The following is a 144,179-nucleotide window of genomic DNA, read 5'->3' as shown; positions in this document are numbered from 1 at the left end:
GGGGCGCACTGACAGAGGCGAGGCTGCCGGACACTGGCGCCACCGGGCCCTCTGACCACCACCAGTAGGCAACGGGTGAAGTGTCTTGCCCAAGGACACAATGACCGAGACTGTCCAAGCCGAACCGGCAACCTTCTGATTACAAGGCGAACTCCCAACTCTTGAGCCACGATCGCCCCAAGAAAAATCTTGTTCAAATGACCCATTTTTAAAATATTTGGTAAGTAAACACAGATAAAGGCCTGGACCTTCATCCAAGAAGTGTTGAATGAAACACTTTTCTGTACTAATGTAAAAGCCTTTCACAACAGCCAGCCAAGTCAGGAACGCACTCCAGGAGGTAGACTCATCATGAACTCTACTGTAAGGAGAAGCTTTTACAAGAGTGGGGAACAAGGGATCCACACAATGTACAAACAATTTATGAACCTCAAGAACAGATAGACCACATGGAACTTAATGGAACAGCATTTAAATATCCACAACAATTATGAAAGAGCATATTTTGAAATGGCAATTGTGATTTTATTTATACAGGATATCTAATTATACTCAAACTCAAGCAGTTTAAAACAGAAGACCCCCCCCCCCAAAAAAAGGGAAAAAAAATCTATGTAAGCTTACAGTGAAAACAGCTAAATAAAACCATACAAAGAAATAAAACACAAGATAGACGTGCACACTGATGACCTGAGAGGTCTGACTGGCTTGTAGACTTGTAGACACTAGTCACTGTTGTCCAAACCATTGTGAGCTTTATGAACTAATCAAATGATTTTTGTACTTAATAGGGAGCTAATGAAATGACTTCACTACTAGGGTAATGTGTTCAAATTTATGTGTGCATTCTGAACAAGCTGAAGTCACCCTATTAATGTTTTGGTTAGTCCTGCAAACAGAGCGAGCGTTTTTCTAATTTTTGCTATGTAACTTTGCACTGTCCACTTTCTGCTGTAACAAAACAAATTTCCCACATGTGGGACTAATTGGGGTTATCTTATTTTATCTTTTCTTAGATCATCAGAGGAAAATTATACAGTTGTGTGTCATCAGGATAGTAATGATATGAATCTTTGTGATAGTAGCAAAGGGTAGCATATAAAGATTAAAGAGTAATGTACCAAGGACAGACCCCTGAGGTACCCCTGATTGAATGTTTTGCTTGTGCAGATCTAAAGCTAAACCTGACCTGTTAAACAAACTGAATCATGAGCTTCATCCACAGTGTCAAAGGTAGCAGTGAAATCAAGTGGAACTAAGACTGAAACTGTCAACCTGATTGTTACTTATACGTGATAATATGATTAAGATAGACAAATGGTTGCGACCAATTATGGCTATAACTAGTTTATTTTTGGCAAGGTCAAATGCTACCTCGGGAGGAAAAGGACAAAAGGAAATTGTAAAATTGGATATGGAAGATAACAAGATCAACGGACTTTAAAATATGTTGATAAATGAATGTGAGATTGCTTAGGATCTTTTCTTTCCTTTTTCAGTTTTTTTTTTTTTTTCTCCTTCTTTTCTCTTTTCTCCTTTTTGTTTCCTTCTCTTTCTTATGAGGTAATAGATAGCGCTAGAATAATTTATGCATTATGTTTGACGACACAGATTATAAATCATATGATTTTGAAGTAGGTATTGACCCTGAAAGGAATGTGCTTAATACAATTAATGTCACATGTGATTATTTTACAGAGGAGCAATTTAGGGATAAGGTTGATATAGCCAATACATTTTCTTTAATTCATATTAACTGCAGAAGTCTTTATAGAAGTTTTGCTTCGATTGAAGATTTTCTGTATAGTCTGAGAGGCAAGTTTCAAATAATTGCTCTGTCTGAAACATGGTTAGATGAGAATAAGGGTTGTAATTTTTGTATTGAAGGATACGATTTGTACTTTGTGAATAGAATTAAGACAAAGGCAGGAGGGGTGGCACTTTTTGTTAATTGTGATTTGAAATGTAAAAAAGTTGAATGTATGTCTGTTGTTATGGATGATTTAATGGAGTCTGTGACAGTAGAATTGGATATAGAAAAGAGAAGTAATATAATTGTAACGTGTATATATAGGAAACCGGGATCACAGATTGAGTTATTTACAGAAGCAGTAGAAAATTTATTGAGTAAGGTTAAGGGAAATAAGACTGTATGTTTGTGTGGTGATTATAATATTGATCTTTGTAAAGTGACAAATGATAAGGCTTCGTCAGATTTTTTTGAATTATTATATGGTAAAGGATTTTATCCTTTAATTATAAAGCCGAGTAGAATAACGGATAAATCAGAAACACTAATTGATCATATTTTTATTAATAGTTTGGAGAATAATATTGAAAGTGGCCTCATCATAAATGATATAAGCGATCATCTACCAGTCTTTTTTATTTTCGATTTAAATATGAAAAGAAAGAAAGAAGCTAGTTTTGTGAGTTATAGAAGGTTAAGAAATGATGAAGCAATTAATAGGTTTAGACAAGATCTCATGGAAACGGACTGGAAGGAGGTTTATGTTAATGAGGTCAACATTGCATACGGAGTATTTCTAAATATATATTTGGCCTTGTATGATAAACATTGTCCATTGATATCATTTAAGCATAAGAAAAAGAATATAAATATGAAACCTTGATTAACTAAGGGTCTTGCAAATGCGTGTAAAAAGAAAAATAATTTATATAGGGAGTATATAATATATAGAACTAAAAATGCGGAAATGAAATATAAACTATATAAAAATAAGTTGGTATTAATATTGAGGAAAGCTAAGAAAGATTACTATAATAAAGTTTTTCAGGAAAACAAAAATAATATTAAGGGCATTTGGAATATTTTTAAAGAGGTATTGGGTAATAAGAACACACCCATAGTTCGGCCTAATTATTTTATTAATAATAATCAAGTTGTTAAAGATAAGACCGAAGTAGCAAACGAATTCAATTCTTTTTTTGTAAATGTTGGACCTACCTTAGCAAATCTAATCAGGAAAAATGATGATCCAGGAGATGAGGAAGCCTGGATAGGTGATAATAGAATGGTTAATTCCATATTCTTAGCCGATACTACCATAAAAGAAATAGTAGCAATCGTAAAAAATTGTAAAAATAAAAAATCTACTGATTGTGAAGGTATAGACATGGTCATAATTAAAAAGACAATAGATTGTATAAGTACTCCTCTTTGTTATATTTTTAATCTTTCGCTACAGTCAGGAGTATTCCCTGACAGAATGAAAGTGGCAAAAGTAATACCATTATATAAATCAGGAGATAAGCATAGTTTTAACAATTATAGGCCAGTGTCTCTTTTATCACAGTTTTCAAAATTGCTAGAAAAACTCTTTGCACAAAGACTTGATAGTTTTATTGAAAAATATCAACTAATACATGAAAACCAATTTGGATTTCGTAAAAATAGGTCAACGGCATTAGCGTTGTTGACTTTTATTGAAGATATTTCATCTGCAACACATAATAATAAATACACAGTGGGAGTATTTGTTGATTTAAAAAAAGCTTTTGATACGATACAACATTCTATTTTGATTTCTAAATTGTATAACCATGGAGTGAGAGGAGTAGCATTGAATTGGTTAATGAGTTATTTAGAGAATAGGTTGCAATATGTTTATTATTTTGGCAATACTTCTGAAAGACTGAAGATTGTATGTGGTGTTCCTCAAGGTTCTATTTTGGGACCTAAACTCTTTAATTTATATATTAATGATATTTGTGACGTATCTAAAAGGTTAAATTCGATTTTATTTGCAGATGACACAAATTTTTATTGCTCTGGAGAGAATTTGAAAGACTTGGTTGAAATTATGACTTCTGAGATGTTAAGAATAAAAAAATGGTTTGATGTAAATAAATTATCTTTGAATCTGACAAAAACGAAATATATGATATTTGGCAATCGTGTAAAGGAGGATAAAGTCATTATGTTTATAGAGGAAGAATTGATTGAAAGAGTTACTGAATTTCGTTTTTTGGGTGTAATAGTGGATGAGAATTTGACATGGAAATCTCATATTGAACATATTAGAAAGAAAATGGTCAAAAGTATTTATATTTTGGGTAGTATAAGAGATTTATTAAATTATAAAACAATGCGTATTTTATATTTTTCTTTGTTTTTTTCATATATCAATTATTGTGTTGAAGTTTGGGGGAATACATATGAGAATACCATAAAACCTTTAAACCTATTACAGAAGAAAGTTATACGAATAATTCATAATGTTAAATATAGAGAACATACAAACAAATTATTTATAGAATCAAAATTATTAAAATTAGGAGATTTAGTGAAATTACGGACATTATTAATTATGTTTAAGGCTAAAAATAATATTTTGCCTTTTAAGTTACAAAGAGTATTTTTGATGTGTTCAAGGGAAGAAGAGAATAGAAGGAAATTTTATTTTAAACATCAGTTAGCCAGGACTACACAAAGATTAATGAGCACAACGGTTAGGGGTATAAGACTGTGGAATTCACTTCATTATAATTTAAAGAATTGTATAAATCTACAATGTTTTAAAAAGTGTTATATGTTTAAAACGATAACTCAGTATGAAGAATGCGAATGAATGTGATGTTGGTTTGGGATTCGACCGGAGAGAAATGTCAATATTAGTTTGTTCCTGATTTTTGGTGCCCATCGGTGATATAAGTTCGATGGTAGATAGGGGGCAGGGTTTAATAAGAATATTTTCTTCTTCCTGCTCCTTTTCACACATGGTTGTTGTGTTTTGTTGATAGAAGATGTGGTTGTTTTGTTTGATTTGTAGTACCAAGTGTGAAATAAATAAAAATGAAATGAAATGAAATGAAATGAACTTATCAACACTGTGAGATATTCACTGTGAGTATTCGGTGAATTGTTTGAAAAACTCAGTGAATAGAAAGACAAAAGGTAAACACAAACAAAAGAAACACTGAGGACACAGAAGCCACCAAAACTAACAACAGGATTCAAAGAAAGCACAGAGCGACATACTTCACCTGAAACTATGTAGTATTATATATTTGAAAACAGCTGGTTGGTTATAATGAAATTGCATACAGTAAGAGTCATTTATGATGATGTATTTATGTATTATTTTTATAATTTTAAGGCAATCACACCTCAAAATATATTAGAATAAGCATGCATTACTGAAACAAAAGAGCCTGACACAGTTGCAACCAAACACTTCTTTATTGCATGGCTATTGCGATGTTTGCATTTTATATTACAGGCGCTGAAACAATTGTGTCCACCATCTGTTCATGCGCACACAGCATATGGCTACTTATACACTCTTTTATCCTAAAATGCTCTAACATTAACATATGATTTAAAAAAGCTAATGCAAGCATTTTTAGTCAAAGTGATAATAATACCGCATGATCAACACAATACACATTGAAGCTGTCTGGATAAACAGTGCCTGGTGATCTAAAGAATTTTTAAAATATATAAGGCACATTTGGGTTACTTTTGGTTTGACTGTGATGACAGTTTCATTTGTTAAAGGCAAACTTTTTTTGTGTAGCATATGTAAATAAACTATTTCCTATCTTGTCTGAAAACAAGAAAAACGACAAAAATGATTTCCCAGCCTGCAGGCTTCTGTCTCACTATCATTCTCTTTGTTTTTCCCAGCTAATCACAGCTACAGGTGAAAGGACCTGTATAACAACGGAGGCTGATGAGGCAATCTGTACAAATCAAATCTGACTTGTTTGACATTTTCACATCTGTTTTACAGGTTTCTTCTTTAACACGCACGTCACACTGATGTAGACTGATGCATGCAAATACCTGCATCTCAAAAACCCAGATGTTGGCGTAGTTCATTTTTAATCTACACATACACCATGGAGAATGGAGCGAGAGAGATATAATGAAAGTGCAGCAGGTAGAGCTGAATGACAGGTCGTTAAATGAACCACTGAAACATGCATTCAGTCTCTGCTCCCATGACCTGTCTTGACAGAGGAACAGACAGTAGTGTTATCACATACTCTATCGCCCAACCCCACCAGGGCCATATGGGGACTGTCTGCATGTGTGTTTGCATTGGATTGTGCGAATGCTATGAGGTCAGCCCTAAGGCATAGACTTCCAGGCACGCTTACCTTGCTCGGTGACTGTGGAGAGTAAGAGCATGGTGGGAGTAATAGTCTTGACCCTAGTGGTTCTCAGTTGAGTTTCATTATGAACAGTGCTTCAGTGTTGACACAGTGTGATGACTCACAACCTTTGTGTTATGACCTTGTGCTATTGAATGGTTGCAGATGAAAGCCATCACACTGAGAATTGGTGAAAACTTCAGCTTTGTTTGAGACCTTTTCAAAAGATATTCAAGGTGATTAATACAGAGATCACTAAAACTAATAACTGTAACGATATGTCATTGTCATTCTTGAGAAAGTGTAATAAATGACTTTTTGACTGATTATGGTGATAGATAGGCTAGGTTTTTTTTAATGTTTAATGTGGACATTTTATAAGAGATCCAAAAACAAAAACAAACAAATTATCAATGATATTGATATTCCATGATGACAAAAAATTGTCATGTCATAATTTATTGGTAAGCATCCAGTTCTTTTTATTACTGACATGTCAAGCATGTCGAGCTTTTTAATGTAAACTACACATATAATTGACATATGTCAATTATATGTGTAGTTTACACATATTTGAACAACAAGTATTAAGCTTCCGTTCCACAAGGCAAATTGGTACTGGGTAAAAGGCCAGAAAAAGTTATTCACAAGACCCCTATCAGGAAACAACTAAGGAATCAGTTTGCTCTCCCTAGGACAAGGTCACCAGGGTCCACCCTGGAGTGAGGCCTGAAGGGGGGCTGCATCTGGTGGCTATCCTGAGCTCAAATAGGTCATGGGTCCAAATATTTGTGGGCTCAACACCTGCAGGAAATGCTGTTTAGGTGCAATATGTGCCAGGCAGCAGTCAGTGGTGGATGCCCTCGCTGTCCAATCCCTTGCTTTTGAAACTACTTCACTGAACATGAAAATTCAACTCTGGTGGGGAAGGAGCCTAAGAGATACCAGCTACCAGTTTGCTGCCTGCATGTTGGAGTTTTCCTCAGTCGATTTGAGGGCTGTTTTCCTGCACCTTGAGGACAGGGAATGTCCTGACTGTTGTACCGGCAGTCCAAGTGGAACAGGTCTCTGGCAGTAGCCAAAGTAAAAAATTTGGTTGAAATACAGATAAGGTAATAAATCTGTGTTATTTTACTCGACATTTTTTCATAGAAAAAATGCTTATTCTCCCCTCAAAGGGAGGGAGTATGTTATTACTTCCATTTGTTAGTAGGTTACCATCAATAATTTTCAAGATATCAATATCCAGTTTTGTGTCATGGTTTAACCAATAACAGCTCATGTGGATTTAATTTTGGTGAAAATTAGGTCACCGTCAAACCTTCATTGTTGGCGCCTAAGGTCTATGTTGAACTTGAAAAAATAGTCAAGATGTCACAGTCTGGCGAGAGCAGACTGTATGTATTGTGAAGAGTGGACCCAAAATGCAGACACCAAGGAACTTGGATCAAAACTTGAGTATCAACAAAAAGCGAGCCGTTTAATGAGGCTGGCAGAAAAGGTACAAATAAAGGGCAAGGCAAACAGAAATAAAACTAACATTAACCTAAACTGGGAGAACTAAACAAACAACATGGAAAAACCTGGACATGAAACCTAGAAACATGGCATGGAGAACATGGCGTGAACAACAGACGACCTGACAATCACACACTGAAAACAGAGGACTTAAATACACAGGAGGTGATTAGGGGAAGTGGAGACACATGAGGAAACAGCTGGCACACATGAACATAATGACGTCACAGTGGGAGAGTAAAACTGAACATGATGAACACAGAACACCAGACCTCTTCACAATAAAACAGGAAACATAATGAGACATAGACATGACAACCCGAACTTGACAATGTAAGACACAGACATGAAACGCATAAAGAGCAGGGGAGATTTAACATGGTTGGAAACACGAGGGGAAAATAATAACTAGAAACACTTAGGCATAATAATACAAACTTGATAACAAATGACACGCAGCATGAAACACGAAGGTTGAGGGGAAACTTAAATACAGGGGAAGAAAACACAAGGAGTCTAATAACCAAATGAACTTAGATAACCTAATGAACAAAATAAACTCAAACTTAAAACGCTGGGTCAAAAGACCCAGGATCATGACACAAGAAACCGTATCAAGTAATATATCATTTAAAAGGTCATGGAGACAGCCGTACAATACACTTTTTATTTTTTCAATACAACAACCTATGACATCACAACAATGCCATAGGCTGAAATCAGCATGTTGTAATAAAAAAAATCATAAAACATTTGACTTTGACCTACGAGGGACTGCTGACTGCTCTTGTATGTATATGAAAACCTACACTATAAAACTTGATGAGCAGTTTAAGAAAACAATGCAAGAAATAAAATATCACAAACTTGAATGAAGAGTTATTTTAACTTATATTATTTTGTTATATTTTTGGACCACATTATTTAATTTGAAGTTAACTATACCAGTGCAAAAGAGCTCTTCTTAATTTTAAGTGAAATGCACTTTATACCACCTTGATTGGCAAATGTAATCCACTCAAAAATGTTAATATGAATGCAGAGACTTTCTTAGAATGGCGTGAGCAAAATAGTTTTTATTTTAAGAATCAGATATCTCAATTTCTGTGCATGATTTCTCTTGATCTTGTGCGCTATACACCACACGATTACAATTACACTGATTCTATTGAAGGAAGAATAACAGAGGACAAAGAACCAGAAAGAGAAAAAGCAAAAGCAGCTTGTGAAGAAATTGAGGAAAGGATCGAGGCTTTGCTCTCTTCGCGACTAAGATATACTTAAAGACGATGGTCTGACATTTAAAGTAAAATCGTCTGCACTGATTGAAAAAAAATTGAAAAGAGTAACATCTTGGTTATAGTTGTGAAGATGAGAAATTGGGAAACTGATAGTCTGTAATTACAGGAGTATGTTTAAAGCTGTATGACCAAAGTTTATTTCAGGACAGTATGCTTTTTTATAATTATTTCCAGCTCACTTTTGAAAGAGCAATCAATTATATTAAGCAATGACCTTTTCTAATTGCAAAATGATTGGATGCTGATTTCCCTGGTGACATTTTTGTTATACGTTTACACACTTAAAAATCTTTTTCATTATCGGGGCTTAAAATATCACCACAAATTGAAAGCTAACTTTCCGCCACTTTGATGAATAGCAACAGATAAAAACAGAATTAAATATATCTTACACTTGCTTCTCAAAAACATTTTTGCTTCAATACTCGATAAGAAGAATATTCCAGTTAAAGAACTGGAAAAAAAAAATTGCAAAGTGGGTTCTTGCAGACAACCTGGGGACAAAAGGATGGTCCCTAACTTAGTTTGTGCCTGCATCAGATTAAAAGAAGTAAAACAAAGCGATCTAGGAGCATCAAATCAAACAAAATCATTAGTTGCTACATAATTACATTTTTGTGCTGTTTCCATCAGAGTAGAATAATGTGTATCACTGTACATTAAGGCTAAATAACCAATAGAGCTGCAGTAGCCCATCGTGAGGGAAAATTTTAATTACAGGAGAATGGAAGAAATGCTCCCAAATGCCTCTGCTGAATGGAGTTTCATGAAGTGAATTAGCAGGAAAACTAGGTGATTCACTTTGTCTTTCCCTCACATGTACATACACACACGCACGCACGCATGCACGCACGCACGCACGCACGCACGCACGCACGCACGCACGCACACACACACAAACACACAGAGTATCATTTGTGTCCTTATGTCTGTGCCAACATGAGCCCATGTGTGTTCTTGCAGTCCCAGCTGTCACAAAGCTTCGGTTTCACCCCAGTTGGCCCTTTGCTTTCAGGCCATTGTGTGCTCTCTTTCAATTTCAGTCTGCCCTGCGGTGGATACAAGCCATTTTGGAAACTGCTGAGTGTATAAAACATTTCTGCATGGCTACCGTGGAAGAAAAACCAGCTCATCATAAAAAGGCTCTCTGGTGCTTCTAGACAAAGCTGAGATAATGACTGGTCAATTTACACCTGAGGAAGGTGTTTTGCACATTTATATTGATTTTTTTGTGTTTGCAGTGTGGCAGATTGTCATTGCCAAATTGCTCTATTAAGCAAAACTTGAAAGAATAATTTAAATATTACATTAATCACTGCATCTGTTGTATGTCACAAATTAGTACATCATGTGACTCACCTTATTGTTTAATTTAATTTCTTGTATTGTATCTTTTTTATCTATTGTATCTTTTGAGCCAAAGAAACAAGGTTATAAAGATATGCCTCTCAGCCAATTCCTTCTTTGTGACAAATGTAGTTAAAGCAGACATTGATTTAGTGAAATCTAAAGTAAACACAGTGGAATTCAAGTTCATGTGAAGCAAACTTTGTTGTGTGACAACCTTGTTATGGAAACCTCTTTGTATATTTTTAAAGGTAAAGAGCTTTGACAATAATACAGTGAGAACCTCAAGCTTCTACTGATTCCCCTTGAGTTAACAATGGACAATAGTTGGGAGGAAGAACTCAATTTTAACAGAAACGGGTGGGGGAGTGGAGGGGGGGTGGGGTGGGGGGTGGAGGAGAAGTTCTTAGTGCATCATGGGAAGTCTCATTGCCGTAATGGAGTAAAATAGGATGGCAGCCTCCGTGCGACTTGTTAGTACTAGCTATGGCAAGAGTGCTAACAAGAACTGAATACCAAGAGAATATCAGACATTCCAGTGTCCAAACAGCAGTATTTGTTGCCTTATGACAAAAGGTTAGTAAAACAATACAATTCAACAACTACAATTTTCCAATTTATTCTGTTTGAGTCAACACATCTAAAGAGTTTTAAAAATGTTCTTACTGTATAGGCTTCATATACAGGACTTCTAGGTGTCCCTGTTTTTTTGTATTTCATGCAAAGGTTTATGGTTATTTTTCTCTCAAACACAGTAATAAAGTTCACTCAGCAGTTGCTGTTTGCAAAGCAAAGTCTGGTCTGAATCACTTTTCCATTTTAATCAGTTCAGCTGCTGAAACTATTACAGCAGATTTACTCTTTCATCAATGTTTGCTTTTCTCTCTTCCCCCATACCACTATTCCCTGTCTGCTTCTATCTGCCTCTGTAGATCATCCATTTCTACCCCAGCTGCTCCATGATTGTATTTTCCCTCATAACCCTTCCCACATCCCCAAATACACATCTTTCTTTTCCTATGCCTATCTTAGATTTTGATTTGAGTTTGTCTGGGGCATGTTTGCTCTCCCTCTTGTACTCGGCAACCAGTAGAATGGGGGGTGGGGGTAGGGTGGTGGTGGATTATTGTTTGTGAGGGAGAGTCAAAAGAGAAGAAAAAGACAGAGGGAAACATTGTGAGAATTTATTTCATAGGTAGTGCCTCCTGATGAGATTTGTGGTGTTCAGTTTTTCCTTGTGTTGTAGGAAGGTTCATGATCCCACTGTGCTGCTGAAGACTGAAGGAGAAAGACTCATCCATTTATCAACCCTTTACATGTTCTCCATCTGTATGTGCTCCGTATATGCTCTCTCTGCTGCAGCATCGGTGCACATGCAGTACACTATGATTTTCAAGGTGGAGCACAGGCTCTCAAGACAGGGCATAGCAGTGCTTGGAGCCTAATGCTAATGTCAGCATAGCAGCAGACAATGCAAATATTAAAATGCTAGGCATATTTATAATATTAGGCATAATTTTATATGATTATATTAAATACCTTTTTGCATCATCCCAGTGTCTCAGCAAGTTAACCTTTGCTTATTAGAACTAAATATTTAATTAAGCTGGATAAGCATTTTAAGGGAAATTGTTTCCCTTAAAGGTATCCATTAAGGGAAACATGTAGGAAACAAATTAAATTTAATCTCTTTTAAATTTGAGGGAAAAAAACAACAACTGTGACCTGGAGACCCTAAACAAAACTTAAAATCATCCCCTGGGGAACATTATATCTTTAAAATTAAAACTTTATTGCAATCTAAGTAATCATTGCTTTCCCAAGAGCTATACTGCAAATTTCGTTGAAATATTAAAGAGTTAATTAAAGCAAAATTTGGGTGTCATTGTGAACGAGGTCATTTTTACGTCACCCTAATGTCTTAAAAAGTTATTTTTCACCCCACAATGCTGTGGCATACTCTGCATTTGTGAAAGTTTATTTGAATTACCTTAATCACTATAATTATTTCTCTAAAGACAAAATAAAAATTCTATCTGAATTGACCAAATGCAAGCACACAAACCCATTTTTTACTCCCTTCTTCCCAAACAATGACCTTTGTGTAGACCCTGTCAAATCTGGAACCGATCAGGCAGAGAGTGGTCCAGAGAGGCCTCTGTCTGTGTGCCAGAGTGCTGTTGCCCTTTTCGCCTACAATTGCACTTCTATTTGAAGCAACTGATTGTTGTGGTAGGGCCCAGGGGTCCTGTGGAAGAGACATTCAAAGTGGCCTTCTGCTCATTTTACGGCCCACAGACCATGGCACCATTGCTTGGACTCAAGTGCCAACTAGAATTGGACACCGCAGCACTATAAATCAAACACCGCCAGTTTCTTTGACTCAGCCACCATAAAAACCAAATCAGAGTCTGCACGAGCTCCTAAATTGCACAACATGGTTTGTAATTATGTATCTGTGATGACAGGAAGAAGCAGCAAGCACACCAGAATAATGTCACAGACCTGGCTGAACTGAGCTTTTTTTGTTTTTTTGGTCAACACTATATATGAGAAACTTTAGTTCAGACATATATTCAAATAGTAATAAAAGACAACACAAGGACAACAACAGCCCACAGACACACAAAATGCAAACATCAAAATTAATAATCAATTTTCCCACTGTTTCCAGAAGCAGGAGAAACTCTGCATCACTCAAAGTAGGTACAGTTAAAACAATTTTGACCACATTTTTGGAATCATTTATTCAATATATAAATGTACATTTAAAATTTCACATCAAAGAATGAAGGTTAAATCAAATTCAAATTCAAATCAAATTCAAATTTTAGTTGTCACATACACAGTCATACACAGTACAATATGCAGTGAAATGCTTACGCAACTGCTAGTGACCTAAAGAAAAAAGAAAAGGCTATGAATAAGATAGGAAATAAATATGAAAATTAAAAAGGGTAAATTTAACTAGGAAGGAATAAAATAAAATAAAATATAAAAATTAAAGTTAAAAATGAAATAACTGTAAAACACAAATTAGAATGAAGGGTTAATTTAACTGGGAAAGAATAAGATAAAATATATAAATTAAAGTTGAAAATAAAATAACTGTACAACAAAATACACAATACACAATAACAGCAGCTGTACAAGTATTAAATGGAAATGAAGAAATATAATGTCCAGTGTTGTGCAATCCACATTATGTCTTGTGCAGTGCAAATATGCTTAAAGTGATTTAAGTGATGAAGTGAAAACGATGTCCAGAATGTCCAGTGTGTGTGTAAGAATCATATGTGTGGGTCAGTACTGTGTGGTGGTGTGATTGAGAGACCGTATCGCCTGCGGGAAGAAGCTCCTCCTCAGTCTCTCTGTGTTGGTCTTCAGGGAGCGGAATCGCTTTCCTGACCTCAACAGAGAGAACAGTCCGTTGTTGGGATGGCTGAGGTCCTTCACGATCTTCCTGGCCTTGGTCCAGCACCGCCTGCTGTAGATTGAGTGCAGGTCAGGGAGCTCGGAGCGGATGGTGCGCTCGGTTAAGAACACTACTAGTCATCATCTGCGCTTGTCCATCTTGGCAGCTTGAGCAAGACCTTGAATGCATCGCTATTTGTCCCCCCCCCCCCCCGAAACATTTTAACTTGGATATACTGTAAGCAGTGTTGGTTGCTGGTTTAGCTCAGTAGGATCAGCAGGCGATCATATGCTGCATCTGACATACAGGCATGTCTTCCCTTCTTTTTCCGCTTTCCTGTCAGTCTCTACTGTCCCAAACAAATAAAGGAGAAAAAGGCCAAAACATGTAATGCATTGCATTACTTAATTACTCATCAGAAAAGTAATTTGTTACACTACTTTCATGCTACTCTGTAAAATAACCTAAAACACACAGTCACATGTTTGCCACTTAATAATGTATACCTCAGTCTACAGTCCGAAACACTAATGAGGACATATACAATATTACAATTACAACATTAGAAATACACTACACACAAAAAACACAAAGCAGCACAAAGAGACTGTAAAGTGATTCTGCTTTAGATACATGAACAGGTAGAAACAGGCTCTGGCTGCCGGGCTGGTGTCAGCATGCACTCAGCTTTAATATCACTCTGGGTTCTTGGTTAGCTTTGTGTTAGTATGCTGTCTGTAGAGATACCTGGAAAGATTCAAAGTTCTCTTAGCAGTTCTGTTAATGTTTTATTCTGTCACAGGTGAAGGTTGAAGTTTACCATCACACTCCTGCTCTTTTGTGCAATAAAAATAAAAGTAATATCGCTATGCTGTAGACATTTTCCTCCTCCCACACACAAACGAAATTTATCTCATAGCAGCACAAGGGCACAGGAGTAAAACAGGTTGTTTGAATATATACACATATATTTTTAAATTCTGTCTGCCTTGCCTGCAGATAATGGAGTCTTTGTAATGTCAGTAACAACATAATTGTAACTGTAATGTAATTACTGAATTATACTTACATTACTGCATTACTGAAAAATATTATGAGATTATAGTAATCTTTTGCTTTGAAGTGCATAAAACACAACACTACAAGTGTCAAAAATGAAGTATAATATGCTCTATAATGAGCTTTTTTAATATAATCTACACACATGTAAAATGAATGAACTATATTTGCTTGTACAAGCAGTTTACAGTTTATACATCCCACATCACATCCTGATGATGTGACTCAGCTATCTAACTTTAAAACGTTATCTCCCATCAGAATGAGGGAAAAACTTGTTTCCAATCCTTGTTAGTTAAAGCGATCATTACCAAACTCATTTTAGGGTTGAATTCAGCATCATTCTGCAAACCGCTTGAGCAGACCCTAAGCAGCTGCTGCAAGCAGGCACTATAAGCAGATAACATCAAATAAGACTTTCATCCATCATACATTCAGTATTCTGCTTGTTTAGTGTTTTAGAAAATCATTATATATAAGGTGCAGAAAACAGGTGATAATATGAAGTCTTACACAGTTTTTTCTATTTGTCATGGCCGTGTAGCTATTTTATTTTTGAAACTGTAAAGGAAAGGGAGAATAAAAGGCGTGGAGACAATACTTCCATCATGGAAGCCCTTTTTTCTCTTCAAATGCAAATCAAGCCAGCCACTCAAATGAAAAAGCAGGAATATTTAATGCAGCTTGTTATCAAGCAAGTATCCTTGTTACCTTTAGCACCTTCACTTACATGTCCAGATAAGGCTGGACACTCTGGGCCATCTCAAGACTGTCAAGCTTTACAGGTTCGACAGATGTAAGTCATGTTCTTTCAAAGGACCAAGGTCATGTACAAGAGAAAATTTGTTATGACCTTTTTTGGACCTTTTCAATCAGAAAAAAATATGTGATATGTAATATCTTGAAGCAGTGGGACAATAAGCAAATCTCTGCCTGTTTTTATTTATCTCACATCAGGATAGATATGAATAAGGAAAATAATAATAAGAATAATAGTAATAAAAAGAAACTCTCTAAATAATACTTCATCTGCTGTTTCACGGTGAGAGCTCTGTAGTACAGTCATGCTTCTGAGGCTTTGAGATGCCAAAGGTTTTTGGGACATAGATTTAAATGTGATTTAGGTCCATTGGTTACTCCCTTGTTGTAAAGGACTTGTGGTCTCAAGAGACATCAGAGCAAGAGAGTAAAACAGAGGAAGATAAAATGAGGCAGAAACAGTTGAAGATTACAGAGGAGAGAAAGAACTCCAAAGTCTAAAAAAAAGTTGAAAGAGAAAGATAACAACTCAATAGAATATTCATGAACATTGCCTAATTTTTATTCATGCTCTGCTGCTGGTGATGATGGGACCTTGACACTAGAGCCCCCGCTTTCTGATAAGCATGCATTCACGTGCTCCCACCCACCCTTCAGCTCACCCATGGCCCCACTCCACCGCTCTAATCCTCAACCTCCGCTTGGATTCCAAGCTGTAGGGACCAAACTGTCTTCCTCCTCAGAAGCCTTCGAGGCTATTGAGCTCTAGTACTTACTGTGTGTAATATGATCAGGCGGGAGCAGAGCCCTCCACCACGGAGGACAGCTTGCTGTGTAGATAATTTTGTCTCAAGGAAAGCCACATTTCTTACTCTTACATGACTGGCTGGATAGGAGTTTGCATGCAAAGTGAACTGTAAACACAGATACCATGACCAAAATGTGCATAAAACACTGGAGTAGTTATTGCAGTGGCAAAGTATGCTTTTAATCAGGGATGTTGGCCATGTTGTGCTTTTTTTAAGTACTGTATGTCACTGTGGCTTCTATGTGTCTCAAGTTCTCACCATAGAAACCTAAATTGAGGTTTAATGGTAATTTCTGCTTATTTCATTAAAATATCTGTACTATTGATGATAAAATGTGTGTATGTGTGTGTGGGGTTTGGCTCTAAACATTTGGGGTGAAGACTCAGTGAAGCGCTACAAGATGGAGTCAGACTTTTAATTATGCTCACATCTTTGAGCAATCCACCTGTGCCAATTATGTGCTTGTTCGGTTAACATCTCCACCTGGCATTTCAAATAAATTTATGCTGAGACAACTGTCACAGCCACGTTAGGTGTAAGATAAAAAATTCTTTTTTTTTAGACCAAGGGATAAATGCTGAGTTTATACTGTGGTGTGAACTGTGAATAAAGAAATGTGCATTATTTCCTTTTGCACCTGCCAAAAGCCCGTGGGCCTCACTTTGACAAGCATGGCAGTAGGGTAATATATAAACAGGTTTTGCTACCGACTAGTCTTGCAGTAATAAAGTCAGTTAAACATACCCTTTAAAACCCACTCAACTTCTGGTGCAAGTGAATGGCATTTTGAGACCCACTCTTTTATTTAATACTGATTTCTATGAGTCTTTTTCTTATTGTTATTCCTCTATTTTAGCTACCTGGGGAAAGTGACGCAAAGCTGTCAAAGAAAACAAAAGAGCTATTGCCTTCTAGTTTTAGAGGAGTAATTGTGCTATCATTTTCCTGAGACACTTCGTACCCAAACTGCATAGTGAAAGCAAAACTCATGGAGGACCAGTCTGAATGGTGTTCTTATTTTATACCATAACACGGTCGCATTGATTTTTTTTATTTATAAGTTGATGTTTCCTCCCACCGTCCAAAGACATGCAGCTTGTGGGGATAGGTTAGTTGGATATAAAATTGCCACTAGGTGTGAATGTGCGTGTGAATGTGAGTGCGAATGGTTGTCTGTCCCTGTGTGTGTTGGCCCTGCGACAGACTGGCGACCTGTCCAGGGTGTACCCCTCCTCTCGCCCTATGACAGCTGGGATAGGCTCCAGTGCCCCCCGCGACCCTGAAAAGGATAAGCGGAAGCAAATGGATGGATGGAAGTTGATGCAACAAACTTAGTGAATGTCAATTTAATGAAAATCAGCATAGTCATGCCACGAATTAAAAATCAAATGCTGAAAGTACACTAAAGCTTCCAGTATGGTGCAAGAAATTTACCATACCGATTCAAGTAATACTGTAGCATACAGTGCGTTATATTTGAAAAAATAATTCCATCACCATATAGTCTTTGGGTTCATTAAGTTAAAATAACATCCTGGGATACCTTGGAGCATGACTGATTTGCTTTTATTGTTTGGTTTCCTCATCTTTTGTTTTATTTTGCTTCCAGCTTTGAAAAGTGCCAAAAAGGGCTGAAGCCCTTGGATTACATGGCAGATGACTATGATTGATGGGGGTACACAGGAACCCCCCCCCACAAACACACACACACACACACACACACACACACACACACACACACACACACACACACACATTAGTCTAGGTTCTATCAAGGGTTATATTTGAGCTTTTGTTTCTCGTCCTGGCCAGCCACCCTACCACCGCCAGTATTATTTTTATGTCTGAGTCCTTTTAGAACGTTTTCAAAGGCAACTGATTACCGAGTTATCCACAAAAGAGAGTTTCTTTTCTCTTTTTCTTTCTTTCTTTTTTTTGCCTCTGCACCAAAACTCCTGACCTTACCTGTGTAACTGAGCCCTACAAAATTGCAGGTGCACTGCGTAAATGGCGCCTTAGTAAACACTGATTTCGTCAATGACATCTCCCTCATCTGGCTCCCTTTTTTAACACACTGTCCTATTCAGCATCCTTCTAGCTTTTATTTCCAATTCATGCGCTGTCTGACTTCTGCCTTCAGTCTTATTCAGTTACATCTTCTTTCTCTTCTGGCAGAACCATTCATGCTGCTTCATGTGCATGTGTAACCATGGTGACCGGCAAATAGAGCTGTACAGCATCATTCAACTTTTGTGCTAGACGTATTATTTGGAAAATGTGCAGGCTAGGGATAGATGGCATGCAGTATCACAAATACAGTCATATTTGGGGAAAGCGCATCTTTATACAACCCAATATTATCTACTTGATATTTTCTACTGTGCTCTAATATATCATTTTGATGTCTGAGGAAACCTTCACTCTTATACTATGACATTTTTTCCTTGAACCAAAGTTCAGCTGTAAAACAAATGCACATACCTAACATAAAGCTACCATACGTTCTTACTGTGATTGACTAAAAGTTTGCTAAGCTCAAATGTAAGAAGATAGAAACCTTCTCCACTTCTAAGTCATCAAACAACTTAGAGAAAGTGACAGAGCCACTGAAAACAGATAATTTGGGACTCTTGTGTTGCTGATTTCATAAAGGTGTGTGGTATCTTAAACTGTGTCCACTTTGTTATAGCATTGTGATGACCAGACACCACAGAAGGTCAATGGCACGTGGCAATTACAAGGAATATCAGAAGAAAAAGCTGCTAGTGATGCAAAGTGGATAGGTCTCGAGATAAACTTGAAGTTATTAATAATGAGAGTGAAAGATACTGGTGATTGACATATGCAATTACAAGGGTTACCTAGGTAACCAGAGCCTGGGATGAAGATGCAAATCGTGTGGATGCAGGTTAACGATTCAAATAAACAGACTATTCTATAACCAGCAGATGAGCTGGATAAATGGATGTGGATGAACTGAACTCAATAGTACTGTATTTAATTATTAGTTATTATTAATCTTTGGATCTCTTTCATAAATCGTCTTTGTCCAGTCTTCCTCCCCTAACCCCGACAGATTGATGCCCCTTCCTCAGCCTGGAGGTTTCTTCCTGTTAAAAGGGAGTTTTTCCTTCCCACTGTCACCGTCACCAAAGTGCATGCTCATAGGGGGTCATGTGATTGTTGGGGTTTTCTCTGTTTTCTTTGTGTGATTGTAGGGCCTTTACCTTACAATATAAAGTGCCTTAAGGCAACTGTTGTTGTGATTTGGCATGATACAAGTAAAAATGAATTGAATTGAGTATTATATTTACATAATAGTGAAGTTATTCTGAATTGTACAAATTTGTTTAGTGATTTTAGTATGACTAAATTTACAGAAGAAAAATCAGTGACTCTGCTGCTGTATGATTATGACTAGGAAAAACTATTTAAAAAAAAACTTTGGCTTTGATTATATTCTGTATTTGCATTAATCTGACATATTTAACTATGAAATATGTACAAAAAAGGAATATGTTGAAAAAGTCTTCATGTGTAGAAATTTTCCTCATGTGTAAATTCAAAAACATCAATGAATCATGAGTGATGAATTTTCATAAACTGACAATATGTAAAGTGGGTAACATTTTATAACAAGATACTATTAAGCATTAGTAAGATATTAGTAAATACTTAAATGACTATTATTCCTACAATAGTACACAATAGTATGTTATTGTAAATGCATTATTCTTGGTTATAAAGCTCATATATATTTATACTTAACACTTTCTCTGTACTTAAAATTTGTATAAATAAAGTATTACATCACATACCAGTTATTAGGAGCTATTAACACTCATGGTAAAACTGAAGTATTTAGATGCATATATTATACATATAATGATTAAGATCTGTGTCTGTGATTATGTTAGTAGAGCATTTTATACATGCTTTGGTTATTATTGCAGTATGTGGTTAATTTAGCCAGTTAGGTGTTAGTTACAAATGCTGCGTGACCTTCTCTGAAGTGAGAACTACGTATGCTGTACAAAGGATTTGCAAATGAATTTGAAAGGTCAGCAATCCCTTGAGACCCAAAGAAGTCTCAGCTGTATACAGACAAACAAAAAATAATGAAGGATGGGATGTTTAACAGTTCATTGTTTTGTTTTTTTTAGTTTGTTTCTTAAGTTCAAACTTCCTCTTATTCGTGATCAGTTACTTAGGTATAATGAGATAAATTAGCATCGAGTCAGCTTCATTTTCAAAGAGCTCCTGATTTAAAAACGAACAAGTCAAGTTGTCTAAATAACTGCTTAGTATTTGATGTAATACTTTATTTAGACATGTTTGAAAATACATATGAAAATAATGTCATGACCATGTTATATATGAACCTGCCAAGCGGGAACAAAGCACTTGATTTATGCATAACAAATGATGCTTTACAAAAGATCATATCTTACTGAGCCGCCATCCTTTTTTAAATTTTTGGTTATTATAACTCATAAGTAAGACATACATGTTGGTGCCTATAAACTGGTCATCACATCCTGAAGTTGTTTGTCACTCTGTGTTAGCCCTGTGAGACTGGTTATCCATCCAGGGTGTAGCATGCCTTTCTCCATATGACAGCTGAAACAATCCCTCCATCTGAAACATGTTATGGAGATTTATATGATAAAGGTGAATCCCTACTGTCTGAAAGGACTGATGTCCCCACAACAGGAGCACTACAAGCCAATACACACCTACATAGCCATCTACATCCACTGCTACATTTTTTGGTTAGTGAATTGTACAATTTAATACTCGATTCAAGCTCGCAGCACAAAGCCAGTCTGATCTAAAAAAACATTATAATTGTAGGCTTTCTACCCAGTTGACATATTGCTGATGGCAAAGGGCTCAGCTGAGATTACAGCTCATGGCACAGCTAATTGATTTGCTGGCACCAAGCTCAAGCTCAGACATCCGTACAAGCTTCCCACACTTCCAAGTACCGTGTCACCTTCGACAAATACCTTATGTTACCCCTCCCCATCGACCCTGGGGATTTCTCACTTCTTTAAACTGCAGGACTGACAGTAGATCAGCCTTCAGCCTTCGTCTGTCTCCATCGATGAAGTTTGTGCAGTCTCAAGCAAAGTGGCCTATTGCTGTTGATGCTGATTAAAGCACCATCAAAGTCTCAGCCGCTGGCTTTGAATGCTTCACAAGTCAGCTTATATGAGAGCTGTATCGAATAATAACCGCAGCCTTATGCATCCCCCTCTCAATCTAAGATGGAAAATGCAGCATTGCCAACAAGATCCTCTGTTGGTATTACAAACTTCTACCTCAATTAAGGTTTCATTTCAAACTTTGCAGAAAGTTTTGAGTTAGTTTGCATTTCAAGTCCTTTCATTAGCTGCTGTTTGAAAACACTCCTCTTTTAATTGTGCCTGATTGATTCCTACCAAGGTAGGGGCTATAATTAAAAGAAACGCAGGCAGAGGGGAGGTAAATTGAAAGCTAAATGGCAAAACTGGTCTTGAAAGTGTCCAAATAACTAAAGGGTCGAGAGTGGCTGCCAAGCTTGTTAGCAGATACTAATGAGTTATCTTCTTACTGTGTGCTTGGAATTTTTGCATACAGTTATCCTACTGATATTAACAGAGATACTATATTAAATTGTAACAGGACTGTATTTGTATCAACCGTACGAAAAAACAACACAATGAAAACTGGTCTTTTTCCACCTGCAGCCTGAAAAAAAATCCATCATCAAAACCTTTCCGCTTAGACTCGAAAGTCAGATGCTGGCTGTGATCATTAAGTACCGACAACATGCTGGTGCTGAAGTTCTACATGAGCTATTGCAACTGCAGCCAAAAATACAAATAGCCTTGCACGGCTCGCGTTTGATCGACTTTTGTTTCCCTGTATGTGTTGCTGCAGTAACCTGGCAGCGTTGAGCACTGTGCCACAGGAAAAAAAGGTCAATTTTCCATCTTACATAGATAACCATGATCAAATAGTGACAATAACCTGTTACACATATACTTTTGCTCACTGTCATCAGAGCAGCATTATCTCTATGCTGACCCACAAACTGACCTGCTCTGTTAACGGGTTATGCTGAAAAGTGCTGAGTGGCCATTTTCAACAAATGGGATTTCCTTATCTCTACTCTCAGAGTATTCTGTCACCAGCGCTAGATGACTCTCTTCGGTTTTTTGCTCTGTAATTCATTTCTGGGCTATATCTCTTTGCATTCTATTCTTCCCCTCTGACAGGTGATAAAGATAAAAATGTAAATGTAACAAGTGTCGATCGATAATCTATCTTAAGGATATAAGGTACAAGCAGAAATAGGGATTACAAATATCTTACGTGATTTTATAATTAAAAATGGATACACACATTGAATTATTTTACATACAAATGAGAAAGATCATTTTTAATATCTGTAGTCAAAAACAGACTTTGCTCGCATGCTAATCTGCTGTGTTTATTATCGAATATTTACCACAAACACATACAGTTATTGTAATCACTATTGTTGCCCTCTGGGTCCTGTGCCAGCTCAGCACAGTCTCCCTATGTGCAGTTACAAAAACACTGAGAAACATGTAATTGATTGCAACAGTGGAAAAATGACGGGTGAAGTCAGGACACAGTTGGCACAAACAGCAGCTACGCAGAATGACAAGGTGGTCCTTTCTTGGCTGCTACTTCAAAGCACATTGTGCGCTGTCTGTCCTGCGTTCTGCACAACAACATTGAATATTTAGTATTTACTGCTGTTTACAGTTAGCTAGATTAATGCGATGGTGTTGTGTTTAGTATGTTGCTTTGGTTTTTTTTTTTGGTTGTTTTCTATTCTTCTTCTCTCAACAGGTGATCCAGGAGAATTTTTTTTTCCTCCCCCCGCTTTCTCACTGTCCCCCTCCCCTTCTGTTTTTCTTTTCCTTCCTCTTTCTTTCTCCCTTTCCTATCCCTCACTCATGTCTGTCCCATCTGTAACATCTGAAAATAAAATATAATAAATAATAAAGACAAAGGTCGACCAAATGGACCAATACGGCAATGCCACGATGATCCATTTGGCAAAGTAAATCCATTGGGTATCCTTGTTGGTCTTCAGACAACAATTCTGATGGCTAAAGAACCAAATGGGACAGTATATATCTGTTTTTTCTCTCGCTCATGTTTTGCCAGTATTGGAGTAAATCATGTTGATGCTACTCTTGCTGCACAGGTAGCCTCAGACGAGAACCTCAACTATTCTCTTTTTTTTTTTTTTTTGCTAAAGTTGCCGGTCAAGGACATTAGCAAGTCGTTACAACTGCCGTGCACATTTTTCAACTCTTTAATGACGCGTGCACACACCTGCCACCAGACAGAGAGAAAGAAGAGTGAAAAATTATCCTTCTCTGTTCCTCTCAAGCTCCCGCTCTTTCAACCCCCCTCTCTCCACCCATCCATTAATGCCACCCCTCTCCTCTCCTGCTTTGTAATGTTGACGAGGTGCAATATCTTTCCTCTCCTCCTTGACATTGATTCCAGTGATTTAAATCTCCCAACTCATGACACAAATTACTGGTAATTTACAGCCACCTCCTCCATTTCACTCATAATATGCTCTAGTGAGAATTCAATGTTCCTTCCGCTCCCCCTCCACCAACTCTGTTCCTTGCTGCTCTTTGTTCTCCTCAGCACCCCCAACGCCGCATTGCTTGCTCACCTTTACTGCAATTGCAATTTATGGCCTTGTTTCTTGTTTCCGAAAGAAAGCCTATGCGAGCACAGAGTGGCATTAGATCCATCGACATGTGTACATGTGTACCAGGATGTGTAATCCTGGTATACAAAAAATACTTTTTTTTTCTGTGATCTTCACAGTATTTTATTTTATTTTTTTTATTATTCTCTGTTTTGAAAAATGACCATCTCCTCAGATGGCCCTCAACAGGGGAGGATGTTTTAACTTGGCACTTGCTGAGTAAAGTATTGAAGAAGGGGGTTTTATCCTTTTTTTCAGTCATTTGCTGGCAAGCTAAAAGCAGTTTGCTGGTTGATCCAACTTGTGACAGCATAAATCCTTTCTATTGTTTCCCCCAATGGAAAACAACTTTAAGAGTACATCAAAAAGCCTCACATCAGAGGCATTTTCCCTCAAACTCGGGGCACACTTGGAAAAAAAAAGTGGGAGTTGGACTGTGTCACAAACCACTGAGTGGAAAATGTCCTTTGTCGCTTTAGTGTCTGCAGGTAGAAGCCGAGCAGATACAGCACTTCAAGAATAGAGGTTCCAATCACCTCTGGAATGGAATTATGGGGCACTTCACAGTTCAGTGGTATTTACTTTCAGCAATATATTCTGAAGGGGAGGAAGCTTGAAGGGCTAGAAAGTAATACAGACACCCACCCTATAAATACAGAAACAGAAAAATGCACAATAAGTATTTGGCTCCCTTTTCTTTGTATCCACCCTCTCTTCTTTGTCTGCCATTTTCTCCTCAGTTGTCGTTTCAGTTCTCTCCTCTTTTTCTCTGTTTCACCAAATTGCAGTATCTCTGCCAGGACTGTTATAGTGTCGATTCTGTTCCTCTGGAGAGTATACTGTAGTCTTGTAATCTTGGTGACTACGTTGTAAAGTAAACTTTCCTTGACAGAATGTTCTAAAAGCAGAGTCTTCAATGTTTTTTTTTCTGCGGTTCCTTTGACTGACAAAAAAGGTAAACATATTCTTAAAACGATGGTAGCTCTCTGACCTTGAAAGAAAACACGACTGTTGAGAGAGTGAAAATAGTACGGCATAGACATAAAAAATACAGCAAAGACAGAGGCATATGACCAGAAGTGAAAAGAGATTTTCCCTTTTAACCAATATCAGTCAGTATTAATGTGAAGTTGCTAGACGTCAAATATAAAAGCCTATTTTAAAATGATATTGAAATTGGGTAATATGACATGGTTCATAAAAAAAAAAAAAAATCTCAAGACAGTTTGACAAACATATTAAAGCTTTGTGCGGCAAGAGATTTAAAAGTAAACAAAATGCTTGACATTTCTATTTTCATTTGGCACTGACCTGCAATTTCTTGCCAAACAGCATAATGAAGAAATCAGAAAACAAGGGCTTCGTTTTGTCTGTTGTCATTTAATGCAGACCTTATTTAGGACATTGGAAGGACTGTAACTATAGGGGAAAAAAATTCTCTCATTAAACTTTCATTGATTCATATGCCTCTTATTTTTCATTTTTTCATTTCTCCTCTCAAAAGTTTGTGACCTCTAGAAATCTTTATTCTTTGCTTTATTAAAAATATGCTATATTTATTTGTGGATAATTAAAGACATTAAATCAACAACATTTACAGTACGACAGCAGTACTGCAGATTAGACATTCCTCTTTTCACGCACACACACTTTTGTGTGTGTGCACAAGTGAAACAGAGACGTGGCGGGTTTATTGTTTTTGTGAGACCTGTTTTTGTGAGACCTGGGTTTCACAGAAACACACTCCCTCAGACACAGCTTTAATCTTCATTGAACACTTTGCCCCTGCTTGATATTGTTATGCTTTACAGTTGGCAATCAATCTGGAGAGCCAGAGCAGGTTTCAGCACCAAAGGGATTAAAGTGACCATCCAATTTAACTTTTAGTATTCTACCCCTGTGGCCAAAGGTAACAGCTCAATACCAATGAAATTTTTCTTTGACATATCTATTATATGTGTTTCCAAATGACCTGCAGCACTTTCTCTTTAACCTATTTGTAATACCATTCCTTTGTAAATAACACTGGTGCTGATCTATAAGTGTTAGACATATTAAACTATCCTTATGCAGGTATTTACTTGGTGTGTTTTACTATTTGTTTACAGACATCCAAGGTCCAGGCTCTTTTTTCATTTCTATGTAAGTGTGATTAAGGAGGCACATGGTCTTCTTAACGTTGACTCTTTTCGCTTCTCACTTTGCCCTTGACTGAGTCTACGAGGAGATTTTAATTGCTCCGTGTCACTGATTCACCCAGGGAAGGCGTGTGGTGCTCCAATCAGGAGGGCTTAGTGAGTGGCAAGTAGGTGAGTGAAGTACAAGGATGTTTGGGCTTCTGGGAGTGTTGGCAGCTGGATTGAGGTCAGATGTCAGAGGGTGAAAATAAGTCAATGAGCTGAGCTGAAACTTCATCATAGAATACTGTGGTGTAGCAACTTGGAAACACACGGTAATGTATATGCACCACAGAGAGGTGGAATGAGTAGGGAGAGGGGGATTTTTCCATTTTCATGCAGCAAAGCAGGAGCTGCCTTCACTGAAACTTGTCTGGTGATCAAATGCCAGCGCAGACAGAGACACTTATGATGTGATAATACATTGCAAATGGTACCGCTATATCTGCCAGAAATAGCATAGCTACTTAAGTTGGTATCCAAGCAAGTTTCTGTTGAAGAACTGATCCAAACAGAAAAAAAAAACATACACTCAAATCTTGGTGTAATCAGCAGTACATCTGGAAAAGTTTTACTATATAAGAGGAAGTGGGTGATTGGCAGTGCTGTAGCAGCAAAGGGCGTTGGCGTGTGCTTATCATACTAAAGTATCAATTGAAACACTTCAGTATTGCATCTATCTCTAAAATGTAAACTTTTCACGAGCTATCAAAACAGCTCTGATCTGATCCTAACTTGTCACAATGCACTGAAGACACAAATAGCTTATTTGAGCTTTAAAAAAGCAGAATTCGCTTAGCCCTTAAAGAAACAGTTCAGATCTTAAAAACAGTAGCCATTATATCTAAGGTGTAACTGTTCAGTGCGCAAACTGGTAATTACACAGGACAAAAAGTCCAACAGTCCTCCAAATCAGCACTGTCACTGGCTTCTTATTACACACCTCTGAACTCAGTGACTCGCTTGGTTTTCATGGAACCAGGGTCATCCTGATAACCAACAAATTGTTCAGATATTTAAAGAGGTTTGGTTTTGTGCTTGCATATGGCTTTGTACGCCGGAGAACTAATAGTTGGTTATAAGATATGGAAGTAACAATTCAGTCTTTAGCAAAATGTATTTGGAGTAAAATTGCCCCCAAAACTCTGATGGCGTGAGTTATTTTCACAGTGCAGGATATTTGTAGGATATGCAATTCATATGGTAATTTGACCATGAAACATGGCACTTTTGCATTTTTTCTATGCAATATTATCTGCAATACTCCATAGGGATTCAGGGGACAGGCAACATGTGTGTGCAACGGCGTTTCCATGGAGTAATCTTGTTAAGCGCGGAAAACAGTTGGAGCACCAGGTGTGCTGAAGACCGACTTGACCATTGAATCCTTGGAGAGCTCTGTTTTCTGTTTGCATTTTCTGCTGGATTGATGGACTCAGGAGAAGCCACTACAGTTATTTTTGCACTGTTGTTTGGATAATGACCGGTAGTAGCAGTATATATTCAATATGGAAAAGGTAAGAATTAGTAAGCATTTGCTTTACTAATAGTGTTATATTATATACTTGTCCAGAAAAAAGTGGTGCTATGATGCACCTAGACAACAGGTTAGGTTGTAACCTAATGCAAAACTGCCCCCCATATTTCCTGAGGAAGAAGAAAATGTCAAGCAAAGCTTTCAGTTGTCATATTGGAAAATGCCTTTGCCCAGACGATAGAATCCCATTATAGTTGTACTATCGGTCTATGATGTCAAATCCAGAAGTATAATGGGGCCTTGACATTACTCTGATACATCCAACTTCATTTTCTCCCCAGAAACACCAATGGGACATTTTCTCTCTGGAGACGGGGAAAATAATATACAGTAGTGCTGAAAATATCTGAACCTATCCTGGCATTTCACTCAAAACCAGGTTTGCAACTACAGAAGTCAAATCTTCCAAATTATGCGTCTTTTCCAAATCAGGCTGACATTTGCAGGGTTGAGCTTATTTTGATCTTTGGGTTAAAAGTATGCAAGTTCGCAACAGACTTCTGTGAAACTTAGTACACCCATTTAAATAGAAACAAATTAACAACACTTCCATAACCTTCCTCTGTGCTTTGTATTTAGTGCAGGCATGCTAAACTAAGATGGTTAACATGGTAAACATTAAAAGCATTGCTTTTATTTAGAGGTCATGAGCATTTACAGAATATTAAAATCAAAGCACAGGCTGCTGCAGGCTCTTGGCTGGTTTGAAAAGCAACAGGCCATGGCACGGCAGGCTTTGATGTTACAGTATGATTACAACACAACAGGGATATGCTGGACAAAAAAGCCTACAATATCTTCGCCTTGAAAAAATTCTAAATTCCTGCATGTTACTCATTGGGCTCAAGAGGTTTGCATTCTGTTATGTTGAGCTTGTGTACCAGTGAATTTCCTTGGTATCGAAAAAGCATTTATTTGCTTTTGTGTGAATGCTCTGTACATGATGCAATTATCTATGCATAGTTACCTCCTGCAATATGATGGATTTCACAGCTTGCATTTTACAGCGTGTGGGCTAATGCGAGTCGACAGGAACAATTCCTCTTCATTAGACCATTCCAACACTCAGTTAAACGAAATACTCAAGTTCACATGAATGGTGATACAACATTGTTGTGAAATCTGTTGATGTTGTCCTAGTAAGGCTACCATGAGGGCAGCCACTAGAGGTCGCTAGAGGACCGGTGTATATGTGTTTTTTCCAGAAATTGATGTAGCGACAGACACTGCTGCTACAACTCAATAAAAAGTGGTTCGTGCTTGAGAACCCTGCGTCTTATTGCCTCCGAACATGACATGGTGTCAGAATTGAGGACTTCACGCCGAGTTACACGAAGAAATGGCTAAATTTGGACCTCCGGAGCCGTTCGACTTTACACAGCCGGCAGAGTGGCCGATATGGCGGCAGAGATTCTCCCGTTTTCGAGTGGCGTCCAAGCTAGGGATGGAGAGCGGCGAAGTGCAGGTGAACTCGCTTCTTTACTCCATGGGGAGAGATGCCGAACCAATATATGGCTCATTTGTGTTTCCTGCTGCTACGGAGGCCAGGCCAAGTCCGCAGTTTGAGTATGATCTGGTTATACAAAAGTTCGATGAGCACTTTGTCCCAAAGAGAAACGTTATCCATGACCGCGCCTGTTTTCACAAACGGAGCCAGAGGGCCGGGGAGACGGTCGAGGCTTTCGTGCGGGGCCTGTACGAGCTCGCGCAGCACTGCGAGTTCGGCGGCAGTAAAGACGAGCAGATCCGGGATCGTATCGTCATTGGATTAATTGACAAAGATGTTTCACAAAAACTCCAGCTCGAGGTGGACTTAACTTTGGATAAAGCCATTCAACTAGCACGCCAGAGTGAACAAGTCAAACAGCAAAGTGCAGACCGAGTGGAAAGCACGGTGAATGAGGTGAAACAGAGGCATTATAACAGCATGAGAAGGAGTTACTACCAACCTCATCAGGTACGTGAGCAACAACATGGTGAGAGTAAACCAAAATGCCAAAGATGCAACAGGGTGCATGACAAAAGAGAAAACTGCCCAGCCCGCAATAAAAGATGCAGAAAGTGCAATAAGTTGGGACACTTTGAAGTTGTATGCAAAACCAAAATGCTAAAAGAGGTCAGGGCTGAGGCTGTAGAGGACTCAGATGAGGATTCATTCTTCATAGGGGAGCTTTTCCTAGGAGCAGTAATTGAGCCAAAAACAACAGTCATTGAGGAGTCAGGCTCAGATGCCGACTGGGACATTGAGCTATTGGTAAATGGCAGTCCAGTTGATTTCAAAATTGATACAGGCGCAGACACCACTGTTATGACAGAAACGACCCTTAATAAGCTACAGCAGAGACCCAAACTTATCCAGTGTAAGCCAACTGTGTACAGCCCTGGTGGAAAAGTCAAGTGCATGGGTAAATTCCTTGCTACTACAGAGTACAAAGGCCAAAAGTACCAGTACTGGATTACAGTTATAAAAGGGCAATATGCAAGTAACCTACTGGGGAAGACAGTAGCAAAGCGCATGGGATTAGTCACTAGAGTTAACAAAATCAGTAGTGACTTAAAAGAGGATGTGTTCGGAGAAATTGGCCTGCTGAACTGTGAACCTGTAAAAATCGAGCTGACCGAAGATGCAGTGCCGTACAGTGTAACCACCCCACGCCGGGTGCCTTTTCCTCTCCTCCCAAAAGTGGAAAAGGAAATAAAGCGCATGCTCAAACTTGGCATCATTGAGGAAGTCACCGAGCCAACAGACTGGTGTGCACCAATGGTGCCTGCTCCAAAGCGCAACAAGGATGAGGTCAGGGTGTGTGTGGACTTAAAACGTCTGAATAAGGGAGTAAAGCGTGAACGGTACATCTTGCCCACATTGGATGACATAACTCCTAAGTTAGCAGGGGCTAAAGTTTTCTCCACTTTGGATGCCTCCAGTGGGTTCTGGCAAATACCACTGGATCCCAGCTGCCAAAAACTAACCACGTTCATAACTCCCATGGGCAGGTTTTGCTTCAGACGCCTGCCATTTGGCATAACTTCAGCACCCGAGATCTTCCAGCGGCTCATGAGCACCTTGCTCAAGGGCCTAGAGGGGACTGTCGTCGTGATGGACGACATATTGGTTTTCGGGGCTAACAAAGAGGAACATGACAAACGCTTAGGTGCAGTATTACAGACAATCAAAGCATCAGGACTTAAGCTCAACAGGTCCAAGTGCCACTTTGGAGAGAATGAACTACAGTTCTTCGGTCACATCATCAGTGCGGATGGTGTGAAACCTGATGATGGCAAGGTGGAGGCTATTGCCAGGATGCCCAGCCCCACCAATGTAGAACAACTCAGGCAGGTACTCGGATTAATAAACTATGTTGGAAAATTCCTGCCAGGCCTGTCCACGGTGCTGCACCCCCTCTCCAATCTACTCAAAAAAGAGACTGTATGGGTGTGGGGCGAGCCTCAGGAGCAAGCATTCAACAAAGCAAAAGCAATGCTCGTGGCTGCACCAGCACTTTGTTATTATGATGCAGGCTGACCAACAGTTGTCAGTGCGGACGCCAGCAGCTATGGCCTGGGTGCTGCACTGTTACAGGACAATGACGGGGAGTTACGGCCTGTTGCCTTTTGTTCTCGCACGCTCACAGACGCAGAGAAAAGATATTCGCAGATCGAAAAAGAGTGTTTAGCATCTGTCTGGGCCTGCGAACGTTTTACCCGCTACATCCAAGGCATGGGTCATGTACGTCTACAAACTGACCATAAGCCCTTGGTGCCTTTGATCAACTCATACGACCTTGATAAAACGCCACTGAGATGTCAGAGATTGCTGATGCGACTGATGCGATTCAATGTCACTGCTGAGCATGTTCCCGGTAAACAGTTAGTGGTGGCGGACGCACTCTCCAGACATCCACTGCACGGATGCTACCCGTCCGAGACAGACAGCCATGTCAAGGCATATGTGAGCAACGTAGTGACAAGCAAACCTATCAAGTCACATAAGTTGGAGGAAATTCGTAGAGCTACACAGAGGGACCCAGAGCTTCAAAAAGCAATCATCTTCATCAGACAAGGGTGGCCTCGAAGAATGGCAAAGAGCTCACCACTGCAAGGCTTTTATGCAGCCAGAAGCCACCTTTCAGAATCAGATGGTCTAGTGCTCTACCACGATCGCATCGTAATTCCCACAGCACTTAGACCCAGTGTCCTTGACCAATTACATGAAGGCCACCAAGGACTAACTAAATGTAGAGAGCGCGCAAGATCAACAGTGTGGTGGCCCAACATTGGACTTCAAATAACACATAAGGTGAGGTCATGCAACTTTTGCAGAGAGCACAAGCCTACACAGCGACGGGAACCTCTCGTGACTACTCCTCTGCCCAATGGCCCCTGGCAAAAGATTGCAGCTGATCTTTGCGAGCTTGAGGGTAAGAACTTTCTTGTCGTTGTTGACTATTTTTCAAGAGACATTGAGATTGCTTCCCTCACTACAACAACCAGCAGACAGGTCATTAACAAGCTTAAACACATGTTCGTTAGATGGGGCATCCCGTTAGAACTGGTCAGTGATAATGGGACGCAGTTCACATCATCAGAGTTCCAAGACTTCAAACTGAGTTATGGCTTCACCCACACTACGTCGAGCCCTCATTACCCCCAGTCAAATGGAGCTGCTGAAAGAGCTGTCCAAACGGCCAAGTACATTCTCAAACAGCCTGACCCCTGCTTAGCCTTAATGAGTTACCGCTCTACACCATTTGCAGCAACCGGTGCAAGCCCAGCTCAACTTATGACAGGACGTCAAATCCGCACCACCGTCCCAGTACTCGAAAAGACATTGCTGCCCAGTCCAGTCAATAGGGACACAGTGTGCCAAAGAGATGCTGCAGCTAAGGACTCTTACAGATTCTTCTACAACCGCAGACATTCAGCTCGTCCACTTCCTGAGCTTCTCCCAGGCCAGGATGTTGTAGTGAAGCTTGACGGGGAAAAGGGGTGGACGACTCCAGCCAAGGTCATCAGTAAGTCTAAGGAGCCGAGATCCTACTTGGTGGAGATGGCGAATGGGAACGTGACTCGCCGCAACAGACGACACCTTCAGCCTGTCCCAGGCACCGCTGATCCTGAGGAGCAGCAGCAGAGCACTGTTCCAGCTACACCGACTACTCCAACTAAAGGGGCGGCCGCTTCCCAAGAACCACCAGTAAGGCAGACATTGCCAATCCCTGTCCCGGGGTCTCCTCTCCACCCTACCACACCTGTGAGAGTGACTTCCAGGGGGCGGGAAATTAAAGTACCTCTCAGATTCAGAGACTGAGGACTATCTCCTTTCTATGTTCTAAGGGCAGAATAATCCCTTATCAGGACTGAGGGTAGTCTACCCCTGTGATGTCCTGCGTTCTGACAACACTGTTTTATGTTAAAGTACCTTTGTTAAAAGGGGAGATGTTGTGAAATCTGTTTATGTTGTCCTAGTAAGGCTACCATGAGGGCAGCCACTAGAGGTCGCTAGAGGACCGGTGTATATGTGTTTTTTCCAGAAATTGATGTAGCGACAGACACTGCTGCTACAACTCAATAAAAAGTGGTTCGTGCTTGAGAACCCTGCGTCTTATTGCCTCCGAACATGACAAACATGAAACAACATCCATGTCTTATAGGTTTTCCGTTTGCCTGCAGCCTTCATTAACACTGGGAATGACATGTCAGCATAGAACACTACCTTCTAATTTTGCTGAATATTCCTCTAAAACGCAGTTCTCTAGACTTTCATCAGGGCGACAGACATTGGCAGGTGGCTTCTTTAATCTGATCACAGTGAAGCACATTTGCCAAAATGTTTCATCAGTGTTACACGTAGGCAGCTGTGACATGAAAACCTTACTGTTGTAGTAGATATATCTCTGAAGCGGCAGCAGTGGGTACAGTGCTCTCTGAAGACGAGTGACAGACACAGTCTCTTACAGAATAAAAACAAAATCTCTTGTGTGTAGTGGTGTAACATACGTAACAAAAAAAACCCCAAAACACTGAGAAGTTTAAATATTCGATTTGACTCAAAAATCCCAGAAAGAATTTGTTCCCTCTGTGAGATGAAATTCTGCATTTTGTCTTTTATATTTCCATGTCATTTATACCTCTTATAAGATATATTAACACTTTTCCCTATGCTGTCATTGCCATTTGTGGCTATTTAGAGTTTGTTAGAGCTTAAGATAAACGTTTTACACAAATGTATGCAGATCTGTCCAAGACATCACAGTCAGCTCTGTTTGAATTCCCAAGGAAAGCAGAGTACATACATGTTGCTGAACTGTTTTTCTTAGCTCGTCCTTGCACTGTGGAGACCATCAGCAGGGCTGTTGGGTGGGTTGGTAATTGAGGATGTGGGGTTTAGAGACAAAGCCCCTTCGGAATTCCTCGGCAGATCGGTTATTATCGTGCTCTGAGGATTGGGTAGCTGCTCCACCGCTGACATTTCCATTTATATCTTTCAGGTTTGGATCCTTGGTAACTGAGAGAAAGCAAGACAGGGAGAGAAGGGAAAGAGGAGACAGTTGCTGTAAGCCTTGTTTACGGCTTTGAACAAAAGTTTGAAGTATCTTTGTGTGCGCGCTAGCAGTAGATTGGGGTCTTAGTGTAACTGACTGTGCTGTCTAGAGGTTGCAACAGACAGTGTGTGTACTCTAAGGAGCAAACACTGAGGGTGACTAGGATTTAAATGAATAAATCTGCAAGTTTTCATGTCTTCTTCTTGATAGTTTGTTGATGTCAAGTGAAGCTGGCTGCGAAAAAGGATTCGGCATAGTTTCTGATATAAAGTTTTCAACTCTAAGATCATTGCATTTACCTGGGTATACACAGTAGCTAAAAGAGAAAAAAATCAGGCTATAGAAGCCCAGACAATTTGTGTTAAATCTTAAAAACTTTTTACCCTGTGGTTCAGAGAATGACAATAAATAAAATGGAAAAATAAGGTAGATGATAGAGAAAAGGTAGAAATAGAGTCGGTCCCAAAACACATTTTCTCATGGTCTTGAATTACCCAAATGCACAGCGACCATATAGCAACATATGAATAGGTTGCAAAGAAAAAAAAGGTGCTTTGGAAGCCAATGGAGTTAGATAATGTTTATTAATGGATGTTTCTGTGCAAACATATGCTTTGCAAATACATCTTTAACACAACCTATATATACAGTAACCAGTCAATTGTCCTTTGCTTTTACTTCTTTACAAACACTCCCAAAGTGGCTTCTAACAGCATAATTTCTTCGGCTTAATGTAAAACCCTATTCATTTAACAAGGTAATTGCACACTTCCAAATGATAAGAAATCATCAGTACAAAGAAAACAATTAAATGAACAAGAGAGAGAAGGAGAAATCTATGCAATTGCATTAGTGTGGGATGCAATATTTTTAGAGGGAAATAAAAGGGCAGACTTGGCGCATAACTTATTTCTTTTATGAAAATAATAGTTGCTCTTACACAAGGAGAAAAATGTTACTTAACAAAGAACATATTTAACAACAACTCTACTAACAATACTAAGGATATATGAAATACTGCTTATGATTTAAATATTTATCTTTGATTTAACATAGGCTTTATTTATGGTCTAGCACCAACTTCTGCTACGCCTTACTTGAACAATCTTACCCAGTCTGATGGAGACAGTATTCAAACCAGAAAAAAACTAGGTAAGAGGTCTTAAACGTGTAACCAGCCAGAATAAAAAACATGCAAGCCATCATAGTTCTATGAGCCAGATATCCACAGGAGGCTGTAATTGGCTGTCTTGGAGTAAAAGGCTCATGCTATCAGTGGAGTGGTAGGATGAATGAGGTGTTGTGCCTGACACCAAGAGATTCAAGTTAATAAATAGCGCGCTTGATCTGAGGCCGACTGTGCAATTGTATTTGGACAGTCTGATGAATTGGGGACCAGGAGCTGTCCACACTTTTTTCCTGAACACAGGTGATAATTCATGCTGCAAAGCTTGGGGTCTTTAAACTGCATTTTGTTTGTTGGAAAAGTAAGAGAGAGCGCATGTATTCCACTTACTGGAATATACAGTAGTGCCATTTCATCAAAGTGCATACAATATCCCAGTTTTTAATCATTAAACGTGAGTAAAAAGTGCTATACAAATATTTACCATTTTAAAACAACTTCCAAAACCCCTGTGCAATTATCTGAAGGAAACTCAGTCTTGAATTCCAAATGTCCCCTTTTCAGACACAGCTGTGCCGTATAGCTACATATTCCACTTCTTGTAAAACACCAACAGCACAAGCGGGTGTAAGTGTGTGGGTTAAATATAAGTAAGTAAATTGATGTTTTTAAATCTTTTTCAGGAGATAATTGCAATTTGCAGTATTAGCAAAGAGCATTTTCATCAGGATCACAGTCATCACGACAGTCATGAGGGAACAAATTGTGAACTAGCTTCTCAAGCTATGCGTCAGGATTGTAAGGTTACATAGAGTGTGCATGAAAGACTCAAAAATATCCATGAGACAGCTGTCTCACTCTTCTCTGCACAGTGGGACAGCCCTGAAATATCACAGTCACTGTACTGGGACTACGCGTCAGTACCTGTGAGCCAAGACGTGCAGGCATCGAGAATGAATAACTGACTTAGTCCCACTACCATGCAGCAGAACTGTATAGAGCGCGTTCAAACACATGAATCTGTGTGAGGTTATTGCTTTAAGGCACATGGATGAGGGGACCAGATTGTTTACTGCTGTTAGATTGCCTGAAACAACAACCACATATCTCTATTTCATTTCTCTCCAGCAGGGACAAGAAGTAGGACAAGTTTCACTGGCCCACGTTTCTACCAAAGAAACCGATATATTAATGCGTTGTTTTGTGAAAAAACTGAATTCAGATTTCCATCTGATGTCCTTCTGTATTTTCCCCTGAATTTGTTCATTCATGTTTACCAATGGCTCATCTGCTTCCTGTTTTACTCTGGCATTTGGTTTGGTCTTACTTTACTTCCTTCTTTGATTGCCTTCCCTGCCCTCATTGTTTTTTTAACCTGTAAATTTCTTTCATCTGCATCTCATTACCTCCTGTTTGTCATTCCCCAATCAGTTCTCTCAGTCTTTTTGGTTATGCTTCCCCATTGTGCTCTGTGTTCTAGCATTTATTTGCTTGTTTGTTTGTTTGTTTGATCCTCTGTTCCCCATGTTGGTTTAGATTTTTTTTTCACTTTGTTCATGTTTTTCTCATCAGTAAATTAAAAGCTTTTTGTTATTACTGTCTGCTATTTTCTGGCATTCGTTTCCTCACTACACTACCCTGACAAGCTGATATAATGATAATAACAAAAAATACCTTGCCTGCACTGTACGAGCTATAAAATGCAGCCAATGTGATCAAATGACCTTCAATGTTGCATAAGAAACCCATCTAAAATTTTGCCAAACCACACACGGGAGCAATCACAGCTTCGTCTTTGCATTCACATGGAAGCCTCGGTTAGGCTGAGTGCCCAGAATAGCTAGTGAATGGGTGCTAGACAGTACTCACTATGACTATGGCTGTGCCAAATTACTACCTGCTTACATGAATTCGAAACATGAAACCATGCTGCTTGATTTGTCTGTGTCCCATACCAGATGCATAACGCATCAAGACCATGAATAATTTACATAAACAAGTGAAGGAAATCTGTTTGGTTCACTGCCAACACTTTACTCTTGTACTCCACCACAAAGGCATTTTTTTTTCTTTTGCAAAAAAAGACCCCCCAAAAACAAAACAATCCTCCATATTGGAGAGACAGATGGCAGACAGGCTGAATCTGAGTCTCCTATCCAAAATCACTGTGTGATGGAATGCGTGGTTGCCATGGAAATTTAGGAAAAATGGAGCAGTTTGTTGGACTCCCTTGAGAGAACATGGTGGTCTCTTGGCGGACTCACATAAAGTCATTCACATCTGTAAATATCTCTGTATTATTTTGAAATACTTACTTATACATTATTTATTTTATTTTTAGCTGTATAGCACTTTTTTTACATTTCACCTCTTCAATAAAAAATGTAAGAGACAAGACAAGAGGGAAATACTGGGAAAAAGCAATATTGGAATCTACAACATACACTGTAGAAAAGAGCTGACCATAGTTAACAATAAACTAGTTGTATCCAAGTACAGTGATGAATAAAATTATTAGACCACTAACTTATGTAAGGTTCATGCCACAGCTGCCCTAAACTATGCTGGTAATAATCAAAATCTTTTTTCTCATGTTTTTTTTTATGCTTACCCCACCAGTTTACATAAGTTCTTTTATCAAAATTACATTTTTAATGCTAAAATATATGCATTTAGGGTATTCATACATTGTGTCATTTGCAATTTTACAAAAAATATCAGAGCACATTATTATTTGATTGTGATGCCAAACTTGATCTTTTGCATTTTTAAACAAAAAAAGTTTATTTTAGAGTTTGAGGGTAATATTTGAATTATTTATGACGTCCAGAGTGCCAGCTCAAATTTGGGTGAAAAACATGAATTCAGTAATTTTTAATCACACATTTCTGACAGATTTCTAAAATATTTGTGTTTTTATGAAACGGTGTCTCATACATTTCTCAAGCACTGTAATCTGACAATATGGAGGAAAGCAAAAAATAAGCATTACAGAAAACGCAAACCTACATGGAATAGAAATAGAAACAATTAGATTTAGAAATAAGGATTGCAGTGTTTGACTACATTTGTCGCTCAAGTGACACTGTGATGAACCTCGTATCAAGCATAACATTAAATTCTTTAAATAAAAGCAACAATGTAACATGCATAAATTCAGAAAAATAGAGCAATTCTTGAAATTAAAAAATAATGCTACTGTTATTATACAGCAAAAACAAAAAATATGTGATCTGAGTTGTACAATGATTCTCAGTTGTATGTAGAGGCATCTACCACTGCCACTCTCCACTGGCGCTGGTGTAGAAGCACCTGAAGTCAGGAACCAAACTGAGCTTTTTTTTCTCCAGAAAGATTTTATCTTTTCAAGCTGTTGCAGCATCTCTCTCGCTTTAGATTCTCTGAGCTCTTGTACTGATCCATCATCATCTGTCCATTGAAATGGCAGTAAAAGAGCAACATCATCGTATACTTGTGTCTTCAGCCCAACTAGCAGATCTGATGTCACTTTTGCTGCATGCCATCATTTGTAAGAGTGACAAGTAGATGTTGGAAATCTTTCTTTCCCTATTAAAAATATTACTCATTTTAACTTTATCCTCTTCTCTATCTTTTTACTTTTTTTTTCTTTTTTTCTTTTTTTACTTTTCTTTAAAATCTCCCAAATTATGTTCTTATAGAACAATGTTATTTATTTTGATTTCTTAGGCTATTTAACTCGCCTCATTGTTTTTGTGGACAATGATGCCTAAAATGGGAAATTGTTAAAATAAGCGAAAACAAACTGCTTTATGTCACAAAATTTATTAAAATTACTTTATTAAAATCCTACATCACACTGTACTGGATTCCAGTTTATAACAGCAATCTGTTACAATTCCTGTTGATTTGAAGTCAAAGTAAGCATCTACGGTCGTGTGTGGAGTTGTGGTAGTTACTCCTCCTGATAACAAAAGAAACGAAAACTGCTTGAGGAAATGCAAGATCCTTTATGATGGCAGAGGTGAGACGACTTCTTTGTCATGTGAGGACATGGGGCACTTGGACAAGTTACCAAGATGAGAAACTAAATGTAACACATACACGAGGAGCTAAGAAGGAACAGGTGTAAAGAATCAGATCGGAGAATGTGACAAAGAGACAAAAACCAACCAGGACACACAACGATTGATATGAAAACCAACACAAATAAAACCAAATTAGAAAATGAACAGTTTTGTTGGGGGGTTATATGCAAAATTCGTAACTCCACCACCTGCTCTGTCTGCATATACAACATCCACACACAATCAATGCCTTGAAAGGCAAAATTACATTCAGGGCAGCTTTACACAAAACACACAACACCTAAGGCGTGCGATATCTGATGCACAGGGCATCTGAAAAATGTAACTTACTTTTTGAATGAATGCATTTCTCAAAATGTCCATCTACTGCTTTGCTATATTGCACTGAAAGCAAAATGCTACCTGAAAATATTAGATCATGTATGGCTTGAATGAGCAAGAGTGAGTTCATAAATGAAAGAAAATGCTTGACCGCGCAACAACACTGTCAGCATTATAAAACACCCATTACTCTCAAACTCCCGTTACTCTCACAGGGATTTTTTTTTGTTCTTTTTTAATCTCTGTGTTATGATTTATCAAGATGAGGGCAGAAATGTAGACACAATATATACATAAAACAAGCACACACATACATATGTATATATATATATATGTAAAAACAGAGCACTTATCAAGAAAACCAGCACACTTTTTACAAGGAGTATGAACAGATGCACAGAGTGACAATGAGGGGAAAGACAGAACTATAAATAGAAAGCAAACCCACTGAGCCAAGGTGAAACTAATGAGCATGGGGAAGATTATTATAGGAAGCAAAGTAAGCACAGATACAGAAATAATATTATTAACAAAATAAAAGAGAAAGATCAGAAAAAAACAATAAGAGACACAAGGGAAGAACCTAAACACTTAATAAAGCCACGTGTAAATACATAAAAACTGTAGGAAGTAGAAAACAATAACAGAAAATACGATTTATATTTTTTCCAGCTTGTACAGTAGGCAAAATTATTTTACTAGCTGAGACTGCGAGGGGAATGAACATTTTTCACATTTTACCACAGAACACAAAACACACATGCTGTTCTCCCTCCCTCATCCGAAGTGTCATGTAGTCTCAGATTTCAATCAGAGGCTAGTTTGCTGCAGGTCTTGCTATCATCAGTGCCCATTAAAGAAAAAAAAGCAAAGACAGGAGAAGAGAGTTCAATATTTTCTGTTGCTAGGAAACTGAAACATCATCATGACAACACTGTCTTTCAGCATACAGTAGTATATACAGTGTATACACGGTGTGGAGGCTTATGTTAATTTATGTTAATACAACACATGCTCTTTTTCAATTTCATTTAAATTTATAGAAATGCATAATGCATAAAAATGCATAAGGTAAACTGGACAGATTTCCATTTTGGTTGCATGATGATTAAATTAATGTCACTCTTAATATTTAGTGCAACTTGGCTGGCATTGTTGGGATTTAAATGCTAAAGTCGGCCTACACTTCATCCCACTTTTTCTTTAATGTTGTTCTCTGTGTATTTGCAGAAAATGCTATTTCTTGATTTAGTAAGTATCAAAATTTGATACCACCCACATAGATACAGCCAAAATGTGTTGTTCAACTGAATTGCAGTGTAAAGGTGTTTTGCTTTGCGAACTCACTGGCTCCAGTCCAAGCACCTTTAAGGTGCCTGTTTTATTGTTGGGTATATACATCTGCACTGCTTTATAAGTGGTTACATGAATATGAATGCATTGGAAGCTAAAGCAAGACAGAGACTATTCTGTGGAACATAAAAACAAATAGAGCAGATGGTTAATAGGTTAAATAACAATGTCAATATTATAGAAGATGTAAGAAGAGAATATAACTCTTCACATGCTGTTAGGGGTTTGCCTGTTATTTTTATTTCAGTGTACAGCTTCCGACACAACATCCATTCACGGTAACATGCTAGTGTCTTTAATGCTGATGAAATCTGCAATTTGACTGTGGCAGTCAAATGATAATATTTTATGAATAAACATATTTCAAAACCACATTGTGTAGAATGAAAGGCAGCATTCTGTGAATGAGAAGACTGTACTGTTTTACATCTGAAAGAGAGATAAATTCAAATTTTTGTTCATTTTCAAGACCTCAAAGATATGGTTCACAATCTCCCATCTTCCTACAATCATGCTCCACTCGAAACTTTGTTGGAATATGCGAGAGGTTCATGAAATGTTTCACCAAGCAGAATTTCTGCCTGTCTGTCTCAGTCACTTTCCTTTAACAATTCAATTTGCTGTGAACTGACAGCGCTCAGCTGGAATGATGAATGACCTGCTGCGCTTTCAGTTTACCACCACTTTTTCTTGTGCAGAATCATATAGTCATGAAGGTATATGGTTCTTATCACCTAGTTTTAGTGAAGTTCATGGTATAAGCATGAAATCTAGCATGACGGGTCAAATATTTCCTAGGCAATCAGGTTCATAAGCCTTGCCTTAAGCAATGAGCTTCAGAGAGTCTCAGTATCACCACTGGTGATGTTCTAAAGTCCCTCTGTAGCTTGTGGATAATGGCTTAACTGTACTCTATATGTTTATCTGATAAGATATGCAAGCGTTGCAATTATACTGCATATTTGGCTCTAGTGGGTAACCCAAGACTATGCTCTGCTGAAAATCTCTTACGGATGGTTGGAGCTTTGGGTCACCCTTGTACTTTCTTCCTATTTCTAATGTCCATCTGGTGTCTAGTGATGTGAGAGCTGTGGGTGCAGAGGCACTCTGCAGGTGCACATCTGAGTGCCAGCTTAGATAGAGCACGGCAGGTAGGAATTACAGCCACTTGTCCGCCTGTTAAATGATGGCATGACGGCACAGCCCACACGTTCACTTCAGTGTTGCTTCCAAATATCACTTATTCCAGATTGCCATGTTGGAAGGGATAAAGCGGGTACAAATGGCCAGCTGACACAAAGCTGACACACGGTTTCATGTTCAATTTATATAGTGACACACAGAAGAAACACTCACACGTACACATTTTGTTTTCTTTTATAATTCTTTGCAAACAGTCCAAGGTTAGGTGTGTTGTTTTTCTAGTCCAGTGCCTCAATCTATGTCTACAAAAAAATGATTCTCCAACTCACTCTTTATGTCTTTTGGCTGTGTTCAATGTCAGTGGAGGAAGCTGTGCCCACTATGTATAGAAAAGAAAGTGGAGGAGCTGGCAGCTTTCATGTATTATTTTCCATAGCTATTATCTTTCCAATGTCATACATACCTCAGTTGCCATTTGAACACATTTCTGAAGGAAGGAGAAAAAAAAAAATACTGAGGTTATTTTTAAACAGTCCTGATCAAAAGTTTAAGACCACTTGAAAAATGGCAAAATAATAATAATAAAAAAAAAATCATATTTTGCATTGTTGGCTCTTAACAAGGTTCCATGTAGAGCTTCAAGATGCAACAAGAAGAAATGAGAGAAAAGTGAGACAAAACATTTGAGCATGCAATTTATTCAAAACAAAGCTTAAACTGAAACAGGCTGTTTTATAGCTGATTAAAAGTTTAGGACCACGAGCCTTTAAAAGGCCAAATCTGTGCAAAAATGTGGACTCATTGTCATTTTCTGTCAGGTAGTCACACTGTCATGATGTTCTGATGGCAAAGGCAAAAAAAAACGTGAACAGGTTGTCCAGAACCCAAATTAAGGCTGTTACTGGTGCCAACTGCAGCCCCATAACCATCAGACGGTATCTGAGACTGAAGGGCTTCAAAAACAAAAAACATCAAGTCATACGATTTAATTATTTGAATGTTGAGTGCATTTTCTGCACTCCCGTTTTTATCACAGCTGCACATTAGACTTCTGAAACTTTAAGCTGGATACTGTCATGGTCGCTGTGTGGCAGGCAGGATGAGGACCCAAAATGCAAACTCACGGACTCAGGGGATAAACTCAAAATGCAGCTTTATTGCTGACAGGTGACAAACGAAAGCAGTGATACCAAAGCAATACAAAACTAAACTACACTGGGAAAAGCTAATTGTAACATATACCAGAAGACACGGGGAGAACCACACACAGCATGAGGGAGAACGCGACGCCGAACAGAGGGAGACGCAGACAGAAATACACAGAGGGTTAACGAGGAAAGTGGGAACACACGGGGAACACAGCTGACACAGATAACCATAACGAGACAGGGCGGGGTGCACATAACACTGACGGGAGACGGGCAGAGTCAAACAGGAAGTACAGAGGTTCAGACAGGAGGAGAGAGAGCACGGGGAAAACACAGACATAACGGGCTGGGGAAACATGGAATAAAACATAAGGAGAGACGAGGGCTCACAGATACACAGAGGGGCACACAGGGGGTAAAAGCCACGAAGGGAAAACACTTAGGGAACAACACAACAGGGCAACTCAGGAAACATGGCCTAAATAGGGAACAAAATACAAACATACAATAAAACTAAGAATACTGGGCCAACATGGCCCAGGACCATGACAGATACACTTACTGAAGCTTACTCTTGCAAGGCCCAATAAAGAAGATGTGGAAAATGCTTTAGATTTTCTCAATTGAATATTCTTAGTGTGTGTTCAGTTCTAGTAAAAGAGACTTAGCAGGAGATTAGAATAAAGTATAGAAACATTTTTATATTTTTTGCTTCCTCGTGTGATTTAAGGTGACCATAAACCTTATGGCACTATAGATTTACTGCTGGGTGAATCAATTTTATATGTGCAAGCTATTAAGCCTTATTAATATCATGAATAAAGCCCAGCTGATACAGCAGCACAATATGTGCATAGATATATCATATCATATCATATGTAGCATATTCAAATGGGGATGCAAAATATATTAAAATAGTATACTTTTTTCTAATGTCCTTCTAAGGCTCTTTTTACTCTTTTTACACTGCTGGAATTTCAGCTAGTAGAACAGAACACACACTTCATCAGTTTTGTCATGCACCGTGTCATCGTCACAACCCCCACCATTTATACTGTCTCATAACATCCACCCACTGGAGATTACTCAATGATAGATGCTGTAACAAAGAAAAAAAATAGATAAAATAAAACCCAACAATCACCACAAAATCAGGGTGGGAAATGTGGCAAAAATACACACATTTTCCACTTCAGACACCAGAAACTTGGGAGGAAAAACTGATTTTGTCATGAATCGCTGTGCGGCAGGCAGGAGTTGGACCCAAAGGGCAGGACTCACAGACTCAGGGAGGTGAACTTAAAACTCAGCTTTATTTGCTGGCAGGGAAAAAACATACAAACTAATCTAAACTGGGAACTTGAAAAACTCACAGAGAGACACACAGGGAGATCCACACAGCAAGAGGGACGACGCGACACTGACTCAGAGAAACACAGGGTTTAAATACACTGGGAAGTAACGAGGGGAATGAGACACAGAAGGAGGGCACAGCTGGGAGAAATCAGGACTGAGAGACAAGCAAAGCAGGACGCATTCACATGAGACACGGACCATCAAAGTAAAACAGGAAGTATCACACAGAGACGCGAACTTGACACAGTGGAGACAGCAACTAAGAAATACAGAGACATAAACCATAAGGCAGAGGTCTAAGAACCAAAATACACAGGGAAATACTCAGCTGGGAACACAAGAGACTAGACTAGAGAGAGTAACAAAAAACCAACCATGAGAACATAATGCACAATGCAGAGTGACAGAAAACAAGAAACTCAAACATGCAAAGACACACAATTACACAGAACAGAGGGGACACAGAGAGACATGAAGGGCAAGGGATCAAAACTAGAAGCCATAGAATAAATCACACACAAGTACAATAATACAAAAATCACAAAGAACTAAAAACGCTGGGTCAGGAGACCCAGGACCGTGACAGAATTGTTGCTCAAAATTAAACACACAGTTTTTGAAGCTTAAATTACATCAAACAATTGACAAATAACAAAACATATCTGCATAGTCATTTCCAGCACCCTTAGAATGGCAATGAGATTCTGGACTCTCTCCAGGAATACATAAAGTAATGCTTTAACACTATAGTCATGGAGAAGGCCCACGGTTCCTTTTCCCCAGCCAAGAACACGTCTCCTGGCAGACTCCCCCAGAACAACACTGCTGCCCAGCAAAGACTTTGCAGACATCCTAAACTCAGTCACTAAGCAATTGTCCAGCTTCGACACAAGATTGTCTCTGGTTGAAATTCTATACCGGCAATCCCAATCCCTAAAGAAATCTTTGGAATTCACTGAGACGTGACCCAGCTCAGTATAGAAAATAAAAAGATAAAAGAGACTATGAGTGACTTCCAGGTCCGTAGCGTAACCTGGTGTTTTCAGATATCCCAGAATCTGCTTAAATAGGCCACAGAAGTTACACAGAAGTAAAACCTTCATCAAAACTCACCATGATGAACATCACTTTCTAGCGCATCCATCACCCGGGAGCCAGGAGACCTGGTTCCTGAATACCACGTCCTATTGTCTCCAAATTCGAACATTTCAAGCAGAAGGAGCAGGGGAAGAGTTGTGGAAGGGAGCTGAAAGGAACGGACTTTAGCGTAAACGAGCAGTTCCCCAGAGAGATCGAAAGGAGCAAGGTCCTGTTCCCTGTCCGGTGCAGCTTTATTCAGAAAGTTCCCTGTGCTGTCATTGCTGTGGACTGGTTCTACTGTGACCTTAGCACCACTCCCTGTTTGTGTTAACACCACTCCAGATAAACATCCACAACATGTTTTTTCTTCTCCTCCTCTTCCTCTATTATCTATCTAGCTTATTTATATTAATTCATTAATTAAACTTGACATCATAAAAGATAAATTACTGTCAGTCTCTGCACCATAAAGGTGTTGGTTACAATGTTCTTGTCTTTTATCAAGTTTTCTCATTCATCCCCCCTCTTGCTCTCTTTAAATTAAAAACGTTTGTGGGATCTTCCAAACCTTTTGCAGGAGGAGATCTGTTTGGCAGATCTGTGTTGGCCTTCACACAACAATTCTGGTTGCCACACTGCTGGACAGGACAAGGGATTTTCTTTTTAAAAAGTACAAGTAAATATACTTGTGCTAAAAATGCTCTAGTAAAAGTATTGATTCCAGTTAATTTCTTAAAATTAACTTAAAAGAAATTGAAAAAGTACGAATGTAAAAAGCAGACCATTTCTACCAGCTATTTTTGTGGAAAGCTAACTGAACCTCATGTCACATTAGTACCATTATAAAGATGATGCTGTGCATGTTAAAGAATCACTTAGAAATAACTCACAAGGATTTTTGTAACCTCCAGCGGATTTTGTGTAAAAACTGTAATGACCTGACCTGTGCTACTGCTCTTTGTAAACTGAGCCAACTAAATTCAATAAAATATAAGCTATTATAAGATATAATATAAGATGTTGCATTAGCTATCATGGCTGATTTCCAATCCCTTGGCAGTATAAAGTTAGGTAGAATTTAGTGAGAGAATCTAATCAGCATCATTAGCTTCAATTCAATTTGATGTCCTTTGATGTAACCTTACATTGATGATGAACACGACAGGTGCTCAAGTCCAGTATAGTACATGCCATAAATTCACCACAACATTGGACACTGATCTGTTCAACCTGCATAAAGGAACTAGTATTTTCATACATTAAATTGTTTTGCAGGATATTTCACAATATGATAAAGACAGCAACACAGGTACAGATCGACTATCTGTCCAAAAAACACTTTAAAATGAGTGAGGCCATTAAGCTTTAAATTTCCACTTCTCTGTGGGTCACTGAGCACTCCTTACTATTACAAATAATATTTTCTTTTTCTCCTGTCCTTTCTTTATCAAAGCTTTCTCCAACACTGATTAAAGTTATGTCACATACGTTCTGTTATTTGGAATTACAGCTATATATATTAGCAGCTATATCTTTAGCTAGCAGACACATTGTGTAACAAAATCAGTTGTGTTTGCTGATATTTGTTGATCCGAGAAATGTTGCATTTGAAATTACCTGCCACTTAAAAACTGTTTCTCTCCTCATGCACGCTCCTCTCCTGCAGTGCTAGCTAATAGCTGAAGTTCTGCAACCAATAGTTATGGACATCTGCACTAAAAACACCATTCTAGATCATTGCAGCCCACATTCAGCCCTTGATTGATTGATTGATTCAGCCCTGAGTATAGGGCTTAAAATGATGCATAAATGCAATAAGCACCACTGATGAACACACCAAGAAGATTTTTTTTTTATGCATTACTGTTCGCTCCATTTAGCTTCAATCAGTTTGATGTGTGAAGACACACAGTAACAGGAAATAATAACTCCCCTCAAATCCAAACGTAAACCTAAAGTAGCGAGACTGTATCAGCATCTACCATAGCACAGCACATGCCAGTAGTTGTGACATCACTTTTGCTGCACACCTCCATTTGCATAAACATTAGCAAGATGTCAGACAAAGGAACACAGCGGGCTAAGACAAATAGGTGAGGGGCACAAACAGACAAATGCTGGGGAGACTGCTACATGTGTAAAGTGTAGAAGTAAATTTATATGTTATTTGATACACAAAAGAGGTGCTTATGAGGGTTATAGAGCTAGTTATGCACCCATTAGGTGGTTACAGGTTTTGATATTTACATGTTTACATATCTGAATAGTTACACATGCACTTTCAAAACAGTAATAAGTATGTGTTAAATCTACCTAGTTGGTTTTCCTGCATGTATCTAAGTATAGGATTTCCTGGCTTCTGAGTGGGCAGTGAAGTCCCGTTATGAATAAGGGAGCAGCCAAAATTAACTTCAAGAACCAAATATTCAATATCACAACAATAATAAAAGAAAAAAAATCATAATATATATGAATAATAAACAAAACAGAAATTTAAAGAAAGAGAAAGAGATCAGAACTTTAATACTGCCAAGAATCTTAAATACAACTGAGCAAAGCTTTAGAACCATAAGAGGTATACTCTCATTATGTGTCACTATGGTGTTACACTGAACAACTTTATTAAATTGATAACAAACTTTAAATCTACTTTTGCACTCCAAAAATAGTGAAGCTAATTTGTTGTTGCTAAGCAGCAGACTAACTGGTGGGCACATATATTCTGGGTAAAACAGGTGTTCAGGCCGTTGCACCAGACCGATCAATCACAGTTTCCAGCTAATTAAACGACTGAACAACTTTCCTTGTTTAGCAGAATAAATATTTTGTTCAGTGTATCATTGCTTAATCGCTTGATCAGTGGCCAGTTTCATTTTGTGGCCACCTTATTAGTAGCTGCCATCTTAGCATCTCTCTTGCTCTCCTGATGTATGCTCACCTGACTTTCATAGCTGTCACTGGTAGGATTCTTATTTATACCCCCACTGCCTCCATATGAATTTTTTTACATTGTTGCTGATTGATGCTACTCGTGCTTTTGTAGAAATTGCCTCTGGGTTCTAGTTTCCTGGAAGCTTTCCCTCCACTGATTGTTGGTATGTCATCTATTCTTTTATGCTGCAAGTTCAATAATTTAACTGAGATGTTTTGATTGTAGGTAGTAGCATCTTTGATGTTAACATTTTATTTATTATCCGTCTGATTTTTTTCCTGCAGGCTGCAGAGACAACACCCTACAAGACAGTAAAATAACATCCCATGAAAATAAAACCAGTTTTTTAAAAAAAAGAAGAATTTGAGATGTGACAGACACATAGAGAATTAAAAGAGATGGTAAGAGATAAACTGAAGCAGTTCATCAGTTTAGTTGCCTGTTGTTGCAGTAATGGCTACCATGCATGTTGGGGTTAATTAAAGCCTCCAGTCACAGTTCGCAAGGGGTGGACAGTGGGGCTGAATCTGCCATTTTACAACCATTTGCTATTTTATATCAGTGGTTCAGGACAGCACAGTGGCTAAAAGGTCCTGGTTTCACAGAGAAAGGGCCTTTCTGTGTGAAGTTTGTTCATGGCTATGGGTACTCTGGCTTCCTCCCACAGTGTAAAGCCATGCACGTAGTGAGGTTAGATAAATGATTGTAAATGGCCCATAGGTTTGAATTTGAATGCAAATAGTTGTCTATTGCTCTGTGTTAGCCCTGCAACAGGCTGGCAACATGCCCAGGGTGTACCCCACCTCTCGCCCTATGGCAACTGGGATAGGCTCCAGCCCGCTGTGACCCTGGATTGGATAAGTGGAAGAGGATAGATGGATGGCTCATTTAGATCCCTCAGAGATATTGTTCTTTCTCACTTAACGTCTGTTAGTATTGGCACTGCAGAAAAAGTGAGTATTTCTCAATATGCTGTTGTGGACTTAAACTAATAGACTGCCAAAGCCCTCTTCCTCAACAATCATCCATCCAGATTAACGGTAACCGAAGATTAGTGTTGGGGAGTAACAGAATACATATACTGGCATTACATATTTAAAATACATAATATGAGTAACATTCCGTTATAGTTATCTTTTAAATAGGTGATAATTAGAATCCAGTTGCTTTTTTAAAATAAATGGACTCCATGACGACCTGTTTCATATGTTAGGCTATCCCCTCTCTATCCCCTCTCTAATTTTGGTAATTCCACGCATTGCCAGAAACCCAAACAATAAGAGGCTCTAATGTAAGCATCCTGTTAATGTTGGTGGATGAGTGCATGAGCAGAAATGCATTTCTTACTTGGAAATCCAGACACCACTTCACTTTTAAAGAAGAAGGGATGGGTGAAATCTGACTGTGCAATGCAAACCCTCGTTGCCAGCAACCAGGCTGCTCTCAGCGTCAAAAGACTCCACCTCCAACCTAAAGAAACATCTGGAAGTAAGTTGTTTTAAAAAAAACAGAAATGAGAAATACGAGGTCTGTGTGTGTGTGTGCAATTATTTTAATTCAGATTGTGTTTGTCTATTTTGACTTAAAAGAAGTTTAATGAAGAAAAACATGCAGGAATCAGTGAAGAAATTATTGCAATAAAAGATTTCACAAGCGATTTCTCATAAATTTGTTACACTAGATGTTTCACATACTGTTAATAGTTTCAAATTTGAGTGTAAAATTTTATGTAAAATGGCAGTCCTTCTTCCACTTATGAAAGCAAAATGCAAGTAGGTTTAAGTTTATGTCAAGAAGAATCATAAAGTCTTCTTTTTTGGATTATGTTTTTTGCAGTCAAAGCAGGTAGGAACTCATGGGAAGTTGTGTGTTACACGACAAGTGTAACATACAATACTACATAAACTTGTGCTTGTGCTACAATCACCTGATTTCAGTTTGTGTACCAAAGAAGGAAAATGGTGATATGGACATAACGTTTGTTTTTATTACGCAAAAAAACAAGAGCATGATGGTAAAGTGTAAACTACATTCAGAACAGAAACAACTGCATTTGCACTTTTGGTCTTTACAGGCACCTGCACAGGCAGAATGCTAACGCTAAGCTAGCCAAGAACCCAGAGTGATGTTAAAGCTGAGTGAACGCAGACCCCAGCCCAACAGCCAGACCCAAAGACAATTTAAGCCTTACTTACTTAATGTGCTTATACCTGTTCTTATTTTAAGATAGAAACTTAAAGTAATAGTAGAACTATTTGTGATGGTTTTCACCTTTTCTTTGTGCTGTTTGCAAATCACTTTTTACTGGGAGTAATTAAGTGTTCTGTGTAATGTGCGTAGGGCTGTGCGATATGACCAAAATCTCATATCCCGATATTAAGACATCTATCGTCCGATAACGATATAAATCACAAAAATTTAACATTTTCTATAAATTCTGTTAATCTCGGGCAGCTCGACTTGCGTGAAGTGTTTCCAGCTGGGCGTCGCGTACCTGGAGTCGAGTGTTTTAACTGATGCATGAAACTATACATCTTTAGACATAAGTTGTAACGCCCGCCGTTTTCTTTGTGAGTATTTATTACACGGCGTGCTGCAGGGAAAAGCCTGTTCTAACGTTTGAGTCTAAGGTTTTTTTTTTTAGCACCTGATGGCTCTTTTTTGCTTCTCATCCATAAACACTCTGCATCTTTCACGTGATTCAGTTTGTTTTGAAAAGTCTCAACAGGATCTTGAGCTTTATTGTGAAAGGTTTATGTGGAACAAGCGGACACGCGGTGGTTTTACCGTCGTTGTTGCTAACGACAACGCATAAAAACAAACGCTTGTCCTCTGTAGTGTGGTTATATAAAATATAAGAGAAAGAGAGAACTTTAAGAAATTAATGTAACCACTACAATGACCATCAAAATAATAAAAAAATATTGCCGCCAACAGTTTATTTTGCAACACCACGAAACAAACGATAGCGTAAAATGAAACGATAGATGTTTTTATATTGTCATCCGATATATATGTTATATCGAACAGCCCTACATGTGTGTATAAATTGGTGCACTTCCTGTCATCTGAGAACAGGAAAGTGAGACACTGTTTCACTAGAATTGGACAATAGAAGAATGTAAAAACATTTGTTTGTTTTCATTGTCTCAATGAGTCTCCGAAGCAAGACGCAGATGGTAGAGTCAGAATTTGGAAGAACCATAAAAGCATGTGTTACCAGCACCAGACCTAGGGGAATCTGGACCGGCAGCAAGCGGCACACAGGCTAGAGAGCACTGCGTAGCCAAGTATGAGCAAACTGTGGATTAATAGGGAGGACACCGAAGTTAGCGTCTTGCTCAGGCCGGAGCTCATTTATTTCTGCAACATATACACAATACAAATCACACTAAACCATGCATTCTTCCCATAAAATAACAGAGTTCACAAACAAAAATAAAGTTACAAAAAGCATTCTCTCAAAAGCAAAATAAATGCAAACTAATTCAAAATACATACACATGGGTCCAGGCTGCTAGCCATGGTGTAAAGTAGGGGTGGGTTTTGATAATCGATTTATCGATTAAAATCGATTCTGGCTTGGATAACGTGATATCGATTCATTAAAATCCTGAATCGATTTTTTAATATAAATTTATTTTGCCCGAAATGCCAGAATCTCAGGTGAAACCTCACGAAATTTCAACAACCACCAAACAGCTAAAACAGTAAATGAGAGCAGGAACACGGCTTCTGCACAAAGACGTAAACACAAAGCGCGGACCCGCCGACGGATCAGAATCAGTGAGATGTCGCCTTTCTCACCCGACGGCACGGACACGGTCGGGGCTGAAAGCTGACTGCTCGCTGATTCTGATGCTTTGGCGGGTCCGCGCTTTGTGTTTACGTCGTTTTTTCACTGATTCTAAAGCTGTTAGTTTTATCTCTCTCCAAACAATATTGACCGAACCAGCAGCAAAAGAAGATCCAAACTACGCTTCACATCAACATCGTCATGAATTCACTCTGACTTTTGCTGTTTTGCTTCCACCACAATAAAATCACACTTCATGCACAGCTCTCTCTCTCTCTCTCTCTGTACTTCAAGAACAGTTTCCCGTCTATCCCCGAAATCTGTTTTCTGCATTATTTGCTTGCTTGTTACACACAAGTCTACCGTTGTTTACAGTGCTGTCGGCCGATGTTTTTTTTTTCCTTTTACTGACTTCAGAAAAGAAAACCTAATTTCTGCCGTTCAATAGGCTTCTGAACAAATTTAAACTTTTTAAAATTATGCAAAATGCAAAACGCTCAGCTGTGTCTCTAATAAAACCGCTGTAACTTCAGAGGTAATGTTCATATGTTGATTAATGGTTTTCTTTCGTTTTTGATGCACTGCCGAATATTTTTATAAAATCACAGGCCAGGAAAATCACCTTCATGTTTTGCTGTGTTTTATCTTCAGCTGCTTTGACACAAAGACATCTGGTGTGACGCTTACACCTTTGATAAAGTCTGGAAAGTGTCAGCTTCCTTTTTATAGATACAAAAATATGTAAATGTACTGATCTGAATTATAATATTTCTGACTGTCTGAGGCAAAATTTCCCAGATTTAAATCGAATTGAATAGAATCAAATTGAATCGAATCGTGGATCGAATCGATTCGGGACCTTGTGAATCGGAATCGAATCGATTCTAGAAATCATTGACGATACCCAGGCCTAGTGTAAAGGTGTGGGGGAATATTTTCTTTGAGCACTTTCATCTCCTTAAAACCAACTGAACAACATTCCGAAACCAAAGCCTACTCAAGTGTTGTTGCTGACCATGTTCATATCTTTATTACCACAGTGTATTTGTTAGTAGTTCATGATAATCTGGGGAAACAGAGGATGAAAACAATGGCACATTGTGTGAGGTAATAAAAAGATAATAGCAGGTTATTTCCAGGTTATCAGGTAAAAAGCATGTTAAGACAATAACATAAGCTGTCACATAAAGAATCAGTGCTTTATAGAGTAAGAATGGCAAGATAAAGGGTTAGAAAAGGCAATTTTGGAATAGGTAGCAGCAGGAATTGAAAGAACCTAAAATGGAAAAAAAGAAAAAGGAAAAAAAGAAAAACATGGTCACTTGCAATATCTTTTCAAAAAAAGAACATCCTGCTCAGAATCATTAAGCGAAAACTGATTACAAAAACTTTTTCAAAGAAGTGAATTTCCTTCATACGCACCAAAAATGAATCAGTATTAGAGCTGAGCAAAATGTCAGCCCTGAGACTTTCATTTGCCTGAATTCAGTGTGGAAAAAAAACAAGGTAGTGTTGCAGGATTAGTCTTTTGAAAGCTGCAGACATTTCTTTTCACTCTTTTTCAAACAGATATAAGCTGTCTGAGGCAGCTCATTGAAATGCTTTATACTACTAGCATGGGCCACAGAGCCATGTGTGAAACTGACTTGTGGTCTTTGCTAACTCCTACACTATCACTAATAGACACAGACTGTAATAACGTAGCTCAAAAGCTTCCATTAAAAAAGTACAATAACAGCAAGAGAATGGAAAATAAATTGTTGTTAATAAACAAGTAAGCAAATCCACCTCTCGCACCTCTCCATCCCCGGCCTCTAGCGACTGTGGAAGTCGCTATAGTCTGTCTATATCTAAATTTCTAAATTTGCTAATAATATTGATAATAGCTGGATGTCATTTAAAGCGCTAAGTTTATATATCCTTTCTGTTTCTGTAAATAATTAGTTAAAACTGTCAGTAGTTCATTATGAAAGTACATGACAGTAGTTCCTCACATTATAAAATTGGTCTGTTAATCACAATTTGAGACGCTCATTCTTTGAGACCTTAACTAGCTTAACCCTAAACATTAAGTGAAACTACCACATTAACTTTGCAATCTCCAACCGCTACATGAACTAGGACGCTTCATTAACACGAAACAGCAAGTTTACTCAATAATCATTTACTGCATAATTCAATCTTTCCCTATATTAAGCTGAACCTTGATTGATCTCCCAACCAATTATAAATAATAAGATTATGATTTCTCAGTATCTCTGCTACATTTAATCCACGCACCCATTAACACATCAATATTTTCTAGCTGTATTATTTTGAATGTGTCAGACATTCTTTAGCCAAGGGTAATAACAGTGTACTGCACATTCAAAAAGAAACTGTATTTTATTCTGGTGAATCACAATTATGTTGTATTTCAAGATTTTTGCTGACCATCATATAGGTAGGTCTGTCAGTGGCATGTATCTGTTCCTTATGTTAAAGGAAGGGCTTCATTTAAAGTTCAAGGCATTCTTCATAGAGTTAATGTGAATTTCAAGTGCTTAATGTAAGTGAACTTCAAAGGAAATCCATCTAAATCGTCTTTAACAACATGTAAGTGGAGTCCTGACCACAATCTTGTCATTTTGATCTTTAAAGTAGAAACTCTTGCGTTTGCAGCCAGGGATTTTAGGAATTGAAACTTCCTTCCTTTCATGTATAGTGTGTTGTGCACTTGACATTTGGACCAGTGCACTACCAAGCAAGATGGAGAAAAAAGATTTTTTAAAAAAGCCAGAATGTTTGAGAATCAAAAATAGTCAAGATCATGAGCGAGGATGACCAAGACATGGACAACAGGGAAGAAAAAGGAGGGCAAGTCCAAAGGGAGGTGATGCTGTGTAATAGCCTGAGTGTTCTGAAACAATGCTCATACCTCCATTTCACTGCTTTTACTCTGTACTGTCACAACATTTCTGTTCTTTTACTTGTTTTGGGTTTTTTTGTACATTGTCCTCCACTGTTTTCTATTTTTTCCCCCAACTCAATATCCCTGCTATCATTTCTGACAACTTGATTCAGATTCACCGGTCAGCTGCAGTCAGGACCTCATCAGAGACCTTTCAATCATAGAGCTCATACACAGCTTTTCTCCCTTCCTTCACTTCTGTTATTTTGAACCCAGCTTGACCACTGTATAGTACGCACACTGAAAAATTCAGCCCTATCCTCCTCTGCTTTTTGGAGGTGGTCTACTTGTCATACCTGCATGCATGTCTTGCAATGCAGATGAGCTGTAAGATCCAATTTGTTTGTGTGGAGATGACTCGAATTCCTTTGCCACAGAACATTAGGGCTGCAAATTAATATCCCTGGGCTCACTGGCTCACAGGTCTGTTTCGAGACAGAAGACAGGCATTCTGGGATAATGGCAGATGCATGGAGAGAATTCTTTAAGACCCGCAGTGCCTTGTCTTTATAAACCCTTCTCCACTCCAACATTTTCCTGCTTTCCCCTTATGGTTTCATTTGTCACCTGTAGCGACCTTCTCCTAAATGAGTGCAAAAGAAAGCGAGCTCATCTCTAGTGTCGTGCTCAGAGTTACAACATCTATAGTCTCTGTCATTCTCCGCAGACACTCACGGGGAACGACTGGAGGGAATACAAATGAGCAACAAAGTATTTGAGGGACAAAAACCTGATACAGATCTCAGCTAGATGACAATATGTACAGGTCCTCACTGGTTTTACTGATACTGCTATTTATTTCAGTCATTATTAGGATTTTCTTTTTCAAAACAGAAAAAAAAAACAAAAGTTTATTTAAATAAATAAATGTTGACAATCAAGAATTAAATTCAAAAGGAATAACAAAAAGTATTTATTAAGATTATGTAGGCTCAAGTTTAAGCTTATTGTGCCTACACTTTAATACATACAGACATTTTTTCTTTGCTTTTGTGTTAGGTATTGAAAGGTTACTTACACTGTCTTATTTTATTTATTTTTTCATTGCAAACATAGGCAGTGATGTTGAAATATGGTACATGAACGTAATTAAATGATACATTTATTCCATGTCATAATGTAAATTTGCTGCTGGCAAAACTGGTGCAGTCTACCATCTGTTCTTGATCATTAACATTCACTATGCTTCTTACAGTACATGATTGTTTGGCTGTTGAAAGGCTGCACATAATACATAATTGTTTGGTTCTCTGCATTTTAGATACAGTTTTAAGGAAGCTGGTTTTCCCTACTTGACAATAGTTGGATAACAACTGATGCTACTCTCAGGTCTGTACATATGCCCCGTAAAAAACGGAATTGCTTTTAAAATTTATCCTTTAATATAATTTTTCTTAAATGCAACAAGTGAGATACTTGTTGGTAAATCTAATGTAGACACACATTCAATGTTGGACAAAAGGCTCAGCTGAAAAAGAAACGACATTCTACCTCCCTGTTAATGGGTTTGTACCAGCCTGTTCATTATGAGCAATGTATTCTCACTCACATGTGATCACACACTCATGCACTGATGATGGGTTAGGAGCATATTCTCATCATAACAAAAGTTTTGGTGTCATTTTCTAACATAAGAAAGAACAATAGTGGACAGCAGTATGAATAAGAAGGCAAGAGAGAGGACAGATGCATAATCAAAAGGCAAATCTTACCCATCTCTGAGAAGCACCTGACCCATGTTCTCAGTTACCATATAATTGGATATGCACAAGGTGTGCTTTGGCCACAGTGTTATGATGTGCCAGCTGAGAAAACGCTGAGAGCCTTCCTGGGAATCATACTCTCAACTCTTTGTTTAGGACACTTAGCCATCACAGGTAAATGTTTTCTATACCCTTTGGATCAGCTAATTACTCCTGTACAGGAGGTCTTGACCAACTCCTTCTTCAAAGGGTTCAAGTTTCTGATACGAAGAATTGGTCCCCAACAGATAATGCAGAAACTGAATTGAGTTGGTAGTGAGAAGACTCAAATAGCTCTGACTTCTTACCTCTGGATGTCTATCCCAGCCTAATTTTTTAATATGCAAGCTTAATTGTGTGAAGGCTTATCATATGAAACTAACCAAGACATCACAAACCTCTAAAACAGGACATAACCAAAGCTGAAAAGGTTTTTTTTTACACCACCTCCATTGCTTCTTCCTCCTTTGACTCTCTTGCTTCAATATTTCTGCAGTCAGTGCGTCAAGGCACCAGCAAAAAGACAGCAGCATTTGATGCCCTGGAGAAAGCACTGGTTTTCCTCAAGAAGTCAGACCTTATCAGGACAAGTAACTGACCTTATCACATACTTCTATCAATTGTTTCTTTTGTAATGCTTATCCTGACCCAATGCTTGTGATATTTTCAGTCTTTTTACTTCCTTATTTATTTATCTTTATTTATTTATTAGCACACATGCTTCAAGGTTAAATTAAAGTACCAAATAATAATGTTCAGTTGTGCTATGAGCTAGCTTTTAACACATGCAGCATATAATAATAATAATAATAATAATAATAATAATAATAATAATAATAATAATAATAATAATAATATATACCTCCAGAGTTTGAAAGTTGTGAGGAAAATTTCAGGTGTCACAGCTGTGTTAAAATATTAATGTTTATAAACAGGAGAAGTTGCTGAGAGTCTGTGAAAAGTTGGATTAAATTCCACCTGAATATATTTGTGACTTTGACACTCTTGTCGGAAGTTAATAGCTGCCAGGTGGGTAAAGTCTAACCTTTTTGTTCACGTTTAATGTGGTTGAAGGTTTGCATGCAGCATACTAAACACAACCAGCTCAAAGTAAACAAAAAAGCTGGTGTTGTGGGCTGCTTATCTCTAAAAGCCTTCCTCTGAAGGTAAGATCAGTAGGTAAGAACATCAGTCACGTACGCTCCTCTACAGCATAGTGCCTACACAGTGCTGCTGCATTTTTTAAAAGATACCTCTGGACCATGAACAATGATAGTGTATGTTTATTGCATGCCAGACCTGTACAGTAAGGGAAATGATGATTTGATCCCCTGCTGAATCTTTAAGTGTGCTCACTTACAATGAAACGAAGAATCCCATGTTTTTAGGGTAGTTTCATTTTAATGGAGAGCATCAACCAAAAATTCACAGAACATAAACAAATATTATATAAAAGTTAGAAATTGATTAGCATGTCAGTGAGCGAAATAAGTATTAGATCCCCTATAACCCAGACCCCCGCAGATTGCCCATGTGACACACAGATTCCAATCAGTTCGAGATACTCCTGATCGAAACACGTTACGTGTATGAAGCACGCCTGTTCAAGGAGATCTGTCAAAGGACATCAGCGACAAGGCTGTAGACCTGCACAAGGCTGGAATGGGCTACAAGACAATCAGCAAAAAAATTAATGAGCAGGTGAAAAATTATGCTGTGATTATTTAGAAATTGTCATGGCTGTGTAGAGGCAGGCAGGATGATAGACCCAAATCCAGGAGTCCAACCACGAAAGACGTAAACTGAGAAAGGCAGCTTTTATCGCTGTAGAAAAACTCATCTTTACAAAAAAACGTGACAAAATAAAACAGACTTCAAATGCTGAACTAGAACCTACACTGGGGAACAGGTAACCGAACTAAGACCACTTGGGACACGACGAGAGGAGACACACCACAACGAGTGTAATAGCAGTAGTTGTAGTAGTATGACGCAACAAAGAGCGCCGGAGGACACGCACTATAAATACACAGGCAGGAACATGAGGGAACAAGGAACAGGTGGGAACACAGCCAGGAGAAATTAGACCTAACAAGACAGGGGAAGCAAAATTAGAATCACTCACGTGAAACAGACTTTCAAAGCATAACAGGAAACACCCAACAGACACAGACTTGACACTGAACCAAAAGGGACGCATGAACAAAACCTAAGAACTAGAAATCACCGAACAAAGAACTAGAGCACTAGAAATACAGAGAAAGAAACCTAAACACTAATAGTGATAACAATGATGAAAATCAAACATCAAATCAGAACACAAGTCAATTACAGCAAAGAAATCATAGAACAATAATAATAACAGACAAAACACTGGGACACCGACCCAGGACAGTGACAGAAATAGAAGATATATAACTGACGATCATTTGCTCTTGCCTCATGGAGTGAGGATGGTCATGAGAAACGTGGTGGATCAGCCCAAAACTACATGGTAGGAGCTGTTAATGATCTTGCAGCACCCGACAGGTCACTGTGCTCAAGAAGGCGTTAACTTTAAGTTTGCCAGTGAACATCTAAATGATTCAGAGAAGGCATGGGAGAACATGCTGTGGTCAGATGTAACCAAAATCAAGCTTGTTGGCATCAACTCGACCCACTGTGTGTGGAGGGACAGAAATGCGGAGCATGACTCAAAGAAAACCACGCCCACAGTGTTTTTCTGCTAAGAGTGCAGGACAAAACAGAATTCTTCATCAAGTACTAAGTCATATTTTCCTTGGGGATGAAATACTGTAATGAAATACTGGACATTCTGTCCCTCTTCATTAAAATAAAACTACCATAAAAATTAAAGACTAACATTTCTTTGTAAGTGAGCAAACTTACAAATTCAGCAGGAGAGCAAATCAGTTTTTCATATACTCATACTGGTTGTCAAAGACCAAACTCAGCCATCAGGGGCAAAAGCCTCAGTGCAATCTAGGACAAACATTTAGGAGTCAGTGTTTTCTGCAAACGACTGCAAACGCACATCTCAGACAGCTTCGAATTGAACTGTGTAAAGAAGTCTTAAGAAAAATTCATGCTTTGAAGACACAGAAACTGCGGCCTGCATGTTATCAACACACCACTGTCATCCCTCTGAACAGAGTACAAAAAAGACAACCAGCTGAAAGCACAGAGTATTTTTTTAATTGCTGTTTCATCCTTTGACGTGTCTGTTTAAATCCGAGACACTTGTTTCAGCAGTTTAAATGAAATACCACTCTTTTTAAAGGTTACTCTTTGTTTACGCATTAATGGGATTTTACAGTCAGGATAAAAGCAGATCACAGCAGCTTTTCAAACAATGGGTTTTGTGTTCTCACCACCAAACAAAATAAAGAACAAAACCGGTCTGAAAATAATCAAACTCAAAGTGGACCCATCCTTGGTCCTCCACACACACTGTTCTGAAGGGGCTTTGGAGGTCTTTCATGACTTTTGTTCTCGTTTGAATAAGAATTGAGCAATCATAGCATATTATTGGAGAAGGCTGCGTCTAGACATATCTCTCCACTTCAGCGATGTCTTTTATGACCACAGTTTAATTTAGGCAAATCTTCAAAAGTGCTCATGAAATGTATTTTCTTGCCCTCCCCCGTGTTAAACATTAATTGTTTTTATGCTTGTAAGCACCCTTCTGTTTATGGTTCCTAGCTTTCTACTAATAAGCTTCACTGGGAATCCATCAAGCCTTTCATTTTAATAGTTTTCCATTTTTTTGTTAAGACTGACGGTTTTTTGTTTTCGCTTTTTTCATTTACCACCTTTAAATCTCACGCAGCAATGTATCATTTATCCCAAGAGATCATTCCTCCCTTTTATAAGACTTGGAAAAAAAAAAAAAAAAAGCTCCTACATCCTTTTTGTTTGCACAGAAAAACTACAGGTCTATTTTAATGATATCGTTAGTACCATACACGGCACAATGAAATGGATTAAGACCAGTCACTTGTTAAAAAATTTAATAAACAATGAAAGGATTAAGAAAAATATCAATTAATTCTGGCGAATAAAATTGAAAGGGGAAAAAAAGGTAATCCAGGCATAAAGACTTACTGGCACTAACATTAATTCTTTATCAAAAGGTCTCCTGTCAGAATAAAGTGAGCAGAGTGCTCTGTTCAACTGTGCATTGTAATTTTTCAATGTCACTTGCTTAAATGAATAGTTTAGATAAGAGAATTAAGAAATCACAGATTTGTTCAGTTACCAAGGGAATAAGCTTATCCAGTGTGTAATTTACTAGAAAGGTATTAGCGTTATGACTGATGAGAGTAAAGTAGCTCGTCAGTTTTAATTGTGGTCATTATGCTGCATGGAAGGTGAACAGACTCTAAAAGACTGGCATGCTAGAGAGCCTTTTTGTGAAAAAAATATGTTAGTGTTGGCCTAAAGGTGAAAGTGTTAGGCTGGGTCCTTTGCTCAAAGCTTCTTAAAAGTGTCTTATGCTTAACAACTAGTAGCCTTGTTAAACAGCATTTCTCTGGAACTAGTCTGTTATCTTTCAGTGGCTAATATTTCCCCAGGTGGTATGTCAAGGCATAATCTGGATTACAAGCACATCTCATGACTGATGGTCACTCTAAGGCAAAACAGCACCCTATAGTGAGGATACATTGCATCACATTTAAAATACATAATATTATTGTCATGAACTGGCTGTGTGGATGCAGAAGAGGACCCAAACGCAAAACTCACGGAGACAAAAAGCTGAACTCAAAATCACTGCTTTATTGCAGGCTTCACAAAGAAACAGAACTAAACTGGGAATGCTAACAGAAGACCGAGGGACCACAGAAAGACACACAGGTTCCGGGAGGAGACATTGACGACGCGACACTAAACTGAGGGAGACATGCACATAAATACACAGAGGGTTAACGAGGGAAGTGGGAGTACACGGGGAACACAGCTGACACAGATAATCATAATGAGACAGGGCAGGAGTGAACACAACATGACGCATACTGACGAGAAACTGTCAAAGTAAAACAGGAAGTACACAGAGGTTCAGACAGGAGGAGACAGAGCACAGACATAACGGGCTGGGGAAAACATTAAATGAAACACGAGGGGAAACGAGGGCTCACAGATACACAGAGGGGCACACAGGGGGTAATCAAATAAGGAACATCTTTAACAGAACCTAGGAACCACGGCATACGGAACAAAATACAAAAATACAAGAAAACTAAGAATGCTGGGCCAACATGGCCCAGGACCATGACAATTATGGCAGTTCTTTGGAAACACATCTCACAGATGAGTTCTTTAAGGCAATTTCAACCTTTGCCTATAGCCAGAGTTACTTTATCCTACTATATATTATATGCAAGAATGAAAGAAATATGATTACAACATAGTTGTAAAACATTGGTCTCAGCTAATTTCTGTATGGGGTTATTTTTTTCAATTACTGATTAGATATTTGCCATGTTATGGTGGAGGAGCTTTTTTAGTTTTTGTAAGTGTCATTGTCTTACAAATAATATGTTTTTTTGTACTAACTTATGTGCCCAATAATTTTATTAGTGGATAGATTGATTAGCCTACTGATAAAGTTAGCATTGATTAGCAGGTATCTGACTGCAGTATACCCATACAGCCTGTAGATGGGCTTTGATCAAGAAAATATGGTCACTTGGGGCTCCAAAAGACTATAAGACAGAAGTCATGTTATATATTGTAGATTATACTATTATATATCGACTTTGTATTATAACTAATTTGAGCTTTGATACTGAAAAACACAGAGTTGGCCAAGAAAATTTGCGGTCTGGTTGGCAGCCAGGTGGGGTCTGAGTGTAGTCAGATTCCAACTCTGAAATATTATTTAGTCTACCCCGGCCTTCAGCTCTTCCTCCTCTTTGATCAGGAACCTCTACATCTCTGGTGCACTGCTGCAATGCTTTGGGTCTCTTATAAAGTGCCTCTCAGGGCCCTTTGATTCCACCACCTACCTGCTCTTGTTTGTGATGTGCCTGGTCACGACTGTTTCAAACCCCAACCAGCCGTCCTCTCAGCTTCATGTGAAAGGAATCCCTACAGACTTCTCCACACTCACAGGACCACGCCACCAGTGCATACTGAACAAGTGAGTCTGGGCAAGTGTTTGAATCTCACCAACAAATGCTCCCAGGTGCATTATGACTCTAGCATCTCAGTGTTCTTGGAAATAACCAAACTTTTAATTAAATTATCATGACTGTAATATATTTTATAAAAATGGTACATATACATAGATCTTTATATTACCTTTTAAGTCTTGTGTTAATTTAGTGTATTCTCTTTAGTTGTATCGTCTAATTTTTATATAGGAAAATTTTCACGTTTTTACGTGGGTGCAAAATTAGCTTTTATTGGGGATAAGGAATGAGCATAAAATCAAAATCAAACCTTTTTTTTCATATTTTTCAGTTGGCACTTTTAAAATAACTGCACCTTGCAGAATGACAGGCCTAATTTCACTGTCCCTAAATGCTCAGCCAAGCCTGCAGTGGCTCAGTCTGACTTGTGAAGATCCTGGATAAATGATTGGCAACTGTTTAATGAGGGCCTGCATACCTTTGATTACTAGGCCCCACTAATGAACAGCATGTCAGTTTTGCCCTATTAGCACAGAATACAGTCTTGGCTACCCTGGGTAATCAGTCGAAATGCCAGTCAAAGGGCACATTTGATATTTCATGCAGCTCCCTGTGGAAAATCTGAATAATCAATTCAAATTTTTAGATAGTATTTCTCTGGGGTGATGTCATCTGCTCTGCGTTGATGGCTAGAACACCTTTGAACACACCATGATAGCATGATTGTAGTTAATGATGATCTCCCAATATTTATCATACAAGTTACTGTTGACATTACTTTTTCTTTTCTTTTCTTTTTCAGGAGTGGAACACATGCATATTTCCATTACAGACAGCCACTCACAATGTATTTTCCCCACCTTATTCATTTTTAATCATGCTTTGAGCATACATTTCTGCTCATATGCAGATGATAGTTATCCCTATTTAGCAGTATTCTGCCATATACCCCGCCAGACCAGAAAAGGGATCACACATTATAATATTTTGTTGGACCATCTTTAGCTTTGATGATGGCACCATTTAACATGGCATCTGAACAAGTTTATGCAAAATCACATTATTTTTTTCCACCTGGCGATCTCCTGATACTTATGATGGAAGACTGTGACTGCTAAAGTCTTCTCATTAATATCCCAAAGATTTTAAGGGGTTAAGGTCTCTGTGGTAGCCAGTCCAAGTGTGAAAATGAGGTCTCATGTTCCTACAACGGAGAACAGGAAGGCTGAGCAGAGGGTAATTAACAAAGCCCAAAAGAATCATTGGTTTCTCTTTGCCACCCCTGGAGGTCATTGCCAGATCCTGCCAGACATCCTGCCAGTTGTCTCAAGAAAACCAGGGCCCTCACAGGTGACTGCGTGCATCCTGCCCACCACTTGTTTGATCCGCAGCCCTCGATCAGCACCTCAGGTCAGTCAGGTCCCACACCTCCAGACTCACAAACAGTTTCTTCCCCTGGGCCATTCGGACTGTTAACAAACACAATCATGAAAAATGCAAGAATTCCCCAGCAGTGTAAACCTGGTTTGCTTGTGCAGAAAGATGGTTATTGGAGTCACCTTCATTGTGGGCAGACATCTTAAAAATGAGTCAGAATGCACAATGAATCACTGAAGAAGGAATATTCAGAACTGAGTGCTGAATCACCACCCAAAACTGAGTTTTCAAATACATAAAAAGACAGCAACACAGGGCTAGACACCCACACCTGGGGAGATCAGGATTTGTACAAAAAAAGGGCAAAGAGTCAGGACAGTTTTCATTTGTCTCCATTTCATATACTTTATAGCTCCCAGCACATCTTGAAATAAAAAACACAAAACAAAACACAAAACACAAAATGTATTTAAGCTCTACCTTTAGAGACATTTTGTGAAAATGATGATATTTTGCTCATTTAAAAAAATGCTTATGTGCTTGTTTTGTTTGTCTTGACTGTTTACCTTCATATAGACCAACTGGGCCAACCAGTGCCATGTTAGTAACAGCTCTGGTGAAAATCAGTTCTCTAAGCATAGACTGTGAATGTCACATACACATCTACATACTGTACTCACTGTTTACAATGCAGCAACACAGCACACACTCACAGCTCAGTGGCATGTGGTTTAACAGGAATTAATACAGTTGTGGACATATGTCTTGTAAAAGCTCCAATTTCTTTAAAGCCTCATTTAAGCTATCTCATATGGTCAAATCATTTTGTTAAACACGTAGACTACCAAAGGGATTTATATATGTAAGAAAGTCATGACACCCTCAGGCTACTGAGATTATGAGTGAATGACTCAGCTAGAGGTGGATTTTGGAAGAAGTAGAAAAAAAACTAACTTGGGCTTACTATAACATGCTCATAGAATCTGGCTGTCAAGTTTTTTTCTTCTTCTGTGAATTCAATTAAAATGTCAAACTCTGTGTTGGTTCATGCATAACACTGAGGTATATTATACATTTTCTGAGACAGAGGAGAAGAGAAATTGAGTGGAAAGGTTGGTGAGTCGAGCAGTAGCTCTTTGAGTAAATTGGTTTTGCTACAAAACAGTTGCAAGAGGTTTTCAAAAATATAGGATAGCAGTTAGGGGAGTGAAAGAAAGACTTATTTATTTCTCACAGTTTAGTGGAGTTACTATAAAGTAGATTTCTTGGGCATAATGTATTGAAATTCATCAAGGAATCGAACCGTACCTCTTCACCACTGAGAAAATCTGACATAAGTTCAAAACACCTCAAACTTTTACCCTTTGTTGGTGCTAGAGTTTGAGTATAGTCACTTAAATCTAATGGACTCTTCCTTTAACCATGATCTAGATGTCCCAAATGCAAACAAATGATCTTCTTTTTCTTCTTTCATCTGTTTCCTTTATGGGTCACCACAACACATCATCTGCCTCCATCACTTCCTGTTTCTAGCATATTCTGTCACACCATGCTGCTGCATGTCCTCCTTCACTAAATGCATGAATGAGCTTCCTTTTTTTCTTCAACCTGGCAGCTCTATCTTGGCTTCACATCTTTTTCTCAGTTTCACCCTCTCCAAACCATACATCATAGCAGGTCTCGCTACTATCTTGTAAACCTCCTTTTTCACCCTTGCTGATATCCTCCTGTCATAAATCACCCCTGACACCCCTCTCCAACCACTCCACCCTGTGTATTTTAGCTCACTCCTCTCTACTCCTTGGATCATCACCTTTCCCTCTCTCTTTCTCATTCTCACACATATGTCTTCTGTCTTGCTTTTACTAACTTTCTATTGCTTTTCTCTCCAGTGTGTACCTCCACCTTTCCAGGCCTACTTCTACCTGCTTGCTACTCTCACTACAGATCCTAATGTCGTCTGCAACGCCTCGTCCATCAGCCGATCCCTGAAGAAGATGCTGTTCTCTGACTTAATCCCACATCCATCGTCCCATGTCCCAACACCTCTGTGACTCCTGCACACCTCATATATATATACATACATATATATATATATATATGTGTGTGTGTGTGTGTGTGTGTGTGTGTATATATATATACACATATATATATGTGTGTGTGTGTGTGTGTGTGTGTGTGTATATATATATATATATATATATATACATATATATATATGTGTGTGTGTGTGTGTGTGTGTATATATATATATACATACATATATATATATATATATGTGTGTGTGTGTGTGTGTGTGTGTGTGTGTGTATATATATATATATATATATATACATATATATATATGTGTGTGTGTGTGTGTGTGTGTGTGTATATATATATACACATATATATATGTGTGTGTGTGTGTGTGTGTGTGTGTGTATAGTATATATATATGTGTGTGTATGTGTATATATATATGGTTTAGTAGACACAGACAGACCGAACGACAGACAGACAGATATACACAAATAGGCCATGAATATTATAAATATGCCATTTATTTCCCAGATGAAGATTAATTAATTCAGCTGCCAATCCATTAGTCATGCCATAAGGGATATGTATTCATCCGTGTTGTTTTGTTCTGATTTGATAACAATCAGAGGTTATCAGTATTCCAGCACCACCCTGCTATAAATACACTATCACTCAAAACACTGGTGAAAATGTCCTTTGGTTTGAATGAAAATATGATGTTTTATCTAAAACAACTTATAATTGATCAGGCATGTAAATAATGACTCCGATGTGCAGCCTACAGACAGATTGGCAGACCGTCTTCTACATGTTGCATCTTTTCACTCTTTCCATGGGGTCAGTGTCCCAAACCACCCTTCTGTGGGCTCTTACGCTATTGTTGGTTCTTCAGCCGTAACATAGAGATTTTGTCTTTGCTGTGACACTGTTTTTTTCCACTTCCTTTGTTCATGGTGAACTTTGCTATCGCTCCCTTTCCTGTTCCAGCCCACTTTCAACCAATGAGGATTCAACTTATACATAGAATCATCCATGTTGAGCTACATCCTGCTGTTTTTTTGGAAGACTGCACACAGGCACATTTGCCTAGGTTGTCTAGGCTCTGTGCAGGCAAATATCTATGCCAGTGGACACAAAATAGTCTTGAGAAGACTCATAGCAGCCAGGAAGGGAGAAAAAAATTCTACCTCACACACATGCAAAGGAAAACTGACACTAAAGGACGGGGTTGTCACAAATTTCCTTAATGAAACAAACAAAACTGGACAGAAAATGGAACAGAAGAGTTAAAGAGTCAGCCAGGGTTATTATTGTATTGCATGCTTACAATATTATTATTTTTTTTATTAGGTTTTCAAATGTTGTTTTCCTTTCAATTTGTTTTAAGTCAATACATATATTTACATAGACAAATAATGCCTAAAATGATGTGTTTGTGTTTGTGTTTGTGGCAACATGCCCTACTCTGCTCCTGCCTTCCAAAGTCCTCATCCCTGAACATTTTCATGCCATTATGCAGCAGGAAGCTAAACAGGCTAAATGAACAAGCCAAGAACAAGCCAAGCCATTTAAATGGCATTACATGCTATTTTTAAAACAGAATAACAGTGTGAATCAAACTGCCTGTTTAAATCATCTTTTTGTGTCCTCCTTCTGTGCTGCAAATGCACAGGATTTTAGAACAGCTTACCTGTACCTCAAATGACCTCTCTCTCTCTCTCTCTCTTCCTCCCTGTTTGTTCATCTCACCAAAATAAGCACAAGAACAAGGAGAAGACACATAAATTCTGGCTTTTCTGAGGGACGACGATTGACAGTGCCTGTTAGAACCTAGTTAGACAAATATGTTATGAGAGGCAGCGTTTTTGGCATCAGAGTTTGATATGTTTTGTTTTCTTGTCTATCCCTGCCATATGGGTCTTTTTGTCTTGGCAGCGCTTGTCTCCCCCCCCCGCTTTTTATATTGCAGACACTTCTCGGAGGTATTGCTACTGATGCATTGTGTTCAAATAGTCATTCACCTGACAGTGATGTCACATGTCTTCCTCTGATATTTGTTGTTGAGTTCATATAATCGGTCATCTCACAAGAAACAGCATTCATTGTAATCACCACTTTTATTTCCACCATAAAAAGAGATATGTTTACTTTCAGTACGATTTAGTCATTCACAGGAAATTCTATCAGATTCATTTGCTAAACTGCATATACATGAACACATAAACAGGTAGATTTTGAGGTCTAAAAGATGTGTTGTCTGTAAAGTGCTATACAGTCCTTCTGAACATAGGATTAAAGGGATAATATTATGTTTTATTGAAAGAGGAAGGGCTTTTTGCAATGCCTTTTTCATTGCATGGTATTTCAGCGAAGTCATAGGGGGCATGTTGTGTGAACTGACAGAGTTCTGCAGAAATGAATGAGCCTCAACAGTTCTGTGTGAAACAAGAGGCAAGAGCCTTTGTACAGAGAGATGAATTTAGGAGCGAAAATGTCAATTTCTGTTGTGTGCTAGATTTGAAATGCACCCAAGATGTGAAGGTGAGGCTGAAGGTAATGGTTAAGCATGAAGAAGAAATAATGACCTTTCACTGCATTTTTGCAATGTTTGAGTCTTCTGGCAGTGTTTTGGAAAGAAAAACAGAGTCTTACTTGGATTTTTATTTTTGGACTTTTAATCCATCCATTTTCTTAGAGGTCTATCCAATCTAGGTTGATGGGGAGCCCTTCCCACCTGTCAGGCTGAGAGGCAACGTACACTCTGTATAGGTTGCCAGTGCATCACAAGGCTCTAAATCATCCATCCATCCATCCATTCGCTTCCGCTTATCCTTTTCAGGGTCGCGGGGGGCGCTGGAGCCTATCCCAGCTGTCATAGGGCGAGAGGCAGGGTACACCCTGGACAGGTCGCCAGTCTGTCGCAGGGCCAACACACAGAGACAGAAAACCATTCGCACTCACATTCATTCACACATTCACACCTAGTGACAATTTGGATTATCCAATTAACCTATCCCCACAAATCAATTTAATGTAATAATTTTAAAAGCAATGTAAACAAATACCTAAAGTGTTTGGAGGATTTTTATATCTGCATAGAAATTTTTTTTTAAAGATTATTGCAATTAGGCCTACAGTAATTGCCATTTTGATGAAGTGGAAACCAAGTTATTTGTCTATACAGCTTGTTAGATAACAACAAATGAAATGCAGTGGATTTAGAAGATTATAATTCTAATCAATAAATTAATGCTGTTACTGCTAAAAAAAAAAAGGGGGGGGAGCTGCAAAAACATATTATGCTGAGCTTTGTACATTACTGTAAGCACTAGATAATGTTAAGCATATATTGACATGAACAGACAGATTTATTAATAGTTTGTGCGAGCCCAAAACTCTGTTTTAGTATTTAAAAAAAGACTGTCATCATTACCTAGCCGTGGGGTGTTATTTCAGTTTTGCGAATGAAATGTGTGGACACAATTTGAACTCTCTTAGGTAAGATTTCTTGAAATTTCTTTAAGTAGTCTTCAGAAATAGTTATTCATACTTCTTAAAGGCCATTCAAAGCTCTTCTTTGGATGGTGGCTGCCTTTTGTTCCATTCTCTGATGAGATTATTCCACACTGCTTCAATAATATTAAGGTCCCTGCTCCAGGGAGGCCGATCTGCAACTGATCTTTCATTGTGTGTCTATCCAGGTATGCTTTTACTTCATTGGCAGGGTGTTTGGGATCATTGCCAGGCTGAAAAATGAAGCTATTGTCAGTCAGATGCTGGATAAGTCTAGCACTCGACCTGAGCTGTCATTTTCATCCAGGGGACAGTTGTGTCAACCTATAGGACCACACAATTCACAGTGACTTCTAACAGGAGTTCACCTGTATAACAAAAACATATCGATTCTCCTTCAGCTGTCTCTAATCTATGTCAAATGCTATGTTGATTTCAAACAGAACCACAACCTTTTGGTACATACCTCTACCCCTTCATTAGGTCTGCTCATTTGTTACTCACTAATGTGCACTTCTCTTTGTGGAATGTGTTTGTGAATACACAAATAAATTGGCTATGTCTTTGTTGATAGATTACTGCACTATAAGTAGATAGCCCGCAGAACTACTGTGCAACAGCGCAAATCTGGCCCAGAGTGTCTAAATATGCTTCTGTTCATTGTAACAGACATTCAAATGTTGCTTTTAATGTTAGAAGAAAGGAAAATTAATCTTGGGTTATTGCATCTATGCAAATTTCTCCCAGCTCTTCCACACCACTACAAGGAGCAGTAAGCTAATGAGCAAGCCTAGCATACAATTTGACAACAACAAACATGGCAAACTGCTCGAAATGACTATAAAAGATGTCAGTTAAGGTTTTTCCATGCTGATTAAAGCATGGGAAAATGGGAGGGGGGAGGGGGGGAGAACAGAAATTTATATATGTTCTGCGGGTATATAGATAGATTGGTGAATTTATTGATTTATGTGAACAAATGTTAGAATGATGATCATCTGGGACACCCCTGGTTTAATGTTTCTAAGCTTCCCCAGAATAAACATTGTCATATCTCATGTACTCCAGGCTTTCATATCATGGAAAAGTGGTTGCATAACATTAGTGATTATAAATGGTTGGTGTTCCTGAGCCTATCTGTTTGTCCATCAATGCATCCATTGAACAAGACTTCCAATATATCTCACTCTGTGCTGTGTCTGTTACATACCCAAAGGCATTCCATGTCTGCAGAGACCGATAGCAGGGAAATCGACTGAGCTTGGAAATCAGTTTTAATGAATCACTGTACACCCACACCCCTCCCTTCCACCTCCTTCATTTTTTCAGTCTCTTATACTTATAATGCTTTTCAAAAAATAAATGCAAGAGAGATGAGTTGTTTACCACCTTGTGCTGCTGCCTCCAAGTCTCCCTACCAACCATTCCTTCATCAAAACCACCTGATATGAAAGACGAACCAGAAGCAACAACACCCACCCAGTATTCTTTTAATGATTTCAAGCGAATTGTAATAAGGCACCACACACTCTAAAACCTTTGTAAGTTTATTCTTTGATGTGCCATTGGCAGGCAGGCCCATATAAACAGATTGTGGAGAAAAAGTTTATTAAATGGATTGGTTTCTTTTGCCTCTGAGGCAGTTTGCATTATCACTCGCTGCTTTTGAGATAAAGGAAATTCAAATACCCTTTCATGTACTCTAACATATGTTTATTACAAGTGGTGAAAGGAAAACAAATCAAGAGACAAATGAAATCCGGCAACCAAAAGAGAGCAAGGAAAATAACTCGGTGATGCTAGTGTAGATATGTGGTTTTCCCCAAGAGAATAAAAGGCTTTCAAGTCATGTTAAACTTCCATGTTGTTCATGGAAAATGTGCTTTTTGTTTAAATCTTCACCATCAATTTGTAGAACCGGAAAGAGCTGCGTAATTCATCAAAAGAAAAAAAAAACACTGACACAGTGCACTTCCACAGAAACCCTAAAACAGCATCAGAAAGTATTAGACAGATAAAACATATGTCCTTCCATTCAACTCACACATTACCCAGACATGCTCAGTGCACGTTTTCCCAAGGGGTGTGCTGTAGCACACTTTTTTATACATACAGGTTTGTGCTCAGAGGAACTATAAATAAATAAACGTGTCAACATTTATGCTGATACAGCAGGATAATTAGGGCAGGGATAGCTCAGTAGGTAGAGTGGTTGCCCCATGATCGGAAGGTCGGGGGTTCGATTCCCCTTAACAGCTACCCTGAGGTACCCCTGAGCAAGGTACCGTCCCTACACACTGCTCCCCGGGCGCCCAATGGCTGCCCACTGCTTCACTGAGTGAATGGGTTAAATGCAGAGAGCAATTTCCCCACGGGGCTCAATAAAGTACAATAATGTACACACTTTCTTCTTCTAATTAGTGAAGTGTGTTTTATTAAGTTTTGTTCTTAATTTCTGGCCTGCTTTAACCAAGCATATGGAGGAAAGTTGCACTCTGTTCTCTGTCTCTAATGAGTGTGTGGTCTATTGGACGCTATGCCAATACGCCATCAAAGAGAATGATCATCAGTGGCGCACACTTCATTTACTTCCTCGTTTCTCTTTCTAATATTCTCTTTGTCTTCCTCTCCCCCTCACTTGCTCGTTTGCTGTTACCCTCAGCCTCTGGTTCACAGCTCCCTCTCCTCCTCTCTCATGAGTAACATACCTATCGTAGCTGCATTAGGACCACTCTAATCTGTGTGGTGGCGGGGTGGAATGGGATGTTCAATGGCTTTTTCTCGTCTCCTGGCTGAGAGGACTGTGTAATGTGCTAATGGACTCTACGGCTGCTGTCTGACCTCCACGGTAGAGCATGCAGTCAGAGCTCACAGCTGTGACACCCACCATACCACTATCTCAGCCAAACAAATGCAGCCTCACTGAAATCTTTTTTAAAGTTGCATGAATGCTGGATGTCCACTTCGAAGGTCTCTGGAAAGCAGTGGTGGAAAGTGTTGTCTGACATGCTGGTCCAAAATCTCTCACAAGGGTAAAATTTAGTTGAGATCTTGGTGACTGTGGGGCTTTAGTACATGATTCAATTTTTCCTAGCTGAACCATTCAGTGAGTCTGTTTGCCCTATGGATGGTGATGCTAAGATCCAGGAAATGGCAAGATAGAAAAGTTTGATTTTAAAAAAGAGTTGTTCACTTTGCACTTCTTCCTTGTAAGAGGTAGGTCACAGTGGCACAACAGTACAGAAGACTGTTTCTTTTGGTGTCCGTGCCTTGATGAAGTAGCAGTGGAAAAGTTGTTTGACGTGAGCTCAGGGTCTTCTTTTAAAGACTGTGAAAGTCCATATTAGGAGGTTGAAGGTGCAGTTAGGATTATTGATTGTTTTGTGGGGTTTTTTTGTTTTGTTTTGGGGTTTTTTTTGGGGGGGGGGGGGGATTTTCCCTTTTTACAAAGATGACCCTGTAGACCAAAAGACAATGCTTACCCATTGTTGTGGGATTCTTTCTCAAACTTCTTCAGCAACAGTTGGAAAAGACAATTACAAATATACAGAAGCCTTGAAGGTTCTCAGTCATCCAGGTCATCGTAGTCCAAGGAGCTTGGAAAGAAGCTCTCCAGTCTCCAGTCGCATGATAGGTGAGTCCTAGTAAATAATTTTCTAGTACGTGTACGTTACACATGCTATTTTTAAAAAATTATGATTATTATTTTGCTAGCTATCAAACTCGCTGGAGAAATGATTGAAATGCACTGAGTGTGATGCAGTATGGCAGCGCTATAATGGAATATGCTGTGAACTTGGCTAACATTACTTAGCAGTGATATGAGTTACTTTGCTCAAGTGAAAGCTTTAAACATTAGCCTGATACATAACTAGCTAACTTAAGTCTTTCTGGTTAACCCTCTGGGGTCGACGTCCTAGAGTCTCCATTTCAACTTGGGTCGAACGTGCGGACTTCAAACTATATACCAGTGTTTAAATTGTGTTGATAGGCCACGTAAAACCGATGTTTTTTGTTTTTAATAAAACAGTGGCGTTTACTCCGGGAAGAAACGGTAAAAATGGCGTTTTCTAAGGAGAGCGCTAGCAAATACGCTTTGCTTGTGAGTGAAAAACAACAGTCATTGGTGAAAAAAGAAAAACTCTCCTTCCCTATTGGTGGAAAAATGTACCAATCAAAAAAATGATATGGCAACATGTGGCATTTGGTTGTTTGGGAAGAGAGGGGAGTTTTAGGAGTGAGCGAAAGAGAGAGAGAGACGGTTTTGATACATGAGAAATTTGTGACGTTTACCGTGTTTGGAGTCTCAAGTTAGTGTGTTGTCTTTCGACGGGCGATCGTGGCTCAAGAGTTGGGCGTTCGCCTTGTAATCGGAAGGTTGCCGGTTCGAGCCCCGGCTTTGACAGTCTTGGTCGTTGTGTCCTTGGGCAAGACACTTCACCCGTTGCCTACTGGTGGTGGTCAGAGGGCCCGGTGGTGCCAGTGTCTGGCAGCCTCGCCTCTGTCAGTGCGCCCCAGGGTGGCTGTGGCTACAATGTAGCTTGCCATCACCAGTGTGTGAATGTGTGTGTGAATGGGTGGATGACTGGATATGTAAAGCGCTTTGGGGTCCTTAGGGACTAGTAAAGCGCTATATAAATACAGGCCATTTACCATTTTGTAGGTAGTGTAGTCGTTGTTTTGTTTTGTGTGTCAGTTCTACTAGTGAATGTGACAGTTGCTGCAAAAAAGCCACCTAAGGCAGATTGCAGTGTAAACCCTGAGTGACACAGCTGCTGTCAGACCTGCAGGATTTGCAGGTCTGACAGCTTTGCAAAACTTGTGCATATTTTTAAAAAATGTACAATTTCTTTTTGCATTTCAAGTTATGAAAATGCCTGTGGTTTTTACAGTCAAAAATATCACTTTCTACTCATATTTTAAATTTTGTCTGAATTTAGATCAATTGTGCTGATACGGTATGTCAAAATGAGTAAATAACAGATAAACAGTTTTTAAAGGTGAAATATAGAGGCCAAATCAAAAGTAGTCAAAAACGGCCAATTATACCCTGGACCCCAGCTTTTTGGAGTATTTGAAATAATGGTAATGTGAGTGATCCATATGGTCACAAAGAATAGCCACTTGTTTCTGTGCTACCAAAGTTCCCCGGCTTTCATTCAAAATGTGTTTATCTTCAGTACCTGCACATTAAACTACTTAAAACTCATAAATGTCTTCAAGCTCACACTGAGACCTGTGGGGCACAATCAGCCGCTCAGACAGTACACACATTTATATGTGTATTTGTATATGAATATTTCATACTTTAAGGCTTCCTGTTTATTTAAGGGAGATGAACAAAATACATTGGAATTGTACATAATAATATCACAGATGATAAATTAAATAGATGTGCTGGAGAAGCTTGAAAAGGGACCTTGAAAGTGCTTAAAAGGTGCTTGAATTTGACCCTGAAAAAGGCGTATGAACCCTGTTAATATATTATCATGCTGTTTACAACTACATGAATGTGATTTATTACTATTACTGAAGGTCCGCGGCTCCGAACCGTAGTAAAGGGAGGACCTTTGGCTAATACGTTGGGTTCCGTGTCGGGCTGGTAGCCGAAAAATAGCTTTACTATGTTGTCTGGGTCAAGTTTGCTAGCGAGAGACAGAGAGAGGCGTTGAAAGGCTGCTCCAACGGAACTTATTGTTTCGGAGGAAAACACGAACACTGTGTACAGTCGAGTTTTAATAGCTTACTTACTCGTCAGGCACTCTTCTTGGCTGCAGTGGTTATTATTATATTTACATGCTTCCAGCTCCCGTTTCTGCTCGATGACAACTTGTAGTTTTCCACTCTCCTTTTTCTCCCCGAGTGTTGCCAACTCCTCAGTAAGGAAAATCGCTATTGGCTGTCCTAAAAGTCGCTAGAAGTCGCTAAATGATGTCATCGCCTAATTTGCACAATTGGTCATGCTAATCTAATTGTAACCTATGTTGTTGGAGAGAGAAATAACATCGTGGAAGAGACATAAAGTGAGTAAAAAACGTCCTAAATGCATTTAGAGTTTATTTAGAACTACAAATTAAATTTCTTTTAGCAATTATTGTTTTTTCTTAATGTCACAATTCCAACCTTGATCCTTTATCCGGGCTTGGACCGGCAAAAGTGACCCGAAATAGGCACTCTGGTGGACTTATTTTGTGTGTGTGTGTGTGTGTGTGTGTGTGTGTGTGTGTGTGTGTGTGTGTGTGTGTGTGTTTATAAGTAGTTTTAAACCTCGTGATCTACAAAACAGCATAACAGTGAAATAAGAATTGACTGTGTTACAGTGCGGGAGCAGCGGCTTCGTTCATGCGCGATTCATTTGCAGTTCGGACATAGGTGTGAACATCTTCTGCCCTGATAGCAGCTGGGGGAGGACTATCCTCAAAAAAACATAACATAGCTGTCAAACAAAACCCAAACAATCCTGACCCGCGACAACATGAAACAGGAAAATACAGCCGTGTAACTGTATTCTAAATACCACCTTTTTAAACGGTAACTGTTACGGAATACAGTTACTCATATTTTGTATTTTAAATGCGTAATGGCGGTACATGTATTCCGTTACTCCCCAACACTGATCATCAGGGGGTCCTTTGTCCCTCAGACTTAGTTACTTCCCTTTGTATGTTATGAAATGATGGTTTTAAGACAGAGCAGCGACAACTGACAAAGGTGTGCATTCCTTTTTTGATTTATTAGACCATTACACTAAAACAAATTCTTATCTTTATCAGAGCAGCTATTTATGTGCTTTGTTTTTCTTGGCCCTTTTTTGTGAGAAATTTTTCTTATTTTGATGAATAGTCCTCACAGCTCAGTGACACAATGTCTTGAGAATGCTCTATTTCTTTATACTTATAACAGAATTATATGTCTCTGGAAAAGTTGGAAGTCAATTTAATGTTCAGGCAGTGTATAGGGACATATTTTAGACACAGCCATTTTATATCATATCTGAAACTTCTTTATTATTCATTTGCATGCTGAAAACTGTAAAAAAGGCCATAGGAAAGACTTTTATAGCAAAGCCTGTTACCTAAAATTAAATAATTCAATCAAGAAAACATTTAGGCATCAACTTTGCCAGCAGGACCCAACAACAAAAAGAAGAAAAAGAAATATAGAAATATAACATGCACAAAAAAATAAATAAATCAGATTTTCAGGAGATGGAGTGGTATTAAACTGATTTATGCAGTTCTAGTAAGAACAGATCAGATTTTTACCAACAGTAAAACACAAACTCAGTTTGAGGACAGCTGCTGTGTAAAACTGTAAAACACCAACTCTGTGTGACAGCTCATCGTGTGCAGTCTGCAATTTAAAATGTATACCCAGTCATCATAATTAAATATCAATTAGCCTAAATGTGCGCAACACTCTCACTTTGGGTGGTGCCCATATGGATTCGTGCTGATATAGGTAGCCCATATATGAAGCCATAGGTGTTTAATAGTCTCAGTGGAAAGACTCTGCTATTTTTTATATATGCAGTCTTAAAATGAATTAAAAGTCTAACTTTCCACCATAGCTGTGTCCATATGACAACTTCAGCAAACAGAAAAAAAAAAAGAACTGAAAAGATTTCCTTCTCGGTCGAGATACAATTAAAACTTTTTTGTCAAGACATCACAAAAATAAGTAAGGAAAGCATTGTAAATGTAATTGCACAATAATAGCCCCCTCTAATGTCATTATCCCCTTTTAAGAGCTGGAAGAAGCTATAACCATCATTCAGAGCTGGATTTCTGGCTGGTTCTATTTACCTCGGAAAATCCTAACAGAGGCTAAAAAGCATCACTACTGATGAATGTATAACACAATTTATTAGTTCTTTGACTGACCTGAAAAACATCCACACTATTGTAGCTGTATTGTTGTCCTAAAGCCTCTCTGGCGACCACATGCAGTGCAGAGAGGGAAATATGATGTCGGCACCCAGGGGCAGTGTGACATTTTGAATCAAGATATACAAAGCAACACTCAGCAAATCAAAAGTTTTTCTTTCCCTTTGACTTGGACTTTTTCCTTTTCACAGGCGCCTCTAAATTGAGCCACTGGGGCTCTTTACTTTTATCTGGCTGATGTTGTAAGTGGCATCCAGTTGCTTTTCAGCGTGTTTCAATAACCTTGAAAGATAAATGCATGAAGAGTTTAAAACAGTGACAAAACCTCTGCAATTAAAACTGTGAATATAAGCTATTAATGTGGTTTTTATCTTATGAAGAGCAAACATGACACTGTGCAAGAAATATAATTGAAAAGTAGGAAAACATTACGCCAAATTTGACAACAGTGTCTGTGCAGTGAACAAACGTTCATTAATTATCATGTACCCATGAATGAAGAAAAGTTCAATCTTTTGATGACTATTTCTATGCTGTACACATTCAGTAAAATATCAAATGCATCTGCTGTTTTTAATGTCCTAATCAAGGTAAACACAAGATTAAAATCCAAAACAAAGAACCAAACTTCAAATCAGTCTGAAAATTATAGACCGATTAAGTCAAACAAGCTGCAAGTTAAAAACTAAAATTTGTGAAAGTCAAAGAAAACAAATCAACAGTATGCAGCAGAAGGGTGTTGATGTATTTTAAATTAATAATAGCCACTTCACAGTGACCAGTGCTGCTCAATTAAGAAATTAAGATGCAATTAAGAAATTATGTTTATTTTTATTTTCAACGTTCCCTTGAGAGCCAGCACTTAAATATCCTGACGTCTCATCTACCGCACTGTCTTTAAAAGCTCCTTTCACTTCTTGGTACAGAGAGACCAAGAGAACATCTCCAAAGCTCCCTGCCACCAAATCATCTGCTCCCATGGGCAAAAAAAGAAGAGCTGATGCAGAGTAAAGAAAGCTGATCTCTCTGTCTTTTGTCTTCTGCTGATAGTCTGTGCTTTCTTTGTGGGCTTGCTGAGCTTCATTAGAGACACAGAGCCTGGTTTGTATTTTAAAGACCAGTAGCTCTGATGAAGGACATGCATTTTCTGCTTTTAACTGTCTTTATTACTGCACTATAAAGACCGATTTGAATGATTTCAGTGGCCTCGGTTTTGAGCTTTATTCATCACCTCGTACCTTGATGAACACGCTGTGCCTTTGAATTTCTCAAACTACATACAGTAATGTGCAAAGGTTTTTAAAAAAATGCTATTGCTATTTTTCTTTTAAATCACCTAACTCTGACCTATTAATCATTCAAGCATAAAAAAGACACGTTACTCCAGGGATGAACCAGTGTTTTGCCTACAACTTAGCAATTTAAGAAAGAACCAATCTTGAACCGTATCATTAGTCACTTTGTTACTAGCAGCCTGTCACAGCAACACATACTTTGCTCCCATTTCTTAAGTTAAATCTATGAAAAATGCCAAAGATAACATAACTTGAAAGACATAAAACAGTGTTTTTGTATCAACAAGGCAATTACCAAAGAGCTATTAGCCATAAACTTGTCATTTCTCAGCATGGTCTGCAGTCTCTCTTTAAAAAAATCAAATGGAATTGGAAAAGTGGAGTACAAAAGAAGTAGCAGGCATAAAAAGCCATCTACAGCCGATGAAGAGTATCAGAAAGTCCTGTCCTTAAAAAAAAAAAAAAAAATCCAGCAAATGCCTGACACAGGACCTGAGAAATGCATCTGGCTGATTCATCTACTGTTCATTGAAGCCTCATCAGAAATGGTCTCAGAGGAAGAAGGGTGGCTGTAAAGAAATCCAATTCTTAATGAAGGGAAACAGGAAAAAAGGGATGACATATGCCAAATTGCACAAGAACTGCCCTCAAAATCAGTGCTAGTAGATCTTATGGAGTGATAAATCAAAATTTGACATAGTATGTAAGTATGTTTAGTATGTAAAGGTTGTTATGAGGAGATCAGAGTTACAACAGTGAGTGTCAGCAGTCATCTGTAAAACACAGCAGAGGAGTCATGGTTTCAGGTTGGATTTCAGACAGTAGTATTTGGTATTTTCTCAAATATTGATGGACTTATGAATGCAGAAAAGTGGTGGATCAGATTTTGATCCACCACTTAATTTAGCATGACACCATAAACGGATATCTGGATAGAAAGACACACACAATAGAGCGCTATCAATCATAGATTGGCCTCCCCATAGCCCAGACCTCAACTTAAACAGTGTGAGATCATAAGATAAGATAAGATAAGATAACTCTTTATTGTCATTGCACAGTCATACATAGTACAGTAGTACAATGAAATTGGAAAAACTGTCCTACGTCGGCACTACATATAACACAACACGACACGATATGACACATCACAACGTAACAAACAACACAACACAGTATATTAACTTAGTATAAAAAAGAAGAAGAATAAGTGTATGATGACAGATGTGTTGAATAAAGGTGGCCATACCAAATATTGACTCTCAAGCTTGTTAGAATTGTACAAACTCTGTTCTTGTCTTATATACACCAAATATATTTTTCCATTTTCCAAGCAAAATATAAAGAAATCAGGGTTAGTTGAAGACTTTTGCACAATCTTTCTTTTTTTAAATTAAGTTGGAAAAGAAAGCCTCACAAAATGTGGGGTTGCTACATCTTTCCTACTATCAATTAAGTATTAAAACAGTCACATAATAACTGTAATTGTCAAACTATGCTGATGTATCTTTATATATCTTTTCAAGAAACTTAAAATGTTCAGATTTCTGTCAACACGTTTCTGTCTCACTGCTTCCTCTCAGTTTAGATGAAGCCTCGTCAGCCCTATTATTTGTTTCCTCTCTGTGCTGTCTCACTGTGCAAATTTAAGCTGATGCCTCAGGGAATGAAGGAGGTCTGAGCTGGTCCTTTTAGAGGAGAAAATGGAGTTCACAAAAACCAGCTGACGTTTAAATTCTCTGAGGATAAGAGGATAGATACAATAAGACTAAACTTTAGACTAGAACTTTCATTAGCAGACAGCATTTTTATTCAGCAAGGTATTTGATGGGTTTAAAAGCCAGTTGCTTAGAAGTATTAAATTGGAGGTCAAATGGCAATTTCACTCCACTGCTGGTTTTTATATGCAATGCATACAGAATAATAGTGCAGGACTGAGTTTCCTAGACACAGTCGACATTTTCAGTTCTAAATATGATCATATTTCTGTAAAAGCTAAGTGAATACTATTGTCCACAGAACCTCAAAGTGTATTTTTCTCCACTTAATGACAATTCTCCCCATTATTAAATAAAACTGAAGATGCTGTAATTAATAACTTGAAAGCCATTGTGACTATTACAGCCCATTGATTTCCTTTATTTTATTTGACAGTTTGCTGTGTTTATAAGTTAATATTCTCTTTTTAAACCTTCCCATGTCTTCTATGCCTCGTCACATGATATTTCAAATTAAAATAGCACCACTGGCATGTTTGTATTCTTTTTCATACTGATAGTCTTCATTATTAAAGTGCTTTGAGAGTTTACAGAGTAATGTGATTGGCTCGCGATTCGGACTTTTAAAACATCACAGACTCTAACGCAACAAGGGGAAACTCGTTGCGCAGCGGTCAACAAAAACTACGGCTACCCAGCCCTCCTCTCTGTCAGAATCAAACCAGTGAATGACAGACTGACAACGCCCTCTTGATGTCACCGCTAGCACCCACGTGACTCTCATTAAACATCACCATAGCAACCAAACAAATGAAAACCCAGTGATCATCAAAATTCAATACATTTAATTATGGCTCCTACACAGACTGATCCCAATATCAATAGTATGGATAACAGCATTGGTATTGGGATTCAATTCGTACTAGTACAACATTATGAATTGATTGTTGTGGAAAGTAAAAATGAATACAGTGAATTGGTCATTAAATGTGGTCAGAACTAGCAAATTGTTGATGGTTTGTTACATAAGTCATGTCACACTGCTCTTTTCTACATAAGCTGCCTTTATAAAATCAGTATCTGATCAATACCAACATTTTTAGTATTGCACGCCATTAAAGGTGTGTGACATCACCTGTACTCAATTAAGCCACGCCCACATAAAAATAAACCTTCAAGTTTACACGAAAAACACAAAATCTCGCAGTACAAAATAATCTACAGCCTACTGCTGTGACTTTGACAATCATATTAGATGGAATCACTGAAAAGTTCATTCAATTCTGCTTTCAGGTCTTTCAATGTCTATCATAGGAAAGTTGTGGCTCCCCGTGTACTTTGAAATGAAAGATTCAAGTCGCACAGATGTCACAGTGCCTTTACTGAGATCACCGAGTCCATTTTAGCTAATCAAATCAGCAGAGTCACAATAGACATCAGCTGTAGTCCAATCGCTCTAATTGTGGAGGCAGCTTGTGAAAGGTTTTGCTGTCTGCCGTGAAACACTTCGAGATACGACAGTCCACCGCAACTATTTTTTCACGAATAATCACAACAATTACAGAATTACTTTTCTTACTTTTTTTAATCTCTAGCAGAACATGTGTTGTAGTTATTTGCTCTTCCGTGACATAAGCGGCTGCTGTCTGAAATAACTGATTGAAATCATGGAGCGTCTAAATGATGGGCAATTGCCCACACTTCTCAGAGGTGGAGCTTTTAAAGCCTGCCTCTACCTCTTAATGATTTGCAAGAGGAAGAAAAAACACACACACACACACACATCATCATCATCATCTGTAAGACAAGATTAACCTCGCTACCGTTTTCAGTACTGTGAAAGTAAGATGCATGCAGACGGGCAGGGGTGGACGCTGCTCTGGGGGCTCTCGCTTTGCGCGCACTGCGAAGCGTGTACACTCCTCACCTCATCTCATCATCCGCGTCTCTAAACCTCCCTACACACTCTCCCGCTCTCTCTCTCTTTCTCGTTCACAGAAGCTATTTTAACTTTGCAAAGACGACAGAATTTCAGTGGCCAAATGGCTTATTGAACAAAGCGACCTTCAAATTTATAGAGGAGAGAAATTACGATACTGTGGCAGGCGGCAGTGGGTTTCTTTTTTTCCCCCCTTTTTTTTCCTGAGCGATTGGCCATTTCTTCAAATGAGAAAGTCTGAGAAATGTCTTTTTCTGTGGGCGACACCATCAGCATCCGAGCCATAATGTACAGGCGAAAACAAGCCAGTCTTTGCGTCCTTCAAACAATATCTGGATTGACGAGAACTCAGAGGTAAGGAAAAAATATGTATAAATCCTTAAAGCGTAAAGAACATTCTTCGGTTATTTGTTAAAAACTGCCTTTTAATAGTGTGCGTTTTGATCTGTTTTTAAGGGTTTTATTTTTATTTAATTGTCTACAGTAAACTCTGTGCACCCAGACGGTGCTTTTACGTGAATACACATGTTCATGTTTAAGTTATAAATAGAAATAAGTAATGAATATGTCGCACTGCAATGTATTCTGTGATGGAGGATGGAGGATGATGCTGATGAAGAACTCTCCACACAGTTTCCACCTGCGATTGCTGGACCAAAAAAAAAAAATCCCTTCCTTTTCTTTGTGTGTTTTTAAGTGAGAAGTGCTTTTGGCATGAAGTCATCAAGTCATTCTGTGACCTCCTACTGTAACAGCGCCTTTTGGTTCTTTTGTCCCTCTGAAAATAGACTAGAACACTTGACCAAAGAATGCACCAGGGTCATTTTTACCTCATAAACATAAACAAAGGGAACCAAAGTGATGATTCTGTGTGCATGCAGGATATATTTTGTTGTTGTTGTTATTATTGTTGTTGTCATGCATGTAGTTAGTTATGGTTTGAGGTACTCTAGCAGCTCTTACACAGTTATAGTTATATCAGAGATTTAGTAGTGAGGGCAAAATAAGGGGGCATACAACAGGAGTGCAAGACCATGCACTCTAACCCACACACTTACACACTTGCACACTCAACACACCCACACACAAAAACTAACATTACTTCAGATGACTTAAGCCTAACACACACCAACATTAAATCAAGTCATTATATGTGTGGTTTTGCTTTTTGCGGCAGGTCCCCAAAATGTGCCTGTGCAAACAGATTTATGGCCCCTCTATGAGTAACACACACACACACACACACACACACACACACACACACACACACACAGAGAGATAGAGAGACTGCCCCCTCCCTCTGATCTACCCCTGGTGCCTTTAATAATTGGGGTAGCACAAGCAAAGTCAGGCCTGATCTCTGCTTTAACTGCTTTAATAGATGGAACTGGGAAAAGTGGTACGTTTCAGCTTCCACCTTGTCTTGTTTTTATTGTTTGTTATTTTTTTGTATTTTTTAAAAGGAGATGATTCTCATTCTGTTACTGTACATTCATTCATCTGTCTATCTTCAGAATAACGAGCACGTTTAGAAATGAGTGCTACAGACTAGAAACAACCTAAATGTTGCTATCATCTGCTAATGGAGATTGTGATCAATAGGCAACAACAAAGGCAACTTAGCCAGAGCCTGCATCTCATAAACAACAAAACACTCCAGCAGAGGCATACACGGCTGCTTTTTGCAACGCCCAACCAGTGAATTATTCAAACACGTAACAGAGATGGTGGATTAACATACTGAAGAACACTTTAAATCAACCAACAAAGGTGTGGAAGACAGTAAGCCAGATGATGAGCTCATTGGCTTCAGAGGAGCCCCGACTTCTATGTTAAAGGGAACTTGCTAAGGGTTTAATGCTTTATCAGCTCACAGATAGACATGTAGACAGAAGGGACAGCAGTGGCTGCTGTAAGAGGAATAGGCTTCAGATTAATTTCAAGTGGATTATGGCATTTTACACAGTCTCCTTTGAAGATAATAGTTCATAAAAGGATCAGTCAACATGGTGTTAAGTCAGTTACTTCACTTTGTCATTTTCTGTCTCCTAATCTGTCAGTGGACCTTCACGTGCTGAGGCCGGGAGTAAGATTCACTGACAAATGTAGCCTATGTTGGTATTTGCATTTTCAGCAATAAGATCTCGTGCATTATCCCGATTTGTGATCATCAATAACTGCCGGGCGCTACCTTATTATGCATATTATATGCCAGCCGCTGCCTCTAAATTAAATTACAGGAAGATGAAGTTGTTGTTGTCGGGTGCAGCGAGCAGATCTCTACATGCGGTGCACAGGAAAAGCTGTGAGAGACGCAGTCTGGATGGAACGGATTGGTAAACGTGGCCGACGGATGAGACACATTGGTATTCAGCTGCTCTTCGCCGCCGGCTGAAAATGCCCACGCTTGGCTTCAGGGTCAGAGGTCCAAGGTTGATTGGCAATGGGCTGACATGGGAAAATTGATTGTGCTGACTGGAGTCTAATGGGGTTGGAGCGCACAGACGTATCAGCGCGTCTGACATGTTAGCAGTGCCACAGCCTCATTCTTACCCTCACGCACCTGTATTCTTACAGGTTGTTCTCTAATCTTTTAACCCCTTGTCAGACACCTCTGAGATGTCTTACACGGCAGCACACAGGCCCCCTCTTGTGCTGTCGCTCTCATGCTGAACTGTTTCCCTTGCAACAATGATTGCTCTGCCTCATTCGCTTTCAGCTATACCTCCCAGCTCCTTACGACTCCATAACCTCTGCTGCCCGCCAACATGCCCAAATGCACTCGACCAGAGAATAGCACAAAAGTGTGATCTCTCTCTCTCTCTCTCGCTTTCTCCCACCCATCTTCTCTCTCTGTCTCTTTGCTACTCTCCCTTCCTTTCCAAACACCTCCACCCACTCATACACACGTTTATTTACTCACAGCCGCACACGCACAATACACATCCTCCAACAAACAAATGCGCGCACATTAATAAACACACAAATCTGTGGTTATTTCTTCAGCATTTATCATCACCCATACTGAGTTGTCTTCGGCTTGCACTAAAATTGTCATGGTCCTGGGTCGTTGACCCAGCGTTTTGTGTTTTGTGACTATTTCCCTCTGTTCTAGTTATTCTGTGTCCTCCCCCCTTGTGTCCGGTTCGGGTTCTAGATTTCCTGTTTTACTTTGTAGGTCTGTGTCTCGTTATGCCCATTAAGTTCCAGCTGTGTCCCCTCCTGTGTGCCATTTCCTCATTACCTGGTGTGTGTATTTATAGTTGGTGTCTGCCTGTGCTCCTCGTCGGCTCGTCTGCACTCATCCGTGTATTTCTGCGTATCTCTGCATTCATCTGCGTTCCATGGTGTCCTGTCTCTGCGTCCCTCTGCCCCGCACCCCCTTTGTACGGTCTCAGGTTTGCTATTTAGTTTCTCCCAGTTTAGGTTTCCGTTTGTAAAGTACTCATACCTCGTTGCCTGTTTTTGTCACCACCACCTTTGTAAATAAAACATCACTCGTATCATCAGTTTGCTGCATCTTGGGTCCTCCTTTTCCTCCACACCACACGGCTCCCTCCGCCAGCCGTGACAGTACGACCCGACCAAACATGGACCCAGCAGCATCCGCACCGTCCCAGGAGTTTCGGGAGGAAGTGATCGACAGCGTCTCCAGGTTGGTCAACCTGTGGCTGGAGCATGAGGAGGAAGAGCTTCACCACGCTGTAGAAGCTAGGCTACAGCAGCTGATGTCTGCTCACTGCTGGCTACTCGACTCTCTTCACCCGCTCGCACAGGACTTCATCCTTAACGAACTTCACCTCCACCCTCCAGCCGCTACCGCTTCCCAACCCAGCCCGGCGGTGAAGATTTTGCCCGGCCCGCCGGAGGTTTTGCCCGGCCCGCCGGAGGTTTTGCCCGGGAGGAAACGACGATCGCGCCGTCGGCGCGTCGCCCCACAGCCGGAGGTTGGGACTTCGGAACTGCCGGCTGTGGTGAGTGGAAAAGACACTCCGTCTGTTTCGCCAGCTCGCATGACTGTTTATTCCGGGGCTGTGTTTGTTGAGCCAGCTGCCCAGCCGGTAGCTCGGTTAGCTGCCCTGCAGCCGCTACCTCAGTTAGCCACTCAATCTCCACCTCCATTACAGTCACAGCCAGACCTATTAGACACCTTGTTACAATCCGTGGCTCAGTCAATAGCTCAGTTGGCAAGAGACTCATCAGCGTTATTACCAGCTCAGCCACCATCTTCACCAGCTCCGCCTGTACTACAAGTCCAGTCCATCCAACCGGAAAAGCACTGTTTTTCACCTGTTCATGTCAAGCAGAGAGACACACCACATAACGCAGTAGTCAGTCCGCAACAGCTGGCCAGCCCAGAGACTGTGACGCACTCCAGGGCCTCCCCAGAGGCTGGGTCCCAGCCCCCGGCTGACTCTGGACCCCTGGAGGTTAAGAAGCCAGCTGAGGACTGCATCCGGCTGTCGCTGCCTGAGCTGAGTCGATGCTCTGTGCAGCTGCAGTCTGCTTTGTGTTTGCCAGAGGCCCGTGCGCCTACTGGCTCTGTTCTGTGCCTGCCAGAGGCCCGTGCGCCTGCTGGCTCTGAACTGTGCCTGCCAGAGGCCCGTGCGCCTGCTGGCTCTGAACTGTGCCTGCCAGAGGCCCGTGCGCCTACTGGTTCTGACCTGTGTGTTCCAGGGGCCCCGGTGCCCACTGGTCCAGAGACTGTTTTCGCTGGGGGGCCCGAGGAGCCCGTCCAGCCTCCTGCTTCGCCTGCTGGGGGGCCCGAGGAGCCCGTCCAGCCTCCTGTCTCGCCTGCTGGGGGGCCCGAGGAGCCCGTCCAGCCTCAAGACTCATCAGCTGGAGGTTCAGGAGAACCTAGCCAGCCTCCTGTCTCGTCAGCTGGGGGGCCCAAGGAGCCCGTCCAGCCCCAAGACCCATCATCGCCACCAGCTGCAGCCTCTGTGTCTCCATCCTCGCCAGCTGCGGCCTCTGTGTCTTCACCCACGCCGTCGCCTGGTCCAGCCACTGCTTCACCCACGCCTGGCCCGGCTTCAGCCTCTGCTTCTGCTTCAGTCTCGTCTGGTCCAGCCTCTGCTTCTGCTTCAGTCTCGTCTGGTCCAGCCTCTGCTTCTGCTTCATCCTCGCCTGGTCCGGCTCCAGCCTTCGTGTCTTCAGCATCGCCTGGCCCGGCTCCAGCATCCTCGTCAGCATCGCCTGGTCCGGCCTCTGCTTCAGCATCCTCATCAGCTGCCTCGTCTGGTCCAGCCTCTGCTTCGGTCTCGTCTGGTGCTGCGACGGCCACGCCACCTTCGGGTCCCAAACTGCCGCCTCGACATCGGCGGTCATCTGCCAGGCCGCTGGTGGAGCGTCATCGTCACTATGGACGACCTCCTAGACGCCGCCGTTGCTGTCCGCACGGTCGGCCGCCTGAACGGTTTCCTCGTCGCCGCCGCTGCCGTGTGCACGGTCGGCCCCCTGAACTGCCTCCGCTCCGCCACCGCTGCCTTCCACTTGGTCGGCTTTCGGAGCTGTGTCGCCGACGTGGCCGGCCTCAGAAGATAAACTGTCCTGGACTTCTGAGCTGTGAGCCTCTGGGCCGGCCTCCTGAACTGTGTTTTGTCCTGGTACTCCAGCATGTGTGTTTTTGTTTTGGACAATTCCCTCGGTCCGCTGGAGCTTGTTTTGTTCGGTGTTGGTCCCTCCGTCCTGGGCCCCCGCCGCCCGCCCTGGGTTGGTCGTCTGTTTTTGTTTTGGGCTGTCTGGAGCCAGCCCTTGGAGGGGGGGTACTGTCATGGTCCTGGGTCGTTGACCCAGCGTTTTGTGTTTTGTGACTATTTCCCTCTGTTCTAGTTATTCTGTGTCCTCCCCCCTTGTGTCCGGTTCGGGTTCTAGATTTCCTGTTTTACTTTGTAGGTCTGTGTCTCGTTATGCCCATTAAGTTCCAGCTGTGTCCCCTCCTGTGTGCCATTTCCTCATTACCTGGTGTGTGTATTTATAGTTGGTGTCTGCCTGTGCTCCTCGTCGGCTCGTCTGCACTCATCCGTGTATTTCTGCGTATCTCTGCATTCATCTGCGTTCCATGGTGTCCTGTCTCTGCGTCCCTCTGCCCCGCACCCCCTTTGTACGGTCTCAGGTTTGCTATTTAGTTTCTCCCAGTTTAGGTTTCCGTTTGTAAAGTACTCATACCTCGTTGCCTGTTTTTGTCACCACCACCTTTGTAAATAAAACATCACTCGTATCATCAGTTTGCTGCATCTTGGGTCCTCCTTTTCCTCCACACCACACGGCTCCCTCCGCCAGCCGTGACAAAAATACTGTATTCACACTTTAATTCCTGTTTGCAGCCAAATAACCCTTGCTCTGCACCAGCATTGTGGCAGCAATGTATTTGCAAGGATGACAGCACCAAAAAGATTACTCAGAGCATCCCTAAGTAATGACACGAAAAGTAATCCGCTGTCAGCTCGTAGCTTTGTGCAGAGTGGGAGTTTTTACAGAAGCAAAAGCTGGGAAGTTTAGAGGAAATGTTTTTTTGGGCTGTGTGCATCACAGCCCATCGTATCTCGTTCCTCAGCCCACGTCAGAGTGAATTATTTAGCATTTATTTTTGCATTAGCTGATGCACTGGTGTGTTTGGACACAAAAGAAAGCAAAATGTTAATTTGTGTATTAGACTCCACCATCTGTCACAAAATCTTGTGTACCTTTTTGGAAGATGAAAATCCCATTTAGCCGTTATCGGAGCAAATTCACTTAGTGACGCAAACTTTGTGTTTTTAACAAAAGAATAGCTGTAGTTTTGAAGTTAGCTGCTAATTGTTTTTGGTAAATACGACAGATTTTTGTCTGTCCAAACTGATTTTTGGTAATGTTACTTTTAACGGGGAAAAATGATCCCGTCTGCCGCTGTGATTGCTGGTCTGATTAAATTTACATTTGCTAAATTATAGTTAGTTGGTTCCAAATGAATTAACAGCAAATTCAATTGACTTTTTTATGTTACTCTAGCTTTTAATGGACTCTGTTCAATTCTATTTCATTTATAGAGCGTCAAATCACAACAACAGTCACCTCAAGCTGCTTCCTCCAGGACATATAGGAAGGAAGGGGCAACCTCCCTAACTTGCCTCCCACTCCCACATAATGATTAAATGCAGAGTGGTGTATAAACACATAGTGAGTAATGAAAGGGGAATGAAGAAGAAATACACAGTGCATCGCGGGAAGCCTAACCCTAAAAGTAAAGAGGGTGTTTGTCTCCTGAATCCCAAACTGGGAGCCTGTTCGACAGAAGAGGAGCCTGAAAGCTGAAGGCTCTGCCTCATACTCTACTTTTAAATATCCTAGAAACCACAAATAAGCCAGCAGTCTGAAAGTGAAGTGTTCTGTTGGGGTAATGTGTTCTATGAGGTAGAGTGCACTCCAATTCATCTGGCAGATTTAGTAAATGTAGCGATGACATAACCCCAATAACTACCTCCCACCACCACCATAAGTTGTATACCCAACCAGTCACTGGTTGAAGGGTACATACAATTTCACTCAGCTGAGGTTTCATTCAACTTTGCCTTCAACAGAGCCTACTCACTACTATCCCATTGAAGCTCTCAGGCTTGGTGGCTGTCCCACATGATTATGGTAATCGCAGCTGTACTTTAGTATTAATGCAGTCGTGATTTATTGATGTTAAAATGCTATTTGTGGCCCCTTTAAGTCTTGATCCTTTGATGTCCTTTGACATTTTGAAAACACTTGGACATGGGGTGTGTTATGTAACGTTTATCACTCACTCCCTGTTGGAACCAATTAATATAAAGCAGTAGAAATACTAAAATATAAATTAACTTTGTGTCCACAAAATCTGCATGGATTATTCATTAACCCCACCAGGGAGATTACAGCTGATTTTCAGCAATGCTTGTAGCTGTCAGGGCTGCTAGCTGTGGATTTTTGACACTTAAGCACACATGGGTCAGAGAGCATCCTGCTGCTTAAACAACAGCACGTAACACACACAACATCAGCATCTAAAGTATTTGGCAATCCCAGGGCCGGCTCATCTTTTTTTACAAGGTACTCACACTATCTGACGAACTGAAGAAGTATGTGATCCCCAGGGCTATGCGCGGACCAAAAGGAGCACTGGCATGGAACAACAATGTCAGCATATTCAGACGCAGGAGGTCCAACAGGGAGGAACCATGAAAACTTTGCTGGCTGTCCAGTGCTTACAGAGCTTCAGGAAATCTGGGAGCATGGGGCTTGTGTTTTATTCATGGCGCAGAAAACATAAAAAGGATAGCTAACAAAAATCCTACATCGAGGTAATTTGAGGAAGCGAAAGAAAGAAAACTGCAACATATAAAGTAAATAAGGGAAGGGGAGTCGGGGAATCTGAGAAGGAAGTGATGAATACGCAGCAAATTAAAGAGTATACAGAGTATAATGAGGGAGCTGTTACATACAAAGCATGGATGGAGGAATAAAGAGAAGAAATGTTAATAGAAAGAGTCTTTAGGTGATTCTAAATCAGTTTCCCCTCCAGGAACCTGAGTATGTTGGACTTTTATAGGGGCTTTTGTTCTTTTGTTCTAGAGTTTATTCCAAAAACAACTGCCTGTTTTGAGATGAATTATTTGTCAGAAAAAACAAAAACTAAGCCTAAATATTTTCACAACTTCTCCTGATCATCTCTCATCTTCCTCTAAGGGAGGAATAAATGTATGGCACAGAACACAAAAGCCTACACAGTATGAAGAATTAAACGTTATTCTAATATGATCACCAGTGCTTTACAACCACAATCAATCTACAAAGAAAGTACACGAATCTTCCGTGACATTATTAACCTATGAACTGACAGACTATTATCCTTATCCCATCACCATAATGCCAGTTTGCATTTTGTGTAATCTTGTTGTCTTCAATTGGAAATACATTACCTTCAAGCATTTAGAAATACGCCAGCAAGCCAGATATACATGATTGGGGTCAGGACCCCCCAGAAATAATCTGCTCTTGGCATTTCTATTTTAAACGCAGATTAATCAGACAAGAGTTCAGGGTGCCGACTGGGAGGCAGAAAACTCTGGACTATTTTTGCAGTATGGAAATAGCTGGGAAGGGGGGAAGTTTGTAATTTGGTTTGGATTGCTTTTTAGGACTGACTGAGGCCTATAAGTCTGGTGTTAAGTATTTGGTCCATCCTCTGAAGCTCACACTTTTCTTAGCTTTGCACTGCATGATTGGCATCAATATTATACCTACATGTTTATAATGCTAATAATCAATGTTGGCTTCAGTATTACAAGCCTGTAGCTATTTAAGGCTGCACATCTGCAGTATACATTCATGGCAGAATCCCAGATTTTTAAACAGATATAACAACTATATTTATATACATAGTTCCCGCTCCTAAAATATAGATATATGGAAGCCAATTACAAATGTAATTTATGTCTGGATATAAACTTATGAGAAACTGTTTATTAAAGTATAATATTTAAGAATGTTAAATTCAAAACCCACTTCTAAACTGCAGGTTTATACACAATCAAAATAAGAATTATTTTAAAATCTGCATTTACATGTATCCAACTTGGAGTCTACTCAAACACCAGGTAACTCCTGTTAACACGGGATCATTATTTGCTCCCTAACTAATGAGGCCATTTAAGTCTTTGGGAACATTCTGCATGTTCCCTTATTTCTCAAAGGGTCTCTACAGTGAATGTATCCACATGTTTGATTTGGCACAGATTTTATACCATATTTTTTCAGGGGGGGTTGTGACCCCCAGAAGCAGTAATTCGTTGTTCGAGTGTAAGATGAATGTGTGAACCACTATTATGAATCATCACAATACAGTTACAGAATACTAGCAAGTCATTTTTAATGCTCTACCCGCTGTGTTATGTCCATCGTCAACCGATTTTATTTATCGTACATTTCATAGCCGATGTGTAACTGATTTTACTATAATGAGTCATAAATTTATACATACATGGGAGCCTTCTGAGCTTTATATGGGTAGGAGGCCTCAGCTTATCAGGATCAGACTGTGACAGTAATGACACCCCAATGATCTCTATAAACAATGTAGTGATAAAAATCAAATTAGGTGGACAGAGAACACATGGACACTGATGGTGGAGGTTGATATTTTTAGTAGATGGAAATTTCTATGATGTACTGCTGTTAATACTCCAGTGTGTGTGTGTGTGTTCATGTTACTTTATGTGTCTAGAGCAAGGAAGCAAATTAAACTTAATTGAGTCGTCTGCAGGGTGCACCTCTCGACAAGCAGAATGTTGTAAAATTTGTTTCTGCTGAGGAAACGACAGCTAAACTTTGATCTGATGCGAGCGAGATTTGAGTAACTGCTACCTGCTGGTACATGACAAATAAAATTCTCCTTCCAAGTTTTCCACTGACTCTAAAAACGCTCCCCGTCTCTATTGCTGTTTCTTTTTCCTCTAGGTCTCAGAGTGCTTAATGCCATTAACTCCTTCACTGACATAAACCAGTCACCGAGGAGCCTCTTTCACATCACTCTTTCATCTCCCTGCTGTCACCGAGAAGCTCCTTCCACTTTTTTACCCCTGCTGATTATGGAGAATCTCAGTGAACTCCAAAATCCTTTGCTGGACAAAAACAGTAAACACATGATCAATGGTTACGGAGGAGAATTCCCCAACAATCATTATCAGGAAAACATTATAAACTACTTTGCTGGAGGAGGAGGAGGTGGAGGAGGTGAAGGTGGAGGAGGAGGAAAAGTGAGTAATGGCAATGCAGTGAGCGGAAGTTACAATACCAACGGGAAGGTGAAATCCCAGCAGTTTTTGGATGCCACCTCGCTACATCTGGCAGTAGAAGCCTTCTACAGACCCAATTTCATCCTATACAAGGAGGACAGTGGCAGCATTAAGGCTAAGGAATACAGAAATGAGTGCTGTGAGACCACCTTCACTGAGAAAAAGGCAAAGGAGGTGTCCAACACAACAGGGGCAGACACGCCCAGCACGGAAGAACCCCAGACGAAGCTGCTGGAGGACGGCGAACACATCAAGATCCAAACGGTTTCCTATGAGGTGGAGGAGGAGGAGTATGTGGAATATGAGGTAAGGGCAAAAAATGCATTCAGCATGGAAAGACAATGCATGATAGAAAGCTTGCATTATTTTAGATACTTTTTAAAATTTGCTCTGTTCTTAACAAAAAGCATGTAGAACTAAAATTAAAATAGAAGAATCCAAAAGTAATAAAAAAATGAACTTGTTTAGCGCCTTTCAAGAAACCCAAGGGTGCTTTACATGCTTTACAAAAGTATATAAGTAAACAAAAAGGCTGGAGGGTGAACGCTTTGTTGAAGAGATTATTTTTGAGAGGTTCCTTAAGAGTTCAGTGTGGGGTGTTTCAAAGTTCAGATTACAGAGAATTCCAGAGGGTGGGGCCTGCCACACTGAAGGCTCTGTCCCCAGAGGTGTGGAGGGTGGTGCGTGGGACAAAAGCAGGCCCATTGCATTAGAGACTGTTTGTATGGGTGCAGCAGGTCAGATAGGTACCGAAGGACCAGAATGTTGAGGGATTTGTAAGTGAATTGTACCGAATAGTACCATATATATAATATTTTAATATACATATAAATTTCAGTTCAGTCATTCATAGACGCATGTGCAGTTTCGTAGGAAAAACCCAAAGCAGGCAGCTAATGTGGGTGTGCATGTGTTTCTGTTAATTGACAGCAAGCTTGCTTGTATTCCTGTGGTAGATCTGCATTTATATCATCACACCAAAGGATTGAGCTTAGCTCCTGGATCAGTCTGCCATTTTTGCTAAACACAAATCCATTTGATCCACTGACCTTGGCCTCAATTCCCAACTCTTGTAAAATTCGTTAGATAATAATAAATCACCCATGTCTGCCTCACACAGGAATATTAGGTACCACAGCTTTAGCCACAGTATTTTCACTCTCAACCGACATGACCAATAGCACAAAGCACTCCAAAGGATTTAGGGGATTGGACTGATGGAATAGGGTGTTAAGAGTCGACCAGTGTCCTGCAACGCTTAATGGACTGGCTGCCACACACCTGAGTCCACTAGAATGAACCTGGACTGCAGTGATAAACATGCAGCTGCAGAAATGCTGCGTGAAATGGGTATATATAGCTCATAGAAATAGAAGCTGGGGAAGGGAGGAATGTAAATGATTAACTGAGCTCATCCTGGCAGGATGAGCTGAGGAAAAAATTTGATGTGCAAATGTCAAGAGCAAATAAAATCCAGATTTTCTGATGTGAAGGTTTATTCCATTGTACACAGCAAATCCAGCATGTCCAAATTAACACTGTCGGATTTGATTTCAACACTATTAAAGTGTCTATATGGGTCCACACCAGAGAGTGTTAATTTAACTCTTTTTGGAGAGTTGGTACGTTAACTCTGATTTAGTGTTAAACACCAAATCTGTCTGGAGTTGATAATTTAACACTTGGTGTTAAGAGTTTATATATTAACTCTCAAAGAGTATTTTAGTTTAACTACGTAAGAGTTATCTTCTAATTCATTCTAAAAAGCGGGAATTTTACTGTTCTGAACTTCTAGAAATTTCTTTTAGAAATAAACATTTACTAAAAAGATGCAATGGTTTTTGAAAAACATTTATTCTGAACTGTGCACCCCAATTTCAAAACATTTTCTGAAAGATGTAACAGTATACATGTTCTCACTTTCATTAGAATTTTGTTTATCAAAAGGTCTGACATGGTAAATGCAAATAACAGCATTCTCATCACTTATTTCTTCAATACAATATGCATGTCCTTCATTCATCCCTTTGTGGAACTTCAACGCACTTCTGCTCTCCCCCATATTCCATCTTCACAAGCATATCCTGTGTGGAGATTGAATAAAAATTAGTTGACACTAATTAATGGCACAAATAATCCAGTAAACAATTGCAGCACAGTAAAAAAAAAAAAAAAAAAAAAGGAATCCTCTTTGAGCCATTACTTGTGTAAAGTATTTTCCCAAAAGACAAGGACACAGGTAACAGGTAATACTGAACTAAATGTAAAACCTCAACCTTTTTCATTTTTACCTAAACCGTGTGCACAAAACTCTGGAGGGATCTAAATGCTAACGTAGAACCCAGTCAGGATGTCTGCTACTGCTGTTTGCTCGTTGTTGTTTTTTTATGGGCGATCGTTTTCAGGCTTCAAGTAGCACCATTACACCAACATTTCACATTCTACACATTGTTTTAGGTGTATTTGACCAAAAGTTTGACTGAAAATTCACATGCAAGCTTTTTTTCAAGGCTGTGGTATTTGCCCGCAAACAATACCTTTCAGCTAGCTAAAACAGAATATTATGCTATCAGCGAGCAACATGGCTAATGCCTTTCACACAGCTTTGTCTCAACTCCAAAGAGCCACAGAAGTAAAAGCTAATAACAATTGAAACAATCTTTGAAAAAAATGACTTACCAAGCATGGCAAACAACTCAAATATGTAGAGCAAAATGTTCTGAAACGGCTTCACTTCAGCTTCGATTGGAGCCGTGCAGGGGGCGGAGTCTGTGAATTTACTCTATTGGTGTCATAGCCCCTCTAGGAGTTCAGAATTAAGAGGTCAAGAGTTAATGTTTCCATTTTAACACCTCCAGATTTGACAGAGAAACACTCATTTTTAACACTCTATTTTAACTACTATCATTTTACACCTCAGAGTTACATAAAAGAATGTGACTCTGCTTAGAGTAAAATTAACTCTACTTTTGCAAGGAGACTATTAACACCAAAAAATTTAACACTTTTGAATTTGCTGTGTAGTTGTAGATTTGCACACAAAATAAGAGCGAATACATGAGTTACAATTCTTACTGAATTCACACAAAGTCTCTATTCATAGACTTCTAGAGGTTCCTTTTAACCCACTCAAAGGTTAAGCGAACACATTACCATATAGTTCATATTTTTCCACACACTTCCTGTTTAAAAATGAACAAGTGCTTAAAAAAGCATCATCAGGCCCCACAGCCAGATTTGAGATGTAAAAGAGGCAAATACACAGTGGGACTCATTATGTAGCCTCCCAACAGGAGATCATTGACACCACAAAGTGTGTGGTGTCTCTACCACCAGGCCCACAGTCTGACACAATGTGCAGAAGGAAGACTAGAAAGCCCCTACACTGACATGCAAAAACTCGTCTGTGTCTACCATTCGAAACACTGCCATACAGGATGTATTTGCAATGTAACTAGCAAACAGCTACCAATCAATAGCATATTGATTTGTTCTCTCATGCAAAAAAAATACACATCAGTAACTTGCACAGAATGCAAGTTACTAGTTTTTGTATTCTTCACTGCCTTTGCTAGCACTCTGCTATAGTTTTTATGTACTTTTATTCCAAACAGTAACCTGAAAGTCACAGCAGGACTGTGGCTATGGACAATAAAAAACACATGGATTTAGCTTATAGGTTGTAAAAATAGATCCAATATCAAAGTGCCTTATAACTTAATTCTGTCTAAAGGCCTTAAAATGGGAATGGGTCTATGGAACGTATATAGGAAAACCGCTTTTTGACTTGACCTTTATATAAACACCCTCTCTCTAAATTTCTTACTTACTTTATTGGCTTAGTCAAATTTGGGTCACACTGAATTAAAACAAATTGAGCCTATTTTGCAAGTCTCGGCCTTAGTGTGTTTCAAAATGAACGACTATCTGTGGTAGGAAATTGTATGCTTATTGGCTAACAACTTGCCAGTATCAAGTTGTTAGCTCGTGAGCATGCAGTTTTCAGTCAGACTAGGGCCTCCTCGTCATGTAATTTCTTTTCATTGTTTCCAACCAAGATGATGATGGCAGAAACTCCCATATTGAGGCTCCAAAACCGATGGGTAATATCACAGCACCTATACCCACCTTTTATACAGTCTATGATTTTGACTCCCATATAACAGCCCATATAAATCCCATATAAAAGTTTGTTCTTTAGAGATCGTAGCAGAAACTCAACAGGGTGCCTTTAATGACCCACCTGAAACTGAAAATCCTAAATCCTAAATGTGAAGAGGTACTAGATTATTTTGTGTAGCACATGTGGACTTTTAAGGCATATTGTGAAATATGAAAAATACAGTTTGCCTAATGTAACACAATTTTATTTGTTTAAAGCATAACATGGGTGCCAATTTGTGTGACACTCTGCAAGCGCTGCCATATATTACCATCCTTTGTTTTAGGCACTAGGTCTTACATGACCAATGCTCAACTGATCCAAAATCCAGCCTCGTTTCCTTTCACAATGTAATTACAAAGAAGAAGAAGTTTTCCTTTTCCTTTTTTTTTTTGTTTACTCCACATTGACTTTTTGAAGTTTTTAATCCTTTTATCTAGTCTGCTTCTCTTTATTTGCAGCTCCTCCTTAGTGAGTTGTATTGATTTAATAAAGGGATCAGTAAGGTGTAATGGTTTTTGCCTGACTCAGCTGAATAGAGCAATGAGAAAAGAGTTTTTCTCTATGGTTTCTTTCTTTCTTTTAGAACCATTGGTATTGCTTAACCAAAACTACTTCTTTTTCGATGTCTAATCCATAATCATCATTATTCCTGTAACCAGGAATGATACCACCAGTGTAAAAAGCATATTATCTATAAAGTTTCTGAATTACTAAAACTAATAACTAGAAAGCTAATCAACCAAACTCAGCAACAAAAAAATTTGCAGGCTTATAGAACAGCAAACATTGAAGTGCAGTGCTTCCGACTACATAATGTGATCTATGTCTGCTTGAAGCATGATTCTGGTGATTAGAGTTATGGTATTTTTGTCAGCTTGGTTAAGATTTGGACAAAAGCCTTTTTACTGGTGCGCTGGACCTTAATACTACTGTATGTGCCGGTTTTATATAAAGACAGAAATATGAATGCAAATTCTTTAGATCAAATATATAAAGCCCATTCGCTTAGAATCACTTATAAACAGACCTTTGCAGCGTTTCAGGCAGGCACAGTGTTAGCATTAGTCACAAACCCCATTCCTGGTCATAATTTGTGTCATTCTCTCTGCTGCCATTTTAATATCACCACCTGCCGTTTCTCTTCATTTCTCTTAATTGGATGCCATTTTGAAAAGACTGTTAACCTGATCCACCCAATCCCAAAAGAACTAGTATAGCAGCTGATATCCTCATAGATCTTCTCACCTTTTTGGCATCATTTAAATTAGTATGAACTTTATCTGGACTGCTAGTCATTTCCTTCACTTCCCATTTCAATCAAATGAGTTGAGATTTGCTCTTGTTGGACTTTTTTTATTAACCAATGTAAAATGATCCAATTTGGCAGTCCAGCTATGGGTTATTCTTAACAATTAGAAACTTACTTGTTCACTGTCATCTAATAATCATAATGGGTTTAAAAAATATATAAAGAAACTCAAAGTTCCTGATCTCAAAATTGAAGCTGATGTGAAAGTGTAATAAACCAGCTTTTTGATTCCTATTGTAACAGACTACAAAAAAGTAACCATGTGAGTTAATGGTCATTTTCAATTGTGTATGATATTTATTTTGTAAACTGTTTCCATTTTTAAAATAGACAGCAGACTACCGTGTGTATGTTCACTGTCTGCTAAGGTTCTACCTTGGAACCATAACTCACTCATGATGTGCAATTTCAAGAAATGTGATGATGTGATGTTACCTTGGCTATATCCTTTTCTTAATACACAGTGTTTATAGTATGTAGAATCACAAAATACATTTAAAAGTCTAAATTTTGATATATAATTTTTTAATCATATAATCCGTATCTGCATTGTGAATCGATACATCACTCATGCTAAATAGATTTATCCCTTAATTGAGTGTGTTACGTTTCGGTGTGTCAGTGTTTTGTTTTTGCATGACTTATGTATTTCCTGCTTTACTTTGAAAGTCTGTGTTATCTTAGTGTGTTCAGTTTACATTTTCCCTGTCTCGTCAGTTCTAATTTGCCCCAGCTGTGTTTCCCTCCTGTGGTCCATTTCCTGATTGCTCCTTCTATGTATTTAAGCCTTGTGTTTCAGTGTGTCATGGTCGCGATCTCCCCCGTGTTGTAAATAGTTTGGTGTTTTGTGGTAAATAAATAGTCTGTTGTAAATAGTTGTGAATGGGTTTGTTAATACTTTCGTCATGGGATATTTTCGTTTTGGGATTTTGGTGGAGAGCCTTCGTGGTTTTATTTTCCTTATTTTTATTTTCCTGCGTTGCACCCCCGGTTGCCTAGGCCGGGGTGTAACATATGGGGGCTCGTCCGGGATCGCTGGAGGGTCCGAAGGAGGGACAGCTTCGGCCTTCTGTCTTCGCTGGAGGGTCCGAGGGACCGCACCAGCCTTCGTCGTCTGCTGGAGGGTCCGTGGGACCGCTCCAGCCTCCATCAGCTTCGTCTGCCTTCATCCGCCTTCGCTGGGGGGAGGGTCCGTGGGACCGCCCCAGCCTTTGTCGTCGCTGGAGGGTCCGTGGGACCGCTCCAGCCTTCATCCGCCTTCGCTGGAGGGTCCGAGGGACCGCTCCAGCCTTCGTCGTCCGCTGGAGGGTCGGTGGGGCCGCTCCAGCCTTCATCAGCTTCGTCTGCCTTCGTTTCAGCCTTCGTTTGTCTGCATCAAACTTTTCACTTGGGGTTACATGTTTGATTTTTGGGTAGGGGGAAATGTTACGTTTCGGTGTGTCAGTGTTTTGTTTTTGCATGACTTATGTATTTCCTGCTTTACTTTGAAAGTCTGTGTTATCTTAGTGTGTTCAGTTTACATTTTCCCTGTCTCGTCAGTTCTAATTTGCCCCAGCTGTGTTTCCCTCCTGTGGTCCATTTCCTGATTGCTCCTTCTATGTATTTAAGCCTTGTGTTTCAGTGTGTCATGGTCGCGATCTCCCCCGTGTTGTAAATAGTTTGGTGTTTTGTTTTAAATAAATAGTCTGTTGTAAATAGTTGTGAATGGGTTTGTTAATACTTTCGTCATGGGATATTTTCGTTTTGGGATTTTGGTGGAGAGCCTTCGTGGTTTTATTTTCCTTATCTTTGTTTTTCTACGTTGCACCCCGGTTGCCTAGGCCGGGGTGTAACAGAGTGAAAAACTCATTTATAGGGTTCTCTTACGTTCCCTATAGTAAACCCCAGATTGTCATGAAAGGTATTTGCCTTACCCATTACACTACACAGCCAGCTGTCCTTGCCCGCATCGCCCTTATTAAAAGCCTGGTGCCATCACATGTTTTAAACGTCTGGCGCTGCTTATAGTATTAAACGCCTGGCACCAATTACAATGGAATTTAAAATGGCAGGTGGCATTAGTACTGTAGTTTTATTCTGCTTGTTCTCTGCTTACCACATTGCCCCTACATTGGTAGCAGTTTGGCAGCTTTGGTTAATTCACTTTGTGTTCCTGACCTCGTGTTGTTGTGACGCACAGTAATGCAGACAGGGAGCATTCTTTTTTCAGCGTGGATATTGCTGTTTTTGATGGTTGCAAACAATTTCATGGTCCATTACCACAATCACCTGAACTGGATTTGGCGTAGAATGGGATTTTTCATAACAACTATATATCTGTATTAAATTTGGTCTTTTCCAAAATGTATATAGCCCTCCATCCCACACTCCCTCAATTTAGTTCTCTCTTCTATGTGAGTGTTGAGTGGTTAAGGATGACTTGTGTTGTGAAGTCACACAAGTCATGACGAACTGAACCTCAGGTTGTTTAAATATCTTCAGTTCAGCTTTTGTACACTTAAGTGAATATTGCTGCTGATGGATGCTTGCATGAATTCAAACAGTGCACTTTCCACTACAGCTAACTTAACTCTCATATTCCCTCTGTCAGTGTGTAGTCATGTTAGATCTGATATATTGCCTACCTTAACCCTTGTGTGATGTTCGTATTTTTGTTACTCAGCCAGTGTTCATGGGTCTGGTGGACCCGCTAGAGTTTTGGCTTTCCAAATTAACACTATCAAACAATTTTATGTTAAATTACTCAACAGATGTTTACTTCATCCCAATTACAAGACATATGAACAGCAAACATGGTTAATTTTTTCCCTTTACCTTTGTTAGATCACATTTATGAATTAATGTGCTTCTCGTTTTTCTTTTATATAAAATGTTATAAATAAATCAGTTATAATCAAGTGGAGTGAGTGGAAAGACACAACACATTTACACGTGAAAAAATAATTAATTGTTTAATTTTTCTTTTGAAAAAAACTGAACACGGGTCTCACAGACCCGAACACCATACAAGGGTTAAATGGTAGTTCAGTCACAAGATGTTAGTCACAAGCTCCTTTCTATCCAACCATTTAAGGCTCGAAGCTGTCTCACCCAATTAACACACTTTATACCTGAGGTGGCATTCATACTGCCTGAGCTGTGCTCACCAAATTGTTCTTATATTGTCCCACTTCAGATCTGTAAGTTCCCGAATTCCTTAGTCTTTTCTTGCAATAACAAAAGTTTCTTTGTTCATAATATATACATTTAACTGTATAAGTCTCTTATGGTCCCAGGGACAGTGCGTGCCATGCCTACTCAGATTGTTCCAGAGAAAAACTCCAAGTCATAGCCAAATTCAAATGTGTGCTGTAGTAAATCTGTCTCCTGCCTGACTTCTCAGTCCTTGTCGAACTGAGTGCACATGCCAGAGCTTCATTTCCACTCCATCAGTTATCCACTGGATATAGAAACGCCCTAAAACATTCAATTAATACTTGTGCCTGCTTCACCTCTCATTAAACCTGTCAATGAGAAGAAGTACAGTTTAACTAATTGTATGTCATTGCTGAGCGTCTACAACAGCAGAACGGCTGTCTTTATACACTACAGCTACACAGATGTGGTTACTTATAAGGCTTCTACCACAAATGTATCACATTACTCCAGCAGTATTTGAATCTTGATTATGAAACACAGAAGGGTAATGAAATAGTTTTTTATACCTCTCATATTGTAACAAATTCCACAGAATATAGTGCATTAAAATGAATAAAATACAAATAAATAATATTAGGGTTTAAATCGGAAGAAGTTCATCGCTCATTAAAAGCAGAATTAAGTGAGCTTTGAGTTGATGAATAATTAAAAGTCTAAATTAGTGTTTTCCCAAACCTTTGGAGCCACGGCATATATTTCACATCAGAAAAATCATGCGGCGCACCACCAAACAAAAATGTCACAAAAAGCATATTGATCATTTTTCCCCGTGCCCCAGGTATAGCGGGATTGGCTCGGTTTGTCCGTAGTATACATTTTTTGCTTTCTTCTGACCACTACTCATGCTAGGGCCTTCATCTGTGTCAGAATTTTCTCCAGGACATAATAATGGATTGGATTTATATAGCGCTTTTCAAGGCACCCAAAGCGCTTTACAATGCCACTATTCATTCACTCTCACATTCACACACTGGTGGAGGCAAGCTACGGTTGTAGCCACAGCTGCCCTGGGGCAGACTGACAGAAGCGAGGCTGCCATATCGCGCCATCGGCCCCTCTGGCCATCACCAGTGCCCAAGGACACAACGACCAGGACAGAGAGCCCGGGGATTGAACCGGCGACCTTCCGATTACAGATGCAACCCCCTGAGTCACGGTCGCCCCGACATATCTTCCTTTAATTTTTAATTCCCAATATACTATATATCATGAAATCTCTCAGGGCTATGCAAACACATATATATTGGCTCCACTCAAGTTGGTTGGATTCCTTTCTTGGACATTTCAAGATCACATTACTGAGAAAATCTTTTAATCAGGTTTCAGGTTTTAATCAGGTTTACCCCCCCCCCCCCCCTTTTTTTTTTAACTTAATGAACAGCTTAGCCAGTACAGTATGCTCATGTTACTTTTCCTTTATTTTGCTGATTATGTGTGTATATGTGTGTGTGTGTTTAAATTACAAAAAAGATAGATAAAAAGAGAGAACTACTGTAAAAAGAGAGAACTACTGCAGTGGAAAGAAGTATTTTATTTTTAAAAGGGTGGGCCTGAAAAGAGTTATTATATAAAGCACAAACTCTCCAATGATCAAAGTGCATGAGTAAATTGCAGATAGCCTCTGAGGAGAATCAGTAAAGTAGAATAGCAATTAGAAGTAAAGCAGCTCTTAATGATATTACTGGAGAAACTGAAATCTCAGTATGATTCAAAGTACCATTTGTCTTTTTTAAACACTTTTAGAGCTCAGTAACATCTCAAGTGTAAAAAAAAAAACCAATAATTTATTCAAAACACTAAAACATCAAATGATTAACTTTTGTTTACTAACACTTACATTCCTTTTTACAAAACGCATCCTCTGTCCAAAAGCCCCTTTTAAGTCTTACATCTCCCATTAGAGTACTTTATTAGTTTTTCCCCTTTATTAGTTTTATTTTATTTTGAGTGCAATATTAAAAAGCAGAGCAGTTTGTAAGCAGAACATTTGCTGAATAGAAGCAGCATAATGGCATGCACCAGAATTATTGAATCGGTCCCAGCTGCAAGGTCACAGTTCTGCATTGTGACCTCCATGTAGAACATGAAAGGTGAGAGTTTTGCCTTCAGAAAACACTTTACGTGTTCGAGGTGTCTGTTCCAGACAACTGAGGCAACCTCACCTGCCTTCTCTTTTCAGCATCAACCACAGGAGGGCTACCAAATGAAGCCCTCTTTCTCTGCCTTGCTCCTGGTCTCACTTTTGTGAGGTGGGAACATACAGTCAGCTTGATTTGAAAGAGCTCCTGTGTTTTAGGCACTGATTTTTCCAAAATTATGCAAAAGGCATGCCTGCTCAGATCCCAGCTGTAGTCACTAATCTTGAATGCCAATAAAGTATGTCACACGAGAGGTAAACTATTTATCTATTTGTTTATTCTTTTTTAATTTATGCTGTTAGACGATGTCATTATCATGTCACGGTGACTGATACAGGCCGTCAAGATGCCAGTGCTCATATTACAACAGTTGGCAAGTTACTGCTCTGCTTTATTATTTAGTTGTGTGACAATATAATCAAGTTAAAGGTGACGGTTTTGGTGTGCAGAGTCTGAGTAGGGGGACAGTGTAACTGATGTTTTTCTAACTGAAACCAAAAAAAAGAGGGAAGAAAATGCATTTAGAGCATTTTTTTCACTGCAAGTCAGGGTTGAGAGAGAATCCTCTGCAAAAAATAAATAAATACATTTGAGTGGGAGGTGCAACCTTTGAATTTGGTGGTGAAAGATGTTTTTTCAGGTAAGCTCTACACAGGGGCAGGTAGAGACCTGGTGGATAGGTCTTGAAGAGAGTGCATCAATCAAATAAGTGCTTGCAGGAAGTATGATGTGGCAGGACAAAATACACCAAGGCCACGGTACTACCTGAAATCACTCATCCCGTGATAGTGGTGGTATCAAATTGAGAAGACGGGTGGAGTTAATGAACCAGCAGAAACTGATTTGCCTTGATCATAACCCGTTCCCATTACTTACCATTTCACACATCAGTATCTGGGTTTTTAGATGGCAAATACTTCAGTATAATGAAATGACACTTAATCATAACATGATTGCTAAACATTGTAGTAGGGTGATTTAGTAGGTATTATGGCTGTGGTTTAATTTCATTTTTGACTGGGCCCCAGAGGTCTGTAAGTGTCCAACTGACTACTTATAGGCCAAATAATTGGGGCAGTTTTTAACTTATACATTAAAACTGTTCTTATACTTAAGCTGCAAACACTAATTTAGCTTTGTACAAGTCAGTTTATACTGTTGGCTGAGTTAAAACTAAAGAAGTTTAAAATTAAAAGAGAAGAATTAAAATATGTTGTCTTATTACCGTTTTGTTTCTTCAGCTGTCATCCTCCCATATCCCATCGTCTCTCTTTCACTGTCCACAAAGCATCAGCAGCTCTGCACAGAAGTACAGAGAGCTGCAATGTCAATGTTCAACTGTCCTGTTAATACCCCTCCCCCCAAGGTCCTAAATTTCACGCTAAAACCCTGATACTAGTGTAACGATTATGTGTGTACTATACATATATAGAATCAGGGATGAACAGGCTTAACGTGTTACTGGCGTTGACATACTGGAATATGGGTGTTCTTTAAATCATTTGAGTAAATGCGTCTCTGTCACAGCAGCAGCATTATGCTAGTGTATGTTGTTTGTAGTTATATCACATATTGTTAATTTGAGAAAAACCTCTGACCCTCGCTGGTAAACATACTTACATGGTGTTAATGATATGAACAGTTCCATTATAAGTGCTATATTTATGACTCCCTTAAAGCATGGAATGTGCTTTGAGAAGCTACATATTCAGAAATATAACAGGAAAAGAAAAACGCCTGGTGGGCTTTCCTAGAATGGGAGGACTTCACCAGCACAGTGTTAATGGAAGAGGAGAATAAATGACAGCAACGAATACTACCAAAACTTGAGTTTGAAAATGGCTGCACCATCTGTTGCATGTTCTTCAGCGTACAGAATTTGCATTCATCAGTGCATATCATATTCAGTGGCAACATTTCATTAAATCATTAAATCCTGTCTTTCTTCAGCTTTTCCAATTGAGATATTGTAATTTTAAAACCCTAAGCCTTGAAGAGAAATCCAGAGAAAGAAATACAATAATTGACCTCTGTTGCCTTTCTGAATTTTAAATCAGACCAGTTTGATTGAAAAGGTTATCAATTCTGTCTAAATCTGTGGGAATATTAGTGCCTATGGCTTAATTAAATCCAAAATGTAGTCATTCTTCAGTTCACTGCACGCACATTGTTCTGACATTATGACAATGTTTCATGTATTCTAGTGAAATCTTTCAGACATTTCTTTGTGGCAGAAAATGACAGACCAATCTCTTGAGTCATTCCCAATTCAGCAAAATGAAAGTGTTCTCTTTTCAAACTAAAGATATTTATTTCTCAGCTTGGAAAATCTTTCTGATCTATCGAAATCTTCTGGTTCCAAAAACTTGATTGAACATTGTAACTTTCCAGAGTCTGTGAGTCACTGCTTCCATTGGCCGAGAATAACTCAAAAATGTGGTCATGATAAGCAGAAACCTTATCCTTCATTAAAGATTTTTTTTTTTCTCCTTTGATGTTATATTCATTTGGAATGTCAGTAATTTACACTAATTCCATATTAAGTTTTTCTTCAATGTTAATTTATAAAAAGATTTAGGAATGCTCATTTATGTGTATTTATTAAGTCGCTCTGCTCTTGGCTGCCTTTTTACATCATTTAAAGAATGAATCAAATCTCGTGCCAAAACTACTTTTGAAATAGTAGCTCAGAATTTCTCCTTAAAATTGCAAAAGAGTTCTGACAGATTGCCACTTTGTGTGTGATAACATGCATGATTAGTATATTTGAAGTTGTAAAGAGTCCAGATAGGTATGAAAGGCACCACTGCAAAGGCAGCGGATTTTTCCATTCTATTTAATAGGACACTAAAGTCCTCCTCCAACCACATGGACACATTTTGTTGGAGGAGTATTAACAGCAACATCATAAGTCCTTGGGTGATTATTAAACGGAAAAGTATGGCAGTGATGTTCTGTCTAATGCAATACTAAGTCACACACAAACAAAACATGCCAACCAAACTCTGTTTGCATTCTGACAATCTTTGCTTCCTGGGATCGTGTGGTATTAAAATGGGATATCAGTTTGAGTCACTGCATTTCATTAATTGTTTGGCATGGCCTTGCTCTCTTCCACTCAGCATGCATTAATACATGGCCCTATATATTATACAAATGATCACTTGGAAAGCCACAGGGTTAGTTCCACAGGAATTATAAAATTAAGCAAACTTGGCCTTGAGGGAGTGTGAATAATGACATATTTTTAAAGTTGCAGAATTTTATATAAGGAATTATTTTTTATAGATCTTTTAGTTACATAAACCTTTGTTTTTCTATTAGTATTTTCCTACCTGATGATTATGGAAAACATTTCCACTGCACTTTGAGCTAATACAACTTAGAAACCAACTTTAATGAACTGTGTGACTACAGGTTTGTTTGTGCCTCCTCCACCTGAATTATCTCCTAATATGACAGTGTTTTACCAAAACCCTGAGTCTGCCTTGAACCTAATCATAAATACGTCAAATGAGGTTGTTGTAGAGACACAAACAGCCTTTTTAGTTGTTTATTTAATCTTAAAGATCATTTTTCTTTTTTATTTACCCATAGCCACTGTTTAGACAAAGGAGCACACCAATTTGGGTTCTAAGAATAGGCAGAGGAAAAAGCATTAATGATGGTCATCATAGTGATTCAAGTGCATGTTTGCACAGTCTCTACCCAGAACAGGAGTGGGAGTCAGTAAGCAGCAGCAGGCATAATTGGTCATCCTAAATGAGGATAATATGATATGTGGCTTTCACTGTTAATTACAGAATAAGGAGTAAAAGACTCTCCTTATTTTTGGTTCTGAATAAGATTCCTGAAAGAGAAACGAAGTAGCACAGATTTTCTCTCTGCCAGACGTCACTGTTGCAACTTTAATCCTTGCCTGAATAGCAACGTGAATAATGAGAAAGATGCTTTTGCAATGAGTTTCGAGTAATATCAGCCCTTCGGGAGTGATTACATGTTGCAATCCCTGAGCAGTTTTTTCCCTCTTTCTTTCTTTCTTTCTTTCTTTCTTTCTTTCTTTCTTTCTTTCTTTCATTTATTTATTTATTTATTTATTTATTTATTTTTATGGGCAGACATGTAATGATTAGTCTGTTAGATTTAGGGGTTTTTCTTCCTCACAAAATGAGCAATATGTAGAATTTGTGGCTAGTTATAATACCAAGAGGGTGTTCTGATTTATATCCCATCTGTCCCTCTCCATTACTGTGGCAGGTCTGACTTGACACCTTTTCAATGGATGTGAATATGTAATACAGTCATGCCAAATCACGTATTACACAGCTAAAGGCACCAGCGAATCAATTACCTGCTAAATTATAGATGCAAGCTTTTTTACTGTTAATGCAGCTACCGTCTCAGTTGGGGTGACGGTGCTCTCATCCCAACTTGCAGGAATGTGTTTTGGATGTTCTATATTCTGAAGCTACTTAGATTAGTTAAGACAGCCCTATCCTTTGAGTTTTTTCAGGAGTTTCTTTCATTTGCATAATGTAGGAACACAGTGTGCTCCTGTTTGCTGAAATATTATTAGTTGCAACTTTGTATAAACCATATAAGTTGCATTAGTATTGCAACTTATATGATTTATACAAAGTTCATGATCCATGATTCTGTATGTTTTTTTTAATTTGTTTGTTTTTTATTTTGATCATTTTACCTTGTCATAGAGTTTTTTCATTTTTCTTTATGCTATGTATGCCTTTTTTTTTTTCATAGTGGAGAAGTGATGGGAATGAATGGTAGTACTATATGGGGAGCAACACACAGCAAAAGTCCTTGGATTGACCAGTCAGATTCATGATTCATGAAACCCTACAACTGCACCTTTAAAAAGTGTTTCAAAAAAGATAAAATCCAACTTGTACTGGGGTCCCACAAAACAAGAATTTGTTATTTTTGTCAGATTTAATCACCAATTTCTGTGCTCAACAGCACAGTTTTGCTTATGCATTTCAACCTGTTTACACAACCTGATGTGAATGCTAAGCATGATGTGTAGTGTTTCCCTCTTGCAGCCTCATTACACGATCCTAAATTGCACACCTGTCAACAAGAAGCAACGGGGCAACGAAAAGGAAAAATAACAAATATTTTGTTCATTAATCCAACACTGCAAGTACATCCCCTTATAACTGCAATACATGTTTGGGAGAACGACATCATGAAAAGCTCTTAATACTGAATATGCCTCTCACATACAGGAGTGTCGTCGACCCAGAGTTTGTGCACTCAGGTACTGTGTAAATCTTACTAATCATATGGTAAAGATTATATTATTTTTTACTTGGTGTTTCTTCTGTTATTCCTCTGAAACCCCTAAAACCACACATCTAGGGCATCTTTTTTTACTAGCTAAATGGGGATCTGACTGTGAGAACAAGGGATGGTGAGCACTCATGGTAGCAAATTGTATCTGCACCCTAAATCATACTTTTTTTCACTCTAAATGGAACCACAAGTTACAGAATAAACATTGTGCTGTATTGATAGACTATAAACTAACATCTGAGAAAATATGGTTATTAGGAAAATTTTTACTGAGGTCATATATCGAATGTGATGAGGCTTTTTTTTTTTTTAAATAACCAGAGCAGTGTTGCTCTGTTAGTTAGAAGAAAATGCAAATTTAGACATTACATTAAATTAAATTTGATACTTTATGCCATTTTCAGAAGCATAGGAGTGAAAAAATGATTGTGATTAGAACAGTGCAAACAATAACCCCAATGACAACACTATTTTTTTAGGTTGTCTGATGTGGTGAAAAATAAAGAAAAATACAGTTGCGAAACTGTATGGTGTTTGTATGCCAGATATTTGATTTGATAAGTAGTTGGTAATGTAGGCTAGCATTCTTTCTGTCTAGTTGCTGGGACGTTAAGAGAAACATAACTGTTTTTGGTGTTATCCTGTTAAATTAACTCTGTGGATGGACCTGCATGGTTGAACTGGCACAGATTTTATGTCTGATGCCCTTCCTAACGCATTGCATTTATCTTGATACCAGCATTAGCTGTATGCTAGCTTATGATGCGCTGAGGCTGGGTTTGTTATCCATCTGGGAATTTCTGATAGTTAAATGGTTAATGGTAATGGGTACACTGGCCAGGTTAATAGTTACATTAAATATTTAATATGCCAATGCTGCTGAAATGAGTGCTTAACTGACCTTGAAGTTCATTGTTCTATTGTTGCTGTTTGTGTTCAGCTGCTAGCGAGGTGAGGGGCTGTGTGCCTACCTGACTGTAAAGTTGAGTGTCAGCTAGAGGTGAAGACACAACAGAGTACCACCAAATGTGCATGTGGTTGTTATGGCAATACCCCATAATATCATTTCTATGTGATACCTGCTACTCAGTCTGTGGCTCTTTTGTCAAACTCCAAGACCAGAGTATTGTTTCTGTGCAGCCACTCCCCTCATAGTTTCATAAATGGTTGTTTTGATTTCTGTGAAGAAGATGCTTTCATAAATCATTGAGTGATGCCACTGACTAGCCAATCCGTGGCATGCAGTCTGCTGATGTCACATTTTTGGATCGCCTCAGATAGCTTGAAACCCCGGTCGAGTAGGTATTAAAAAAAAAAAAAACCTGGTACCAGGTACTATGACCTAATGGAAATCCCTAAAAACCATTTTGAGCTGTGCCGAGGTGACCGGAGTAGGTACTAATGGAAAAAGGTCATTACGGTTGTTAATATAATACAATAGTGCTTTTTTGTGTCGATTAGTACTGAATCGCTAGTGGCTACAGACTTCTGCTTGTTGCTTTAACGTTCTTTGTTTTCTTGCACGATTTCTTTTCATTTCACCTGAATTCATATTCACCACCCGAAATATAAATATTCTGAATGTAATCTATTTTTTTAAGCAGGTAAATAATTCAGTGCCCTGTGGCTGTTAAGTAGTTTCTTTCTAGAGACCATCCTGTAGTACTTTACCTTTGCGTAGCCTCACACAATTAATTTCTGTTATTTAAACTGCTGGCTTTTGCTTTTAAAGTAGTTGAAGATATAACTTTCATTTTCTTTTATTGCACTGTTTTGGATATTAGTGGAAAATGATGTATTTAATTTTGTTCACAAAATAATGGCAGAAGTGCATACTAAACTATCGGGTAGACACACACACAATGGGTTATTTTATGAAATAATACATGTAATGTGTAATAAAATAAAATGCTTCGGTACCCAAATTTGTGAAAATCCTCCCTATGATTTTTGCAAAGATTAAAAATGATCTTGCTGTTGTCATCAGGAATTGTGACATTTAGATGACATCAGATCTGATGAAAATAAATCAATAAATAAAACATTTAATTAAATTCTTTTTTTTTTTTTTTTTTTTTTTTTTTTTCTAAATGACATCAGAAACAGCAGTATGCGACATTACGTGATGGCAGAGCTTCAGTTCATCCTTTGTCATTTTTTTTATTTATTTATTTATTTATTTATTTTTTTAAATAAATAGGACAGGGGGAATGAGAGAAAGAGGGGGAGAGAAAGAAAGAAAACCAAAGGGGAGAAGAGACGGTGAGAAGGGGGGGAAGAGAGAGAAAAAGAAAAAAGAAAAAAAAGAAAAAAAAAAGAAAAAAAAAGAAAAAAAAAAAGAACTCCTGGGTCACCTGTATGGAGAAAAAAAAAACAAACAAAAAAAAAAACAAACAGAGGAGACAGCAAACAACAAAGAGCAACATAATAATAGAGAAAACAAAGCACCATCACAGTAAACTAGCTAGTCATAGATATCAATATTTACTAAATAATAAACGATATTGTGCAGCACGCAAGATAGACAGCGCACAGTGTGCTTTGAGGCAGCAGCCAAGAAAGCTTTAGTCCGCGTCTGTGAATACCCATGTGTGCATACCTGTGTGGATCAGCATGCTTGCATTCCAAAGGTTTCTCCATGTAATGATCTGCTAGGGAGTGTGGGGGGGCCACAGCCCCGTCCTCCAGGGTGTGAAGCGGGTATGGAGGAGATCAAAACTCCAGACATCCAGAGGCCCCCAGAACACAAGAGACCATGGAAGACCAACATTTAATTAAATTCTACAGGTTGGGGGGCACATTTCCTGTAGTGCAAATTACACAAGCTTTTGTTTAAGCTGTCACAGCAGAATGGTGAAATCATCAGTTAGCTGTTCATTAACTGTCAGCCAGTTACCGCATGTTGACAGGATTTACACCTCGTAGGAGATATCTGAGCACAGATAGCATCATCTGCATACACAAGTCATTAGTCCTTTCTGCTACTGGAGAGATAAACATTTCATAACAAACCCACATGCGCATTTGCTCATTTAAAGTTTGGCAAAAAACTACAAAGCTGTTTAAACTGAAGGTATAATCTACAGCATCTTCCAGATAAATATGTCTGTAATAAATAATATAAAGGTTTTCTTACTTAAGCATCTCCTATTACAAACTAAAAACGTGTGGTGGTGTATTTATCTGGAACTCTTGTGGTCTGGGTGTCTATTTAACTTAGCTGAGCTTAACAGAGACACAGAGCAGAGGTTAAAGCAGCACGGTTTGCAGGGTGTGTTTTTAGAAGCAATCATTGTGAAATATCCATCCATCCATCCATCCATCCATCCATTCGCTTCCGCTTATCCTTTTCAGGGTCGCGGGGGGCGCTGGAGCCTATTCCAGCTGTCATAGGGCGAGAGGCGGGGTACACCCTGGACAGGTCGCCAGTCTGTTGCAGGGCCAACACACAGGGACAGACAACCATTCTTACTCACATTCACTCGCACATTCACACCATTCACACAATGGCAATTTGGATTTTCCAATTAACCTATCCCCTCAAGCTTTGTGAAATAAATGATGATAAATAATGAAATGTTTCTATTTCTATATATTTCTCCAGTTTTTTATTTATTGCTGCTGCCTTGCTATTTACATTTTATTCCTACACAGTTGAAGTGGATCAACCATGATTTCATTGTACATGTACAATAACAATAAAGGGCTATTCTATTCTGTGATTCACTGTGTTGTTCTAGGTAATGCGGTCCTTTGTCATCATTCACTTTCCAGTTCTAATAACCATTATATTCTAATAACAATAATAAGCTTTTGTTGGGCCAGGAAGCAGGGCTAAGTTTAAATATTGTGGTCACAAACAGTATCCAACAGTTTTTGTTGATGGGTTTTTCTGTAAACCCGGTAAAGAAGTTTGCGACCCGTAACGTCATTCAGCTCTTGATTTGATTTCATACCCATCATTAATTTTGAGAAAAATGCTGTAAAAGATAAAGTAATTTCACTGACAACTGAGACAGTCTTCCAGACGGGTTAGTGGCCTGTTTTACTTTGAAGGTTTGTGATTAATGACCTTCCTTCCTTAAACACAGACTTATCTGCAGGTCTGCACTGATTTCAGACAACCTAAATCTTCACCTGCCTGCCTCCCCTGCTTCCTGAACTTTTCTCCCCACAGTAATCTAAGCCAATAGAATCCCTGGATGATGTGTGTTTTGATTCTCCAAACAGCCAGAAGGCTGTGCAGATATTGTCAGGGAGCTCTAAGGCACAGCACACAGCAGGGCTGGCTCTGCAGAGATTGCACCATAGTGCTTGCTTAAGGCCACAACAGCAGACTGACATTATGCACTCTTTAAGCTGCATTATGTTCATGTGTTGCAACCTTCTGGTGTCCACATGTCATTATAAAGAGCATGAAAATATATTGACCACCTAGACAGGGGCCCGTTTTTGCAGCTTTTAACGGCTTTGTAGGCAAAGCTTTTCACACAGCGTGGCATTGTCTGAGTGCACAGAGAAATTAGAAATGTTCTTCTGCGGCTCAATTACTTTCTCTAATACGGTTGCATTCAAAGGGTCTATTTTTGGAGACGATTAAACCAGTATTTCCCCCTCCATCGGTGGGCAGGGCCCCCATACATCTCAGCCACCCACCCGCTAATCCTCATCATCAATCAGGCAACATTGTTACAAGGAGGGTGTGTTATTGAAATTAATTAAAAACTGTTTTGCCCTCAAACCAAATGTATTTCCAATACTCTAACATGTTTACAGAAGCGTAACTTTCAATATAATGCTAATGTCACTGTTCTGCACTCTTGTTCACCGATATGAAACACAAAAATAAACATCAGAAATGCATTTTTAAGTAAAAACTGTACACTCTTCTATCAAGCCAGCCATGGTCTAGGATTGGTTCTTGATACAATATCTGGAATCAACGTGTGAGCGATAGGAAAGGTGGTAACTTCTAAAAGTACTTTTATTGCACCATGTTCATTCACTCATGAGCTTCTGTAACATGAATCAAATGGCTGAACTGCCACCTCAGCATACAGTCAAGTTCTGTAGTCTTCTTAATGACCTACTAATTTTATTCAGGTGTGCTGCAGCAAAGTTTCAGGACACTGGCCCTCCGGGACTGGAGTTTGACACCCCTGCCTTAACCAGAACTTGTATAAAAAAGAATAAAATTGTCACTATAGCTATCTTAAAAAATAATTATTATTATTATCTGGTCAGATCATATATCATAACGATTCTCACGTACTCTGCCATCCTTCCCTGACCTTTTGCCTGACATCCAACATCTGTGCAGACATCATCTCTCTTATTGAAATGTTGAGCAAAATTGACGTCTATTTATTTGACACAATAGTCACCCACAATTTGTTAGCCTTGATTGTATTTTTCATTTATTTTCCATGTTCCACCCTCATGCTGGATCATCCTTCAAACAGGATAATGTGGGAAGGATGCAGCTTAATGTCTCATATAGAAACTGTGGCCTCAATCTGAGACTTCTTTTCATCCCTGGAAAATAAATCTCTGTACTTGGTCTCGGCTTCGTCGAAGAATCCAACAACAAAGCCGCAAGAGGAACGTGTTTGTATACGTGCATGCTAGAGAATGACGTAGTCAGAACGTCCTGTACCGACTTGTGAATTGTAACACATACTGATCTTTTCAGCTCTGGATCAGGACTCTGAATTTGCATCATCCTAAACTGTATGCAGATGTATGAGCATCTATTCTCTTTTGCTGCAGTTTCTTGTGAGAAATGTTGCATGGAGCGTGAAATAGTTTCATAAAGCTTTAGGGAGGAGGTGTGTTTGATTCATAACTATTTCACATCTGAAATGGGGTGTACTTTCAACCGTAGCTATTTTTTTCATGCCATCTGTTGTTTAGATGCCAAAATGTAGGAATCTGCATATCTCAGAACTAATGAGAAACTAATGGGCCATCACCAAAAGTCTATAAATGTGAGCTGTGACATTATGTGGAAGCAAATGATCCTGCATACGCTGGTATGTTTTGTTTCCCATTACACAAATGCCTTTTTCTTTCTCAATAAGTGGAGATTCTTTTCCCACCCACTCAACTTGAAAACCAACTCTACCTGTACAAAGACTGCTGTACCATATAAATGAAGTCTTACTCATATGTATTTTAAAGTAAATCCTGTTTTTATCTGCATGTTTGTTGGCAAATTTCATCATCCAGTGACAGAAAATTTACAGAAGTTCCACATGGTTGGACTTAGGCGCCCAAAAATATACAGGATGAGGTGTCTTGGTGATATTACTTGTATTACCTGTATTGCTATGAGTTTGCAATGAGAAATTTCTATCTCAGTAGTTAGAAACTGTTCAACGGTTAATAATGCTTGTGCTTTCACTGAGGATTAGAGGATATTGAATCTGTTTTAAGAGTGATACCAATATCTAAAACTGAGATATTTCAATATAATGGCTGATTATTTTTTTCTTTCTCACAAACCTAATATAAACAGATATTGCTAATATCTGTTTTGTTTGGTTATTTATTTTGGTTTGGATCAGCTGGTTGCTATCTTTTTAAATGTTCATTTTTGGGCTATTATATATGCCGATACCAAAAGACGAATGGCTAATATCTAACCTAAGTTGGTCAGGTTTTAACTTTAGTCTTCAACCAAAAACTGGTTAGCACATAAAACAGAGTTCTGTCAAATAGAATCAAAGTTTGCCTACTTACCATGGAAGCTTTATTCTGGCACTAAAAAAGCAAACAAACATTTTTTTCTCATTCACAAGTCAACACAAATTCCAACTTGGTAGCTTGAAATTTCAGGTTATTTTCTCCATTTGTAGTGGGTTTTTTTGTTTTTAGCTTTTTAAATTTTTTCTTTGCATTTCAAAATTTTGAGATCTTAACTCAAAAATTTCAGATGCAGCAAAAACTTTTAGCAACAAAAAATTTTGTCTTGTGGGTTGAAAAAAATGACCTAAGAAAATTAAGTAACAAAAAGATCCACTCCACTTTCAACAACAGAAAAATGCTTATCTCAATCATCCATGCCACAACTGATACCTCTGACTCCACATACTTCATGTTTATTATTTTTACTTTTGTTTTTACTATTGTAAACAAAGTCACAATTGGCATAACAACCCATCTTGTCATTGGCTATGAGTTGTGACAAAAATATAGCTTTTCAGTTAATGAAGTGCTTGTGGCCTTTTGTGCAGGGGTAGATTAGCTGTTAGTCTCTACAGTTCTCCAGGCTGTATACTAACTGATTGTTGTCAATAGCCTTAAATTTTGCAAAGCATAAGAGTGGCATCAGTCTTTGTCTGCATTTTGATGCAGCTGTCTGCATCAAAAATCAAAAGGAATCAATTCCAGTGTTTTCTCAAACCACCTGTTTACTGCTACATCGCCACTGAAACTACACAGTCTGCCCATATACATCATGAAATTTTAAATGGCTATATGTTTTAACATTAACTGCTGTTTTCTGTGCAGACAGACTGTTCTACCGACAGCGAGAGTGAAGACAACTTCATAGTTGTCCCTCCACGAGATCATCTCGGCCTGGCCATATTCTCCATGCTCTGCTGTTTCTGGCCTTTGGGGATTGCAGCATTTTACTTCTCACAAGGGGTGAGGCCACACATGCACATATTAACACAGGCATGCAATGCATACCCTTTCAAAGTTGTGGTCTGTCACACATGAATGATGCAGCATCTGGTTGTCAAGGTCTAGCATGCCCCCACCCCCTCCCCCCCAATCACCCATACACATGCTTCTATAAATTCGTAGAGATGGGAACACACAAACATGTAAACACACACATCTATCTGTCTTTATGTATGACTCATTACCAAAAGATTAAGAGCCTTCACTCTTAAAAAAGGACTGACAGCTGACTCGCTTACTACAAGGCCAATTTTTACTGAGCTATGCATCAATAACTCAAGGCCAATCTGTAATGGCTGCTTGATGCTCTGTAAACAGGCTGAGAGCCTCCTTTAGGAAGAGTCTATAAATCACTTTCAAGGTTCTATCTGTAAATGCCAAGAAAGGTTGTATTCAAAATAATAAGATGAGAGAGGATCTCTGAACGTGTAGACTTTTCAAGAGGACTGAAGATGAACCCAATTAAAGGCGGGCTGATGTATTAAAGATGGTGAGCCCTTGGGAAAGATGAGCCGTAATTATTTTGCAGACACACTGGCATTCTTTTGACTGATGCACTAAAAACGAATGTTTTATTGCAGTCCAGCATAAAAAAATACTAAAAATGACCCTAAACAACGTAATCTGAAGCGAGAAGCTTTACCAATATTTTCTTTTCAGTAACGTCTGCAATCACAACATAATAGGTATCTAATAGATTCCAGCCAGACTTCCTCCCTCTTTTCAGTTCTCTTTGAAATGACTCTGATGATGTTATGTCAACCAAAGAGCACAGGGAGTGCCTCTTGTCTTGCCGCTAATCAAGTCTGTCCTGTGAATCATCAGCATAATAAAGACAACACATTAAAAGGCTAACAGCACAAGCGTAAACACACAGTATGTCCGAAAATGCATGTAAACACACGCACTGCACATACAAACACACAAACGTGCTAGAGACAGACAAGCTTTTCATTAAATTGCCCTGCGTCTGACCACAAATTCTTATCAAAAGCTCAAGCATTTAGCTGCCTTATCTTGGGCGCAAGTAGTCTAAGCCCGTCAGTGAATTATCTTGTCAGGAGCTAATTTGATTCTTCCTGGGTAATTATGGGGAAGTGATGGCTGTGTTTTAGGGATGGATGATTTTTCTGCCAATCTCCCCCCTTTAGAAGGTGCTTTCCTGAAGAGCTGTCAGGATTTCAAAGATATGGAGGAAGTTTGGGATCGCTTAATTTTATAGTTCAATAACCCACTTCACTGGTCTTCGTTTCATGCCGTTATTCAGAAGGACCAACCTGAAAGTGGTGATTCTATAGGAGCTAGCAGAGCACATGTCTGAGTATGCTTACCGGTGCATTTGCACTGCACTGGTGGCCAATAATGGCAATATCAACTCAACATGTAGGTAAAATCAGAATCTTTATCAGCTTTTACTTCATAAAAATATAATGGCTGAGGAATATATGACTCATTAAAAGAAGCCAACACAAACCATAACTAGTTGTAGCTGAGTCAGATTTCCTTTTTGGATTGGATGTTATCTAGGCAGGGATAGCTCAGTAGGTAAAGTGGTCGCCCCATGATCGGAAGGTCGGCGGTTCGAATCCACTTAACGGCTACCCTGAGGTACCCCTGAGCAAGGTACCGTCCCTACACACTGCTCCCTGGGCGCCTGCTTAGTGGGCTGCCCACTGCTTCACTGAGTGAATGGGTCAAATGCAGAGATAAACAAGTAATTTCCCCATGGGGATCAATAAAGTATCCATTATTATTATTATTATTATTATTATTATAATTAAAGGATAATTTTGATTTTCTGTGTTTTTGTTTTAGACATGGGTTCAAATAGCAAGATTAGCAACTGGTCCTCCTAAACTGTGCAATCATCACACAATCAATAGTATCATTCTGACTTTGTTAATCTTAGAATCCTATCCTTAGTGATACCAACATCCCAATCCTGCGAGCATTCAAGCGAACCCTGTTTCAATTTCCAAACCTAACCAAATAGCGGTGCAAGCGAAGCAAAGAGCAAAACAAAGTCCCTAAATTCAAAGCCATGTTCTTCTGGCTGATTATTCCACTGCCACTCCAAATGAGTACTTTGTAGATCTCAAAAATAAGACAGCTATTTTTCCAAATCTAATATTTCCATGGCACGCACCCTGTGTGCATCTCTGCCTGCGTCATTTGCCGGAACAGCAGTAAGTGATGCCCTGGGATGAGAATGTGCTGTCCAGAACTGATGAGAGAAAACAATAAACAGATGTTGCATTGTTGCCTAAGGTAATCTGTCTGTCACAATGATGTTTGGGGGTAAAAATCAGACAAATGGAGCTTTCAGATACAACAAAGCATGCGTTTCGCTCGCTGCTGGGTTGAGGGCACTGTTTTGGAAGAGCTGTGGACCACATAGCAAAATCAGTTACGTTTTTGAAATTTCCAATCAGTGCATCAAGAAAATTCCGTATATGAAAACTATATTGATTTACCCTTTACTTCAATCAGAAAGCTTCAATAGATCTACTGAGAGAGAATGCTTAAGCAACCCTAAGCCATGCTTATAAATATTGCCTACCTACAACAAGCTACCTGACCGAGGCTGGGCAATTAATTGTCTCAAGGGGCCGCTTGAGAAACTGGGACTGTTGTAGAAGGCTGTACCTTCCACAACAGTCCCAGGTTCTCATGTGGCCCTCTGGGAAAATGAATTATCCACTCCTGTACCTGACTGTTAAAACACACCTAACATGCAAACTGGGATGGAAATCAGTTTTCTAAGATAGGGATTTACCTCTGTCGCAGGTTCCTTTCACATATACACACCCTGCTCATTTCATTGCTTTGGCAGAGCTTTCTGTCTTTGTAGAACACTGTAGATGTGACAAGGGCAAAGAAATTTATTTATTTATATTTTAGAAATGATAGCACATCAGCTTCACCACTTACTCTAAGGACATTTAAAAACAAACACGTTAGCGACTGTAATAGACTCTGTGGATGGCAGATCAATAGTGTTTTTGTTCCACTGGAAGGTCAGGCCTAGTCAAATACAGCGCCGCTGCTTTGCCAAGGAGACGAGTGAGTGAAGGCGTCAGCAAACACCTTAACACAAAAACAGACATGCATTCATATGCTGCTGTAACGCTGTTCGCCAAAGACAACGGCTTTTATTGTGCATAATGTCTTTATGGTAACTTGTGGTGCACAATTTTGAGATTCAGTGTTAACCTCCCCCCACAAACGCACGCATCAGCTGATAATAACTGGAATACCATAAATATCTGAGGGAAATTAGCTTTGAGCATTTGATTGGGAAGCGGAATTGAGTTTCAATTATTGCCGCTAATTGGGTGAGTGTTTTGTTTTGGAGATGCTGATAAATTCGTCACTTAGCTCTGAGACATCTGCACTGGAAAGTGCAGGGCTGAGGAGCAGCAACAATCTATTTCACGATCTTGCAAATAAGACTCCCCTGAAGTTATCGTATGGCGTACGAGCCATAATAAAGAATGAAAATGAATGAGCTCGTTATAGTGAAACTGTTTCTCTATTTGTGCCTGTCTGTGCGAGGGAGGCGGAGACACAGACACAGAGAAGGGGGCGTCGAGTGTTGTTTGTTTGGAAGAAAAACCTGTTAAGGGTGCCGAGTCTCCATGCAGTCGAGTCTCAGATGTTATCTTTTTTCTATGACACCACATTTCAATCATTTTGTCAAGGTGGTGGAGATAAAGCCTTAAATGCTTCTAACCATTTTGCTCTCAAGGGTATTCAAGGAAAAATACAATGATTGACAGTGTTAAAAGTTAAGCTGCGATATTTTCATCACTCTCAGTCCACATTACAGCATTATTTCAGTTTGTCACAAAATGCCTTGATTTCATTTTAACTGACAAACATTGCGTATCATATTTGACAAATGCACCAGAGAAACTGACCCTCGAGTGAGTGCCCTTTGAATAGCCTCTGTAGAAAAAAACCCCTCTTCAGTCTGAATCTCAAAACAAGTCAGAACTATTTTAGTGTCCCCAAAGACCTCTGTGGGGTTGTGCTAATATATTGTCAGAGGGAGAATGTGCTTTGTGTCATTTTGAAAGCAAATTAAAGCCTAATTTCCCATAAACCCCTCATAATGGTGCTTCTGTTCCAGTGATTACTGTATTGATGTGGAAGCTGAAGGCTGCCTCGAATGCACATATTTCGTCTGGATTTTCTTCCTGACCTTTCGAGGCATTTGTCTAAAGAGCCTCTCTCGTTGGCTCTAATCTAGCTGTCTTTGTCTTGGACTATTAACTTTGTCTTCAAAAATCTGCTCAGCCTTAGAGAAACAGAGCAAAGTGGCAATACCTTGTGCTGTTTTTTTTATTAAGTTCAAACAATCAAAGTGATACAAGACCCTTCCTAATGGCCACTCTGCGTGCATTCTGCAAAACTACAGAAGGTTCTGACAGATGCGTTGTGTCTGAGCCAGGGCTACATCCACAAAAGTCAGGAATTCAAACTAGTGATTGGTTTTTCAGTAATCTGCAGTGAAACATCTTCTTCACTTGCTGTGGGCACTCGCAGAAACATACAGAAAGTTTTAGGCATCTGATTTTGTTTAAATGCTTCGTAATTGTCTCCGTACCCTAAAAAACAACCCCAACACAAAGTTTTCCGTCCAGTAAGCATCAAAAAATCCTCTTGAGCTCTGAGCTCATGGCAATTAACAATGCTTCCTTAAAAGCAGAAAACAACTGATTATTAATCCTGTCTGCATTTATGTTCTTAACAATATATTGAAATGACTACATAAACAATGCCTGTCGTTCTGTTCTAATATAATTGGCTAAAGCCAGACTAAATATTCAAAATTCATTTATATCTGCTTCACTGGAGTTATTTTACCCTGGTGAGAAACTGCAGAGAATGAGATCCAGAATTTCGAGCTAAATGGAGGAAGGCATGAGTAACTAGAGGTCATATTCTGGTACAGCTGCTTTGTCGCTGTTTGTATGACTGTAGTGCAAATTGGCAGAGACTATGAATAATACAATATTTTTGTCAGGAGAGAGCGATAAAGCAAGACACTTAAAGAGTAATTAAAATAATGTATTCGACTTAATATGCACAAAAGGGAAAAGAAATATGCCATTAGCCTTTTGTGAGTAGACCCCATTGTGATGTCATTATTTTAACGGGTTAGTCATTTTATGGAGTCTAGACCCTGGTGGTGGATGAGGAGTGATGACATGAGAACTGGAGGGATGTGAAGAACCCACCAGTAAGGTTGAAGAGAATTGCATTAATTCCACACTAAAATAACACCTGGCAGTGGGAGAGAAAGCACAATCTGATTGGTTTGGCAGAGAATAAATGACCTCAGGAAAAAGTGATGAGTTTGAAGTGGGGAAACGGGAGAGAGGGATGTGCAGTAATCTAAACAGAGCTAGCATCAAGACAATCTTCCTAATAGAAATTTCAATATATATTTTACATTAGATTTATCGCACACTGCACTCATTCTTTGTTATCACTGTATTTCTGTAAACTGTACTGTAATGTGCGAAAGAGTTGAGCCTTCCGATATTTCCTTATATTTTGCTGGTAGAACAGGAAGTAGGTGCGGCGATTTATTAAAACGTGCAAACATAATACAGTTTCTAAGGCAAACACAGAGTTTGCACAATTCTAATAAGTTTGAATGTCAATAATTGGTATGAGCACCTTCATTATTGAAGAAAGACTGAACTAAGCTGTTTGCATGTATTAGAGCCAATTTCTTAAATTTGTCACTTTGTAATATATTGTATTATTTAATTTAGTTCAGTCTGTTACTGTTCTTATTGTCTTGGAGCAACTGTGACCAAATAATTTTCTTAGGGATTAATAAAGTATTCTGAGTCTGATTGATGAATAGTTCTCCAGGCTTCTTGAAGGACATTTAAAGCTCTTTTTAGATGTGTGCTGCCTTTTGTTCTGTTCTGTCAAGATGTTCCCACACTGCTTCAAAAATGTTGCGGTCCGAACTCTGGGGAGGCCAATCTATGGCTGATACTGTTCCACTGTATGTTTCACATGGTCTCCCAGTAAGACCATTTCTAATGACGCAAGTAGATGGATCAACTGAAGAGCCAGATGCATCTCTCGGGTCCTGTCAAACGTCATTGCTGGATTTTCTTCTTTGTAAATAGTAAAAAATGTCAGCATCACCTTCAAATATAGTTTAGGAAATAGTCTTGCCACTTTTTATTGCATCTTCCACTCTCTATTTTCTCTACTATCCTCATTTTCCTGAAGGAAAATGTCCTCATTTTGTTTAAGGACATGTTGCACTCGATGCCAAGATACGTTTTCAGCTAACAGCTATTTGGGAATCACCTTATTGCTACAAAAATACTGTGTTATGTCATCTTTGGCTTTTTTTTTGTAGATTCAACTAAAGAAATTAGAATAAATTATGTGTTTTTGTTACAGGCGGCTAAAAACAGTATTAGCATTATACAGTACTGTATAAAATATTAAATTTTAAGTGCAATACTTAAACATTATACTGGCTTAATGTTACAAAGACAGATTTTGTTTTACTATTTATATGACTAGCACAAGAAAAAACCAAACAGCCAATCTTCAAGGAAAAGCAACTTTGAAAGGCCTTCAGAAAGCCTCGAGAACTATCTCAGATTATACTATGTTAAAAAAGTAAACTTCAAGTAATCCTTACTCCAGTCAGTATTTCTTCTCTCCCCTCAGATATCCAACAAGACCACACTTAAATAAAGAAAGATGCTATTAGACTACATACCTGAACCAGCTCGCTCTTCTCAATGAGAAGAAGATTTCAGAATTCTTCTCAGTTTTCCCTTATGTTGAGCAAAGCAATTCTACAAAAGCAACTCATATGCAAGACTTTCAAAGTCAAAGGTCAAACCAAGTATAGCTCTTTTTTTTTTTTAATGGAGACTTTGTGTTTAGGGTTCCACTCCCTGCCTCTGCCAGATGCAAACTCTCTGACTACTGAGAGAGCTGCACCTGAGTAGCAGTGCAATCCTTGTTAACCTTGATTTTTAGTAAGAAATGTTACCTCATGTACTTGGTGCTGTGGCTCACCTCCAAAATGAAAGTGGCAGAGTGAGCTAGTGTGACCCTAAGGCCAACTTCATCATACTCACATGCCACACATCATTATTAAATTGGATACAAGAATAATGAAGGCCATTTCATGCATCCACACAGTGCATTTCAAAATTCTGTTAGCACAGGTTCACACCCATCTGACTGTGTTGTGTTGTTGGCACATTGAATTATGGTTGTAATTTATAAACATGTTGAACACTGGAGACTGCTGAATCTTTGACTGCTGTGAAAAAAAAAAAGTAGTAAATACAGTAAGGCATTGTAATAAAAAAACTGAATTTATTTTAATTTAGTGGAAGAAAAATGAAACAAGAAACTTAAAAAGCCAATACAAAGGCCAAAAAACGCCAATATAACAGTTTATGCTCTGTAATTTCTGCTTCAGGGATAACCTCCACTCAGTGAACTAAATGAAAAAGAGAAATCAAAATAGTCTATTTTCCCTTCCTTTCCCTTCTGGCGAGGAAATCCATTTGAACAAGAAGATAGCTAAAGGTTACATAGCACAGCAACCACAAGTCTTTATACCTGCTCCTGCTTTAGAGAGGAGATTCTCTATTTACCATTATTAACTAGCAAATCCCCCGCCCTATGTGTGGGAGATAGGAAACATACATGCATGCATATATTACAATAATTATAGTGTGATGATAAATGCTAAAAAAATGTATGTTTTGATGTAGATTCCAAATACTACATCCAAACACTGCACAACTCTGCAGCTCCCTGCTTTATAATCATTTTCAGCTCAGTGTTTTGGAGCCCAGACTTCACATTACAATCACCACAAAATTAGGATGAATTTTTCGCCTACATGATTACATTTAGATGTGTTTAAATACAACCAACATGTTTAATATACATCTACAGTGACTAATGAGGCAGGAAACGGACCACTTCAAAACATAACCAAGTTTCAGTCTGTTTATTTCTGAAGTTATTACGTATCAAATAATTGTTATTTCTGAGAATGTAAGTACTGCCCATTGTTAATCTCACAGTGTTCATTTAGTTTCTTCTTTTACCATAGACTCTTCTAATACACTTCTAAAAATACACTATATTAATGCTCAAGCTTATATTCATTACGCTGAATCATGCAACATAATCGCTTCAGTGTTTGCACTGTAAAACACAAAGTCAGTAGTTTCCTGGAAACGCAAATCAGACAGATTAAATATACAAATCAAATTTAGTCAAATTGCAAATCATATATACGTGATTATATTGTAAATGTATACATACATATATATATTTTTCTTTTTGTCAATTGGTTTTCCAGTTGGCATATGTACTTAGAAAAAAAGGCTGCAGTACCTGCATGCGTGTCATCATTCATGTCTGTAAACACAGAAAAGCTCAAAGAGTTTTGAATCACTTCTGATAAAACTTTGTATGTGTGTAGAGTTGGGTAATGTTAACAATTCATTAAAACTTGGCTTTCATCCTACAAGGTCTTAAAGGTCAGCTTAATGATTAATGGATTTAAAAACTGACAAAAGCCTTATAACTTCACCTATAAACTATGATTCTTAGTATTGAAAGTACAGTGCAGTATAACGATATAAAATATCATTCCCCATTTGACCTTTGACCTTTCCTTTAATGTTAATAGGTTGATCTGAAAGTCAAAGTGATAGTAAAGCTGTAGGTATTTAAAAATATGTTTATCACTGCCATTGTTTGTATTGACAATGTATGGGAAAACAGTGAATAAATATTATATTTATTATAATATTATTAATATTTTATTTTGATGTTGTTATATACATTACAGTAAAAGGCTAAGTGTTTAAATACATAACAATTTGAATACATGCTCATGAACAAGTATGATTTTACTTGGAAAACAAAACTATCAAACAAAAAATCAATAGAAACGTTTTCGCTTGACATTTATCACTAAACATTTAAAATTAAGTTTAGTAAGTAAAGTAAAACATAATTGTACTGAAAAACATGTCAAGTATATTAAAATGGGTTTCAACAGAGAAAAAAGAAAAGCCTGAAATTACTTTTTATTGTACAACACGCTTCTTAAAGAATGAATAAAAAGAACAAAGAAAGCAAAATGAATGCATAAAGATCTCAATGCCATTTCCCATTTCCTTGAAACCAAATACTGCCCAGACAACGAGAAGCCTTGGCAGAGGTTTGTGCTTTCAGAGTGGTTTTTGTTATAAAAGCAGATTGCTTGAAAAATAAATGTATGTCAGAGGACAAAATATAACACCAATTTTAGGATTCTTATTTGATTGAAAACAAAAACTAATATTTACTGCGGTTTAACGGCTGCTTTTTCTAGCTACACTAACAGGGGCTCGTGAAGAGGATCTATATGTGCCTGTTGTAAATCGGTCATGTCAGTGGGAGTCACTCTTTGGAGGGGGAAAAAAGCAGTGTGGGCACACAAAGAACCAGCTTTACACTCTGTGACTTGAAAGCATGGATTAACTGTGTGATATATAAATATGAAAATAATTATTATTTTTTTAGTTCAATGATAAATTATCTATCTTGTTTCCCCCCATACGATTTTTGTCATTCAGTGATAGCAGCTGAGGTGACCATAACCTCCTGTCCTTCACATTTTCACACTGATTGCGATTTCTTAGTCCTGCAATGCATTTTTTATTCAGTTCATGTATTTATTTGCACAGGTCAGTCAGTTGGTCTCTCCATTTCCATGACTTTAGGTTTTACATTGCAATAGAAACGATAAACAACATATTTTTCAGTGGCTCACCATTTCTCTTGAAGTCGTTGCAAATGATATCAGCCTCTGACTTTCTTCTTCTTCTTCTTTGTTTTCTCTTTTACAGACCACTAAGGCAGTGAACAAAGGTGACTTCCCGCTGGCCAACATCGCCTCCCGAAGGGCTTTGTTCTTAGCTGCCCTCTCCATCACTATAGGCACCGGTGTGTATGTAGGGGTAGTGGTAGCGCTCATTGCCTACCTTTCTAAACCAGGGCACATATAGCAGTCACACCTTCTTTCCAAACACCTCCAGGGAGCCCAGGAAGAGAACACCGTCCTCTGGGGAATGTCACTGCGCCTGCAGACTTTGAGGAAAGTTTTTCCAGGATGTACAATTTTTCCCCCCCTCCACCTTCCTTTTGTTCCAGACTTCTCTCCCTGCAGGCCCTCTGTCAGCCAAGATTTGCCACAGTGACTGGAGAGAGGTCAAGCAAGAGGGCAAGAAGAGGGAGGCCTGTGGATTGAGAGAGACTGCTGAGACAGAGGGTTTGAGTAAAGGAAGCATTCCATGTTGGAGCCCAGTTTGCATTGCAATGGCTTAAATCCATGTTTGCTTCATCCTCTCCTGACGGATTTTTAGGTTCCACAAGCCCTAAAGAAACTTTGAAGAGAGAAGCTCATACAGTAACCTATTGAACTTAACCAATTATTAACAAGCAGAGGTTTAGGAAGGTTCAGATCAACACAGTGTAACTTATTCACCTAAACCAATACTATACTGTTGTTGTTTGAGCTGCTGTTAAAATTGGAGCTGCCCTGTGGAGTCTTGCCCTGTATCATCTCAGTTTGCCACCTAGGATTGTCTTTAATATACTATAATCTGCCCCCATCAGCTCAAAAATGCATTTGTCTCTGGGCTGACTGCCTCACACCGCAAGATTTAAATAAAATAAAAAAAGAAGATGTGAGAATATTTACACTTTCTTAAACCATGACAAAGGACTTATTTCCAGAGGGACATAAGAAAAAAAATATAGAGCGTTCATCAATAAAGGATCAAACTCTTGAAAATCAAAATAATAATAATTATAATAGGGAACACGGTTCCCTTCTCATTAAAACAAATGCACTGGCATGAATCAGAAAAATCTCAATGGAGCCACAGGCCTGCATTTTTCCTCAGTAAAGCTAGCCATCTGTCAAATCCCTAGTACTCCTAAAATCTGCTCATGCAGATATGTTTGCCTACATACATACAAATTTGCTTTATTTTGTTTGTTTTTTTAATGTTTGTCCTTTTGTGTTCTCTACTGTTTAAAAAGTGTCTTCATTAATACTGCTTAAACTAATTTTCATTTATGGCCTTTGAAGTAAAGCACAGATGTGAAATGGCCAGATATTCAGGGCAAATGGTGTCCAGTGTTTCTACAAGTGATACATCTGATAACACAGCATGAAATATGAAATGAAGCATGAGCCATTTAAGGATGCCATATACATAAAGTACATAATGTCAGTTCAAAGCAGGACTTACATACAGTTAGGTTCTTGGTTTTTGGACAAAGACTTAATTGTGTAAATTCTGGTTTGTTGGAAATCAAACGATCAAGATGTGCAGACTTTCCGATTTCATTCAAGTGGTTTAACAGAAGTATTTAATTAGTATTTAATTTCAAGAGGCTCAAAAAATACTTATAATTGGACAATGGACTAACAAGCAGTTACACAGCCAGGTGAGGCCTGGTTTTCTGCACCGTTGTATTATAAATTAAGCAAATAAAAGATCTGGAGTAGATTCAAATGGTCAAATGTGGCATTTGGTAGTGGAACTGAGTCACTGGTGTTTATTGATGATAATGACACGACTACACTCTGCTCAGATTCAGCTGTAGCTGTAAAACTGATCACACTGAACTTCACAGTGGAAATGGAAAGCATACTGCAAAAGCAACCCAAGGCAAAACAGTTACATATCCTTCAATGGTGAAGTAATTCGTGCGTATCTGTCTGAACCGAGCATGTCGTTAAATACAAACCCAATAATAAGCAATTAAATGTGACCACAGTAAAGGCCTAGCAGTGAATCTGAAGCAAGGAAATGCAACATTTGGTGACGTATATAGATTCCAGACTTCTAACTGTGTATATATATATATATATATATATATATTAGGGGTGCAACGATACACAAAATTCACGGTTCGGTTCGATACTTTGGTGTCACGGGTCGATATTTTTTCGATACAAAAAAATGTTCATGCCTTTTTAATTTGTCATTTATTAAAATTATGAATATATATTTTAACTCAAAAGTACAGTTTTAAATTTAATGTTGCTGAAACAACAAAAGCAAAATAATAAAACAAATAAATCTATCTGATCGAGGAATCACTCATCTTTGGAAAAGAGAGTTCAATACAGAGAATGAGGGTGGGGGAGGTTTAATTTCGGGTACCGTTGAGGCAGTTGCCATGTTGCAACGAGCTTAGCTTCTGTCTTGCTAGCTTGTGCTGCGCTCAGTGGATCTGCACTCGACAGTGCAGCCTAGGCGGAGTAGTCGAACGCAGATCCACTGAGCTCTTAACACAGACAGCATCGTCAGAAGAAAAGTTGATAAAATAAATAAAAAATTTGGTATTGTTCAAACCGAAAGCACTGTATCGAACGGTTCAATATCGATACGAGTATTGTTGCACTCCTAATATATGTATATATATATGTAGACTTTTCCAAGTGTGGTAGTCCTGATTTTAGCTCTGATCATTTATTTGATTTAGAGCTTTCCTTAATCATAAATTCAACTGAGTTAAATTAAAAAACAAACCAAAAGGCTCATATTTTGCACAATGCCTTTTCCCACTTTCCCTTATTCCAGCTAATAAAACAGGGGAGATTTCGCTTTGTTCCTTCACACTTTGAAGGTGAAGACGTTCAACAGACAAGTTCACAGATTGTCTGCAAGAAGGGCTTATTAATTACTGATATTTTAGCTTGTGTTTTTACACAAGTCTGGCAGATACTATTTCAAGCAGTGAAGCCTCAAGAGGGGATGATATACACTTTGCTACCCTGCACAGGTCCTGCATTAGTCATACCTGACAGTTATGGTGCACAATTAGCTCCCATTAATGGCTTTTTCTGAAGGAATGCATATTCTCTGGAGCATAGCCCTAAAATAGCACAACCACATTAATTTCACTAATAAGCCACTTTTGATGTCACTGCTTGCTGTCAAACCAGGCAAGTAAGCAATCCATTTACACACATCCTTGGTTCTGTGAAATTTTTAGGCTAAAATGTAACTCTGTTCTCATGTGCTAATGACGAGTGAATATCTTTACATATTCTCTACAAGAGGAAGCTTGAAGTTTGGGGTCCGAGCTGCAGTTTAATTCAAAAACCCCAAAGTTTCTTTTGAATGTTGTCTTTGACTGCCTTTATGGGTAAACAATCATCTTCTGACTAAAATAAGTCAGAAATGGACCACAGTGCACTCTTAAGGGGTTCTGAAGACAGGATAATGTATCTGTATATGTTTAGTCTGATAACCTTTGACACCTTTTTGACCACTTGTCCCAAACTTAACTCACAAGCTACTGATTGCAGTGTATGCACACATCACCATCACTGTACCTATAGCGAAAGTTTGTTTTCATCTCACGGAGAAAGTTTTATTGCTGATAGCGATGAAGATACTTTGTGTTTTGTAGCGTGTCATTCAAATGATGTGTTTTTAGCTGGCTTCTTTGGCAACATGGTATTGTGCAAAGTGTTACAACAATACGTAAGTTTTAATGCTGTTATTCTTTTTTTTCCTCATTGTGATGAGCTACACATCCATGCAACAAAGAAGTTTGCTGAATGCCAGGTTGATAGTGATCTCTTCGTGTCGTGCTTTAAGCCGCGTTAAAGAAAAACAATGTTGTTACATTATCTTTGGGATTTCTTTCCTATCTTGTGTGACGGCAACATGTACATATTGCAAATAAAGACATGTTCAAATGTAATGACAAATAAATCAGGAAGGATGGCCTTTCTTGGAAGCAAAAATTCTTTCTCTGATTTTTGTAATGTGAAGTTCTATAGTTGGATTCATATCTGAAAAGCCCTTCACAATCTGAAGGAACTGGCTGAGTAATTGAGATGCTTGAGTTGTTCTTAAAGCAAAAGCAAACACAGACTGAGTCATGGGGTGTAGGTGGTTTTGCCAGAAAGAGACAGAGGAGCAGCTTTGAAATCTGTATAACTGCACCATTCTCTTTGCTGCATGCAGGAAAGTACATTTCCCTTTGTGTTGTCAACCATTATGATTATTGAATAGCAGAGCTGTAGCCTACCCAGCTCAAAATTTCACACAGTGAACAAAATGCCAACAGAACAAGCTAACATTTCCCACATGGTGTCCTATTATTGCGGCAGTCACTTTGACAAAGAAGAGCAATGATGTTATATTCTGTTGTGATTGTTGGTTGTGGTGCACATTATCAATGGCTCTCAACTTTTTTTTCTGTTGTTGTTGTTGTACATACCCCCACAGTGTATCAGATGAGCACAACGGGTGTGGTGCAGCCCGCAAACACCACTTTACTTGTTTGTTTCCTAAAATATTAATACTGCTGGCTTAAAAAAGCAGATTTTTTAAATCTATCTCCATGACTTTTAACTTGTCAAACTGTGTCCCTTCTTTAATTTATGGTGATTTAGTAAAAAGGCAAAAAGCGATTGTCTGCACTTTTCTTCTTTGGTATTGTCACAAAGAAGAAAAGGTCACCAGCATCACTAGGGAGGAAAATTTGAAAGTCTGACTGGCCAGATCATACCTTCGGCTGAGTGTGGCCTCATCAAGTATGAGTTTTCCTATTATAGTCAATAGGTTTACAGGGTGAGGATTTTGGGAAGTGCTGCATTATCTGCAATTTATGCATCACAAACTGCTCCGCAGACTACATTTATCACACATAGTTTTGAAAATGTTTGCAAATGGTGAAATCAAAATATTAGAACTCTGCATCGCATCATTGCTTGGCTGTATTTACCAAGATTCTCAAGCTCAATCTTTGGCCGGCTTTTCCTGTGCTGTATCACATGACTTTTGTAAAAGGATTATTCCCTGAATTAAGCTCAGCTATTTCAGTTATTCATTACATTTTTGATATTTTACTTGCATTTTCTTTCAAAGTCACCATCAGCTGCAACTTTTTCCTACTCTTAGTAACTGATTAATTCCCCTTTAGTATTTACAGTTTCAAGCCACTGCCTTTCAATTTTTACACTAGCTAACAGTTAATTCTGTTGTCTATTAACCGCTATAATAAAGGTTAGTATGTAGCTTAATCTCTATCATTTCATTTTTTTTTCTTTATTGAATAGGACAGTAGACAGAAGATAAGGAAGCTGAGAAACAGCAGGGGAATGACAGCCAGTAAACCTGGGGTGAATTCAAACTGGGGCCTTAATAGCCGTACAATACACCATATGTTAGCTATTACATTAGCTAACATGCACATTAATTACAATCATTTTAGCTGGCTTCAACAGCTTGTTTTATTTAAAATGTCAAACATTTCACCCAGCTATTTGAATTACTTATTTCTTAAAGCTGCTAATTTGTTACTTGTAGCCAGCCGGTTCTGTGCATGTTCCAGTTTGTAAGCATTGTTGGTGTCACTATGCTGCAGCTGAATCAGGTTGATGAATGTGCTTTTTTTTTTTAGTTATGCTGACAAAAACTGAAGTACGCCTTCCTCCTTAAGAATGAAGAAACTAAATTTGCATAGCCGAATCCCCTCTGTGAGAGGGTTAAACGCGGCTCTGCCGTGCCAGCATACATGCAACAGCAGCGACTGCAGCACCAGCTGGGGAAGAGCTCTCATTACAGTAGGAGAGTGGGGAGTGAGTCACATGCTGATGTCTTTGTCAGTGAACATGCTGCAGCACAATAACCAATGATGAGATGCTTGCCTAGTCATCCAGGGTGAAAAGTGCTCATATAAAACAAAACAAAGAGCTTGCTTCACTTTTTTTCCACCAGGATATGCTGAACAGGCAGACAAACAAGCAGATTGAATTAATAAGCAGTATAGATCAAAAGAAGGCTGTTGTGTTTGCCAATGCTCCGTGCTTTTGCCTGAGAAAACAAGACAGTGAGTGGGAAAATATTTTGTGTCTGATTTGTGCACGAGGGATTTCTTGTGTACATTTAAATTAAATAAAATCATTTGTGAAGGTGCAGGAAAGGGGGCCTGTTGTTATGAAGTCACTAATAAAATCTTCACAGACTGTCAATTATTGAGAGTTTACAAAGAAGAAAAAGCAAAGCAACTTCCTCGGTTGCTCTCATCTGTGGATGAGTCACTTTTCATCATTTCAATGAGCGTTTCTTGGCAATGCCAAAGATTCCTGCAGGAGAGAAACAGGCTGGCTGTATTTGCTCACCTCATGTTTCTGACTGGAAGCTACAGCACTGGACTGCAGTCTACATGTGGATTTCTCAGATGCATTTTTGTGTTTCACTCAAGGATGGTGCGGTTCTTTGGAAACCCCACTTTATGAACCCTTATGCATAACAAAATCTGTGAGCAAGTGGAGTTGTTCCAGTAATCATGTTTAGCGGTGGATTAAGCCAAAAAAAAGACATGTGGAGCAGCTTCCAAACTACAGAAACAATTTGGGTATTAATTACAGTGTCAACACTACATGTCCCTCATGGTTTTAAGTGTGATTTCCTTCTCAGCTGCCGTGCACTGCAGTTACCATTTCTCATTTTTTCCATTTTCCTGCAACAGAAGGAGACAAAGATGAAAATGAAGCTGGTCGGAAAAATAAACTTTTTGCAGAAATGTTCTGCACATAGATTTAGGGATGTAATGCATCGCAACCCAGATATTTCCAGCACCCCCACCCCATCAACAATTGTCTTTTTCTTTTTCTTTTTCTTTTTGAGGAGATAACTTGCTCCAAGACACCCATGAGAATTCCATATCGGTAGAGGAGACTGATGGAAATGAAAATTGAAGAGCAAGCACCCCCTCGTCTCCTCCCACTTAGGTCACACTATATGATATTTCCCTACAGCTGTAAAATAAGAAGTACGTTTAACATAATTGATTTGGGCTGGATTGTTATTGTGTTGTCTCGTTTTAAAAACAATAACAACATGCTAATTTTGGATTCTAATGAAATTGCTTGGGGTATTAAGGAGGGCTTTGGACAGACTGCAAACTCTAAAAAGAGGCTCATTTAGCTTATGTGACTCAGGCGCTGTCTATAAAAATAGCACGAAGAGCAGGTGCTGGTTTTGAGCATACCTTGTGAATTTGTAATGCTAGATTATTCAGGGGAAAGAGCTTAGAGGAGTGTGTGCTGCCTTTCTTTCTACTGAGATCTCCAAAACAGTTTAAGAAAAAAACAAAAACGCCTCACAGATGTTATGTTTTCTAAATGTTCCCATCTCAGATGACAGTATTAGTCAAGCTGGGGGCTACTTCAGCTTTATTTCCAGAGCAGACCCCAAGGATACAGTTTACATCACATCACCCACACACACCCTCAAAAAACCCACAGAAGTATTTGCATTTTCAAACTGAACTGAGCTTTATCTATCTTTCCTTTTCCTGCCAATATATTTAGACTGGATATTCTTTGTGGGTATATTTGCTTTCACTTATCTCTTTCAATAAAGAAACCTCAGCAGAGAGAATAAAATTATGTCCCCGCTGAATAACTGAATTTGTCAGTTATTCATGAGAAATAGTTAAAAATGTCTTTAGAGTGAGGGCCAGAGAGCCATTCATTTTGTTACCTGAGTTTTAATTGGCTGCAGTTAAATGAATAAAAAAAAAAAAAATACATTTATTTTTACATGCCTGCAGAAAGCTATGGCGCTTTGAGTCGAGCTGGCATGAGGAGGATGTGCATTAACACATATTCAGTCAGTTTCTCAGTAAAGCATGTGGATAGTAAGGCTACAGAGCAGGTGAATAACACAGAGCTGCCTGAGAACATCTCATACAGACAAAAATCTCTGTTTTTAGTAAAGCCTGAAACCATACTACTGCTGTGCTGCTGAGCTCTATCCATGACTCTACACCTCTCCTTGACTAAAGGGAGTGGTTTTTTAGGAAGATCCTTTCAAATGAAATGAAAGTGAGTGATTTCGTGTTTTCACATAACACTGGCTTTTATCTTGCTGCTGCACTCGTCGGTTTGTCTGTAAGCATGGGAAAGAACAGAGGCGAGAGAGAGCTAATTTTATGGATTTTCAATCCCCCGGGAAAGACCCAGATACATCTGTAAAGATTTATCTATCAATTCAAAAGCAAGCAAAGAGGAAACGAAGTCAAGAAGGAAGTGTGAGATTAGAGGAGGAATTTGTGCACAGTTATTCAAAGTTGGTCAAAGGCAGCAACTGGGTGGTTGAGGTGATCAGAAGATAAAATAAAATGACAGCTAAGAATCATGGGAGTAAAAAGCAGATTGCCACTGCAAGCTAGATCAAGAGCATAGACGGAATAAAAGATGGATGTAGCTTCTGGGTCTGAAAAGTGAAGTCGACATGGAGGTTCCTCTAACCTGCATTCTGCAAAAAGACTAATGATCCCAGTGAAATATGTGGAAAAATGTTCTCAGACTATGGTGGACCTGAGAGATCGAACAGACTGCAACTCAAGAAAATGCCAGCAAATAGAAAAATGCAGCAACAGCACACAAAGCACAACAGAACTGAACAAAACACAAAAGAAACATTTCTGCGTTTGTGCACCGGCTGCTGAAGTGAAAGAAATCCAAATAAGCGAAGCAATGCGCTGAGACACACTTAGAAGAAGTGGTGGATTCATTAGTGTAGGGAATTAGTGAAAGATGCAGGTAATATGTGTTTTAATCACATGATTCATATAATACTGTAGATACATGTTTGCCATTAGCCTTTTACTGCTAGCTTGTCACTTCCACAGCTGCTCTGTCAGGTTATTGTCTCCCCAGAAACACTTCTGTTTCGTTTCAGTGTTACATTTTTTTGTTTTCTTGTGTTTTCTTGAGTTGCAGTGCATTTGACCACTTGGGTACACTGGATCAGGCACACATTTTGGGTAATATTAAATTTTAATAAATTTGTGCATTTGCTATTTTTCAGGAATGAGGATGATCAACACACAAATAACACAAAATATATATATACAACAATAAGGTTAAAGGTCATCCTGGTTCCTGCCCAGGCTCTCCTTAAAAATCGATACCTATAACATGTTGTGCATCCACATATTCACAGAATGTCAATGACTACCGAAAACCACTCACCTATTCTCTCCCTCTTCTGCTCCTGTCCCCCAATCACTCACAGCTTAGGATCTAATCATGCAAACCCGACTTCGCCACTACTGATTAACTGCAGATTCCACAGGAAACACAAATAAATCGCAGAGGATCAAAACACTGAATCAAAACACCCAACTCAGTCGAATTAACAGATTCAAGCCATAAACCAAAATAAACTACTTTTGGCTGCTCCTTTATTCGCAAGTCGCCACAGCGGGTAGCGCCGCATGTTTTATTTGGCAGATTTTTACGCAGGATGCCCTTCCTGACACAACCCCCGGGGGATTTGAGTCTCCTCCCGGCATCAAAATAAACGGCGGAAATTGTGATCAATAAACACACTGATAATCTTTGGGGACTGGGCATGCTGAAAACCTCAGAGGATACAAATATTTTTGTTGATTTCCATTTTACAATATAATAGTGGTCTGTGGGGAAAGAGACTTTTTGCCAACAGGTAATATATTTATAGGTTCCAGCTGGGGGAAATAGCAGCAAGTCCAAACATGCAACTTTCACGCACATCCCTGGGCAACCCAGAGAGAAAGCCTTTACATTTACCCTCATGTGACCTTAACTCCCATTGGTTAAAAGGGTTTCAGGAATGTGCTTCATGCTACAGTCCATTCATTTCCTTTGTAACAGTAACAATAGGTCTAACAATAAGATGCCACAGGGAATGTGTACAGGCTGAAACAGTGTCAGATTATTCATGTCTCAAATACAACTGATTAACATACCAACACACTCGAGAAGGGACACACACACACACACACACAAACACAGAGTCATTTAAATTCCTCCCTTTTGGCAAAAACACGTTTTAGGAGAAGTGAAAACGAATCTCTTTTTGCTTCTATATTGGCTTTTGTGTGTGTCTTTCCAATAAACGTTTAAGCTCCAAGCACAGTCATGACTGCCTATGAAATTCAAAAGCTATCTTCCTCAGGACTAAAGGGGATGGGGTAAAACGTGAATACAACAAAATAAATGGATAACTCAAAGCAACGAGGTCAAAGTAGTGTCTGCCCACAGTCCTTGGGAGCTGCCTTCTAAAGCCCCGTTTTCTCCCTCAACGCTCAAATAAAAAGGCATATTTTAGTCTTCTTGTTGACAGAATTAGAGATTTTGCAGGGAAAGCAATAGAACTACGCAGATAGATGTTTCATAAGTTGGATTAAGATACTGTTTTATTAAGTGAAACATTAAAGTGGGCTCAGCTCTGCCATCAAACAGACTTAGGCCTGATACAGCGGCAGAGGAGTAGCAGAGCAGCAGTTCATCAGAACTAGCAGTTTGCCTCAAGCAGTGATGCACTGCAGAGGAAATGTGGACATTCATACCTTTTATTTCTGTATAGTGCCAATTTAAACATGTTAACAAGGCCAACCTGACTTTCTGAATGTCACCGAAGCGAGAATATGATTCTCGACTGAGTAAGACAAGTACGTCCTTTTGTTTCTGTCCCTCTTCTTACAAGAATTTTGCAGATTTACATATGCAGGTACAATATCATTAGTGGAGTTGGGGCCATTTTTATGAGAGACAGACATTCTCATTTTAATGAGAAGGTAGTCATAAAATCCTCATTAAATTTTAAGAACGATACCATGCGAAGCTGTCAAGTGATAAATCTGTCCACTTTTTGTAACTCCAGCCAGACAACTGTCACATTAATGATTCTTAAAAGATTACAGCATTACAGTGAAATGGCATCTGGAACTCCTTGTCCTCGGTGTGCTCATGCTTGATTGAGTTGACAGTATCTCAGCGGGAGTTTTATTACAGTTTCTCTGCTCACCAGACTAGACGAGGCCTCAAGTATCGTGCAGTGAAAGGCAACGTGAAATGGAAACAGCAACACTTTGAATAATGCACCAGCCGCCCACACACGCTTGTTTCTTTCATTATCTTACACGGCACACCTGGTTCTGTAGGAACACCCCCTGCAGCTGCCATTCTTCTGTTCACGTGCATTCAAGTCATAGGTTCCTTCTTTTTACTACTGTGTTGTTGGAGGGTTTCAGATGGCCAGCTGCATTATCTCAGCTTCAGTCAGTGAACCAGAATCTAGAGATTTGTATTATTGGATTCAGGTCACTCATTTCTTTCATTTATTAATTTTGAGCTCATAACTAGAAGAGTTTGTTTGTTGTTTGCTACACTTATTACTAGTTCTTAGGGATGACTGTGGCTCAGGAGGTAGAGCAGGTCATCTGCTAATTGGAAGGTTTGTTGGTTCACTCCAAAGTATCTTTGGGTAAGATACTGAACCCTCAGTTGCTCCCAGTGCATTCACTGGAGTGGGAATGTGTGTGAATGTTCAATAGAAAGCACTTGGACATAGAAGAAAAGTTCTTATGTGAATGAGATATGTATGAGAATGTATAAAGCACTTTGTGTGCTCAAGTTGGGTAGAATAGTGTTATATAAGACACAGTCCATCTAGCCAATAGTCTGATCAAGAACCTGTGTAAAGACTTCAGCACTAGCTTCTTTGATTAGCGACAGCGCTCTCCTTCCAAAGTAACTAAAGCTTAAGAACACACAAAATTAAACAGTTTGCTGCATTGTTTGAAAAAAATAACCAAGACTTTCATTTCTAGTTACACATACACCAGGTTTGTGAGGGGTTTGTCACATCTGTAGGGCATACACTGGTCTATTTAAATGGCTCTTACAGTTATTCACTGCTTCACAGCCTTGTGTTTGTGCTTGTAAGCACAGAGACAAGCCAGCAGCTCAATAGAGCTTCCGTGCCACGAGCTTAGATCTCACAATGACGAGATGAAAGGGGGGTTAGCTGCCTGCACGAGTCAATCTGTGTAACCTGGGGAATGGTGCTGAGACAGTCTGGCCTTTAAGCAAAGCAAGATGTGAGTGGCAACAATCAGCCGGTGGCAGGGGGAAACCTTTAAAATGAGGCCATTCACTCAGGTGTCCTGACACAGTTTAATGTGATCATTCCTCGGAAGGTTTTGGGTAAAAACCGAACAGAGCTTTTTTGTTTTGTTAATAAAATCGAGGAGAGTGCCAGGAGACAAAAGAAGAGGTATCAAAGAGCAGGATGCTTCAGAGGTTACCATAAATAGGAGAGACATAAAGGTAGAGTGTGAAGGGAATGAAGACAAGAGCGGGACAACCAAGGCCGCCTGACAACAGGTAGTGATTTACTGCCTTCACGCTGACTCTCATGTTGTTGTCTCTGTGGCTAATTGACTGTCAATTATCTCCCGATGACAGCCCCACCCACTGGCAAGCCAGTGTATGTGGAGGCTTTGTTGACATCCCCAGGGCACGGCCAAGTTTACAAGGCAGCACTGCGATCACGAAACAATTGTGTTTGCCTGCATCTTTCCTTTCTCCCTTGAGAATCGGAAAAAGAAGAAACAATTTCTAAGTGACGTGTGGGGGAATATAGGCTCTCTTAGGAGAAGCAAATAGGCTTCATAAACAAGAGAAATTGCTGATAACAGGGTGTGAGATTGGGCTTGATTATTGGTTTACAAAAATAGGTAATGACAAGAATGAGGAGAAAGAGTAAATGTGCTCTTTACAAACATGTCAGGTCATTCTGTGTTCGAAGGTGAGCTGTGTTTGTGAGACACCAGATTGGACATAATAGATATTACGAAGCTGTGGTGTTTCTAAATGCAGTGTATACTTGTGTATACTTATTCTTAGATTCTGTAGGCTTTGAGAGTTTTCAAATGGACATAAAACATAGATGTAGGGATGCTGAAAGCTCCTGGGTCTGTAGTTTTGAGTATGATGCATTAGTAGACCAGTCCAGTAGTAACTGGTTCTTAATTTTGCTTCTGTTAGGCTTGTAGAAAACCTCTTATTCTGTGTCAAAGGGAGCCTGTGAAGCATGGTGGGAGCAGAATCCTGGCAATACAACACACCTGGAGACTTGAAAAAAGTTGTGGCACCGTGAGATCGTGTTTGTGGGAGTGTGAATGAGTGTGTGTATGTGTGTGTATTTTGTGTGTACTAAGGACAGGTCCCAAGGTTTCCTTCAATCTGTTGTTGTAGATGGCTTTTTCATGCAAGGTCTCATCTCCCATCATCGATGAAAACAGCGTGAATAAGGGTGTGCTTGGCTCAGTAATGAAAAGATGTGCTGTGTGCTGCCAGGCAGAGAGAGCAGTTGCAAACCCCCTCCAACACCTGTCCAATCAGCCCACAAGACCAAGCCATAAATGCTTTCCATCAGTGCTGCTGGTGTTCGGGAGCTCTGAGCTCACAGGGAAACTCTAGTAATTGGCTTCTGTTTGTCCTGGCCTTATCAGTGTATTGCTTTCATGGATAACTTGGAACTAATTAATCAGGGTATGGAGGGTGGGATGGGATTTGCCTTTCTCTCTCACTCTCTTTCATTTTCTTTTCATTTTCTGTCAAACACCAGCTATTTTACCCGTGTTCAGTAAAACCTTTTAGAACTGTTGCAATATAGATATGGACTTGGGAAAAGTGGCAGAGATAAACACAGTTTAAGATGCTTTGCTTCTACATGCCTAATCCTATGTTTTGTCTCACACCGCCACTTCTATTTTGTTTTAATGTTTACAATATGAGTTTGCAACCTGCCCCACTGCGTCTCACGCTCATTTGAATAGAAAACAGCTAGATTTTATTTTAAAGAATTCATGCTGTTTTCAAATAATTGCTTTTATACCATCAAAGAATGGCATCTATTAACGCCCCAGGAAGTTGCTGAACAATGATGCTGAGTATTTCCTTACAGAATCCAATTTTATCTACTAAAGAGCAGCGGTAGATCATAAAATTCCACATAAGCTTGAAACGAGTGATGTGATCATCCTTGGTGCTTCATTATAGTTATTCATATCTCCATAGGCACAAGTGAGTCATTACTCTTCAGTTATTTCTTGTGATTGAATTTAATCAAAGGCATGTTATTTACAGCAGTATGCAATAAACATGTTGGCTCAGTGCTTACTGATAATGTATTCTGCCTTTTCACAGGCTACAATACTGCAGAAACATTTCCTGCAGCTTAAACTCTGCTGTACCACAACGGAGTACGTAGCTGTAAAAATTCAAACAGATTGGAGGGTAAAGCACAAATCAAGAGTTTATTTGCATTGCACTCTAGGAGCAAAAGGTGATTTCCATAGGAAGCCCCAAAATATATAAACCGTACAGGAAACGGCACAGTGCAAGCACATTATTAAGGATTGTTGAAGACATTTTCTGAAAACTAAGCAGCAAAAAGCAATCAAAATTATACACTTCATTCATTAAAAGATTTACATGAAAACACCAACAATATGAGATGATCCCATTGAATACTACCTGGGCGATTGCTGGTTGTCTAGCAGGGTTGGCCAACTCCAGGCCTCGAGAGCCGGTCTCCTGCAGGTTTTAGATAACACCCTGGGCCAGCACATCTGAATCAAATGATGAGTTCATTGCCAGGCCTCTGGAAAACATCAAGAAATGTTGAGGAGGTAATTTAGCCAGTAATTTAGTCAGCTGTGATGGATCAAGGACACATCTAAAACCTGCAGGACACCGGCTCTCGAGGCCTGGATTTGGCCACCCTGGACACTGGAGCAGCTGCAAGGCCCAACCAATCAGATGAAAGAACCCTCTGTGAATAGTAAGAAATTACAAGTGCATTGGTGTACTGAGGTGTCTAGCAATGTAAACCCCTGTATGCTGTGAGCAGAAATAAAATATATTCTAAAAGAAAATGGTAAATGGTAGAAAGAAGCTAAAATTGAGGTATTTTCTTGTTCTAAGTCTGTCATCCCTGTGTGACGGTTTTTGCCAGATAAAAAAAAAAGGATTTAAGAAAATAAAGCTTGTATATTTTTTGTTGACAATTGCTGTGATAAAACTGCAAGGAATATGATTGCACTAATTTCTCTAAAACATAGATAATTATCAAAAATAACCCTCAGGTTTGCTAATAGGGCCCTTAGGGGACTTAGCAGAGGCTGGAATTGATTATCGAGGGTCTCAGAGCCAATGTGATCAAATCTTTTTTGGCAAAATTTAATTGTAGAAAGTTCTGTGATTACAGGTACTTACATCATCTCTGTTATTTGACCAAATTATTGCATTCTCAGTGTTTAATAGAGAGATATGACCGCGTATCGTCAGCATAACAGTGAAATGAGCAGTCATCTAATGTCAGCATATACAAACAGAATTTATTCTTGAGGCATGAAGGAATCAAGTGAAACACCACATTCTGTGTTGGAAATAAGGACTTTCAGACGGTTCAGATCTATAAGCAGTGTAATGCAATAAGTACTGTCAGCTTAGCTGTCAAGCAGCACCACTACACAGCAATGTAGCCAATAAAAAGTCATTCATCATTTTTTAGGATTTGGTGTAGCACCTTTTTTGTTAAAAATTTATATCAAAATATATTATTAATAAAATCTATGAAACTGAAAACATGTGGATAAATGACAAATGTGAAAATTGTGCCATAAAATCATATTTTAAGACTGGATAATATTTCAAATAACAGCAGACTTTTGCCTGGCATAAACCACAAGATGCTCCAAATCATGTCTTTTATCACTGGACTAAACAGAAGCCCTGAAGTTACCATTCTCTTGGAAGTATGCTTCCCCCCCTCCAGGATATATAAAGCTTTCACTGAGCCAATGTACGAGCTGTTGTTTGTTCAGTTTCTTGTCCTCAAGCTCCTTTACCATAAATACGAACAGCTGGTATGAGCCTCTCAGGGAGGCTATATGTTCCACATAGAATGCCAAGGTACACACAAGACACACAGCACAACTGATCCATTTTCCACTATGGGTCGGAGGAGAAAGGCAATGAGCTGAACCTTCTATAAAATAACAGCTAAGGGCATATGGGTATTCATCTCAGCTGTTTTGGTACATGACATTCAGAGTAATTTGAGATTTCTAAAGTGAAATTCCACTCTGAAGGTGAGCCCTTTATGATGGCTGGTCAATTGAGTCTTTATAGTGTGAGAAGGCTCTGCCTGTGAATGAAGGCTGATTAAAGCGTGTAGTGTCAGATTATACAAGTCTAATAAAGATTTACGAGCTAACCCCATTAGCACACAATTGCAAAGTGAACCTTAGCAAGAAGCCCATGCTTGGGTTCACTTAGTGACAGTTTTAACTGATTTTATTCAAAAGAAGATAGCTTTGTCCATGCATTTTATGCACTTCTTTTTCAAAGCTTAAATTTCACAGAAAGCTTTCCA

The 144,179-nt window shown here is 39.0% G+C and overlaps 1 protein-coding gene and 1 long non-coding RNA gene across 2 annotated transcripts; one reads left to right on the top strand and one right to left on the bottom strand.

Moving 5' to 3' along the window:
* The first annotated feature begins 83,100 nt into the window (after positions 1–83,100).
* Positions 83,101–131,686, top strand: syndig1l (synapse differentiation inducing 1-like). Its single transcript, XM_085431500.1, has 4 exons — positions 83,101–83,589; positions 93,697–94,340; positions 117,670–117,807; positions 127,767–131,686. The coding sequence occupies exons 2-4, from the start codon at positions 93,828–93,830 to the stop codon at positions 127,923–127,925; spliced, it is 810 nt and encodes a 269-aa protein (XP_085287626.1). The 5' UTR covers positions 83,101–83,589; positions 93,697–93,827; the 3' UTR covers positions 127,926–131,686.
* Positions 95,870–96,782, bottom strand: LOC146691620 (uncharacterized). The gene is made up of 2 exons (XR_014915375.1): positions 96,714–96,782; positions 95,870–96,118 (listed from the first exon to the last, which is right to left on the bottom strand). It is a non-coding gene; the product is annotated as an uncharacterized LOC146691620 (long non-coding RNA).
* Positions 131,687–144,179: the final 12,493 nt, after the last annotated feature.

This window comes from Copadichromis virginalis, linkage group LG15, assembly GCF_057382275.1.
Source record: "Copadichromis virginalis isolate Kocher_CV1m ecotype Utaka linkage group LG15, C_Virginalis_male_GT1.1, whole genome shotgun sequence".
Classification (NCBI taxonomy): Eukaryota; Metazoa; Chordata; class Actinopteri; order Cichliformes; family Cichlidae; genus Copadichromis; species Copadichromis virginalis.
This window is presented reverse-complemented; position numbering and strand designations above follow the sequence as displayed.

What these genes read in the sequence shown, in the direction of transcription:
- syndig1l (XM_085431500.1), top strand. Translation starts at nt 93,828, where the DNA reads ATGGAGAATCTCAGTGAACTCCAAAATCCTTTGCTGGACAAAAACAGT. An exon ending in AGGAGTATGTGGAATATGAG is followed by an intron (nt 94,341 to 117,669) that starts GTAAGGGCAAAA and finishes TTTTCTGTGCAG; the next exon opens with ACAGACTGTTCTACCGACAG. An exon ending in CATTTTACTTCTCACAAGGG is followed by an intron (nt 117,808 to 127,766) that starts GTGAGGCCACAC and finishes TCTCTTTTACAG; the next exon opens with ACCACTAAGGCAGTGAACAA.